A 106,192-nucleotide genomic window follows, 5' to 3' on the forward strand; every position below is an offset into this window, starting at 1 on the left:
TAAACTGGAATTGTCTTCCAATGACGTACCCACACTGGTCTTGCTTTCCCCTGACGTCCCCACACTTGTTTTGTCTTCTCCTGACGTCCGCACACTGGTCTTGCCTTCCCTTGACATCCCAACGTGCCCACACTAGTCTTGCCTTCCCCTGACGTCCCCACCCTGGTCTTGCCTTCTCCTGACGTAGTACACTAGTCTTGCCTCACCCTGACGTCTCTACACTGGTCTTGCCTTCCCCTGACGTCCCCACACTGGTCTTGCCTTCCGCTGACGTCGCTACACTAGTCTTGCCTTCCCCTGACGTCTCCACACTGGTCCTGCCTTCACCTGACGTCCCCACGTCCACTCACTGGTCTTGACTTCCCCACACTGGTCTTGCCTTCCCTAACATCTCCACACTGGTCTTGCTCTCCTATGACGTCCGTACGTCCCCACACTGGTCTTGCTTTCCCTTGCTTCCCCTGACGTCTCCACACTGGTCTTGCCTTCCCCTGATGTTCCCACGTCCCCACACTGGTCTTGTGTTACCCTGACGTCCCTACGTCCCCACACTGGTCTTGTCTTCCCCTGACGTCCCCACACTGGTCTCGCTTTCCCCTAAAGTCCTTACACTGGTCTTGCCTTCCCCTGACGTCTCCACACTGGTCTTGCCTTGCCCTGACATCCTCATGTCCTCACACTGGTCTTGCTTTCCCCTGACGTCTCCACATTGGTCTTGCCTTCCGCTGACGTCTCCACACTGGTCTTGCCTTCCACTGACGTCCCCACACTGGTCCTGGTTTCCCCTAACGTTCCTTCACTGGTCTTGCCTTCCCCTGACGTCCCTACGTCCCCACACCGGTCTTGTCTTCCACTGACGCACCCACACTGGTCCTGCCTTCCCCTGACGTCCCCACGTCCCCACACTGGTCTTGTCTTCCACTGACGTCCCCACAATGGTCTTGCCTTTCGCTGACGTCCCTACACTAGCCTTGCCTTCCCCTGACGTCTCCACACCTGCCTTAACTTCCCCTGACGTCCGCACGTCCACTCTCTGGTCTTGCCTTCCATAACATCTCCACACTGGTCTTGCTCTCCCATGACGTCTCCACACTGTTATTGACTTCCCCTGACGTCCGCACTCTGATCTTGTCCTCCCCTGACGCTCCCACACTGCTCTTGCCTTCTCCTGATGTTTCCACACGGGGCTTGCCTTCCCTTGACGTCCCCATGTCCTCACACTGGTTTTGCCTTCCCCTGACGTACCCACACTGGTCTTGCCTTCCCCTGACGTCCATACGTCTCTACACTGGTCTTGCCTTTCCCTGACGTCCCCATGTTGATCTTCTCCTCCCCTGACTTCCGCACACTGGTCTTGCCTTCTGATGTCTCCACACGGGGCTTGCCTTCCATTGACGTCCCCACACTGGTCTTGACTTTCCCTGGCGTACCCACACTGGTCTTGACTTTCCCTGACGTCCCACTCTGGTCTTCCCTTCCCCTAATGTCCCCACACTGGTTTTGCCTTCCCCTGACATCCACACACTGGTCTTGCCGTCGTCTGACCTCCCTATTTCTCCCCCCCCCCTGATCTTGCCTTCCCCTGACGTCTCCATACTGGTCTTGCCTTCCCCTGATGTCCCCATACTGGTCTTACCGTCCCCTGATGTCCCCACGTCCCCACACTGGTCTTGCCTTCCCCTGACGTCCCCACACTGGTCTTACTTTTCCCTGACGTCCCCACATTCGTCCTGCTTTCCCCTGACGCCCCCACATTGGTGTTAACGTCCCCTGACGTCCTAACACTGGTATTACCTTCCCCTGACGTCCCCACATTGGTCTTGTCTTCCCCTAATGTTTTCACACAGGTCTTGCCTTCTCCGAACGTCCCCACACGGGTCGTGCCCTCCCCTGACGTGCCCACACTGGTCTTGCCTTTCCCCGAGGTCCTCACACTGGTCTTGCCTTCCGCTGACGTCCCCACACTGGTCTTGACTTCCCTTGACGTCTCCACACTGGTCATGCCTTTCCCTGACGTCCCCACACTGCTCTTGCCTTCCCCTGACGCCCCCACACTGGTCCTCCCTTCCCATGACGTCTGTACTCTGATCTTGCCTTTCCCTGAAGTTCCCACACTTGTCTTGCCTTCCTCTGACATCCCCACACTGGTCCTCCCTTCCCTGACGTCCCCACACCGGTCTTGCCTTTCCCTGAAGTCCCCACACTTGTCTTGCCTTCCTCTGACGTCCCCACGTCCTCACACTGGTCTTGCCTTCCCCTGACGCCTCTACGTCCCCACACTGGTCTTGCCTTGCCGTGACATCCCTACGTCCCTATACTGGTCTTGCTTTCCCCTGATGTCCCCACACTGGTCTTGCCTTCCTCTGTCATCCCCACACTGGTCCTCCTTTCCCCTGACGTTCCAACACTAGTCTTGCCTTCCCCTGACGTCCCCACACTGGTCTTGCCTTCCTCTGTCATCCCCACACTGGTCCTCCTTTCCCCTGACGTTCCAACACTAGTCTTGCCTTCCCCTGACGTCCCCACACTGGTCTTGCCTTCCTCTGACGCTCCCACACTGGTCTTCCCTTCCCATAACGTCTCCACACTGGTCTTGCCTTCCCCTGACGTCCCCACACTGGTTGTGCCTTCCCCTGACGTCTCCACTCTGGTCTTACATTCCCCTTACGTCTCCACACTGGTCTTGCCTTCACTTGACGTCTCCACACTGGCCTTACCTTCCCCTTACGTCTCTACACTGGTCATGCCTTCACCTGACGTCCCCACACTGGTTTTACCTTCCCCTGACGTTTCCAAACTGGTGTTGCCTTCCCCTGATATCCCCACGTCCCCACACTGGTTTTGCCTTTCCCAGACATCCCTACACTGGTCTTGCCTTCTCCTGACGTCCGCACTCTGGTGCTACCTTCCCCTAACGTCCCCGCACTGGTTTTGCCTTCCCCTGACGTCTCTACACTGGTCTTGCCTTTGTCTGACGTCCCTACGTTCCCACACTGGTCTGGCCTTCACATGACTTACCCACAATGGCCATGCCTTCCCCTGACGTCCCCAGACTGGTCCTCCCTTCCCTGATGTTACTACACTGTTCTTGCCTTCCTCTGACGTCTCCACACTGGTCTTACCTTCCCCTTACGTTTCCACACTGGTCTTGCCTTCACCTGACGTCTCCACACTGGTCTTACCTTTCCCTTATGTCTCTACACTGGTCTTGCCTTCCGCTGACGTCCCCACACTGGTCTTGCCTTCCGCTGACGTCCCCACAATGGTCTTGCCTTCCCCTGACGTCTTCAGACTGGTCGTGCCTTCTCTTGACCTCCCCAAACTGGTCTTGCCTTCCCCTGACGTCTCCACGTCCCCACACTGGTCTTGCCTTACATGACGTCCCCACACTGGTCCTGCCTTCCCCTGACGTCCCAACACTGGTCTTGCCTTCCCCTTACGTCCCAACACTGGTCTTGCCTTCCCCTGACGTCTTCAGACTGGTCGTGCCTTCTCTTGACGTCCCCAAACTGGTCTTGCCTTCCCCTGACGTCCATACACTGGTCTTGTCTTCCGCTGACGTTTCCACACTGGTCTTGCCTTCCCCTGACGTCCATACACTGGTCTTGTCTTCCCCTGACGTCCATACACTGGTCTTGCCTTCCCCTGACGTCCATACACTGGTCTAGTCTTCCGCTGACGTCCCCACACTGGTCTTGTCTTCCCCTGACGTTTCCACACTGGTCTTGCCTTCCCCTGACGTCTGCACACTGGGTTTGCCTTTCCTGACATCCCCATGTCCCCAAACTGGTCTTGCCTTCCCCTGACGTTTCCACACTGGTCTTGCCTTCCTCTGACGTCCCAGCACTGGTCTTGTCTTCCCCTGACATCTTCACACTGGTCTTGCCTTCCCCTAACGTCCCCACACTGGTCTTGCCTTATCCTGACGTCCCCACACTGGTCCTGCCTTCCCCTGACGTTCCCATACCGGTCTTACCTTCCTCTGACGTCGCCACACTGGTCTTGCCTTCCCCTGACGTTCCCATACTAGTCTTGCCTTCCCCTGACGTCCCCACACTGGTCTTGCCTTCCTCTGACGTCGCCACACTGGTTTTGCCTTTCCCTGACGCCCCCACACTGGTCTTTCCTTCCCCTGACGTCTCCACACTGGTTTTGCCTTCCCCTGACATCCCCACACTGGTCTTGCCTTCCCCTGACATCCCTACGTCCCCACACTGGTCATGATTTCTCTTGAAATCCCCAAGTCCCCACACTGGTCTTGACTTTCCCTGACGTACCCATATCCTCACAGTGGTCTTGCTTTCCCCTGAAGTCTCCACACTGGTCTTGCTTTCCTCTGACGTCCATCCACTGTTCATGCCTTCCCCTGACGTCCCCATACTGGTCTTGCCTTCCCCTGACGTCCCCAGATCCCCACACTGGTCATGATATCCCCTGAAGTCCCCACGTCCCCACACTGGTCTTGATTTTCCCTGACTTCCCAATATCCCCACACTGGTCTTGCCTTCCTTTGACGTCCCCACACTGGTCTTGCCTTCCCCTGGCGTCTCCACACTGGTCTTGCCTTCCCCTGACGTTCCTACACTAGTCTTGCCTTCTGCTGACGTTCCCACACTGGTCTTGCCTTCCCCTGACGTCCCTACACTAGTCTTGCCTTCCGCTGACGTTTCCACGTTTTCATACTGTTCTTGCCTTCACCTGACGTCTCCACACTGTTTTTGCCTTTTCTCAGGTCATGTTTGCCACAGTGGATCCCAGATCATGTCTGCCACAGTGGATCCCAGGTCATGTTTGTCACAGTGATGCCAGATCATGTTTGCCACAGTGGATCCCAGGTCATGTTTGCCACAGTGGATCTCAGGTCATGTTTGTCACAGTGGATCCCAGGTCATGTCTGCCACAGTGGATCCCAGGTCATGTCTGCCACAGTGGATCCCAGGTCATGCCTACCACAGTGGATCCTAGGTCATGTTTGTCACAGTGGATCCCAGGTCATGTTTGCCACAGTGGATCCCAGGTCATGTTTGCCACAGTGGATCCCAGGTCATGTTTGCCACAGTGGATCCCAGGTCATGTTTGTCACAGTTATGACAGATCATGTTTGCCACAGTGGATCCCAGGTCATGTTTGCCACAGTGGATCCCAGGTCATGTTTGCCACACTGAATCCCAGGTCATGCCTACCACAGTGGATCCAGGCCATGTTTGCCACAGTGGATCCCAGGTCATGTTTGCCACAGTGGATCCCACGTCATGTTTGCCACAGTGGATCCCAGGTCATGTTTGCCACAGTGGATCCCAGGTCATGTTTGCCACAGTGGATCCCAGGTCATGCCTACCACAGTGGATCCCAGGTCATGTTTGCCACAGTGGATCCCAGGTCATGTTTGCCACAGTGGATCCTAGGTCATGTCTGCCACAGTGGATCCCAGGTCATGTTTGCCACAGTGGATCCCAGGTCATGTTTGCCACAGTGGATCCCAGGTCATGCCTGCCAAAGTGGGTCCCAGGTCATATTTGCCACAGTGGATCCCAGGTCATGTTTGCCACAGTGGATCCCACGTCATGTCTGCCATAGTAGATCCCAGGTCATGTCTGCCACAGTGGATCCCAGGTCATGATTGCCACAGTGGATCCTAGGTCATGTTTGCCGCAGTGGATCCCAGGTCAGCCTGTCACAGTGGATCCCAGGTCATGTTTGCCACACTGAATCCCAGGTTATGCCTACCACAGTGGATCCAGGCCATGTTTGCCACAGTGGATCCCAGGTCATGTTTGCCACAGTGGATCACAGGTCATGTTTGCCACAGTGGATCCCAGATCATGTTTGCCACAGTGGATCCCAGTTCATGTTTGCCACAGTGGATCCCAGGTCATGTTTGCCACAGTGGATCCCAGGTCGTTTGCCACAGTGGATCCCAGGTCATGTTTGCCACAGTGGATCCTAGGTCATGTCTGCCACAGTGGATCCCAGGTCATGTTTGCCACAGTGGATCCCAGGTCATGTTTGCCACAGTGGATCCCAGGTCATGTCTGCCAAAGTGGGTCCCAGGTCATATTTGCCACAGTGGATCCCAGGTCATGTTTGCCACAGTGGATCCCAGGTCATGTCTGCCACAGTGGATCCCAGGTCATGTTTGCCACAGTGGATCCCAGGTCATGTTTGCCACAGTAGATCCAAGGTCATGTTTGCCACAGTGGATCCCAGGTCATGTTTGCCACAGTGGATCCTAGGTCATGTTTGCCGCAGTGGATCCCAGGTCAGCCTGTCACAGTGGATCCCAGGTCATGTTTGCCACACTGAATCCCAGGTCATGCCTACCACAGTGGATCCAGGCCATGTTTGCCACAGTGTATCCCAGGTCATGTTTGCCACAGTGGATCCCAGGTCATGTTTGCCACAGTGGATCCCAGGTCATGTTTGCCACAGTGGATCCCAGGTCATGTTTGCCACAGTGGATCCCAGGTCATGTTTGCCACAGTGGATCCCAGGTCATGTTTGCCACAGTGGATCCTAGGTCATGTCTGCCACAGTGGATCCCAGGTCATGTTTGCCACAGTGCATCCCAGGTCATGTTTGCCACAGTGGATCCCAGGTCATGTCTGCCAAAGTGGGTCCCAGGTCATGTCTGCCACAGTGGATCCCAGGTCATGACTACCACAGTGGATCCTAGGTCATGTTTGTCACAGTGGATCCCAGGTCATGTTTGCCACAGTGGATCCCAGGTCATGTCTGCCACAGTGGATCCCAGGTCATGTCTGCCACAGGGGATCCCAGGTCATGATTGCCACAGTGGATCCCAGGTCATGTTGGCCACAGCGGATCCCAGGTCATGTCTGCCACAGTGGATCCCAGGTCATGTTTGCCACAGTGGATCCCAGGTCATGTTTGCCACAGTGGATCCCAGGTCATGTTTGCCACAGTGGATCCCACGTCGTTTGCCACAGTGGATCCTAGGTCATGCCTGCCACAGTGGATCCCAGGTCATGTTTGTCACAGTGCATCCCAGGTCATGTTTGCCACAGTGGATCCCAGGTCATGTCTACCAAAGTGGGTCCCAGGTCATATTTGCCACAGTGGATCCCAGGTCATGTTTGCCACAGTGGATCCCAGGTCATGTCTGCCACAGTGGATCCCAGGTCATGTCTGCCACAGTGGATCCCAGGTCATGATTGCCACAGTGGATCCCAGGTCATGTTTGCCACAGTGGATCCCAGGTCATGTCTGCCACAGTGGATCCCAGGTCATGTTTGCCACAGTGGATCCCAGGTCATGTTTGCCACAGTGGATCCCAGGTCATGTTTGCCACAGTGGATCCCAGGTCAGCCTATCTCAGTGGATCCCAGGTCATGTTTGCCACAGTGGATCCCAGGTCATGTTTGCCTCAGTGGATCCCAGGTCATGTTTGCCACAGTGGATCCCAGGTCATGTTTGCCACATTGGATTCCAGGTCATGTTTGCCACAGTGGATCCCAGGTCATGTTTGCCGCAGTGGATCCCAGGTCATGTCTGCCACAGTGGGTCCCAGGTCATGTTTGCCACAGTGGATCCCAGGTCATGCCTACCACAGTGGATTCCAGGTCATGTTTGCCACACTGGATCCCAAATCATGTTTGCCACAGTGGATCCCAGGTCATGTCCACCACAGTGGGTCCCAGGTCATGTTTACCTCAGTGGATCCCAAATCATGCCTACCACAGTGGATACCAGGTCATGTTTGCCACAGTGGATCTCAGGTCATGTCTGCCACAGTGGATCCCAGGTCATGTTTGCCACAGCGGATCCCAGGTCATGTTTGCCGCAGTGGATCCCAGGTCATGTCTACGACAGTGGGTCCTAGGTCATGTTTGCCACAGTGGATCCCAGGTCATGCCTACCACAGTGGATCCCAGGTCATATTGCCACAGTGGATCCCAGGTCATGTTTGCCACAGTGGATCCCAGGTCATGTCTACCACAGTGGGTCCCAGGTCATGTTTGCCACAGTGGATCCCAGGTCATGTTTGCCACAGTGGATCCCAGGTCATGTTTGTCACAGTGGATCCCAGGTCATGTTTGCCACAGTGGATCCCAGGTCATGTTTGCCACAGTGGATCCCAGGTCATGTTTGTCACAGTGGATCCCAGGTCATGTTTGCCACAGTGGATCCCAGGTCATGTTTACCACAGTGGATCACAGGTCATGTTTGCCACAGTGGATCCCAGGTCATGTCTGCCACAGTGGATCCCAGGTCATGTTTGTCACAGTGGATCCCAGGTCATGTTTGCCACAGTGGATCCCAGGTCATGTTTGCCACAGTGGATCCCAGGTCATGTCTGCCAGTGGATCCCAGGTCATGTTTGCCACTGTGGATCCCAGGTCATGTTTGCCACTGTGGATTGCGCTTCAACAGGCGTAGTCGTTAGTATGCACCTGGCCGGCCAGGGTCGGCCCACTGTCAACTCAGCTGTTCATCATTCAGCTGTAGGTCGTTGGGTCAAGAAGATGGCTCGGGTCTGGGCATGTATAGAACAACGATGGATTGTTTAAGCCCTCAGTTAGCCGTGCTCTCTCAGTAATGTGATAATACAGGAAGAGAGTCACTCTGATGTCATAGCAGTTGTATTGTAGCTGCTGGCTGGCCAGAGGGATAGATCTTCAAGGTCAACATGTAATTTTAAAGTTATTATCTTGTCCCGACCAGAAGGCCAAGGTCAAGACGGTACAAACACCATTCCTGCCCACACCTGTCTGACCTCAGCACCATCATGACGAGTTGCTGGGGCCGGGTATGTGCGTCACACTATGGGGAGTGTGTGCGTCACAATCCATGGGGATAGTGAGCGTCACACTGTGGGGAGGGTGTGCGTCACAGTCCATGGGGATTATGTGCGTGACTCCAGGTACTGTTTAGCTTTACGTGGAATATTGCCCCAGCACCCCTTCCTTCCCGCTATTGCCCCAGCACCCCTTCCTTCCCGCTATTGCCCCAGCACCCCTTCCTTACCTGTATTGCCCAGCACCCCTTCCCTCCCGGTATTGCCTCAGCACCCCTTCCTTCCCGCTATTGCCCCAGCACCCCTTCCTTCCCGGTATTGCCCCAGCACCCCTTCCTTCCCTGTATTGCCCCAGCACCCCTTCCTTCCCTGTATTGCCCGAGAACCCCTTCCTTCCCGGTATTGCCCCAGCACCCCTTCCATCCCTGTATTGCCCCAGCTCACCTTCCTTCCCTGTATTGCCCCAGCACCCCTTCCTTCCCTGTATTGCCCAAGCACCCCTTCCTTCCCTGTATTGCGCCAGCACCCCTTCCTTCCCTGTATTGCCCCAGCACCCTTTCCTTCCCGGTATTGCCCCAGCACCCCTTCCTTCCCTGTATTGCCCCAGCACCCCTTCCTTCCCTGTGTTGGCCCAGCTCCCCTTCCGTCCCTGTATTGCCCCAGCACCCCTTCCTTCCCTGTATTGGCCCAGCTCCCCTTCCGTCCCTGTATTGCCCCAGCACCCCTTCCTTCCCTGTATTGCTCCAGCACCTCTTCCTTCCCTGTATTGCCCAGTACAAATTCCTTCCTGCATTGCCCCAGCACCCCTTCGTTCCCTGTATTGGCCCAGCACCCCTTCCTTCCCTGTATTACCTCGGCACCCCTTCCTTCCCTGTATTGGCCCAGCTCCCCTTCCTTCCCTGTATTGCCCCAGCACCCCTTCCTTCCCTGTATTGGCCCAGCTCCCCTTCCTTCCCTGTATTGCCCCAGCACCCCTTCCTTCCCTGTATTGGCCCAGCACCCCTTCCTTCCCTGTATTGCCCCAGCACCCCTTCCTTCCCTGTATTGGCCCAGCTCCCCTTCCTTCCCTGTATTGCCCCAGCACCCCTTTCTTCCCTGTATTGGCCCAGCTCCCCTTCCGTCCCTGTATTACCCCAGCACCCCTTCCTTCCCTGTATTGGCCCAGCTCCCCTTCCGTCCCTGTATTGCCCCAGCACCCCTTCCTTCTCTTTATTGCCCCAGCACCCCTTCCTTCCCTGTATTGCCCCAGCACAAATTCCTTCCTGCATTGCCCCAGCACCCCTTCCTTCCCTGTATTGCCCCAGCACAAATTCCTTCCCTGTATTGCCCCAGCACCCCTTCCTTCCCTTTATTGCCCAGCACAAATTCCTTCCTGCATTGCCCCAGCACCCCTCCCTTCCCTGTATTGCCCCAGCACCCCTCCCTTCCCTGTACTACCCCAGCACCCCTTCCTTCCTGTATTGCCCCAGCACAAATTCCTTCCTGCATTGCCCCAGCACCCCTCCCTTCCCTGTATTACCCCAGCACCCCTTCCTTCCTGTATTGCCCCAGCACAAATTCCTTCCTGCATTGCCCCAGCACCCCTCCCTTCCCTGTATTGCCCCAGCACCCCTCCCTTCCCTGTATTGCCCCAGCACAACTTCCTTCCTGCATTGCCCCAGCACCCCTTCCTTTCCTGTATTGCCCTAGCACCCCTCCCTTCCCTGTATTGCCCCAGCACCCCTCCCTTCCCTGTATTGCCCCAGCACAACTTCCTTCGTGCATTGCCCCAGCACAAATTCCTTCCTGCACTGCCCCAGCACCCCTTCCTTCCCTGTATTGCCCCAGCACAAATTCCTTCCCTGTATTGCCCCAGCACCCCTTCCTTCCTGTACTGCCCCAGCACAAATTCCTTCCTGCATTGCCCCAGCACCCCTCCCTTCCCTGTATTGCCCCAGCACCCCTCCCTTCCCTGTATTACCCCAGCACCCCTTCCTTCCTGTATTGCCCCAGCACAAATTCCTTCCTGCAATGCCCCAGCACCCCTCCCTTCCCTGTATTGCCCCAGCACCCCTCCCTTCCCTGTATTGCCCCAGCACAAATTCCTTCCTGCATTGCCCCAGCACCCCTTCCTTCCCTGTATTGCCCTAGCACAAATTCCTTCCCTGTATTGCCCCAGCACCCCTTCCTTCCCTTTATTGCCCAGCACAAATTCCTTCCTGTATTGCCCCAGCACCCCTTCCTTCCCTGTATTTCCCCAGCACAAATTCCTTCCTGCATTGCTCCAGCACCCATTCCTTCCCTGTATTGCCCCAGCACAAATTCCTTCCTGCATTGCCCCAGCACCCCTTCCTTTCCTGTATTGCCCCAGCACAAATTCCTTCCTGCATTGCCCCAGCACCCCTTCCTTCCCTGTATTGCCCCAGCACAAATACCTTCCTGCATTGCCCCAGCACCCGTTCCTTCCCTGTATTGCCCCACCACAAATTCCTTCATGCATTGCCCCAGCACCTCTTCCTTCCCGGTATTGTCCCAGCACCATATTCGTTCCCTGTATTGCCCCAGCACCTCTTCCTTCCCTGTATTGCCCCAGCACCCCTTCCTTCCCTGTATTGCCCCAGCACCCCTTCCTTCCCTGTATTGCCCCAGCACCCCTTGATTCCCGGTATTGTCCCAGCACCTCATTCCTTCCCTGTATTGCCCAAGCTCCCACTTCCTTCCCTGTACTGGCCCAGCTCCCCTTTCTTCCCTATATTGCCCCAGTGCCCATTCCTTGCCTGTATTGCCCCAGCACTCCCTTCCCTGTAATGGCCAAGCACTCCTTCCTTCCCTGTATTGCCCCAGCGCCCATTCCTTCCCTGTATTGCCCTAGCACCCCACCCCTTCCCTGTATTGCCCAAGCACCTCCTCCTTCCCTGTATTGCCCTAGCACCCCATTCCTTCCCTGTATTGCCCAAGCACCTCCTTCCCTGTATTGCCCCATCACCCCTTCCTTCCCTGTATTGCCCCTGCACCCCTTCCTTCCCTGTATTGGCCCAGCTCCCCTTCCGTCCCTGTATTGGCCAAGCACCCCTATCCTACCCTGTATTGGCCTAGTACCGCCCCCTTCTTTGTATTGCCCCAACACCCCCTTCCTTCCCTGTATTGCCCCAACGCCCACTTCCTCCCCTTTATTGCCCTAGGTCCCCATCCTTCCTTGTATTGCCCTAGGCACCATCCTTCCCTGTATTGCCCTAGGCCCCTATCCTTCGCTGTATTGCTCTAGGCCCATTTTTCTCTGTATTGCCTTTCGCCCGTATCCTACCATGTATTGCCCTAGGTCCCCATCCTTTTTCGTATTTTTCTAGGTCCCCATCCTTCTCCGTATTACCCTAGGCCTCCATCCTTCCCTGTATTGTCCTAGGGCCCCCATCCTTCTCCGTATTACCCTAGGCCTCCATCCTTCCCTGTATTGTCCTAGGGCCCCCATCCTTCTCCGTATTACCCTAGGCCTCCTTCCTTCCCTGTATTGTCCTAGGGCCCCCATCCTTCTCCGTATTACCCTAGGCCTCCTTCCTTCCCTGTATTGTCCTAGGGCCCCCATCCTTCCCGTATTACCCTAGGCCTCCTTCCTTCCCTGTATTGTCCTAGGGCCCCATCCTTCGTTGTATTGCCCTTGGCCCCATCCTTCCCTGTATTGTTTTAGGCCCATCCTCCCCTGTATTGCCCTAGGCACCATGCATTCCCTATATTGTTCTAGGCCTTATCTTTTCCTTTGTTGCCCTAGGTCCAGACCCTTTCCTCTATAGCCCTAGGCCCCTATCCTTCCCTCTGTTGCCCTAAGCCTCAATCCTTACCTATACTGTCCTTGGCCCATATTTCCTTGTAGTGCACTAGGCTCCATCCTAACCTGCATTGCCCTATTCCCCATTCTTCTCTATTGCCCTTGACCTTGTCATTTCCTGTATTACCCTGGCCCATTCTTCCTTCTATTGCCCTAGGCACCGTCCTTCCCTATATTGCCCTAGCCCCATCCTTTCCTATATTGCCCTAGGCCACATCCTTTCCTATAGCGCCGTAGGCCCCTGTCCTTCCTTGTACTGTCCAAGGCAACATCCTTCCCTGTATTTTTCTGTCCCCATCCTTTCCTGTATTGTCCTTGGCCCCATCCTTCCCTGTATTGTCCTTGGCCCCATCCTTCCCTGTATTGTCCTAAGCCCCATCCTTCCCTGTATTGTCCTATGTTCCCATCCTTCCCTGTATTGTCCTATGTCCCCATCCTTCCCTGTATTGTCCTTGGCCCCATCCTTCCCTGTATTGTCCTATGTTCCCATCCTTCCCTGTATTGTCCTAGGCCCATCCTTCCCTGTATTGTCCTAGGCCGCATCCTTCCCTGTATTGTCCTATGTCCCCATCCTTCCCTGTATTGTCCTATGTCCTCATCCTTCCCTGTATTGTCCTAGGCCCCATCCTTCCCTGTATTGTCCTCGACCCCATCCCTCCCTATATTTTCCTAGGCCCCATCCTTTCCTGTATTGTCCTATGTTCCCATCCTTCCCTGTATTGTCCTAGGCCCCATCTTTCCTTGTATTGTCCTATGTCCCCATCCTTCCCTGTATTATCCTAGGCCCCATCCTTCCCTGTATTGTCCTATGTTCCCATCCTTCCCTGTATTGTCCTAGGCCCCATCCTTCCCTGTATTGTCCTATGTTCCCATCCTTCCCTGTATTGTCCCAGGCCCCATCCTTCCCTGTATTGTCCTATGTTCCTATCCTTCCCTGTATTGTCCTATGTTCCCATCCTTCCCTGTATTGTCCTAGGCCACATCCTTCCCTGTATTGTCCTATGTCCCCATCCTTCCTGTATTGTCCTAGGCTCCATCCTTCCCTGTATTGTCCATGTCCCCATCCTTCCCTGTATTGTCCTAGGCCCCATCCTTCCCTGTATTGTCCCTAGGCCCCATCCTTCCCTGTATTGTCCTAGGCCCCATCCTTCCCTGTATTGTCCTAGGCCCCATCCTTCCCTGTATTGTCCTATGTTCCCATCGTTCCCTGTATTGCCCTAGGTTCCATCCTTCCCTTATTGCCCTAGGTCCCATCCTTCCCTGTATTGCCCTAAGTCTCATCCTGCCCTGTATTGTCCTAGGTCCCATTCTTCCCTGTATTGCCCTAGGTCCCATCCTTCCCTTTATTACCCGACCCCATCCTCTCCTGCATTGCCCTAGGTCCCGTCCTACCCTTATTGCCCTAGGCCCCATCCTCCCATGTATTGCCAATTCCCCATCCTTCCTTGTATTGTCCTAGGTCCCATCCTTCCCTGTATTGTCCCTAGCCTCATCCTCCCCTGTACTGCCCATTCCCCATCCTTCCCTGTATTACCATAGGTCCCATCCTTCTCTGTATTGCCCTAGGCCCCATCCTTCCCTGTATTGCCTTAGCCCCATCCTCCCCTGTATTGGCTATTCCATCCTCCCCTGTATTGCCCTAGGCCCCATCCTTCCCTGTACTGCCCTAGGTCCCCATCCTCCCCTGTATTGCCTCTTCCCCATCCTTCCCTGTATTGTCCTATGTCTTATCCTTTCCTGTATTACCCTAGGTTCCATCCTTCCCTTTATTGCCCTAGGTCCCCATCCTATTCTGTACTGCCTCTTCCCCATCCTCCCCTGTATTGCCCTAGGTCCCATCCTTCCCTGTATTGCCCTAGGTCCCACCCTTCCCTGTATTGCCCTAGCCTCATCCTCCCCTGTATTGCCTATTCCCCATCCTTCCCTGTATTGCCCTAGGTCCCCACCCTCCCCTGTATTGCCTCTTCCCCATCCTTCCCTGTATTGCCCTAGGTTCCATCCTTCCCTTTATTGCCCTAGGTCCCCATCCTCTCCTGTACTGCCTATTCCCCATCTTTCCTTGTATTGCTCTAGGTCCCATCCTTTCCTGTATTGCCCTAGATCCCCATCCTCCCCTGTATTGCCTATTCCCCATCCTTCCCTGTATTGCCCTAGGTACCCATACTTCCCTGTATTGCCCTAGGTCCCATCCGTCCCTTTATTGCCCTAGGTCCCATCCTTCCCTGTGTTGCCCTAGATCCCATCCGTCCCTTTATTGCCCTAGCCTCATCTTCCCCTGTATTCCCCTAGCCCCATCCTCCTCTATATTGCCCTAGGTCCCATCCTTCCCTGTATTGCCCTAGTCCCCATCCTCCCCTGTATTTCCTATTCCCCATAATTTCCTGTATTGCCCGAGCCCCATTCTCCCTTGTATTGCCCCAGCCCCATCCTTCCCTGTATTGCCCTAGGTACCCATTCTTCCTTGTATTGCCTAGGTCCCATCTTCCCCTGTACTGCCTTAGCCCCAACCTCTCCTGTATTGCTCTAGGTTCCATCCTTCCCTGTATTGCCCTAGCCCCATCCTTCCCTGCATTGCCCTAGGCCTAATCCTCCCCTATATTGCCATAACCCCATCCTCCCCTGTATTGCTCTAGGTCCCATCCTTCCCTGTATTGCCCTAGCCCCATCCTTCCCTGTACTGCCCTACGTCCCACCCTTCCCTGTATTGCCCTAAGCATAATCCTCCCCTCTATTGCCTTAGGTCCCATCCTTCCCTATATTGCCATAACCCCATCCTCCCCTGTATTGCCCATGGCCGCACATGCTACACTAGCGTGTCTGTGTGAGACGCTAAGCTGACCACATCCTGGGGTTCACATGTCAGCCAGCAAGCTTTCCCGGCCCCGGCCGTCCCTGGACCGGCCGTCCCTGGACCCTCCAGCTGGCCAGCCGTGACCAAGGTCAACCCTCACCTATTTCAGGGAAGGCAGATCAGTGTCGGCGCTACATCTACTGAAGCAGCCGTAGTGCACATCATAACCTTCCCTCGCGCCTCCACCTGCAGGTGAGGTGCATGGCTGGTGCAGGTAGACCTATGTGGTCCTGGTGGGAGAGCTGTGTGGTACTGGTGGGAGAGCTGTGTGGTACTGGTGGGAGAGCTGTGTGGTACTGGTGGGAGAGCTGTGTGGTACTGGTGGGAGAGCTGTGTGGTACTGGTGGGAGAGCTGTGTGGTACTGGTGGGAGAGCTGTGTGGTACTGGTGGGAGAGCTGTGTGGTACTGGTGGGAGAGCTGTGTGGTCCTGGTGGGAAAGCTGTCTGGTACTGGTGGGAGAGCTGTGTGGTACTGGTGGGAGAGCTGTGTGATCCTGGTGGGAGAGCTGTGTGGTACGAGTGGGAGAGCTGTGTGGTACTGGTGGGAGAGCTGTGTGGTACTGGTGGGAGAGCTGTGTGGTACTGGTGGGAGAGCTGTGTGGTAATGGTTGGACAGCTGTGTGATAGTGGTGGGAGAGCTGTGTGGTAGTGGTGGGAGAGTTGCGTAATAGTGGTGGGAGAGCGGTGCGATAGTGGTGGGAGAGCTGTGTTTCTTTGGTGGGAGAGCTGTGTGCAAGTGATGGGAGAGCTGTGTGGTAGTGGTGGGAGAGCTGTGTGATAGTGGTGGGAGAGTTGTGTGGTAGTATTGGGAGAGTTGTGTGATTAGTAGTGGGAGAGCTGTGTGGTAAGAGTGGGAGAGCTGTGTGATAGTGGTGGGAGAGCTGTGTGATAGTGGTGGGAGAACTGTGTGTTAGTGGTGGGAGAGTTGTTTGATAGTGGTGGGAGAGCTGCTTGGTAGTGGTGGGAGAACTGTGTGATAGTGGTTGGAGAGCTGTGTGGTAGTGGTGGGAGAGCTGTGCGGTAGTGATGGGAGAGTTGTTTGATAGTGGTGGCAGAGCTATGTGATGGTAGTGGGAGAGCTGTGTGGTAGTGTTGGGAGAGCTGCGTGGTAGTGGTGGGAGAGTTGTGTAGTAGTGGTGGGAGAGCTTTGTGATAGTTAGGAGAGCTTTGTGGCAGTGGTGGGAGAATTGTGTTGTTGTGGTGGGAAAGCTGTGTGTCAGTGGTAGGAGAGCTGTGTGGTAGTGGTGGGAGAAGTGTGCGGCAGTGGTGGGAGAGCTGTGTGGTAGTGGTTGGAGAAGTGTGTGGCAGTGGTGGGAGAGCTGTGTGGTAGTGGTTAGACAGCTGTGTGACACTGGTAGGAGAGCTGTGTGGTAGTGGTGGGAGAAGTGTGCGGCAATGGTGGGAGAGCTGTGTGGTAGTGGTGGGAGAAGTGTGCGGCAGTGGTGGGAGAGCTGTGTGGTAGTGGTGGGAGAAGTGTGCGGCAGTGGTGGGAGAGCTGTGCGGTAGTGGTTGGAAAGTTGTGTAGTAGCGGTGGGAGAGCGGTGCGATAGTGATGGGAGAGCTGTGTTTCTTTGGTGGAACAGCTGTTTGGAAGTGATGGGAGAGCTGTGCGGTAGTGGCGGGAGAGCTGTGTGATAGTGGTGGGAGAGTTGTGTAGTAGTATTGGGAGGGTTGTGTAATAGTAGTGGGAGAGCTGTGTGGTAAGAGTGGGAGAGCTGTGTGGTAGTGGTGGGAGAGTTGTTTGATAGTGGTGGGAGAGATGTGTGGTGGTGGTGGTAGGAGAGCTGTGTGATAGTGGTGGGAGAGCTGTGTGGTAGTGGTGGGAGAGTTGTGTGATAGTGGTGGAAGAGCTGTGTGGTAGTGGTGGGAGAGCTGTGTGGTAGTGGTGGGAGAGCTGTGTGGTAGTGATGGAAGAGCTGTGTGGTAGTGGTGGGAGAGCTGTGTGGTAGTGGTGGGAGAGGAGTGTGATAGTGGTGGGAGAGCTGTGTGGTAGTGGTGGGAGAGCTGTGTGGTAGTGGTGGGAGAGCTGTGTGATAGTGGTGGGAGAGGAGTGTGATAGTGGTGGGAGAGCTGTGTAGTAGTGGTGGGAGAGCTGTGTGATAGTGGTGGGAGAGCTGTGTGATAGTGATGGGAGAGCTTTGTGGTAGTGGTGGGAGAGTTGTGTGATAGTGGTGGGAGAGCTGTGTGATAGTGGTGGGAGAGCCGTGTGATAGTGATGGGAGAGCTTTGTGGTAGTGGTGGGAGAGCTGTGTGATAGTGGTGGGAGATATGTGTGATAGTGATGGGAGAGCTTTGTGGTAGTGGTGGGAGAGCTGTGTGATAGTGGTGGGAGAGCTCTGTGATAGTGGTGGGAGAGCTGTGTGATAGTGATGGGAGAGCTTTGTGGTAGTGGTGGGAGAGTTGTGTGATAGTGGTGGGAGAGCTCTGTGATAGTGGTGGGAGAGATGTGTGGTAGTGGGGGAGAGTTGTGTGGTAGTGGTGGGAGAGTTGTGTGATAGTGGTGGGAGAACTCTGTGATAGTGGTGGGAGAGTTGTGTGGTAGTGGTGGGAGAGCTGTGTGGTAGTGGTGGGAGAACTGTTTGGTAGTGGTGGATGAGGTGTGGTATTGGTGGGAGAGCTGTGTGGTAGCGGTGGGAGAGTTTTGTAGTAGTGGTGGGAGAGCTGTGTCATTGTGGTGGTAGAGCTGTGTGGTAGTAATGGGAGAGCTGTGTGGTACTGTTGGGAGAGCTGTGTGATAGTGGTGGGAAAGCTCTGTGGTAATGGTGGGAGAGTTGTGTAGTATTGGTGGGAGAGCTGTGTGATCGTGGTGGGAGAGCTGTGTGGTTGTGATGGGAGAGGTATATGGTAGTGGTGGGAGAGTTGTGTAGTAGTGGTGGGAGAGCTGTGATAATGATGGCAGAGCTGTGTGGTAGTGATGGCAGAGCTGTGTGGTAGTGATGGGAGAGTTGTGTGTTACTGGTGGGAGGGCTGTGTGGTAGTGGTGGGAGTGCTGTGTGGTAGTGGTGGGAGAGCTGTGTGATGGTGGTGGGAGAGCTCTTTGGTATTGGTGGGAGAGTTGCGTAGTTGTGGTGGGAGAGCTTAGTGATAGTGTTGGGAGAGCTGTGTGGTAGTGGTGAGAGAGTAGTGTAGTAGTGGTAGGAGAGCTGTGTGATAGTGGTGGGAGAGCTGTGTGGCAGTGGTGGGAGAGGTATACGGTAGTGGTGGGAGAGTTGGGTGATAGTGGTGGGAGAGCTGTGATAGTGGTGTGACAGCTTTGTGGTAGTGGTGGGAGAGTTGTGTGGTAGTGGTGGGAGAGCTGTGTGATAGTGGTGTTAGTGGGAGAGCTTTGTGATAGTGGTGGGAGAGATGTGTGGTAGTGGTGGGAAAGTTGTGTGATAGTGGTGGGAGAGCTGTGTGGTACTGGTGGGAGTGCTGTGTGGTACTGGTGGGAGAGCTGTACGGTATAGGTGGGAGAGCTGTTTGGTAGTGGTGGGAGAGCTTTGTGATAGTGGTGGGAGAGCTGTGTGGTAGTGGTGGGAGAGTTTTGTTATAGTGGTGGGTGAGCTGTTTGGTAGTGGTAGGAGAGCTTTGTCGTACTGGTGGGAGAGCTGTGTGTTACTGGTGGGAGAGCTGTGTGGTATTGGTGGGAGAGCTGTGTGGTAGTGGTGGGAGAGCTGTGTGATGGTGGTGAGAGAGCTCTTTGGTATTGGTGGGAGAGTGGGGGAGGTTGGGAGGTTGTGTAGTTGTGGTGGGAGAGCTTTGTGATAGTCTTGGGAGAGCTGTGTAGTAGTGGTGAGAGAGTTGTGTAGTAATGGTAGGAGAGCTGTGTGATAGTGGTGGGAGAACTGTGTGGCAGTGGTGGGAGAGGTATACGGTAGTGGTGGGAGAGTTGGGTGACAGTGGTGGGAGAGCTGTGATGGTGTTGGGAGAGCTTTGTGGTAGTGGTGGGAGAGTTGTGTGGTAGTGGTGGGAGAGTTGTGTGATAGGGTGGGAGAATTGTGTGATAGTGGTGGGAGAGCTGTGTGGCAGTGGTTGGAGAGTTTTGTGATAGTGGTGGGAGAGCTGTTTGGTAGTGGTGGGAGAGGTATATGGTAGTGGTGGGAGAGCTGTGTGGTATTGGTGGGAGAGCTGTGTGGTAGTGGTCGGAAAGCTGTGTGGTTATGGTGGGAGAGCTCTTTGGTAGTGGTGGGAGAGTTGTGTAGTAGTGGTGGGAGAGCTGTGTGATCGGGGTGGGAGAGTTGTGTAGTAGTGGTAGGAGAGCTGTGTGATAGTTCCCATTTGCTCCCTTGTCTTACGCACTTTATTTACCTCCTTCCAAAACATCTTTTTATTCTCCATAAAATTTAATGATACTCTCTCACCCCAACTCTCATTTGCCCTCTTTTTCACCTCTTGATCCTTTCTCTTGACCTCCTGCCTCTTTCTTTTATACATCTCCCACTCATTTGCATTTTTCCCTGTAAAAATCGTCCAAATGCCTCTTTCTTCTCTTTCACTAATAATCTTACTTCTTCATCTCACCACTCATTACTCTTTCTAATCAACCCACCTCCCACGCTTCTCATGCCACAAGCATCTTTTGCGCAAGCCATCACTGCTTCCCTAAATACATCCCATTCCTCCCCCACTCCCCTTACCTCCTTTGTTCTCATCCCTTTCCATTCTGCACTCAGTCTCTCCTGGTACTTCCTCACACAAGTCTCCTTCCCAAGCTCACTTACTCTCACCACGCTCTTCACCCCAACATTCTCTCTTCTTTTCTGAAAACCCATACAAATCTTTACCTTCGCCTCCACAAGATAATGATCAGACATCCCTCCAGTTGCACCTCTCAGCACATTAACATCCAAAAGTCTCTCTTTCGAGCGCCTATCAATTAACACGTAATCCAATAACGCTCTCTGGCCATCCCTCCTACTTACATACGTATACTTATGTATATCTCTCTTTTTAATCCAAGTATTCCCAATAAGCTGTCCTTTTTCAGCACATAAATCTACAAGCTCTTCACCATTTCCATTTACATATATATATATATATATATATATATATATATATATATATATATATATATATATATATATATATATATATATATATATCTTTTTTTTTTCTTTTCATACTATTCGCCATTTCCCGCATTAGCGAGGTAGCGTTGAGAACAGAGGACTGGGCCTTTGAGGGAATATCCTCATCTGGCCCCCTTCTCTGTTCCCTCTTTTGGAAAGTTAAAAAAAAAAGCGAGAGGGAAGGATTTCCAGCCACCCGCTCCCTCCCCTTTTAGTCGCCTTCTACAACATGCAGGGAATACATGGGAAGTATTCTTTCTCCCCTATCCCCATATATATATATATATATATCCCAATATATATATATATATATATATATATATATATATATATATATATATATATATATATATATATATATATATATTGGAGGTGGAAAGATGGAGTGAAAAAGATTTTGTGTGATCGGGGTCTGAACATGCAGGAGGGTGAAAGGAGGGCAAGGAATAGAGTGAATTGGATCGATGTGGTATACCGAGGTTGACGTGCTGTCAGTGGATTGAATCAGGGCGTGTGAAGAGTCTGGGGTAAACCATGGAAAGCTGTGTAGGTATGTATATTTGCGTGTGTGGACGTATGTATATACATGTGTATGGGGGTGGGTTGGGCCATTTCTTTCGTCTGTTTCCTTGCACTACCTCGCAAACGCGGGAGACAGCGGCAAAAAAAAATATATATATATATATATATATATATATATGGGGGGGGTTGGGCCATTTCTTTCGTCTGATTCCTTGCGCTACCTCGCAAACGCGGGAAACAGCGACAAAGTATAATAAATGAAATATATATATATATATATACATATATATATATATATATATATATATATATATATATATATTATTATTTTATTTTTTTTATTATACTTTGTCGCTGTCTCCCGCGTTTGCGAGGTAGCGCAAGGAAACAGACGAAAGAAATGGCCCAACCCCCCCCATACACATGTATATACATATGTCCATACACGCAAATATACATACCTACACAGCTTTCCATGGGTTACCCCAGACACTTCACATGCCTTGATTCAATCCACTGACAGCACGTCAACCCCGGTATACCACATCGCTCCAATTCACTCTATTCCTTGCCCTCCTTTCACCCTCCTGCATGTTCAGGCCCCGATCACACAAAATCTTTTTCACTCCATCTTTCCACCTCCAATTTGGTCTCCCTCTTCTCCTTGTTCCCTCCACCTCCGACACATATATCCTCTTGGTCAATCTTTCCTCACTCATCCTCTCCATGTGCCCAAACCATTTCAAAACACCCTCTTCTGCTCTCTCAACAACGCTCTTTTTATTTCCACACATCTCTCTTACCCTTACATTACTCACTCGAGCAAACCACCTCACACCACACATTGTCCTCAAACATCTCATTTCCAGCACATCCATCCTCCTGCGCACAACTCTATCCATAGCCCACGCCTCGCAACCATACAACATTGTTGGAACCACTATTCCTTCAAACATACCCATTTTTGCTTTCCGAGATAATGTTCTCGACTTCCACACATTCTTCAAGGCCCCCAGGATTTTCACCCCCTCCCCCACCCTATGATCCACTTTCGCTTCCATGGTTCCATCCGCTGCCAGATCCACTCCCAGATATCTAAAACACTTCACTTTCTCCAGTTTTTCTCCATTCAAACTCACCTCCCAATTGACTTGACCCTCAACCCTACTGTACCTAATAACCTTGCTCTTATTCACATTTACTCTTAACTTTCTTCTTCCACACACTTTTCCAAACTCAGTCACCAGCTTCTGCAGTTTCTCACATGAATCAGCCACCAGCGCTGTATCATCAGCGAACAACAACTGACTCACTTCCCAAGCTCTCTCATCCCCAACAGACTTCATACTTGCCCCTCTTTCCAAAACTCTTGCATTTACCTCCCTAACAACCCCATCCATAAACAAATTAAACAACCATGGAGACATCACACACCCCTGCCGCAAACCTACATTCACTGAGAACCAATCACTTTCCTCTCTTCCTACACGTACACATGCCTTACATCCTCGATAAAAACTTTTCACTGCTTCTAACAACTTTCCTCCCACACCATATATTCTTAATACCTTCCACAGAGCATCTCTATCAACTCTATCATATGCCTTCTCCAGATCCATAAATGCTACATAAAAATCCATTTGCTTTTCTAAGTATTTCTCACATACATTCTTCAAAGCAAACACCTGATCCACACATCCTCTACCACTTCTGAAACCACACTGCTCTTCCCTAATCTGATGCTCTGTACATGCCTTCACCCTCTCAATCAATACCCTCCCATATAATTTACCAGGAATACTCAACAGACTTATACCTCTGTAATTTGAGCACTCACTCTTATATATATTATCCCTGGGGATAGGGGATTAAGAATACTTCCCACGTATTCCCTGCGTGTCGTAGAAGGCGACTAAAAGGGGAGGGAGCAGGGGGCTGGAAATCCTCCCCTCTCGTTTTTTTTTAATTTTTCCAAAAGAAGGAACAGAGGGGGCCAGATGAGGATATTCCAAAAAAGGCCCAGTCCTCTGTTCTTAACGCTACCTCGCTAATGCGGGAAATGGCGGATAGTTTAAAAGAAAGAAAAAGAAAATATATATATATATATATATATATATATATATATATATATATATATATATATATATATATATATATATCGATAGATAGATAGACAGATGAATGGATATAGAGATATATCATCCCTCACACTTGGTACCTATTTATCAAATGATCACAAAAGGAGGGACTGATATGCAATGGTCATAACACTATCCACTAGACACCACCTGGCTCTTGGTCCGGTTGTGGTGCAAGGGTCACAACACTAGGCACCAGAGGGTCTCCAGCTGGCTCTTGGTCCGGTTGTGGTGCAAGGGTCACAACACTAGGCACCAGAGGGTCTCCAGCTGGCTCTTGGTCTGGTTGTGGTGCAAGGGTCACAACACTAGGCACCAGAGGGTCTCCAGCTGGCTATTGGTCCGGTTGTGGTGAGGGAAATATGTGTCACTAAGGCTCATGTCTCCCTGTGTGGTTGAGGATATGTTTCCTCACGTTCATATATAAGAAATATATATAACTTATATGAAAAATGTATAAGATATATAGAAAAGAAAAAACATATATGAAAATATATACAACATACATAAAAATATATAAAACATATACAAGAAATATATAATGCACGTATAAGAAATATATATAACATATATATAAGATATATAAAACATATATAAGAAATATATAAAGCACATATAAGAAATATATAAAACTTATATAAGAAATATATATAAAATATATAAGAAATATATAAAAGATACATAAGAAATATATAAAGCTCATATAAAAAATATATAAAACATATATAAGAAATATATAAAGCACATATAAGAAATATATAAAACATATATAAGAAATATATAAAAGATACATAAGAAATATATAAAGCATATATAAGGAATATATATAACATATATAAGACATATAAAAGATGCTTGTGGCATGAGAAGAGTGGGAGGTGGGTTGATTAGAAAGGGTAGTGAGTGGTGGGATGAAGAAGTAAGATTACTAGTGAAAGAGAAGAGAGAGGCATTTGGACGATTTTTGCAGGGAAAAAATGCAATTGAGTGGGAGATGTATAAAAGAAAGAGACAGGAGGTCAAGAGAAAGGTGCAAGAGGTGAAAAAGAGGGCAAATGAGAGTTGGGGTGAGAGAGTATCATTAAATTTTAGGGAGAATAAAAAGATGTTCTGGAAGGAGGTAAATAAAGTGCGTAAGACAAGGGAGCAAATGGGAACTTCAGTGAAGGGCGCAAATGGGGAGGTGATAACAAGTAGTGGTGATGTGAGAAGGAGATGGAGAGAGTATCTTGAAGGTCTGTTGAATGTGTTTGATGATAGAGTGGCAGATATAGGGTGTTTTGGTCGAGGTGGTGTGCAAAGTGAGAGGGTTAGGGAAAATTATTTGGTAAACAGAGAAGAGGTAGTAAAAGCTTTGCGGAAGATGAAAGCCGGCAAGGCAGCAGGTTTGGATGGTATTGCAGTGGAATTTATTGAAAAAAGGGGTGACTGTATTATTGACTGGTTGGCAAGTTTATTTAATGTATGTATGACTCATGGTGAGGTGCCTGAGGATTGGTGGAATGCGTGCATAGTGCCATTGTGCAAAGGCAAAGGGGATAAGTGTGGGTGCTCAAATTACAGAGGTATAAGTTTGTTGAGTATTCCTGGTAAATTATATGGGAGGGTATTGATTGAGAGGGTGAAGGCATGTACAGAGCATCAGATTGGGGAGGAGCAGTGTGGTTTCAGAAGTGGTAGAGGATGTGTGGATCAGGTGTTTGCTTTGAAGAATGTATGTGAGAAATACTTAGAAAAGCAAATGGATTTGTATGTAGCATTTATGGATCTGGAGAAGGCATATGATAGAGTTGATAGAGATGCTCTGTGGAAGGTATTAAGAATATATGGTGTGGGAGGAAAGTTGTTAGAAGCAGTGAAAAGTTTTTATCGAGGATGTAAGGCATGTGTACGTGTAGGAAGAGAGGAAAGTGATTGGTTCTCAGTGAATGTAGGTTTGCGGCAGGGGTGTGTGATGTCTCCATGGTTGTTTAATTTGTTTATGGATGGGGTTGTTAGGGAGGTGAATGCAAGAGTTTTGGAAACAGGGGCAAGTATGAAGTCTGTTGGGGATGAGAGATCTTGGGAAGTGAGTCAGTTGTTGTTCGCTGATGATACAGCGCTGGTGGCTGATTCATGTGAGAAACTGCAGAAGCTGGTGACTGAGTTTGGTAAAGTGTGTGAAAGAAGAAAGTTAAGAGTAAATGTGAATAAGAGCAAGGTTATTAGGTACAGTAGGGTTGAGGGTCAAGTCAATTGGGAGGTAAGTTTGAATGGAGAAAAACTGGAGGAAGTAAAGTGTTTTAGATATCTGGGAGTGGATCTGGCAGCGGATGGAACCATGGAAGCGGAAGTGGATCATAGGGTGGGGGAGGGGGCGAAAATTCTGGGAGCCTTGAAGAATGTGTGGAAGTCGAGAACATTATCTCGGAAAGCAAAAATGGGTATGTTTGAAGGAATAGTGGTTCCGACAATGTTGTATGGTTGCGAGGCGTGGGCTATGGATAGAGTTGTGCGCAGGAGGATGGATGTCCTGGAAATGAGATGTTTGAGGACAATGTGTGGTGTGAGGTGGTTTGATCGAGTAAGTAACGTAAGGGTAAGAGAGATGTGTGGAAATAAAAAGAGCGTGGTTGAGGGAGCAGAAGAGGGTGTTTTGAAATGGTTTGGGCACATGGAGAGAATGAGTGAGGAAAGATTGACCAAGAGGAAATATGTGTCGGAGGTGGAGGGAACGAGGAGAAGTGGGAGACCAAATTGGAGGTGGAAAGATGGAGTGAAAAAGATTTTGTGTGATTGGGGCCTGAACATGCAGGAGGGTGAAAGGAGGGCAAGGAATAGAGTGAATTGGATCGATGTGGTATACCAGGGTTGACGTGCTGTCAGTGGATTCAATCAGGGCATGTGAAGTGTCTGGGGTAAACCATGGAAAGCTGTGTAGGTATGTATATTTGCGTGTGTGGACGTATGTATATACATGTGTATGGGGGTGGGTTGGGCCATTTCTTTCATCTGTTTCCTTGCGCTACCTCGCAAATGCAGGAGACAGCGACAAAGCAAAAAAAAAAAAAAAATAAGAAATATATGAAAGACATACAAGAAATATATAAAAGATATATAAGAAATATATAAAAGATATATAAGAAATATATAAAATATTATATATCATTTTTATTATACTTTGTCGCTGTCTCCCGCGTTTGCGAGGTAGCGCAAGGAAACAGACGAAAGAAATGGCCCAATCCCACCCCCATACACATGTATATACATACGTCCACACACGCAAATATACACACCTACACAGCTTTCCATGGTATATATATAAATATAAGAAATAAAAGATATATAAGAAAGGTATAAAAGATATATAAAAAGTATATAAAAGATATATAAGAAATATATAAAAGATATATAAGAAATATATAAAAGATATATAAGAAATATATAAAAGATATATAAGAAATATATAAAAGATATATAAGAAATATATAAAAGATATATAAGAAATATGTAAAAGATATATAAGAAATATGTAGAAGATATATAAGAAATATATAAAAGATATATAGGAAATATATAAAAGATATATAAGAAATATATAAAAGATATATAAGAAATATATAAAAGATATATAAGAAATATATAAGAGATATATAAGAAATATATAAAAGATATATAAGAAATATATATTTTTTTTTTTTTTTGCCGCTGTCTCCCGCGTTTGCGAGGTAGCGCAAGGAAACAGACGAAAGAAATGGCCCAACCCACCCCCATACACATGCCTTGATTCAATCCACTGACAGCACGTCAACCCCGGTATACCACATCGCTCCAATTCACTCTATTCTTTGCCCTCCTTTCACCCTCCTGCAAGTTCAGGCCCCGATCACACAAAATCTTTTTCACTCCATCTTTCCACCTCCAATTTGGTCTCCCTCTTCTCCTCGTTCCCTCCACCTCCAACACTTATATCCTCTTGGTCAATCTTTCCTCACTCATTCTCTCCATGTGACCAAACCATTTCAAAACACCCTCTTCTGCTCTCTCAACCACGCTCTTCTTATTTCCACACATCTCTCTTACCCTTACGTTACTTACTCGATCAAACCACCTCACACCACACATTGTCCTCAAACATCTCATTTACAGCACATCCATCCTCCTGCGCACAACTCTATCCATAGTCCACGCCTCGCAACCATACAACATTGTTGGAACCACTATTCCTTCAAACATACCCATTTTTGCTTTCCGAGATAATGTTCTCGACTTCCACACATTCTTCAAGGCTCCCAGAATTTTCGCCCCCTCCCCCACCCTATGATCCACTTCCGCTTCCATGGTTCCATCCGCTGCCAGATCCACTCCCAGATATCTAAAGCACTTCACTTCCTCCAGTTTTTCTCCATTCAAACTCACCTCCCAATTGAATTGACCCTCAACCCTACTGTACCTAATAACCTTGCTCTTATTCACATTTACTCTTAACTTTCTTCTTTCACACACTTTACCAAACTCAGTACCAGCTTCTGCAGTTTCTCACATGAATCAGTCACCAGCGCTGTATCATCAGCGAACAACAACTGACTCACTTCCCAAGCTCTCTCATCCCCAACAGACTTCATACTTGCCCCTCTTTCCAAAACTCTTGCATTCACCTCCCTAACAACCCCATCCATAAACAAATTAAACAACCATGGAGACATCACACACCCCTGCCGCAAACCTACATTCACTGAGAACCAATCACTTTCCTCTCTTCCTACACGTACACATGCCTTACATCCTCGATAAAAAATATAAGAAATATATAAAAGATATATAACAAATATATAAAAGGTATATAAGAAATATATAAAAGATATATAAGAAAGAGTTGGGGTGAGAGAGTATCATTAAATTTTAGGGAGAATAAAATGATGTTCTGGAAGGAGGTAAATAAAGTGCGTAAGACAAGGGAGCAAATGGGAACTTCAGTGAAGGGCACAAATGGGGAGGTGATAACAAGTAGTGGTGATGTGAGAAGGAGATGGAGTGAGTATTTTGAAGGTTTGTTGAATGTGTTTGATGATAGAGTGGCAGATATAGGGTGTTTTGGTCGAGGTGGTGTGCAAAGTGAGAGGGTTAGGGAAAATGATTTGGTAAACAGAGAAGAGGTAGTAAAAGCTTTGCGGAAGATGAAAGCCGGCAAGGCAGCAGGTTTGGATGGTATTGCAGTGGAATTTATTAAAAAAGTGGGTGACTGTATTATTGACTGGTTGGTAAGGTTATCTAATGTATGTATGACTCATGGTGAGTTGCCTCAGGATTGGCGGAATGCATGCATAGTGCCACTGTACAAAGGCAAAGGGGATAAGAGTGAGTGCTCAAATTACAGAGGTATAAGTTTGTTGAGTATTCTTGGTAAATCATATGGGAGGGTATTGATTGAGGGGGTGAAGGCATGTACAGAGCATCAGATTGGGGAAGAGCAGTTGGTTTCAGAAGTGGTAGAGGATGTGTGGAACAGGTGTTTGCTTTGAAGAATGTATGTGAGAAATACTTAGAAAAGCAAATGGATTTTTATGTAGCATTTATGGATCTGGAGAGGGCATATGATAGAGTTGATAGAGATGCTCTATGGAAGGTATTAAGAATATATGGTGTGGGAGGCAAGTTGTTAGAAGCAGTGAAAAGTTTTCATCGAGGATGTAAGGCATGTGTACGTGTAGGAAGAGAGGAAAGTGATTGGTTCTCAGTGAATGTAGGTTTGCGGCAGGGGTGTGTGATGTCTCCATGGTTGTTTAATTTGTTTATGGATGGGGTTGTTAGAGAGGTGAATGCAAGAGTTTTGGAAACAGGGGCAAGTATGAAGTCTGTTGGGGATGAGAGAGCTTGGGAAGTGAGTCAGTTGTTGTTTGCTGATGATACAGCACTGGTGGCTGATTCATGTGAGAAACTGCAGAAGCTGGTGACTGAGTTTGGTAAAGTGTGTGAAAGAAGAAAGTTAAGAGTAAATGTGAATAAGAGCAAGGTTATTAGGTACAGTAGGGTTGAGGGTCAAGTCAATTGGGAGGTAAGTTTGAATGGAGAAAAACTGGAGGAAGTAAAGTGTTTTAGATATCTGGGAGTGGATCTGGCAGCGGATGGAACCATGGAAGTGGAAGTGGATCATAGGGTGGGGGAGGGGGTGAAAATCCTGGGACCCTTGAAGAATGTCTGGAAGTCGAGAACATCATCTCAGAAAGCAAAAATGGGTATGTTTGAAGGAATAGTGGTTCCGACAATGTTGTATGGTTGCGAGGCGTGGGCTATGGATAGAGTTGTGCGCAGGAGGATGGATGTGCTGTAAATGAGATGTTTGAGGACAATGTGTGGTGTGAGGTGGTTTGATCGAGTAAGTAACGTAGGGGTAAGAGAGATGTGTGGAAATAAAAAGAGCGTGGTTGAGAGAGCAGAAGAGGGTGTTTTGAAATGGTTTGGGCACATGGAGAGAATGAGTGAGGAAAGATTGACCAAGAGGAAATATGTGTCGGACGTGGAGGGAACGAGGAGAAGTGGGAGACCAAATTGGAGGTGGAAAGATGGAGTGAAAAAGATTTTGTGTGATCGGGGCCTGAACATGCAGGAGGGTGAAAGGAGGGCAAGGAATAGAGTGAATTGGATCGATGTGGTATACCGGGGTTGACGTGCTGTCAGTGGATTGAATCAGGGCATGTGAAGCGTCTGAGGTAAACCATGGAAAGCTGTGTAGGTATGTATATTTGTGTATATACATGTGTATGGGGGTGGGTTGGGCCATTTCTTTCGTCTGTTTCCTTGCGCTACCTCGCAAACGTGGGAGACAGTGACAAAGCAAAAAAAAAGAAAAAAAGAAATAAAAGATAAATAAGAAATATATAAAAGATATATAAGAAATAAAAGATATATAAGAAATATATAAAAGATATATAAGAAATATATAGATATATAAGAAATATATAAAAGATAAATAAGAAATATATAAAAGATCTTTCTTTTAAACTATTCGCCATTTCCCGCGTTAGCGAGGTAGCGTTAAGAACAGAGGACTGGGCCTTTTTTGGAATATCATCACCTGGCCCCCTCTGTTCCTTCATTTGAAAAAAAAACGAGAGGGGAGGATTTCCAGCCCCCCGCTCCCTCCCCTTTTATTTGCCTTCTACGACACGCAGGGAATACTTGGGAAGTATTCTTAATCCCCTATCCCCAGGGATAATATAAAAGATATATAAGAAATAAAAGATATATAAGAAATATATAAAAGATATATAAGAAATATATAAAAGATATATAAGAAATATATAAAAGATAAATAAGAAATATAAAAAAGATATATAAGAAATATATAAAAGATATATAAGAAATATATATATATATATTATCCTGGGGATAGGGGAGAAAGAATACTTCCCACGTATTCCTTGCGTGTCGTAGAAGGCGACTAAAAGGGAAGGGAGCGGGGGGCTGGAAATCCTCCCCTCTCATTTTTTTTTAATTTTCCAAAAGAAGGAACAGAGAAGGGGCCACGTGAGGATATTCTCTCAAAGGCCCAGTCCTCTGTTCTTAACGCTACCTCGCTAATGCGGGAAATGGCGAATAGTATAAAAGAAAGAAAGAAAGATATAAAAGATATATAAGAAAAACTGAAAGTTGATGGAGAGAGATGGGTGATTATTGGTGCATATGCCCCTGGGCATGAGAAGAAAGATCATGAGAGGCAAGTGTTTTGGGAGCAGCTGAATGAGTGTGTTAGTGGTTTTGATGCACGAGACCGGGTTATAGTGATGGGTGATTTGAATGCAAAGGTGAGTAATGTGGCAGTTGAGGGAATAATTGGTATACATGGGGTGTTCAGTGTTGTAAATGGAAATGGTGAAGAGCTTGTAGATTTATGTGCTGAAAAAGAACTGGTGATTGGGAATACCTGGTTTAAAAAGCAAGATATACATAAGTATATGTATGTAAGTAGGAGAGATGGCCAGAGAGCGTTATTGGATTACGTGTCAATTGACAAGCGCGCGAAAGAGAGACTTTTGGATGTTAATGTGCTGAGAGGTGCAACTGGAGGGATGTCTGATCATTATCTTGTGGAGGCTAAGGTGAAGATTAGTATGGGTTTTCAGAAAAGAAGAGTGAATGTTGGGGTGAAGAGGGTGGTGAGAGTAAGTGAGCTTGGGAAGGAGACTTGTGTGAGGAAGTACCAGGAGAGACTGAGTACAGAATGGAAAAAGGTGAGTAATGGAAGTAAGGGGAGTGGAGGAGGAATGGGATGTATTTAGGGAATCAGTGATGGACTGTGCAAAAGATGCTTGTGGCATGAGAAGCGTGGGAGGTGGGTTGATTAGAAAGGGTAGTGAGTGGTGGGATGAAGAAGTAAGATTATTAGTGAAAGAGAAGAGAGAGGCATTTGGATGATTTTTGCAGGGAAAAAATGCAATTGAGTGGGAGATGTATAAAAGAAAGAGACAGAAGGTCAAGAGAAAGGTGTAAGAGGTGAAAAAGAGGGCAAATGAGAGTTGGGGTGAGAGAGTATCATTAAATTTTAGGGAGAATAAAAAGATGTTCTGGAAGGAGGTAAATAAAGTGCGGAAGACAAGGGAGCAAATGGGAACTTCAGTGAAGGGTGCAAATGGGGAAGTGATAACAAGCAGTGGTGATGTGAGGAGATGGAGTGAGTATTTTGAAGGTTTGTTGAATGTGTTTGATGATAGAGTGGCAGATATAGGATGTTTTGGTCGAGGTGGTGTGCAAAGTGAAGAGGGTTAGGGAAAATGATTTGGTAAATAGAGAAGAGGTAGTAAAAGCTTTATGGAAGATGAAAGCCGGCAAAGCAGCAGGTTTGGATGGTACTGGAGTGGAAGTTATTAAAAAAGGGGGTGACTGTATTGTTGACTGGTTGGTAAGGTTATTCAATGTATGTATGATTCATGGCGAGGTGCCTGAGGATTGGCAGAATGCTTGCATAGTGCCATTGTACAAAGGCAAAGGGGATAAGAGTGAGTGCTCAAATTACAGAGGTATAAGTTTGTTGAGTATTCCTGGTAAATTATATGGGAGGGTATTGATTGAGAGGGTGAAGGCGTGTACAGAGCATCAGATTGGGGAAGAGCAGTGTGGCTTCAGAAGTGGTAGAGGATGTGTGGATCAGGTGTTTGCTTTGAAGAATGTATGAGAAATACTTAGAAAAAGAAATGGATTTGTATGTAGCATTTATGGATCTGGAGAAAGCATATGATAGAGTTGATAGAGATGCTGTGTGGAAGGTTTTAAGAATATATGGTGTGGGAGGCAACTTTTTAGAAGCAGTGAAAAGTTTTTATCGAGGATGTAAGGCATGTGTACATGTAGGAAGAGAGGAAAGTGATTGGTTCTCAGTGAATGTAGGTTTGCAGCAGGGGTGTGTGATGTCTCCATGGTTGTTTAATTTGTTTATGGATGGGGTTGTTAGGGAGGTGAATGCAAGAGTTTTGGAAAGAGGGGCAAGTATGCAGTCTGTTGTGGATGAGAGAGCTTGGGAAGTGAGCCAGTTGTTGTTTGCTGATGATACAGCGCTGGTGGCTGATTCATGTAAGAAACTGCAGAAGCTGGTGACTGAGTTTGGTAAAGTGTGTGAAAGAAGAAAGTTAAGAGTAAATGTGAATAAGAGCAAGGTTATTAGGTACAGTAGGGTTGAGGGTCAAGTCAATTGAGAGGTAAGTTTGAATGGAGAGAAACTGGAGGAAGTAAAGTGTTTTAGATATCTGGGAGTGGATCTGGCAGCAGATGGAACCATGGAAGTGGAAGTGAATCATAGGGTGGGGGAGGGGGCGAAAATTCTGGGAGCCTTGAAGAATGTTTGGAAGTCGAGAACATTATCTCGGAAAGCAAAAATGGGTATGTTTGAAGGAATAGTGGTTGCAACAATGTTGTATGGTTGCAAGACGTGGGCTATGGATAGAGTTGTGTGCAGGAGGGTGGATGTGCTAGAAATGAGATGTTTGAGGACAATATGTGGTGTGAGGTGGTTTGATCGAGTAAGTAATGTAAGGGTGAGAGAGATGTGTGGAAATAAAAAGAGTGTGATTGAGAGAGTAGAAGAGGATGTTTTGAAATGGTTTGGTCACATGGAGAGAATGAGTGAGGTAAGATTGACCAAGAGGATATATGTGTCAGAGGTGGAGGGAACAAGAAGTGGGAGACCAAATTGGAGGTGGAAAGATGGAGTGAAAAAGATTTTGAGTGATTGGGGCCTGAACATGCAGGAGGGTGAAAGACGTGCAAGGAATAGAGTGAATTGGAACGATGTGGTATACCGGGGTTGACGTGCTGTCAGTGGATTGAACCAGGGCATGTGAAGCGTCTGGGGTAAACCATGGAAAGTGTGTGGGGCCTGGATGTGGATAGGGAGCTGTGGTTTCGGTGCATTATTACATGACAGCTAGAGACTGAGTGTGAACGAATGGGGCCTTTGGTGTCTTTCCTAGCGCTACCTCACACACATGAGGGGGGAGGGGGTTGTTATTCCATGTGTGGTGAGGTGGCGATGGGAACAAATAAAGGCAGACAGTATGAATTATGTACATGTGTATATATGTATATGTCTGTGTGTGTATATATATGTGTACATTGAGATGTATAGGTATGTATATTTGCATGTGTGAACGTGTATGTATATACATGTGTATGTGGGCGGGTTGGGCCATTCTTTCGTCTGTTTCCTTGCGCTACCTCGCTAACCCGGGAGACAGCGACAAAGCAAAATAAATAAATGAATAAAGAAATATATGAAAGATATATAAGAAATATATAAAAGATATATAAGAAATGTATAAAAGATATATAAGAAATATATAAAAGATATATAAGAAATATATAAAAGATATATAAGAAATATATAAAAGATATATAAGAAATATATAAAAGATATATAAGAAATGTGTAAAAGATATATAAGAAATATATAAAAGATATATATGAAATATATAAAAGATATATAAGAAATATATAAAATATATATAAGAAATATATAAAAGATATATAAGAAAAAAAGATATATAAGAAATATATGAAAGATATATAAGAAATATATAAAGGATATATAAGAAATATATAAAAGATATATAAGAAATATATAAAAGATATATAAGATATATAAGAGTTGATAGAGATGCTCTGTGGAAGGTATTAAGAATATATGGTGTGGGAGGCAAGTTGTTAGAAGCAGTGAAAAGTTTTTATCGAGGATGTAAGGCATGTGTACGTGTAGGAAGAGAGGAAAGTGATTGGTTCTCAGTGAATGTAGGTTTGCGGAAGGGGTGTGTGATGTCTCCATGGTTGTTTAATTTGTTTATGGATGGGGTTGTGAGGGAGGTGAATGCAAGAGTTTTGGAAAGAGGGGCAAGTATGAAGTCTGTTGGGGATGAGAGAGCTTGGGAAGTGAGTCAGTTGTTGTTCTCTGATGATACAGCGCTGGTGGCTGATTCATGTGAGAAACTGCAGAAGCTGGTGACTGAGTTTGGTAAAGTGTGTGAAAGAAGAAAGTTAAGAGTAAATGTGAATAAGAGCAAGGTTATTAGGTACAGTAGGGTTGAGGGTCAAGTCAATTGGGAGGTGAGTTTGAATGGAGAAAAACTGGAGGAAGTGAAGTGTTTTAGATATTTGGGAGTGGATCTGGCAGCGGATGGAACCATGGAAGCGGAAGTGGATCATAGGGTGGGGGAGGGGGCGAAAATTCTGGGAGCCTTGTAGAATGTGTGGAAGTCGAGAACATTATCTCGGAAAGCAAAAATGGGTATGTTTGAAGGAATAGTGGTTCCAACAATGTTGTATGGTTGCGAGGCGTGGACTATGGATAGAGTTGTGCGCAGGAGGATGGATGTGCTGGAAATGAGATGTTTGAGGACAATGTGTGGTGTGAGGTGGTTTGATCGAGTAAGTAACGTAAGGGTAAGAGAGATGTGTGGAAATAAAAAGAGCGTGGTTGAGAGAGCAGAAGAGGGTGTTTTGAAATGGTTTGGGCACATGGAGAGAATGAGTGAGGAAAGATTGACCAAGAGGATATATGTGTCGGAGGTGGAGGGAACGAGGAGAAGAGGGAGACCAAATTGGAGGTGGAAAGATGGAGTGAAAAAGATTTTGTGTGATCGGGGCCTGAACATGCAGGATGGTGAAAGGAGGGCAAGGAATAGAGTGAATTGGAGCGATGTGGTATACCGGGGTTGACGTGCTGTCAGTGGATTGAATCAAGGCATGTGAAGCGTCTGGGGTAAACCATGGAAAGCTGTGTAGGTATGTATATTTGCGTGTGTGGACGTATGTATATACATGTGTATGGGGGTGGGTTGGGCCATTTCTTTCGTCTGTTTCCTTGCGCTACCTCGCAAACGCGGGAGACAGCGAAACGGCAAAAAAAAAGAAATATATAAAAAATATATAAGAAATATATAAAAGATATATAAGAAATGTATAAAAGATATATAAGAAATATGTGAAATATATATATGAAATATATAAAAGATATATAAGAAATATATAAAAGATATATAAGAAATAAAAGATACATAAGAAATATATAAAAGATATATAAGAAATAAAAGATATATAAGAAATATATGAAAGATATATAAGAAATATATACATAAGTATACATATGTAAGTAGGAGAGATGGCCAGAGAGCGTTACTGGATTACGTGTTAATTGACAGGCGCGCAAAAGAGAGACTTTTGGATGTTAATGTGCTGAGAGGTGCAACTGGAGGGATGTCTGATCATTATCTTGTGGAGGCTAAGGTGAAGATTTGTATGGGTTTTCAGAAAAGAAGAGTGAATGTTGGGGTGAAGAGGGTGGTGAGAGTAAGTGAGCTTGGGAAGGAGACTTGTGTGAGGAAGTACCAGGAGAGACTGAGTACAGAATGGAAAAAGGTGAGAACAATGGAAGTAAGGGGAGTGGGGAAGGAATGGGATGTATTTAGAGAATCAGTGATGGAGTGCACAAAAGATGCTTGTGGCATGAGAAGAGTGGAAGGTGGGTTGATTAGAAAGGGTAGTGAGTGGTGGGATGAAGAAGTAAGATTATTAGTGAAAGAGAAGAGAGAGGCATTTGGACGATTTTTACAGGGAAAAAATGCAATTGAGTGGGAGATGTATAAAAGAAAGAGACAGGAGGTCAAGAGAAAGGTGCAAGAGGTGAAAAAGAGGGCAAATGAGAGTTGGGGTGAGAGAGTATCATTAAATTTTAGGGAGAATAAAAAGATGTTCTGGAAGGAGGTAAATAAAGTGCATAAGACAAGGGAGCAAATGGGAACTTCAGTGAAGGGCGCAAATGGGGAGGTGATAATAAGTAGTGGTGATGTGAGAAGGAGATGGAGTGAGTATTTTGAAGGTTTGTTGAATGTGTTTGATGATAGAGTGGCAGATATAGGGCGTTTTGGTCGAGGTGGTGTGCAAAGTGAGAGGGTTAGGGAAAATGATTTGGTAAACAGAGAAGAGGTAGTAAAAGCTTTGCGGAAGATGAAAGCCGACAAGGTAGCAGGTTTGGATGGTATTGCAGTGGAATTTATTAAAAAAGGGGGTGACTGTATTACTGACTGGTTGGTAAGGTTATGTAATGTATGTATGACTCATGGTGAGGTGCCTGAGGATTGGCGGAATGCGTGCATAGTGCCATTGTACAAAGGCAAAGGGGATAATAGTGAGTGCTCAAATTACAGAGGTATAAGTTTGTTGAGTATTCCTGGTAAATTATATGGGAGGGTATTGATTGAGAGGGTGAAGGCATGTACAGAGCATCAGATTGGGAAGAGCAGTGTGGTTTCAGAAGTGGTAGAGGATGTGTGGATCAGGTGTTTGCTTTGAAGAATGTATGTGAGAAATACTTAGAAAAGGAAATGGATTTGTATGTAGCATTTATGGATCTCTAGAAGGCATATGATAGAGTTGATAGAGATGCTCTGTGGAAGGTATTAAGAATATATGGTGTAGGTGGCAAGATGTTAGAAGCTGATGATACAGCGCTGGTGGCTGATTCATGTGAGAAACTGCAGAAGCTGGTGACTGAGTTTGGTAAAGTGTGTGAAAGAAGAAAGTTAAGAGTAAATGTGAATATAGAGCAAGGTTATTAGGTACAGTAGGGTTGAGGGTCAAGTCAATTGGGAGGTAAGTTTGAATGGAGAAAAACTGGAGGAAGTAAAGTGTTTTAGATATCTGGGAGTGGATCTGGCAGCGGATGGAACCATGGAAGCGGAAGTGAATCATAGGGTGGGGGAGGGGGTGAAAATCCTGGGAGCCTTGAAGAATGTGTGGAAGTCGAGAACATTATCTCGGAAAGCAAAAATGGGTATGTTTGAAGGAATAGTGGTTCCAACAATGTTGTATGGTTGCAAGGCATGGGCTATGGATAGAGTTGTGCGCAGGAGGGTGGATGTGCTGGAAATGAGATGTCTGAGGACAATGTGTGATGTGAGGTGGTTTGATCGAGTAAGTAATGTAAGGGTAAGAGAGATATGTGGAAATAAAAAGAGCGTGGTTGAGAGAGCAGAAGAGGGTGTTTTGAAATGGTTTGGGCACATGGAGAGAATGAGTGAGGAAAGATTGACCAAGAGGATATATGTGTCGGAGGTGGAGGGAACGAGGAGAAGTGGGAGACCAAATTGGAGGTGGAAAGATGGAGTGAAAAAGATTTTGAGTGATCGGGGCCTGAACATGCAGGAGGGTGAAAGGCGGGCAAGGAATAGTGAATTGGATCGATGTGGTATACCGGGGTTGACGTGCTGTCAGTGGATTGAATCAGGGCATGTGAAGCGTCTGGGGTAAACCATGAAAAGGTGTGTGGGGCCTGGATGTGGAAAGGGAGCTGTGGTTTCGGGCATTATTGCATGACAGCCAGAGACTGAGTGTGAATGAATGAGGCCTTTGTTGTCTTTTCCTAGCACTACCCCGCACACATGAGGGGGGAGGGGGATGGTATTCCATGTGTGGTGAGGTGGCGATGGGAAATGAATAAAGGCAGACAGTGTGAATTGTGTGCATGGGTATATATGTATGTGTCTGTGTGTGTATATATATGTGTACAATGAGATGTATAGGTATGTATATTCGCGTGTGTGGACGCGTGTGTGTGTATACATTGTGTATGGGGGCGGGTTGGGCCATTTCTTTCGTCTGTTTCCTTGCGCTACCTCGCAGACGCGGGAGACAGCGACAAAGCAAAATATATAAATAAATAAAGAAATACATAAAAGATATATGATAATTATATGAAGTACTAAAGTTTGAGGAGAAGAGAGAGAAAGTTAGGACCGGTTTGGTCAGTAGTAGATAAGAGGTCAATACTAACTTACTTTCACAACATGTTGTGAGGGAGGGAGTCAAGGTGTGGGAGGGAAGTTGTAACCCTGCAGGCAGACACAAGGCCACAACCTCATCATAGTTGCTTATTAACGATCATATATTGTTAACAACAACACCTGAGACTGAGTCGTACCACAACGAAAACACTCGTATGGGTGACGTATTCCTGGGTCACAAATATAACGGTAATATAACGGTAATATAATGGTAGCATAACGGTAATATAATGGTGATATATTGGCAATATAACGGCAATATAACGGTAATATATCGGTAATATAAATCGTCTAGTCATATTGTTCTTATGTACAACAACAAACTTGGCTTAAAGTTGGTAACTGTTTCTCGAGTGACAACATTGATAATGGACGTCACTGCTGACTCTGACGGTGACGGCACTGTGACAACATTGATAATGGACGTCACTGCTGACTCTGACGGTGACGGCACTGTGACAACATTGATAATGGACGTCACTGCTGACTCTGACGGTGACGGCACTGTGACAACATTGATAATGGACGTCACTGCTGACTCTGACGGTGACGGCACTGTGACAACATTGATAATGGACGTCACTGCTGACTCTGACGGTGACGGCACTGTGACAACATTGATAATGGACATCACTGCTGAACTGTGACGATGACGGCACTGTGACAACATTGATAATGGACGTCACTGCTGAACTGTGACGATGACGGCACTGTGACAACATTGATAATGGACGTCACTGCTGACTCTGACGGTGACGGCACTGTGACAACATTGATAATGGACGTCACTGCTGACTCTGACGGTGACGGCACTGTGACAACATTGATAATGGACGTCACTGCTGACTCTGACGGTGACGGCACTGTGACAACATTGACAATGGACGTCACTGCTGAACTGTGACGATGACGGCACTGTGACAACATTGATAATGGACGTCACTGCTGACTCTGACGGTGACGGCACTGTGACAACATTGATAATGGATGTCACTGCTGACTCTGACGGTGACGGCACTGTGACAACATTGATAATGGACATCACTGCTGAACTGTGACGATGACGGCACTGTGACAACATTGATAATGTACGTCACTGCTGAACTGTGACGATGACGGCACTGTGACAACATTGATAATGGACGTCACTGCTGAACTGTGACGATGACGGCACTGTGACAACATTGATAATGGACGTCACTGCTGACTCTGACGGTGACGGCACTGTGACAACATTGATAATGGACGTCACTGCTGACTCTGACGGTGACGGCATTGTGACAACATTGATAATGGACATCACTGCTGACTCTGACGGTGACGGCACTGTGACAACATTGATAATGGACGTCACTGCTGACTCTGACGGTGACGGCACTGTGACAACATTGATAATGGACGTCACTGCTGAACTGTGACGGTGACGGCATTGTGACAACATTGATAATGGACATCACTGCTGACTCTGACGGTGACGGCACTGTGACAACATTGATAATGGACGTCACTGCTGACTCTGACGGTGACGGCACTGTGACAACATTGATAATGGACATCACTGCTGAACTGTGACGATGACGGCATTGTGACAACATTGATAATGGACATCACTGCTGAACTGTGACGGTGACGGCACTGTGACAACATTGACAATGGACGTCACTGCCGACTCTGACGGTGACGGCATTGTGACAACATTGATAATGGACATCACTGCTGACTCTGACGGTGACGGGACTGTGACAACATTGACAATGGACGTCACTGCTGAACTGTGACGATGACGGCACTGTGACAACATTGATAATGTACGTCACTGCTGAACTGTGACGATGACGGCACTGTGACAACATTGATAATGGACGTCACTGCTGACTCTGACGGTGACGGCACTGTGACAACATTGATAATGGACGTCACTGCTGAACTGTGACGGTGACGGCATTGTGACAACATTGATAATGTACGTCACTGCTGAACTGTGACGGTGACGGCACTGTGACAACATTGATAATGGACGTCACTGCTGACTCTGACGGTGACGGCACTGTGACAACATTGATAATGGACGTCACTGCTGACTCTGACGGTGACGGCACTGTGACAACATTGATAATGGACATCACTGCTGAACTGTGACGATGACGGCACTGTGACAACATTGATAATGGACGTCACTGCTGAATGTGACGGTGACAGCACTGTGACAGCATTGTTAATGTACGTCACTGCTGAACTGTGACGATGACGGCACTGTGACAACATTGATAATGGACGTCACTGCTGACTGACGGTGACGGCACTGTGACAACATTGATAATGGACGTCACTGCTGAACTGTGACGGTGACGACACTGTGACAACATTGATAATGGACATCACTGCTGAACTGTGACGATGACGGCACTGTGACAACATTGTTAATGTACGTCACTGCTGAACTGTGACGGTGACGGCACTGTGACAACATTGTTAATGGACGTCACTGCTGAACTGTGACGGTGACGGCATTGTGACAACATTGATAATGGACGTCACTGCTGAACTGTGACGGTGATGGCATTGTGACAACATTGATAATGGACGTCACTGCTGAACTGTGACGGTGACGGCATTGTGACAAATTTGATAATGTACGTCACTGCTGAACTGTGACGGTGACGGCACTGTGGGAAGATTGATGATGTTATCTACGTAAGTGTGGATGAACAGCTTGGTTGACTGTGAACCGTCTGCTGAGACCAGGATTCGAATGTATGTACTTGACCCTGGCGAGGTCACTACACCACGTGGGGAGGTCAGTACACCCGTGGGGAGGTCAGTACACCACGTGGGGAGGTCAGTACACCACGTGGGGAGGTCAGTACACCACGTGGGGAGGTCAGTACACCACGTGGGGAGGTCAGTACACCACGTGGGGAGGTCAGTACACCACGTGGGGAGGTCAGTACACCACGTGGGGAGGTCAGTACACCCGTGGGGAGGTCAGTACACCACGTGGGGAGGTCAGTACACCCGTGGGGAGGTCAGTACACCACGTGGGGAGGTCAGTACACCAGGTGGGGAGGTCTGTAACGAGACGGACCACACTATATAAACATGTTATAACGGGGAAAAATCTTGGTCTGAGTGCGTCTATGTGTTGTTCCTCATACTGGTGTGTGTGTCTGTGTGTTGTTCCTCATACTGGTGTGTGTGTCTGTGTGTTGTTCCTCATACTGGTGTGTGTGTCTGTGTGTTGTTCCTCATACTGGTGTGTGTGTCTGTGTGTTGTTCCTCATACTGGTGTGTGTGTATGTGTGTGTGTGTTGTTCCTCATGCTGTTGTGTGTATAAGTGTCAGCAGTATACAGAAGACAAGTGTCAGCAAATAACAGCAGACAAGTGTCAGCAGTATACAGAAGACAAGTGTTCATATGATTACTTTCATAATAGGTATGACGAGGTTGTTGCTACAACCAATACAATTATGGACGAGGTTGTGGCTACAACCAATACAATTATGGACGAGGTTGTTGCTACAACCAATACAATTATGGACGAGGTTGTTGCTACAACCAATACAATTATGGACGAGGTTGTTGCTACAACGAAGGCAATTATGGACGAGGTTGTTGCTACAACCAATACAATTATGGACGAGGTTGTTGCTACAACCAATACAATTATGGACGAGGTTGTGGCTACAACCAATACAATTATGGACGAGGTTGTTGCTACAACCAATACAATTATGGACGAGGTTGTGGCTACAACCAATACAATTATGGACGAGGTTGTGGCTACAACCAATACAATTATGGACGAGGTTGTTGCTACAACCAATACAATTATGGACGAGGTTGTTGCTACAACCAATACAATTATGGACGAGGTTGTTGCTACAACCAATACAATTATGGACGAGGTTGTTGCTACAACCAATACAATTATGGACGAGGTTGTTGCTACAACCAATACAATTATGGACGAGGTTGTTGCTACAACGAAGACAATTATGGACGAGGTTGTTGCTACAACCAATACAATTATGGACGAGGTTGTTGCTACAACCAATACAATTATGGACGAGGTTGTGGCTACAACCAATACAATTATGGACGAGGTTGTTGCTACAACCAATACAATTATGGACGAGGTTGTTGCTACAACCAATACAATTATGGACGAGGTTGTGGCTACAACCAATACAATTATGGACGAGGTTGTTGCTACAACCAAGACAATTATGGACGAGGTTGTTGCTACAACCAAGACAATTATGGACGAGGTTGTGGCTATAACCAATACAATTATGGACGAGGTTGTTGCTACAACCAAGACAATTATGGACGAGGTTGTGGCTATAACCAATACAATTAAGTACGAGGTTGTTGCTACAACTAATACAATTATGGACGAGGTTGTGGCTACAACCAATACAATTAAGTACGAGGTTGTTGCTACAACTAATACAATTATGGACGAGGTTGTTGCTACAACGAAGACAATTATGGACGAGGTTGTGGCTTCAACCAATACAATTATGGACGAGGTTGTTGCTACAACGAAGACAATTATGGACGAGGTTGTGGCTACAACCAATACAATTATGGACGAGGTTGTGGCTACAACCAATACAATTATTGACGAGGTTGTGGCTACAACCAATACAATTATGGACGAGGTTGTGGCTACAACGAAGACAATTATGGACGAGGTTGTTGCTACAACCAATACAATTATGGACGAGGTTGTTGCTACAACGAAGGCAATTATGGACGAGGTTGTGGCTACAACCAATACAATTATGGACGAGGTTCTTGCTACAACCAATACAATTATGGACGAGGTTGTTGCTACAACGAAGACAATTATGGACGAGGTTGTTGCTACAACCAATACAATTATGGACGAGGTTGTTGCTACAACCAATACAATTATGGACGAGGTTGTGGCTACAACCAAGCCAATTATGGACGAGGTTGTGGCTACAACCAATACAATTATGGACGAGGTTGTTGCTACAACCAAGACAATTATGGAATAGGTTGTTGCTACAACGAAGACAATTATGGACGAGGTTGTTGCTACAACGAAGACAATTATGGACGAGGTTGTTGCTACAACCAATACAATTATGGACGAGGTTGTGGCTACAACGAAGACAATTATGGACGAGGTTGTTGCTACAACGAAGACAATTATGGACGAGGTTGTTGCTACAACGAAGACAATTATGGACGAGGTTGTTGCTACAACGAAGACAATTATGGACGAGGTTGTTGCTACAACCAATACAATTATGGACGAGGTTGTGGCTACAACCAAGACAATTATGGACGAGGTTGTGGCTACAACGAAGACAATTATGGACGAGGTTGTGGCTACAACCAAGACAATTATGGACGAGGTTGTGGCTACAACGAAGACAATTATGGACGAGGTTGTGGCTACAACGAAGACAATTATGGACGAGGTTGTGGCTACAACGAAGACGTTTTGAAAGGAAGTTTCGTTTACTTGTGGAAATCTGTTTAGATGGATGGCCATGTTCTTAACATTTCTCATAATTGGTTAGACACGCTTTTATTTTGATGAAGCAATTGTGAGGGAGATGAGGGGAAGTTTCTAGGATTATCATCCATGAAGTTGTTGTCACAGTTGGCAGGGTGTCAGTCCTAACCCAGCCCACAAGTTGGGCTGTGTGGAAAGAGAGAAGTTCAGGTGGCGCTGCCCACCTCCGGCCCGTGTAGCAATAGCCGTGTCATGATGAGCCACCCACCTCACACACACCCACCCCCCTCACCATCCTCCCTCATACTACCCACCTCAAGGTCAAGCAGCCCGTCCGCGCACCCACCACCTACTACTAATGCTGCTGCTGCTGCTGCACACCACAATGACAACAGTTCCAGCCTGCGTCGCTCCTCATGACCACCTGTTGTGTGCCAAACATTCCCTAGCTGCCATGTAATAATGGACCGAAACCACAGCTCCCTTTCCACATCCAGGCCCCACACAACTTTCCATGGTTTACCCCAGACGCTTCACATGCCCTGGTTCAATCCATTGACAGCACGTCGACCCCTGTATACCACATCGTTCCAATTCACTCTATTCCTTGCACGCCTTTCACCCTCCTGCATGTTCAGGCCCCGATCACTCAAAATCTTTTTCACTCCATCTTTCCACCTCCAATTTGGTCTCCCACTTCTCCTCGTTCCCTCCACCTCCGACACATATATCCTCTTGGTCAATCTTTCCTCACTCATTCTCTCCATGTGACCAAACCATTTCAAAACACCTTCTTCTGCTCTCTCAACCACGCTCTTTTTATTTCCACACATCTCTCTTACCCTTACGTTACTTACTCGATCAAACCACCTCACACCACACATTGTCCTCAAACATCTCATTTCCAGCACATCCATCCTCCTGCGCACAACTCTATCCATAGCCCACGCCTCGCAACCATACAACATTGTTGGAACCACTATTCCTTCAAACATACCCATTTTTGCTTTCCGAGGAAGGCAGGCGGGGGTGGGCGGGAGGAAGGCGGGCGGGGGTGGGCGTGAGGAAGGCAGGAGGGGATGGGCGGGAGGAAGGCAGGCGTGGGTGGGCGTGCGGGAGGGAGGCAGGCGGGGGTGGGCGTGCAGGAGGCGGAGCAGCGGACGTGATGGTGGAGTTTCTTTGTTAACCTTGAGTGTGGCTGGCTGGCTGGCTGGCCCGACACAATCACTGCAATTACCTCTGTTGTTTGGCTTTACCTCTCCTCCTGTGTAGCCACATTGCTACGTACATTACCTCTCCTCCTGTGTAGCCACATTACTACGTACATTACCTCTCCTCCTGTGTAGCCACATTACTACGTACATTACCTCTCCTCCTGTGTAGCCACATTACTACGTACATTACCTCTCCTCCTGTGTAGCTACATTACTACGTACATTACCTCTCCTCCTGTGTAGCCACATTGCTACGTACATTACCTCTCCTCCTGTGTAGCCACATTACTACGTACATTACCTCTCCTCCTGTGTAGCCACATTACTACGTACATTGCCTCTCTTCCTGTGTAGCCACAGTACTACGTACATTACCTCTCCTCCTGTGTAGCCACATTACTACGTACATTACCTCTCTTCCTGTGTAGCCACATTGCTACGTACATTACCCCTCTTCCTGTGTAGCCACACACATATGATCAACAACATTACATACCATGATTACATACACATACATTGTCATGCACCTTCATACATCAATATCCATACCACACACACACACACACACACACACACACACACACACACACACACACAACGAACACCACTTCAAGAAAAAAGAAAATATATATTCTGCATCCGTCTCCATCACATAAATTATTTACTAGTCATAGGATAACAGCTGACTAGGAGGCGCAGGATAACACAGCTGACCACAGGTGTAGCGAGGTGGTTGTAGGATAACACAGCTGACCACAGGTGTAGTGAGGTGGTTCTAGGATAACACAGCTGACCACTGGTGTAGTGAGGTGGTTGTAGGATAACACAGCTGACCACTGGTGTAGTGAGGTACTTGTAGGATAACACAGTTGACCACTGGTGTAGTGAGGTACTTGTAAGATAACACAGCTGACCACTGGTGTAGTGAGGTGGTTGTAGGATAACACAGCTGACCACTGGTGTAGTGAGGTACTTGTAGGATAACACAGCTGACCACTGGTGTAGTGAGGTACTTGTAAGATAACACAGCTGACCACAGGTGTAGTGAGGTGGTTGTAGGATAACACAGCTGACCACTGGTGTAGTGAGGTGGTTGTAGGATAACACAGCTGACCACTGGTGTAGTGAGGTGGTTGTAGGATAACACAGCTGACCACTGGTGTAGTGAGGTGGTTGTAGTATAACACAGCTGACCACAGGTATAGTGAGGTGGTTGTAGGATAACACAGCTGACCACTGGTGTAGTGAGGTGGTTGTAGTATAACACAGCTGACCACTGGTGTAGTGAGGTACTTGTAAGATAACACAGCTGACCACAGGTGTAGTGAGGTGGTTGTAGGATAACACAGCTGACCACAGGTGTAGTGAGGTGGTTGTAGGATAACACAGCTGACCACTGGTGTAGTGAGGTAGTTGTAGGATAACACAGCTGACCACAGGTGTAGTGAGGTGGTTGTAGGATAACACAGCTGACCACAGGTGTAGTGAGGTGGTTGTAGGATAACACAGCTGACCACTGGTGTAGTGAGGTGGTTGTAAGATAACACAGCTGACCACTGGTGTAGTGAGGTAGTTGTAGGATAACACAGCTGACCACTGGTGTAGTGAGGTGGTTGTAGTATAACACAGCTGACCACAGGTGTAGTGAGGTGGTTGTAGGATAACACAGCTGACCACTGGTGTAGTGAGGTGGTTGTAGTATAACACAGCTGACCACAGGTGTAGTGAGGTGGTTGTAGGATAACACAGCTGACCACTGGTGTAGTGAGGTGGTTGTAGTATAACACAGCTGACCACTGGTGTAGTGAGGTGGTTGTAGGATAACACAGCTGACCACTGGTGTAGTGAGGTGGTTGTAGGATAACACAGCTGACCACAGGTGTAGTGAGGTAGTTGTAGGATAACACAGCTGACCACTGGTGTAGTGAGGTGGTTGTAGGATAACACAGCTGACCACAGGTGTAGTGAGGTGGTTGTATGTACCAAGGCCTGATGTCTCATACGCTCACCCGCCTCTCTTCCACCACGACTCCGTACCCGACCAGACCTACTGAACCCTAGCCTGGCCTACGCGACAGCTTAATGGTCGTACTGCACGACAGCTTAATGCTCGGACTGCATGACAGCTTAATGGTCGTACTGCATGACAGTTTAATGGTCGTACTGCACGCCAGCTTAAAACACTTCACTTCCTCCAGTTTTTCTCCATTCAAACTTACCTCCCATTTGACTTGACCCTCAACCCTACTGTACCTAATAACCTTGCTCTTATTCACATTTACTCTTAACTTTCTTCTTTCACACACTTTACCAAACTCAGTCACCAGCTTCTGCAGTTTCTCACATGAATCAGCCACCAGCGCTGTATCATCAGCGAACAACAACTGACTCACTTCCCAAGCTCTCTCATCCCCAACAGACTGCATACTTGCCCCTCTTTCCAAACTCTTGTATTTACCTCCTTACAAACCCCATCCATAAACAAATTAAACAACCATGGAGACATCACACACCCCTGCCGCACCCCTGCATTCACTGACAACCAATCACTTTCCTTTCTTCCTACACGTACACATGCCTTACATCCTCGATAAAAACTTTCCACTGCTTCTAACAACTTGCCTCCCACACCGTATATTCTTAATACCTTCCACAGAGCATCTCTATCAACTCTATCATATGCCTTCTCCAGATCCATAAATGCTATATACAAATCCATTTGCTTTTCTAAGTATTTTTCACATACATTGCAAAGCAAACACCTGATCCACACATCCTCTACCACTTCTGAAACCACACTGGTCTTCCCCAATCTGATGCTCTGTACATGCCTTCACCTTCTCAATCAATACCCTCCCATATAATTTACCAGGAATACTCAACAAACTTATACCTCTGTAATTTGAGCACTCACTCTTATCCCCTTTGCCTTTGTACAATGGCACTATGCAAGCATTCCGCCAGTCCTCAGGCACCTCACCATGATTCATACATACATTGAATAACCTTACCAACCAGTCAACAATGCAGTCACCCACTTTTTTAATAAATTCCACTGCAATACCAACCAAACCTGCTGCCTTGCCAGCTTTCATCTTCCGCAAAGCTTTTACTACCTCTTCTACGTTTACCAAATCATTCTCCCTCACCCTCTCACTTCGCACACCACCTCGGCCAAAACACCCTATATCTGCCACTCTATCATCAAACACATTCAGCAAACCTTCAAAATACTCACTCCATCTCCTTCTCACATCACCACTACTTGTTATCACTTCCCCATTAGCCCCCTTCCACTGATGTTCCTATTTGTTCCCTTGTCTTACGCACTTTATTTACCTCCTTCTAAAACATCTTTTTATTCCCCCTAAAATTTAATGAAGCTCTCTCACCCCAACTCTCATTTGCCCTCTTTTTCACCTCTTGCACCTTTCTCTTGACCTCCTGTCTCTTTCTTTTATACATCTCCCAGTCATTTGCATTATTTCCTTGCAAAAATCGTCGAAATGCCTCTCTCTTCTCTTTCACTAATAATCTTACTTCTTCATCTCATCACTCACTACCCTTTCTAATCTGCCCACCTCCCACGCTTCTCATGCCACAAGCATCTTTTGCGCAAGCCATTACTGCTTCCCTAAATACATCCCATTCCTCCCCTACTCCCCTTATATATATATATATATATATATATATATATATATATATATATATATATATATATATATATATATATATATATAGATAGTAGATAGATAGATAGATAGATAGATAGATAGATAAATAGATATAGATAGGTAGATAGATATTACTATATCAAGTTTACATTTCAGTGTTATCAAGAGAGCGACCCAGTCGTCATCTGACCAACGTAAACAACAATGGGACCATGGTGGAAGGTGTTCCTGGTGCAGCTGCTGCTCTGCTGCTGCTGCTCTGGTGAGTTTATGTTAAGGGTCATACATTCATGACGGGTCACGTGCACTACTGTATACACTACTACTCACGGTCTTGATTGGCTTCTGCTGATGTACGTGCGGGTGGAAACAGTGGTGTAAGTTGTGTGTCTTCATGTCAGGCTGTGTTGATCATGACGTGTGTGTGTTCACGTGTTCATGGTGGGACGTGTGTGTTCACATGTTCATGACGGGACGTGTGTGCTGACGAGTTCATGGTGGGACGTGTGTTCACGTGGCCATAGTGGGACGTGTGTGCTGACATGCTCATGATCGGACGTGTGTGTTCATGTGTTCATGGTGGGACGTGTGTGCTCACGTGTTTATGATGGAACGTGTGTGCTGACGTGTTCATGGGCCGTGTATGTTCACTTATCCTGGTGGGACGTGTGTGTTCACTTGTTCATGTTAGGACGTGTGTGCTGACGTTCATGGTGGGACGTGTGCTGACGTTCATGGTGGGACGTGTGCTCACGTGGTCATGGTGGGACGTGTGTGCTGACTTGTTCGTGATGGGACGCGTTTTCAGGTGTTCATAGTGGGACGTGTGCTCACGTGGTCATGGTGGGACGTGTGTGCTGACGTGTTTACGGGACATGAGTGTTCACTTATCATGGTGGGACGTGTGTGTTCACGTGTTCATGTTGGGACGTGTGTGCTGACGTGTTAATGGTGGAACGTGTGCTCACGTGGTCATGGGGACGTGTGTGCTGACATGATCATGGTGGGACGTGTGTGTTTACGTGTTCATGTTGGGACGTGTGTGCTGACATGTTCATGATGGGACGTGTGTGTTCACGTGCTCATGGTGGGACGTGTGTGTTCACTTTTCATGGTGGGACGTGTGTGTTCACGTGTTCATGTTGGAACGTGCGTGCTGACGTGTTCATGGTGGGACATGTGTGCCGACGTATTCATGGTGGGACTTGTGTGCTGACGTGTTCATGATCGGACGTGTGTGCTGACGTGTTCATGGTGGGACGGGTATGCTGACGTGTTCATGGTGGGACGTGTATGTTGACATGTTCATGATGGGACCATGTGAACTGACGTGTTCATGGTGGGACGTGTGTGTTTACGTGTTCATGATGGGACGCGTGTGTTCACGTGTTCATGATGGGACGTGTATGTTCACGTGTTCATGGTGGGACTTATGTGTTCACGTGTTCATGCTGGGACGTGTGTGCTGATGTCTTCATGGTGGGACGTGTGCTCACGTGTTCATGGTAGGACGTGTTTACTAACGTGATCTTGTTTGGACGTGTGTGCTGACGTGTTCATGTTGGGACGTGTGTGCTCACGTGTGTATGGTGGGACGTGTGTGTTGACGTGTTTATGGTGGGCCGTGTGTGTTCACGTGTTCATGTTGAAACGTGTGTGTTCACGTTTTCATGGTAGGACCAGTGTGTTCACGTGTTTATGGTAGGACCAGTGTGTTCACGTGTTCATGGTGGGACGTGGTTTTTACGTGTTCTTGGTGGGACGCATGTGCTGACGTGTTCATGGTAGGACGTGTGTGCTCGCTTGTTCATGGTGGGACGTATGTGTTCACGTGTTCATGGTCGGACGTTTGCGTTGACATGGTCATGGTGGGACGTGTGTGTTCACTTTTTCATGGTAGGACCTGTGTGCTGACGTGTTCATGGTGGGACGTGTGTGCTGACGTTTTCATGGTGGGACGTGTGTGCTGACGTGTTCATGTTGGGAAGTGTGTGCTGGGTGTTCATGGTGGTATGCGTGTGTTGACGTGGTTATGGTGGGACGTGTGTGTTCACGTTTCCATGGTAGGACGTGTGTGCTGACGTGTTCATGGTGGGACGTGTATGCAGACGTGTTCATGGTGGAACGTGTATGTTGACGTGTTCATGATGGGACCATGTGAGCTGACGTGTTCATGGTGGGACGTGCGTGTTCACTTGTTCATGATGGGACGTGTGTGTTCACTTGTTCATGGTGGGACGTGTGTTCATCGTGTTCATGGTGGGACTTGTGCGTTCATGTGTTCACGGTGGGACGTGTGCTGATGTCTTCATGGTGGGACGTGTGCGTTCACATGTTCATGGTGGGACGTGTGCGCTGACGTGTTCATGTTGGGACGTGTGTGTTCACGTGTGTATGGAGGAACGTGTGTGGTGACGTGTTCATGGTGGGATGTGTGTGCTCACGTGTTCATAGTGGGAAGTGTGTGCTGACGTGTTCATGGTGGGACGTATGTGTTCACGTGTTCATGGTCGGACGTGTGTCTTCACGTATTCATTGTAGGGCGTGTGTGCTGACGTTGTCATGGTGGGACGTGTTTGCTGACATTTTTATGGAGGGACGTGTGTTCTGAGGTGTTCATTGTGGAACGTGTGTGCTGACATGTTCATGGTGGGACGTATGAGCTGACGTGTTCATGGTGGGACGTGTGTGCTGACGTGTTATTGTGGGACGTTTGTGATGATATCTTCATGGTGGGACGTGCGAGCTTACGTCTTCATGGTGGGACGTGTGTGTTCACCTTTTCATGATGGGATTTGTGTGCTGACGTATTTATGGGGGACGTGTGTGTTCACTTTCCATGGTGAGATGTGTGTTCACGAGTTCATGGTGGGACGTGTGTGCTAACGTGTTCATGGTGGGACGCGTTTGCTCACGTGTTCATGGTGGGACGTGTGTGTTTACGTGTTCATGGTGGGATATGTGTGCTTACGTGTTCATGGTGGGATGTGTTCTGACGTGCTCATGGTGGGACGTGTGTGTTCACGTGTTCATGTTGGGACGTGTGTGCTGACGCGTTCATGGTGGGACGTGTTTGTTCACGTGTTCATGGTGGGACGTGTGCGTTCACGTGTTCATGGTGGGACGTGTGTGTTCACGTGTTCATGTTGGGACGTGTGTGTTCACGTGTGTATGGAGGGACGTGTGTGCTGACGTGTTCATGGTGGGATTGTGTGCTCACGTGTTCATGGTGGGAAGTGTGTGCTGACGTGTTCATGGTGGGACGTATGTGTTCACGTGTTCATAGTCGGACGTGTCTTCACGTATTCATGGTAGGACGTGTGTGTTGACGTTTTCATGATGGGACGTGTGTGCTGACATTTTCATGGAGGGACGTGTGTGTTGAGGTGGTTATTGTGGAACGTGTGTGCTGACGTGTTCATGGTGGGACGTATGAGCTGACGTGTTCATGGTGGGACGTGTGTGCTGACGTGTTATTGCGGGACGTTTGTGATGATATCTTCATGGTGGGACGTGCGAGCTGACGTCTTCATGGTGGGACGTGTGTGTTCACCTTTTCATGATGGGATGTATGTGCTGACGTATTTATGGGAGACGTGTGTGTTCACTTTCCATGGTGGGATGTGTGTGTTCACGTGTTCATGGTGGGACGTGTGTGCTGACGTGTTCATGGTGGGACGCGTTTGCTCACGTGTTCACGGTGGGACGTGTTACGTGTTCATGGTGGGATGTGTGTGCTGACGTGCTCATGGTGGGACGTGTGTGTTCACGTGTTCATGTTGGGACGTGTGTGCTGACGCGTTCATGGTGGGACGTGTGTGCTGACGCGTTCATGGTGGGACGTGTTTGTTCACGTGTTCATGGTGGGACGTGTGTGCTGACGTGTTCATGGTGGGGCGTGTGTGTTCACGTGTTCGTGATGGAACGTGTGTGTTCACGTGTTCATGGTGGGACGTGTGTGCTCACGTGTTCATGGTGGGACGTGTGTGTTCATGTGTTCATTTTTGGACGTATGTGCTGACGTGTTCATGGTGGGACGTGTGTGCTGACGTTTTCATGGTGGGGCGTGTGTGTTCACGTGTTCGTGATGGAACGTGTGTGTTCACGTGTTCATAGTGGGACGTGTGTGTTTACGTGTTCATGGTGGGACGTGTGTGTTCATGTGTTCATTTTTGGACGTATGTGCTGACGTGTTCATGGTGGGACGTGTGTGCTGACGTCTTCATGGTGGGACGTGTTTGCTGACGTGTTCATGGTGGGACGTGTGCGTTCACGTCTTCATGGTGGGACGTGTGTGCTGACGTGCTTATGATGGGACGCGTGTTTACGTCTTCATGGTGGGACGTGTTTGCTGACGTGTTCATGATGGGACGTGTGTTCACGTGTTCATGGTGGAAAGTATGTGCTCACGTGTTCATGGAGGTACGTGCGTGCTCACATGTTCGTACGTGTGTATTCGAGGTGGGACACGTGCTCGTTTTCATGATGAGACGTGTGTGCTGACGTGTTCGAACGTGTTTGTTCACGTGTTCATGGTGGACGAGTGTGCTGACGTGCTCATGGTGGGACGTGTATCTTCACGTTTTCATGGAACGTGTGTTCACGTGTTATGGTGGGACATGTGTGCTGACATGTTCATGGTGGGACGTGTGTGTTCACGTTCATGATGGGACGTGTGTGTTCACATGTTCATGGTGGGACATGTTTGCTCATGTGTTCATGGTGGGACATGTGTTCACGTATTCATGGTGGGACGTGTGTGTTCACATGTTCATGGTGGAACGTGTGTCTGTTCATGTTGGGACGTGTGTGTTCATGGTGGGACGTGTGTGTACATGATGGGACGTGTGTGTTCGTGGTGGTACGTGTGTCTTCATGGTGGGACGTGTGTGTGTTCGCGGTGGGACGTGTGTGTTCGTGGTTGGACGTGTGTGTTCATGGTGGGACGTGAGTGTTCGTGGTGGGACGGTTGTTTGTGATGGGACGTGTGTGTGCGTGGTTTTACGTGTGTTCATGGTGTGACGCATGTGTTCATGGTGAGACGTGTGTGTTCATGGTGGGAAGTGTGTGTGTGTGTGTGTGTGTGTGTGTGTGTGTGTGTGTGTGTGTGTGTTCATGGTGCGACGTGTGTGTTCGATGGTGGGACGTGTGTGTTCATCGTGGGAACGTGTTTGATGGTGGGACGTGTTTGTTCATGGCGGGACGTGTGTTTTTATGGTGAGAAGTTTCCTCATGGTGAGACGTGTTTGTTCATCGTGGGACGTGTGTGCTCATGGTGGGACGTGTTTGTACATGGTGAGACGTGTGTGTGTTCATGGTGGGAGGGTGTGTGTGTTCATAGTGGGACGTGTGATTTCATGGTGGGACTTGTGTTTGTGTTCATCGTGGGACTTGTGTGTGTTCATGGTGGGACGTGTTTGTTCATGTTGGGATGTTTGTTCGTAATGAGATGTGTTTGTTCATCGTGGGACGTGTGTGCTCATGGTGGGACGTGTGTGTTTATGGCGGGACGTGTGTTTTCATGGTGGGAGGGTGTGTGTGTTTATAGTGGGACGTGTGTTTTCATGGTGGGACGTGTGTGTGTTCATCTTGGGACTTTTGTGTATTCATGGTGTGACGTGTTTGTTCATGGTGGGACGTGTGTGTTTATAGTGGTACGTGTTTGTTCATGGTGGGGCGTGTGTTCGTGATAGGACGTGTATGTTCATGTGTTTTGATTGTGGGACGTATGTGTGTTCGTGGTGGAACGTGTGTGTGTTCATGATGGGGCGTGCGTGTGTTCATGGTAGGATGTGCGTGTTCGTGGTGAGATGTGTTTGTTCATGGTGGGGCGTGTGTTCGTGGTGGGACGTGTATGTTCATGTGTTTTGGTGGTGGGACGTATGTGTGTTCGTGGTGGGACGTGTGTTCATGATGGGGCGCGCGTGTGTGTGTGTGTGTGTGTGTCCATGGTGAGACGCTCGTGTCTATGGTGGGACGTATGTGTTCATGGTGGGGCGTGTGTATGTTCATGGTGGGACGAGGAGACGATGGTAGGAAGTGGGTTGGGGGTTATGGTAACTCCAGCACATATGTTGTATAGATTTATCTTGAGCCTGACCTGTTTACTTCCTCCTCCTGCATACCGCCTTCATGTGAGGTTTACACTGTACTGCAGACCTTCCCTCCCTCCCTCCCTCCCTCCCTCCTTCTATCTCTCCCTCCCTCTCTCTTCCTTCCCTCCCTCCCTCTCATAACCACAGTTAACCCCCAGTTTCTGTGCCACACAGAGGCGGCCAACTGCACGGGGTCAGAGTTGTCGTGCGCCTCCGGGGATCGCTGCGTCCCCATGCGCTACATCTGCGATAATGACGACGATTGTACAGACGCTTCCGACGAAGACGCGCTTCTCTGCAGCGTAAGTCATGACGCCACGCCTCACCCACTGCTGCAGCCAGCCACTCCTCACACACACACACACACACATATATATATATATATATATACGACTAAAGTGCATATGAACGCGCACCTTCATAGAACATACAAACCTCCAACAGCCAGGATCGAACCCGGGACCCCTGTGCAAGAGGCAGGCATGCTAACCGCTAGGCTATGAGACTGTATAATAGGAAATAGCTATTCGAAATACTAAGTACTCGAATACCCTTCGTCTCATATACCTCATATACCTCCGCGTTGTACAGTTAGGTTCGGTAAAACGCTATCAGCTGGCTATGTGCGTCTGTTCGGAAACAACCAAGTATAGACCCCGTTGCTCACCATAGTGAGACGAAGGGTATTCGAGTACTTAGTATTTCGAATAGGTGTTTCCTATTATACAGTCCCATAGCCTAGCGGTTAGCATGCCTGCCTCTTGCACAGGGGTCCCGGGTTCGATCCTGGCTGTTGGAGGTTCGTATGATATATATATATATATATATATATATATATATATATATATATATATATATGTATGTTTAAGGACATTAGAGTATTAAGCCAAAAGATAGAACATAACATTGTGTTGGGTGAGAATGTTTAACATGTATTATGTGCATCCTGCTGGTGCTTCACTTTGGTTGTCGTACATATTAATCATCGGTTTGTTTGTACACCTAGGGAGGGGTGCACCTAGAGTGTAAGAAGCAATTAAGGGATGATGTTATCTGAGGTGCACCTTGAGTGTAAGAAGCACACGAGGGATGATGTCTGAGGTACACCTTAAGTGTAAGAAGCACATGAGGGATGATGTTATCTGAGATGCAACTTGAGTGTAAGAAGCACATGAGGGATGATGTCTGAGGTACACCTTGAGTGTAAGAAGCGCAAGAGGGATGATGTTGTCTGAGGTACACCTAGAGTGTAAGAAGCACATGAAGGATGGTGTTGTCTGAGGTGCACCTAGAGTGTAAGAAGCACCTGAGGGATGATGATGTCTGAGGTGCACTTAGGGTATAAGAAACACATGAGAGATGATGTTGTCTGATGTACACCTTGAGTGTAAGAAGCATATGAGGGATAGTGTTGTCTGAGGTGCACCTAGAGTGTAAGAAGCACATGAGGGATGATGTTGTCTGAGGTGCCCCTAGGGTATAAGAAACACTTGAGGGATTGTGTTGTCTGATGTGCACCTAGAGCGTAAGAAGCACATGAAAGATGATGTCTGAGGTACACCTTGAGTGTAAGAAGCACATCAGGAACGGTGTTGTCTGAGGTGCATCTAGAATGTAAGAAGCACATGAGGGGTGGTGTTGTCTGAGGTGCACCTATGATGAAAGAAGCACATGAGGGATGATGCTGTCTGAGGTGCACCTAGAGTGTAAGAAGCACATGAGGGATGATGTCTGAGGTGCACCTCGAGTGTAAGAAGCACATGAATGATGGTTTTGTCTGAGGCACAACCAGAGTGTAAGAAGCACATGAGGGAGGGTGTTGTCTGAGGTGCATCTAGAGTGTAAGAAGCACATGAGGGATGGTGTTGTCTGAGATGCACTGAGAGTGTAAGAAGCACATGAGGAATGATGATTTTTGAGGTGCACCTAGAGTCTCTTGTAAGAAGCACATGAGGGATGGTGTTGTCTGAGGTTCACTTAGAGTGTAAGAAGCACATAAGGGATGATAATTTTTGAGGTGCACCTAGAGTGTAAGAAGTACATGAGGGTTGATGTTGTCTGAGGTGCACTTAGAGTGTAAGAAGCACATGAGGGATGGTGTTGTCTGAGGTTCACTTAGAGTGTAAGAAGCACATGAGGGATAATGATTTTTGAGGTGCACTTAGAGTGTAAGAAGCACATGAGGGATGATGTCTGACGTGCACCAAGAATGTAAGAAGCACATGAGGGATCATGTTGTCCGAGGTGCACCTAGAGTGTAAGAAGCACATGAGGAATGATTTTGTCTGAGGTGCACCTAGAGTGTAAGGAACACATGAGGGATGATGTCTGAGGTGCACCTCGAGTGTAAGAAGCACATGAGTGATGATTTCGTCTGGAGCACAACTAGAGTGTAAGAAGCACATGAAGGAGGGTGTTGTCTTAGGTGAACCTAGAGTGTAAGAAGCACATTAGGGATGATGTTGTCTGAGGTGCACCTACAGCGTAAGAAACACATGAGGGATGATCTTGTTTGAGGTGAACCTAGAATGTAAGAAGCACATGAAGGATGATGTTGTCTGAGGTGCACTTAGAGTGTAAGAAACACACGAGGGATGATGTTGTCTGAGGTGCACCTAGAGTGTAAGAAGTACATGAGGGATGATGTCTGAGGTGTACCTAGAGTGTAAGAAGCACATGAGGGATGGTGTTGTCTGAGGTGCACCTAGAGTGTAAGAAACATATCAGGGATGATGTTGTCTGAGGTGCACCTAGAGTGTAAGAAACACATCAGGGATGATGTTTCTGAGGTGCACCTAGAGTGTAGGAAGCACATGATGTATGATCTTGTCTGAGGTGCACCTAGAGTGTAAGAAACAAATGAGGGATATGTCTGAGGTGTATCCTAGAGTATTAGAAGCACATGAGGGATTGCGTTGTCTAAGGTGCACCTAGAGTGTAAGAAACAAATGAGGGATGATGTCTGTGGTGTATCCTAGATTGTTAGAAGCACATGAGGGATGATGTCTGAGGTGTATCCTAGAGTGTTAGAAGCACATGAGGGATTGTGTTGTCTGAGGTGCATCTAGAGTGTAAGAAACAAATAAGGGATGTTGTCTGAGGTGTATCCTAGAATGTTAGAAGCACACGAGGGATGGTGTTGCCTGAGGTGCACCTAGAGTGTAAAAAGCACATGAACGATGATGCTGTCTGAGGTGCACCTAGAGTGTAAGAAGCACATGAAGGATGATGTCTGAGGTGCACCTAAAGTGTAAGAAGCACATTAGGGATGTTGTCTGAGGTGCATCTTGAGTGTAAGAAGCACATAAGGGATGATGTCTGAGGTGCACCTAGAGTGTAAGAAGCACATAAGGGTCGGTGTTGTCTTAGGTGCACTTAGAGTGCTAGAAGCACATGAGGGATGATGCCTGAGGTGCACCTAGAGTGTTAGAAGCACATGAGGATGTTGTCTGAGGTGCATCAAGAGTGTAAGAAGCACATGAGGGATGATGTCTGAGGTGCACCTAGAGTGTAAGAAGCACATGAGGGATGGTGTTGTCTGAGGTGCATCTAGAGTGTAAGAAGCACATGAGGGAAGATGTCTGAGGTGCACCAAGAGTGTAGGAAGCACATGAGGGATGGTGTTGTCTGAGGTGCACCTAGAGTGTAAGAAGCACACGAAGGGTGATGTCTGAGGTGCACCTAGATTGTAAGAAGCACATGAGGGATGGTGTTGTCTGAGGTGCACCTAGAGTGTAAGAAGCACATGAGGGATGATATCTGAGGTGCACCTAGAATGTAAGAAGCACATGAGGCATGGTGTTGTCTGAGGTGCACTTAGAGTGTAAGAAGCACATGAGGGATGGTGTTGTCTGAGGTGCACCTAGAGTGTAAGAAGCACATGAAGGATGGTGTTTTCTGAGGTGCATCTAGAGTGTAGAAGCACATGAGGGATGATGTCTGAGGTGTACCAAGAGTGTAAGAAGCACATGAGGGATGGTGTTGTCTGAGGTGCACCTAGAGTGTAAGAAGCACATGAGGGATGGTGTTGTCTGAGGTGCACCTAGAGTGTAAGAAGCACATGAGGGATGATGTCTGAGGTGCACCTAAAGTGTAAGAAGCACATGCAGGATGATGTCTGAGGTGCACCTAGAGTGTAAGAAGCACACGAGGGATGATGTCTGAGGTGCACCTAGAGTGTAAGAAGCACATGCAGGATGATGTCTGAGGTGCACCTAGAGTGTAAGAAGCACATGAGGGATGAAGTCTGAGGTGCACCTAGAGTGTAAGAAGCACATGAGGGATGATGTCTGAGGTGCACCTAGAGTGTAAGAAGCACATGAGGGATGGTGTTGTCTGAGGTGCACCTAGAGTGTAAGAAGCACATGAGGGATGGTGTTGTCTGAGGTGCACCTAGAGTGTAAGAAGCACATGAAGGATGGTGTTGTCTGAGGTGCATCTAGAGTGTAAGAAGCACATGCAGGATGATGTCTGAGGTGCACATAGAGTGTAAGAAGCACATGAGTGTCGCTGGGGTTTACACTAGTTGATCATGAGTTGTGTTATCAACACTTGAAGACACAAACATATTATAACAGCATTAGGAATAAAAGAGAGAGAGAGAGAGAGAGAGAGAGAGAGAGAGAGAGAGAGAGAGAGAGAGAGAGAGAGAGAGAGAGAGAGAGAGAGAGAGAGAGAGAGAGAGAGAGAGAGAGAGTCATTTGTTTGGTGTTATGAAGCATACTGTCCCCAAACTAATGTTGGGCTCATCTGGGAGTGACAGTAACCATACACCGTTTTCTTTTAAGATATAGTTGTTGTATGCGTGCTTCTCATTTACCCAGCCAGTGTACTGAATGGTCCTTCTATCCCTCATGCATGGCTATGGTATGTATACTTATATCCTTCATGCACGGCTATGGTATATATACTTCTATCCTTCATGCACGGCTATGGTATGTATACTTCTATCCTTCATGCACGGCTATGGTATGTATACCTCTATCCTTCAAGCACGGCTATGGTATGCATACCTCTATCCTTCATGCACGGCTATGGTATGTATACTTCTATCCTTCATGCACGGCTATGGTATGTATACTTCTATCCTTCATGCATGGCTATGGTATGTAGACCTCTATCCTTCATGCACGGCTGTGGTATGTATACTTATATCCTTCATGCACGGTTATGGTATGCATACATCTATGCTTCATGCACGGCTATGGTATGTATACTTCTATCCTTCATGCACGGCTATGGTATGTATACTTCTATCCTTCATGCACGGCTATGGTATGTATACTTCTATCCTTCATGCATGGCTATGGTATGTATACCTCTATCCTTCATGCACGGCTATGGTATGTATAGCTCTTTCCTTCATGCACGGCTATGGTATGTATACTTCTATCCTTCATGCATGGCTATAGTATGGATACTTCTATCCTTCATGTACGGCTATGGTATGTATACTTCTATCCTTCATGCATGGCTATGGTATATATACTTCTATCCTTCATGCACGGCTATGGTATGTATACTTCTATCCTTCATGCATGGCTATGGTATGTATACCTCTATCCTTCATGCACGGCTGTGGTATGTATACTTATATCCTTCATGCACGGCTATGGTATGTATACATCTATGCTTCATGCACGGCTATGGTATGTATACTTCTATCCTTCATGCACGGCTTTGGTATGTATACTTCTATCCTTCATGCACGGCTATGTATGTATACTTCTATCCTTCATGCATGGCTATGGTATGTATACCTCTATCCTTCATGCACGGCTATGGTATGTATAGCTCTTTCCTTCATGCACGGCTATGGTATGTATACTTCTATCCTTCATGCATGGCTATAGTATGGATACTTCTATCCTTCATGTACGGCTATGGTATGTATACTTCTATCCTTCATGCATGGCTATGGAATATATACTTCTATCCTTCATGCACGGCTATGGTATGTATACCTCTATCCTTCATGCATGGCTATGGTATGTATACCTCTATCCTTCATGCACGGCTATGGTATGTATACTTCTATCCTTCATGCACGGCTATGGTATGTATACTTCTATCCTTCATGCATGGCTATGGTATGTATACTTCTATCCTTCATGCACGGCTATGGTATGTATACTTCTATCCTTCATGCACGGCTATGGTATGTATACTTCTAACCTTCATGCATGGCTATGGTATGTATACCTTTATCCTTCATGCACGGCTATGGTATGTATACTTCTATCCTTCATGTACGGCTATGGTATGTATACTTCTATCCTTCATGTACGGCTGTGGTATGTATACCTCTATCCTTCATGCATGGCTATGGTATGTATACCTCTATCCTTCATGCACGGCTATGGTATGTACACTTCTATCCTTCATGCACGGCTATGGTATGTATACCTCTATCCTTCATGCACGGCTATGGTATGTATACTTCTATCCTTCATGCACGGCTATGGTATGTATACTTCTATCCTTCATGCACGGCTATGGTATGTATACTTCTATCCTTCATGCAAGGCTATGGTATGTATACCTCTATCCTTCATGCACGGCTATGGTATGTATACTTCTATCCTTCATGCACGGCTATGGTATGTATACTTCTATCCTTCATGCATGGCTATGGTATGTATACTTCTATCCTTCATGTACGGCTGTGGTATGTATATCTCTATCCTTCATGCATGGCTATGGTATGTATACTTCTATCCTTCATGCATGGCTATGGTATGTATACTTCTATCCTTCATGCATGGCTATGGTATGTATACTTCTATCCTTCATGTACGGCTATGGTATGTATACTTCTATCCTTCATGCATGGCTATGGTATGTATACTTCTATCCTTCATGCACGGCTATGGTATGTATACTTCTATCCTTCATGCACGGCTATGGTATGTATACTTCTATCCTTCATGCACGGCTATGGTATGTATACTTCTATCCTTCATGCACGGCTATGGTATGTATACTTCTATCCTTCATGCACGGCTATGGTATGTATACTTCTATCCTTCATGCACGGCTATGGTATGTATACTTCTATCCTTCATGCATGGCTATGGTATGTATACTTCTATCCTTCATGCACGGCTATGGTATGTATACTTCTATCCTTCATGCACGGCTATGGTATGTATACTTCTATCCTTCATGCACGGCTATGGTATGTATACTTCTATCCTTCATGCACGGGCTATGGTATGTATACTTCTATCCTTCATGACGGCTATTGATATGTATACTTCTATCCTTCATGCACTGGCTATGTATGTATACTTCTATCCTTCATGCACGGCTATGGAATGTATACTTCTATCCTTCATGCACGGCTATGGTATGTATACTTCTATCTTCATGCTACGGCTATTGGTATGTATATTCTATACTTCATGCACGGCAAGGTATGTATTTACATTATCCCTTCATGCAGGCTATGGTATGTATACTTTCTATCCTTCATGCACGGCTATGGTATGTATACTTCTATCCTTCACGTACAAAATGTGTTTCATCTTTACTGAGAGAAGATGGTGTTGGTGATTGTGGTTCTCGTGCCAACTTTGTCAACACACTGTATCATTCCCCTGCTTCTCTCTGGCTGGTCTCTTGTGTTTCTTATTGTGTTCCATGTCTTGTGTTACCTCATTCTGGCTTGTCTCTTATTGTGTTTCTTATTGTGTTCCATGTCTTGTGTTACCTCATTCTGGCTTGTCTCTTGTTGTGTTTCTAGGTGTTCCATGCCTTGTGTTGCCTCATTCTGGCTGGTCTCTTGTGGTGTTTCTTATTTTGTTCCATGTCTTGTGTTGCCTCATTCTGGCTAGTCTCTTGTAGTGTTTCTTATTGTGTTCCATGTCTTGTGATACCTCATTCTGGCTTGTCTCTTGTGTTCTATGTCTTGTGTTACCTCATTCTGGCTTGTCTCTTATTGTGCTTCTTATTGTGTTCCATGTCTTGTGTTGCCTCATTCTGGCTTGTCTCTTGTGGTGTTTCTTATTGTGTTCCATGTCTTGTGTTGCCTCATTCTGGCTTGTGTCTTGTGGTGCTTCTTATTGTGCTCCATGTATTGTGTTGCCTCATTCTGGCTTGTCTCTTGTGGTGTCTCTTATTGTGTTCCATGCCTTGTGTTGCCTCATTCTGGTTTGTCTCTTATTGTGTGTCTTATTGTGTTATATGTTTTGTGTTACCTCATTCTGGCTTGTCTCTTATTGTGCTTCTTATTGTGTTCCATGTCTTGTGTTACCTCATTCTGACTTGTCTCTTGTGTTCCATGTCTTGTGTTGCCTCATTCTGGCTAGTCTCTTGTGGTGTTTCTTATCGTGTTCCATGTCTTGTGATACCTCATTCTGGCTTGTCTCTTGTGTTCCATGTCTTGTGTTGCCTCATTCTGGCTTGTCTCTTGTGTTCCATGTCTTGTGTTGCCTCATTCTGGCTTGTCTCTTATTGTGTTCCATGTCTTGTGTTGCCTCATTCTGGCTTGTCTCTTGTGGTCTTTCTTATTGTGTTCCATGTTTTGTTTTGCCTCATTCTGGCTTGTCTCTTATTGTGTTTCTTATTGTGTTCCATGTCTTGTGTTGCCTCATTCTGGCTTGTCTCTTGTGGTGCTTCTAATTGTGTTCCATGTCTTGTGTTGCCTCATTCTGGCTTGTCTCTTATTGTGTTTCTTATTGTGTTCCATGTCTTGTGTTGCCTCATTCTGGCTTGTCTCTTGTGGTGTTTCTTATTGTGTTCCATGTCTTGTGTTGCCTCATTCTGGCTTGTCTCTTGTGGTGTTTCTTATTGTGTTCCATGTCTTGTGTTGCCCCATTCTGGCTTGTCTCTTGTGGTGCTGCTAATTGTGTTCCATGTATTGTGTTGCCTCATTCTGGCTTGCCTCTTGTGGTGTTTCATACTGTGTTCCATGTCTTGTGTTGCCTCATTCTGGCTTGTCTCTAGTGGTGTTTGTTATTGTGTTCCATGTCTTATGTTACCTCATTCTGGCTTGTCTCTTGTGTTTCTTATTGTGTTCCATGTTTTGTGTTGCCTAATTCTGGCTTGTCTCTTGTTGTGTTTCTAGGTGTTCCATGTCTTGTGTTGCCTCATTCTGGCTTGTCTCTTGTGGTGTTTCTTATTGTGTTCCATGTCTTGTGTTGCCTCATTCTGGCTTGTCTCTTGTGTTTCTTATTGTGTTCCATGTCTTGTGTTACCTCATTCTGGCTTGCCTCTTGTGTTTCTTATTCTGTTACATGTCTTGTGTTGCCTCATTCTGGCCTGTCTCTCATTGTGTTCGATGTCTTGTGTTGCCTCTTTCTGGCTTGTCTCTTGTGGTGTTTCTTATTGTGTTCCATGTCTTGTGTTACCTCATTCTGGTTTGTCTCTTATTGTGTTTCTTATTGTGTTCCATGTCTTGTGTTGCCTCATTCTGGCTTGTCTCATATGGTGTTTCTTATTGTGTTCCATGTCTTGTGTTGCCTCATTCTGGCTTGTCTCTTGTGGTGTTTCTTATTGTGTTCCATGTCTTGTGTTACCTCATTCTGGCTTGTCTCTTGTGTTTCTTATTGTGTTTCATGTCTTGTGTTTCCTCATTGTGGCTTGACTCTTGTTGTGTTTCTTATTGTGTTCCATGTCTTGTGTTGTCTCATTCGGGTTTGTCTCTTATTGTGTTTCTTATTGTGTTCCATGTCTTGTGTTGCCTAATTCTGGCTTGTCTCTTGTTGTGTTTCTTATTGTGTTCCATGTCTTGTGTTGCCTCATTCTGGTTTGTCTCTTATTGTGTTCCATGTATTGTGTTGCCTCATTCTGGCTTGTCTCTTGTGGTGTTACTTATTGTGTTCCATGTCTTGTGCTACCTCATTCTGGCTTGTCTCTTGTGGTGTTTCTTATTGTGTTCCATTTCTTGTGTTACCTCATTCTGGTTTGTCTCTTATTTTGTTTCTTATTGTGTTCCATGTCTTGTGTTACCTCATTCTGGCTTGTCTCTTGTGGTGTTTCTTATTGTGTTCCATGTCTTGTGTTGCCTCATTCTGGCTAGTTTCTTATTGTGTTTCTTATTGTGTTCCATGTATTGTGTTGCCTCATTCTGGCTTGTCTCTTGTGGTGTTTCTCATTGTGTTCCATGTCTTGTGTTGCCTCATTCTGGCTTGTCTCTTATTGTGTTTCTTATTGTGTTCCATGTTTTGTGTTGCCTCATTCTGGCTTGTCTCTTGTGGTGTTTCTTATTGTGTTCCATGTTTTGTGTTGCTTCATTCTGGCTGGTCTCTTGTGGTGTCTCTTATTGTGTTCCATGCTTTGTGTTGCCTCATTCTGGTTTGTCTCTTATTGTGTTCCATGTCTTGTGTTGCCTCATTCTGGCTTGTCTCCTGTGGTTTTTGTTATTGTGTTCCATGTTTTGTGCTGCCTCATTCTGGCTTGTCTCTTGTGGTGTTTCTTATTGTGTCCCATGTTTTGTGTTGCCTCATTCTGGCTTGTCTTCTGTGGTGTTTCTTATTGTGTTCCATGTTTTGTGTTGCCTCATCGGGTCGCAACACAAGATAACACCAGACTCTTGCTGTGGTTGTTGCAGGAGTGGAAGACGAGCGGGTGTGACAAGGGTGAGGTCATGTGCAACAAGCGGGGCTCGAACACATGTACTCCCATCTCCGAGTACTGCCGGGCCACCAACCCGCCATGTGAGGGAGACTTAGACCTGAGGATATGTCACGTGAGTACTGACTGTGTCTCCATCATCATTATGATGATCATCATTATGATCATCATTATGATCATCATTATGATCATCATTATGATCATCATTATGATCACGTGAGTACTGACTGTGTCTCCATCATCATTATGATCATCATTATGATCATCATTATGATCACGTGAGTACTGACTGTGTCTCGATCATCATTATGATCATCATTATGATCATCATTATGATCACGTGAGTACTGACTGTGTCTCCATCATCATCATTATGATCATCATTATGATCATCATTATGATCACGTGAGTACTGACTGTGTCTCCATCATCATCATTATGATCATCATTATGATCACGTGAGTACTGACTGTGTCTCCATCATCATCATTATGATCATCATTATGATCATCATTATGATCATCATTATGATCACGTGAGTACTGACTGTGTCTCGATCATCATTATTATGATCATCATTATGATCACGTGAGTACTGACTGTGTCTCCATCATCATTATTATGATCATCATTATGATCATCATTATGATCATCATTATGATCATCATTATGATCACGTGAGTACTGACTGTGTCTCCATCATCATCATTATGATCATCATTATGATCATCATTATGATCACGTGAGTACTGACTGTGTCTCGATCATCATTATTATGATCATCATTATGATCATCATTATGATCATCATTATGATCATCATTATGATCACGTGAGTACTGACTGTGTCTCCATCATCATTATTATGATCATCATTATGATCATCATTATGATCATCATTATGATCACGTGAGTACTGACTGTGTCTCCATCATCATCATTATGATCATCATTATGATCATCATTATGATCACGTGAGTACTGACTGTGTCTCGATCATCATTATGATCATCATTATGATTATCATTATGATCATCATTATGATCACGTGAGTACTGACTGTGTCTCGATCATCATTATGATCATCATTATGATCATCATTATGATCATCATTATGATCACGTGAGTACTGACTGTGTCTCGATCATCATTATGATCATCATTATGATCATCATTATGATCATCATTATGATCATCATTATGATCACGTGAGTACTGACTGTGTCTCCATCATCATCATTATGATCATCATTATGATCATCATTATGATCACGTGAGTACTGACTGTGTCTCGATCATCATTATTATGATCATCATTATGATCATCATTATGATCACGTGAGTACTGACTGTGTCTCCATCATCATTATTATGATCATCATTATGATCATCATTATGATCATCATTATGATCACGTGAGTACTGACTGTGTCTCCATCATCATCATTATGATCATCATTATGATCATCATTATGATCACGTGAGTACTGACTGTGTCTCGATCATCATTATGATCATCATTATGATCATCATTATGATCACGTGAGTACTGACTGTGTCTCGATCATCATTATGATCATCATTATGATCATCATTATGATCATCATTATGATCACGTGAGTACTGACTGTGTCTCCATCATCATTATTATGATCATCATTATGATCATCATTATGATCATCATTATGATCATCATTATGATCATCATTATGATCATCATTATGATCACGTGAGTACTGACTGTGTCTCCATCATCATTATTATGATCATCATTATGATCATCATTATGATCATCATTATGATCATCATTAATCATTATGATCATCATTATGATCACGTGAGTACTGACTGTGTCTCCATCATCATCATTATGATCATCATTATGATCATCATTATGATCACGTGAGTACTGACTGTGTCTCGATCATCATTATTATGATCATCATTATGATCATCATTATAACCATCATTATGATCACGTGAGTACTGACTGTCTCCATCATCATCATTATGATCATCATTATGATCATCATTATGATCACGTGAGTACTGACTGTGTCTCGATCATCATTATGATCATCATTATGATCACGTGAGTACTGACTGTGTCTCGATCATCATTATGATCATCATTATGATCATCATTATGATCATCATTATGATCACGTGAGTACTGACTGTGTCTCCATCATCATTATTATGATCATCATTATGATCATCATTATGATCATCATTATGATCATCATTATGATCACGTGAGTACTGACTGTGTCTCCATCATCATTATGATCATCATTATGATCATCATTATGATCATCATTATGATCATCATTATGATCACGTGAGTACTGACTGTGTCTCCATCATCATTATTATGATCGTCATTATGATCATCATTATGATCACGTGAGTACTGACTGTGTCTCCATCATCATTATTATGATCATCATTATGATCATCATTATGATCATCATTATGATCATCATTATGATCACGTGAGTACTGACTGTGTCTCCATCATCATTATTATGATCATCATTATGATCATCATTATGATCATCATTATGATCACGTGAGTACTGACTGTGTCTCGATCATCATTATGATCATCATTATGATCATCATTATGATCATCATTATGATCACGTGAGTACTGACTGTGTCTCCATCATCATTATGATCATCATTATGATCATCATTATGATCATCATTATGATCACGTGAGTACTGACTGTGTCTCCATCATCATTATGATCATCATTATGATCACCATTATGATCACGTGAGTACTGACTGTGTCTCCATCATCATATTATGATCATCATTATGATCATCATTATGATCACGTGAGTACTGACTGTGTCTCCATCATCATTATTATGATCATCATTATGATCATTATGATCATTATGATCATCATTATGATCACGTGAGTACTGACTGTGTCTCGATCATCATTATGATCATCATTATGATCATCATTATGATCATCATTATGATCACGTGAGTACTGACTGTGTCTCCATCATCATTATGATCATCATTATGATCACGTGAGTACTGACTGTGTCTCCATCATCATTATTATGATCATCATTATGATCATCATTATGATCATCATTATGATCATCATTATGATCACGTGAGTACTGACTGTCTCGATCATCATTATGATCATCATTATGATCATCATTATGATCACGTGAGTACTGACTGTGTCTCCATCATCATTATGATCATCATTATGATCACCATTATGATCACGTGAGTACTGACTGTGTCTCCATCATCATTATTATGATCATCATTATGATCATCATTATGATCACGTGAGTACTGACTGTGTCTCCATCATCATTATTATGATCATCATTATGATCATTATGATCATTATGATCATCATTATGATCACGTGAGTACTGACTGTGTCTCGATCATCATTATGATCATCATTATGATCATCATTATGATCATCATTATGATCACGTGAGTACTGACTGTGTCTCCATCATCATTATGATCATCATTATGATCACGTGAGTAATGACTGTGTCTCGATCATCATTATTATGATCATCATTATGATCATCATTATGATCATCATTATGATCATCATTATGATCATAATTATGATCACGTGAGTACTGACTGTGTCTCCATCATCATTATGATCATCATTATGATCATCATTATGATCATCATTATGATCACGTGAGTACTGACTGTCTCCATCATCATTATGATCATCATTATGATCACGTGAGTACTGACTGTGTCTCCATCATCATTATGATCCTAATGATGATGATGATGATGATGATGATGAATGATGATTATGATGATGATGATCACGATAATCATGATGAACATGATCATGATCACAATGACCATGATGATGATGATGATGATGATGATCATGATGCAGCTAACCCAAAATTCATATATAAGGCTTCTGTAGCTTGAAGGCTTCTTGACAACGAAGGATGTCTTTAAATGTTAATCTGTGTGTGAGTGCTGACCTTCTCCTCATCCGTGTGTGTGTGAGTGCTGACCTTCTCCTCCGTGTGTGTGTGTGAGTGCTGACCTTCTCCTCCTCCGTGTGTGCGTGTGAGTGCTGACCTTCTCCTCCGTCTGTGTGTGTGAGTGCTGACCTTCACCTCCTCCGTGTGTGTGTATGTGAGTGCTGACCTTCTCCTCCTCCGTGTGTGTGTGTGTGTGTGTGTGTGTGTGTGTGTGTGTGTGTGTGTGTGTGTGTGTGTATGAGTGCTGACCTTCTCCTCATCCGTGTGTGTGTGTGTGTGTGTGTGTGTGTGTGTGTGTGTGAGTGCTGACCTTCTCCTCCTCCGTGTGTGCGTGTGAGTGCTGACCTTCTCCTCCGTCTGTGTGTGTGAGTGCTGACATTCACCTCCTCCGTGTGTGTGTGTGTGAGTGCTGACCTTCTCCTCCTCCGTGTGTGTGTGAGTGCTGACCTTCTCCTCCGTGTGTGTGTGAGTGCTGACCTTCTCCTCCTCCGTGTGTGTGTGTGTGTGTGTGTGTGTGTGTGTGTGTGTGTGTGTGTGCTGACCTTCTCCTCCTCCATGTGTGTGTGAGTGCTGACCTTCTCCTCCTCCGTGTGTGTGTGTGAGTGCTGACCTTCTCCTCCTCCGTGTGTGTGTGTGTGTGTGTGTGTGTGTGTGTGTGTGTGTGTGTGAGTGCTGACCTTCTCCTCCGTGTGTGTGTGATTGCTGATCTTCTCCTCCTTCGTGTGTGCGTGTGAGTGCTGACCTTCTCCTCCACGTGTGTGTGAGTGCTGACCTTCTCCTCCTCCGTGTGTGTGTGGGAGTGCTGACCTTCTCCTCCTCCGTGTGTGTGTGTGAGTGCTGACCTTCTCCTCCTCTGTGTGTGTGTGTGTGTGAGTGCTGACCTTCTCCTCCGTGTGTGTGTGTGTGTGTGTGTGTGTGTGTGTGTGTGTGTGTGTGTGTGTGTGTGTGTGTGTGTGTGTGTGAGTGCTGACCTTCTCCTCCACGTGTGTGTGAGTGCTGACCTTCTCCTCCTCCGTGTGTGTGTGTGTGTGAGTGCTGACCTTCTCCTCCGTGTGTGTGTGTGTGTGTGTGTGTGTGTGTGTGTGTGTGTGTGTGTGTGTGTGTGAGTGCTGACCTTCTCCTCCTCCATGTGTGTGTGAGTGCTGACCTTCTCGTCCTCATGTGTGTGTGTGTGTGTGAGTGCTGACCTTCTCCTCCTCCGTGTGTGTGTGTGTGTGTGTGTGTGTGTGTGTGTGTGTGTGTGTGTGTGTGTGTGTCTGTGTGTGTGGGTGGGTGGGTGTGTGTGAGTGCTGACCTTCTCCCCCTCCATGTGTGTGTAAGTACTGACCTTCTCCTCCTCCGTGTGTGTGTGTGTGAGTGCTGACCTCCTCGTGTGTGTGTGTGAGTGCTGACCTTCTCCTCCTCCGTGTGTGTGAGTGCTGACCTTCTCCTCCTCCGTGTGTGTGTGTGAGTGCTGACCTTCTCCTCCTCCGTAAGTGTGTGTGTGTGTGTGAGTGCTGACCTTCTCCTCCTCCGTGTGTGTGTGTGTGAGTGCTGACCTTCTCCTCCTCCGTGTGTGTGTGTGTGTGTGTGTGTGTGTGTGTGTGTGTGTGTGTGTGTGTGTGTGAGTGTGTATGTGTGTGTGAGTGCTGACCTTCTCCTCCTCCGTGTGTGTGTGTGTGTGTGTGTGTGTGTGTGTGTGTGTGTGTGTGTGTGTGTGTGTGTGTGTGTGTGTGTGTGTGTGTGTGTGTGTGTGTGTGTGTGTGTGTGTGTGTGCTGACCTTCTCCTCCGTGTGTGTGTGTGTGTGTGTGTGTGAGTGCTGACCTTCTCCTCCTCGTGTGTGTGTTTGTGTGTGTGCTGACCTTCTCTTCCGTGTGTGTGTGTGTGTGAGTGCTGACCTTCTCCTCCGTGTGTGTGTGAGTGCTGACCTTCTCCTCCTCCGTGTGTGTGTGTGAGTGCTGACCTTCTCCTCATCCGTGTGTGTGTGTGAATGCTAACCTTCTCCTCCTCCGTGTGTGTGTGTGAGTGCTGATCTTCTCCTCCTCCGTGTGTGTGTGTGTGTGTGTGTGTGTGTGTGTGTGTGTGTGTGTGTGTGTGTGAGTGCTGACCTTCTCCTCCTCCGTGTGTGTGTGTGTGTGTGTGTGTGTGTGTGTGTGTGTGTGTGTGTGTATGAGTGCTGACCTTCTCCTCCGTGTGTGTGTGTGTGTGTGTGAGTGCTGACCTTCTCCTCCTCCGTGTGTGTGTGAGTGCTGACCTTCTCCTCCTCCATGTGTGTGTGAGTGCTGACCTTCTCCTCCTCCGTGTGTGTGTGTGAGTGCTGACCTTCTCCTCCGTGTGTGTGTGTGTGAGTGCTGACCTTCTCCTCCTCCGTGTGTGTGAGTGCTGACCTTCTCCTCCTCCGTGTGTGTGTGTGAGTGCTGACCTTCTCCTCCGTGTGTGTGTGTGTGAGTGCTGACCTTCTCCTCCGTGTGTGTGTGTGAGTGCTAAACTTCTCCGTGTGTGTGTGTGTGAGTGCTGACCTTCTCCTCCTCCGTGTGTGTGTGTGTGAGTGCTGACCTTCTCCTCCTCCGTGTGTGTGTGTGAGTGCTGAACTTCTCCTCCGTGTGTGTGTGTGTGAGTGCTGAACTTCTCCTCCTCCTGCAGATACTTGAGACACAGCTGCTACGGCCTCTCGGTGACATCCGTCTCCCACATAAAAATGATCTTAGTAAGTTACCTGTGTCTTCATGTTGTATTATAATATCATAACCTAACTTACCTGTGTCTTCATGTTGTATTATAATATCATAACCTAACTTACCTGTGTCATCATGTTGTATTATAATATCATAACCTAACTTACCTGTGTCATCATGTTGTATTATAATATCATAACCTAACTTACCTGTGTCATCATGTTGTATTATAATATCATAACCTAACTTACCTGTGTCATCATGTTGTATTATAATATCATAACCTAACTTACCTGTGTCATCATGTTGTATTATAATATCATAACCTAAGTTCACAATAGTCATGACCTTCCTGCAACAGGTCAAGTTAGAAGTGGGATATTGGCCAGGCAGTTATTGTGTATCATATATCGTAACTTGCTTCATCACTACTGGTGAACATTGAACATTGTTGTTCTTGTTGCTGTTGTTGATATATCTCAATGCACAACTTAGGTTCCACATCCGTTATACCACATGATAACATCCTCCAATATGCTGGCACATAAGATATACCGTTAACACTACGTGGGAGAACAGGAAATAATATAACAGCAGAACCACATAAATGTTCTCTGAGAAGCATAATACATGGGAACAATAACACAAAAGAACAATAACACATATGAGAACAATAGAATATGAGAACAATAACACATAAGAACAATAACACATATGAGAACAATAACATATGAGGACAATAACACATATGAGAACAATAACATGTAACATTAATATATGAGAACAACAACACATATAAGAACAATAACATATGAGAATAATAACATATGAAAACAATAACGAGAACAATAACACATATGAGAACAATAACATTAGAACAATAACATATGAGAACAATGGCATATTTAAGAACAAAAATGAGAACAATAACACATATAAGAACAATAACACGAGAACAATAGCACATGTAAGAACAATAATATATGAGAACAATAACTTATAAGAACAATAACACTTGAGAATAATAACACATATGAGAACAATAACATATGAGAAAATAACATGAGAACAATAACCTATGAGAACAATAACACATATGAGAACTATAACACATATAAGAACAATAACACATATGAGAACAATATCATATGAAAACAATAACACATATGAGAACAATAACACATGAGAACAATAACATATTAGAACAATACCATAAGAACAATACCATAAGAACAATAACATATGAGAAGGATAACACATATAAGAACAATAACACATGAGAAAAATAACATAAGAACAATAACACATGAGAACAATAACACAAGAACAATAACATATATGAGAACAATACACAAAACAGTAACACATATGAGAACAATAACACATAAGAACAATAACATATATGAGAACAATACACAAAACAGTAACACATATGAGAACAATAACTTATGAGAACAATAATATATGAGAACAATGACACATGAGGACAGTAACACATAACTTATGAGAACATTAACATATATATATGAACAATAAGATATGAGAACAATATCACATATGAGAACAATAACATATGCAAACAATAAGACGTATGAGAAGAATAACAGACATGAGAACAATGATATTTGAAAACAATAACACATATGAGAAGAATAACACATATGAGAACAATGATATTTGAAAACAATAACACATACGAGAACAATGATACGTATGAGAACAGTGATATATTAGAACAATAAGATATGAGAAGAATAACACATATAAGAACAGTGTCAAAGGAGAACAATAGCACATATAAGAACAATAACACATATGAGAACTATTACACATGTGAGCAAAATAACATATGAGAACAATAAGATAGAGAGGAATAACAAATGAGAACATGAACATATATGAGAGCAATAACATATGAGAACAATAAAAATTATGAGAACAGTAACACATATAAGAACAGTAACACATATGAGAACAATAACATATGAGAACAATAACATATGAGAACAATTATGATAACAATAGCACATGTGAGAACAATAACATGAGAAAATTAAACACATATGAGACAATAACATATGGGACAATAACATATGAGAACAATAACATATGAGAATAACACATATGAGAACAATAACAAATGAGAACAATAACACATATGAAAACAATAACATACGAGAGCAATAACACATAAGAACAATAACGCATATGAGTAAAATAAGACATGTGAACAATAACGTATGAGAACTGTAACACCTATGAGAACAATAACATATGAGAACAATAACACATGAGAACAATTACACATAAGAGAAAAATAACACACATGAGAACTGTAACATATGAGGACAATAACACATATGAGAACAATAACACTTATGAGAACAATAACATATGAGAATAATAACACATATAAGAACAATTTCACATATGAGAACAACAACACATGAGAACAATAACATATGAGAACAATAACACATGTGAGAACAATAACACATGAGAACAATAACATGAGAAAAATAACACATAAGATCAATAACATATGAGAACGATAACACATAAGAACAATAACACATATAAGAACAATAACAAATGAGATCAGTATCACATATGAGAACAACAACACATATGAGAACAATAACATATGAGAACAATAACATATGAGAACAATAACGCATGAGAACAATAACATGAGAACAATAACACATGTGAGAACAATAACATATGAGAACAACAGCACATGTAAGAACAATAACATGAGAACAATAACGCATATAAGAACAATAACATATATGATATGAGAACACTAAAATAAAGACAATAACACATAAGTACAATAACACATATAAGATCAGTAACATATGAGAACAATAACACATGAGAACAATAACATATGAGAGCAATAACACATGTGAGAACAATAACATATGAGAACAACAGCACATGTAAGAACAATAACATGAGAACAATAACGCATATAAGAACAATAACATATATGATATGAGAACACTAAAATAAAGACAATAACACATAAGTACAATAACACATATAAGATCAGTAACATATGAGAACAATAACACATGAGAACAATAAAACATGAGAACAATAACACATATGAGAACAATAACATGAAAACAATAACATATGAGAACAATAACACATATGAGAACGATGATACGTATAGGAACAATAACACATGTAAACAATAACATATGAGAACAATAGCATGCGAACATTAACACATATAAGAACAATAACATATGAGAACAATAGCACACGAGTACAGTAACGCATATGAGAACAATAGCATACGAGAACAATAACACATGAAAATAACAAATAAGAGAACAATAACACATGAAAACAATAACAAATAGAAGAATAACACATGAAAACAATAACAAATGTGAGAACAATAACTCATATGAAAATAGCACATATAAGAACAGTAACACATTTATAAATAATACATATGCTTGATCCTTCCCTGGATGGTTCCCTCATGTGACAGTCACTTGCTACTGGTGTGTTACAGCGGCTGGAAGGTTACCATGTAACGTTATCTCATTACAGTAACGTTTGTACTTAGTAACCTTTCAGAAACCATCATGTACAACAAACCTGTACACACCAGGGCTACTCAGGGCTGCTCAGGGCTACTCAGGGCTGCTCAGAGCTACTCAGGGCTGCTCAGGGCTACTCAGGGCTGCTCAGAGCTACTCAGGGCTGCTCAGGGCTACTCAGGGCTGCTCAGGGCTGTTCAGGGCTACTCAGGGCTGCTCAGGGCTACTCAGGGCTACTCAGGGCTGCTCAGGGCTGCTCAGGGCTACTCAGGGCTGCTCAGGGCTGTTCAGGGCTACTCAGGGCTGCTCAGGGCTACTCAGGGCTACTCAGGGCTGCTCAGAGCTACTCAGGGTTGCTCAGGGCTACTCAGGGTTACTCAGGGCTGCTCAGGGCTGCTCAGGGCTACTCAGGGCTGCTCAGGGCTACTCAGAGCTACTCAGGGCTGCTCAGGGCTGCTCAGGGCTACTCAGGGCTGCTCAGGGCTACTCAGGGCTGCTCAGGACTACTCAGGGCTGCTCAGGGCTACTCAGGGCTGCTCAGGGCTACTCAGGGCTACTCATGGCTGCTCATGGCTGCTCAGGGGTACTCAGGGCTGCTCAGGGCTATTCAGGGCTACTCATGGCTGCTCAGGGCTGCTCAGGGCTACCCAGGGCTGCTCAAGGCTACTCAGGGCTACTCAGGGCTGCTCAGGGCTATTCAGGGCTGCTCAGGGCTACTCAGGGCTACTCATGGCTGCTCAGGGCTGCTCAGGGCTACTCAGGGCTGCTCAAGGCTACTCAGGGCTACTCAGGGCTGCTCAGGGCTATTCAGGGCTGCTCAGGGCTACTCAGGGCTGCTCAGGGCTACTCATGGCTGCTCAGGGCTGCTCAGGGCTGCTCAGGGCTACTCAGGGCTACTAATGGCTGCTCAGGGCTACTCAGGGCTGCTCAGGGCTGCTCAGGGCTGCTCAGGGCTACTCATGGCTGCTCAGGGCTGTGCAGGGCTACTCATGGCTGCTCAGGGCTACTCAGGGCTGCTCAGGGCTACTCAGGGCTGCTCAGGGCTACTCATGGCTGCTCAGGGCTGCTCAGGGCTGCTCAGGGCTACTCAGGGCTGCTCAGGGCTGCTCAGGGCTACTCAGGGCTGCTCAGGGCTACTCAGGGCTGCTCAGGGCTACTCAGGGCTGCTCAGGGATGCTCAGGGCTACTCAGGGCTGCTCAGGGCTACTCAGGGCTGCTCAGGGCTACTCAGGGCTGCTCAGGGCTACTCAGGGCTGCTCAGGGCTACTCAGGGCTACTATCAGGATTAAGAACCTCACCCTGGTGGTGTAAGGGCCGACATACATTCATTTACTTCCATATTTTCTCTCTGTAAATATTAACTTATATGGAGAACTAAACATACAATTACAATTGATCACATGTTTCAGTCAGCTGATCAATACAGTTGGTCAAGATGAAAATCTATGTAAAATGTCGTATTGACGTAAATAAATGTCATTAATTCATTTTAATGTCTGAGTCTGTCAAAAGGTCACTAAAAACCCAGGGACTCGATCATTGGTGGCAAATCTTCTGTATTTAATGATATGATCAATATATATGATCAACATATATGATCAACATATATGATCAACATATATGATCAACATATATGATCAACATATATGATCAACATATATGATCAACATATATGATCAATATATATGATCAACATATATGATCAACATATATGATCAACATATATGATCAACATATATGATCAATATATATGATCAACATATATGATCAACATATATGATCAATATATATGATCAACATATATGATCAACATATATGATCAACATATATGATCAACATATATGATCAACATATATGATCAACATATATGATCAATATATATGATCAACATATATGATCAACATATATGATCAACATATATGATTAATATATATGATCAATATATATGATCAACATATATGATCAACATATATGATCAACATATATGATCAAAGGTAAACTGTTGATATAATGTATTTACATGTGTTCAAACAGCACACGCTCAAGTTCCACACCAAAAGGTCACAAACAAAAGTTAGGTCACATGTTATAGATGGGGTTGTAGTTGATGGGTCAGGTTAAACGGTTTTAAACCAAGTTGTAATAAATGGTCAAACTACAAACTGGTCAGCCGTGACAAATGGTCAAACTGGTCAGCTGTGACAAATGGTCAAACTGGTCAGCTGTGACAAATGGTCAAACTGGTCAGCCATGACAAATGGTCAAACTGGTCAGCCGTGACAAATGGTCAAACTGGTCAGCTGTGACAAATGGTCAAACTGGTCAGCTGTGACAAATGGTCAAACTGGTCAGCCATGACAAATGGTCAAACTGGTCAGCCGTGACAAATGGTCAAACTGGTCAGCTGTGACAAATGGTCAAACTGGTCAGCCATGACAAATGGTCAAACTGGTCAGCCGTGACAAATGGTCAAACTGGTCAGCTGTGACAAATGGTCAAACTGGTCAGCCGTGACAAATGGTCAAACTGGTCAGCTGTGACAAATGGTCAAACTGGTCAGCCGTGACAAATGGTCAAACTGGTCAGCTGTGACAAATGGTCAAACTGGTCAGCCATGACAAATCGTGTGCCACAAAAATCAATCTTGAGACCAGTTCTCTTTCTTCTATACAGATCAATAATGTTGGTGATGGGCAGCAATGTCACATATACAGATCAATAATGTTGGTGATGGGCAGCAGTGTCACATATACAGATCAATAATGTTGGTGATGGGCAGCAGTGTCACATATACAGATCAATAATGTTGGTGATGGGCAGCAATGTCACATATACAGATCAATAATGTTGGTGATGGGCAGCAGTGTCACATATACAGATCAATAATGTTGGTGATGGGCAGCAGTGTCACATATACAGATCAATAATGTTGGTGATGGGCAGCAGTGTCACATATACAGATCAATAATGTTGGTGATGGGCAGCAGTGATTATGATTATAATATCATTAATAATCTAGATGATAATTATATCATTAGTAATCTAGATGATAATTATAGTTACTGATAATCTAGATGATAATTATATCATTAATAATCTAGATGATAATCATAATGTCGCTAATAATCTAAATGATAACTATATTGTTACCAATAATCTAAATGATAATTGTAATATTATCAATAATCTACATGATAATCATAATGTCTCTAATAATCTAAATGATAATTATATTGTTACCAATAATCTAGAGGATAATTATAATATTACCCAATAATCTAGATGATAATCATAATGTCGCTAATAATCTAGATGATAATTATATTGTTACCAATAGTCTAGATGATAATTATAATATTACCAATAATCTAGATGATAATCATAATGTCGCTAATAATCTAAATGATAATTATGTTGCTACCAATAATCTAGATGATACTTATAATATCAATAATCTAGATGATAATCATAATGTTGCCAATAATCTAAATGATAATTATATTGTTGCCAATAATCTAGATGATAATTATAATGTTATTAATAATCTAGATGATAATCACAATGTCGCTAATAATCTAAATGATAATCATAATGTTACTAATAATCTAGATGATAACTGTTACTAATAATCTAGATGATAATTGTTACTAATAATCTAGATGATAATTGTTACTAATAATCTAGATGATAATTGTTACTAATAATCCAGATGATAATTGTTACTAATAATCCAGATGATAATTGTTACTAATAATCTAGATGATAATTGTTACTAATAATCCAGATGATAATTGTTACTAATAATCTAGATGATAACTGTTACTAATAATCTAGATGATAATTGTTACTAATAATCTAGATGATAATTGTTACTAATAATCTAGATGATAATTGTTACTAATAATCCAGATGATAATTGTTACTAATAATGTAGATGATAATTGTTACTAATAATCTAAACGATAATTGTTACTAATAATCTAGATGATAATTGTTACTAATAATCCAGATGATAATTGTTACTAATAATCTAGATGATAATTGTTACTAATAATCCAGATGATAATTGTTACTAATAATCTAGATGATAATTGTTACTAATAATCCAGATGATAATTGTTACTAATAATCTAGATGATAACTGTTACTAATAATCTAGATGATAATTGTTACTAATAATCTAGATGATAATTGTTACTAATAATCCAGATGATATTTTTTACTAATAATCTAGATGATAATTGTTACTAATAATCCAGATGATAATTGTTATTAATAATCCAGATGATAATTGTTACTAATAATCCAGATGATAATTGTTACTAATAATCTAGATGATAATTGTTACTAATAATCCAGATGATAATTGTTACTAATAATCTAGATGATAATTGTTACTAATAATCCAGATGATAATTGTTACTAATAATCTAGATGATAATTGTTACTAATAATCCAGATGATAATTGTTACTAATAATCTAGATGATAACTGTTACTAATAATCTAGATGATAATTGTTACTAATAATCTAGATGATAATTGTTACTAATAATCCAGATGATATTTTTTACTAATAATCTAGATGATAATTGTTACTAATAATCCAGATGATAATTGTTATTAATAATCCAGATGATAATTGTTACTAATAATCCAGATGATAATTTTACTAATAATCTAGATGATAATTATTATTAATAATCCAGATGATAATTATTATTAATAATCCAGATGATAATTATTACTGATAATCCAGATGATAATTACTGTTGGTTTATGATCCATGTGTGTGTAAGTAATGGCTGGTCTTGTCTCCGTCAGCCACCAACCTGAACCAGAGTCAACAGTTGGCCAACATTTTCCTTCATAATGTTAACCAAACCATCAGCCACCCAGACTGTCCCACCATGTTCACACTCGTCGGTGATCAGTGCCTCTCTGCCTTCACTGTCGGCAAGGTCAGTGTCTATATCTTCACTGTCACCAAGGTCAGTGTCTATATCTTCACTGTCACCAAGGTCAGTGTCTGTATCTTCACAGTCGGCAAGGTCAGTGTCTGTATCTTCACTGTCAGCAAGGTCAGTGTCTGTATCTTCACTGTCAGTAAGGTCAGTGTCTGTATCTTCACTGTCAGTAAGGTCAGTGTCTGTATCTTCTCTGTCAGCAAGGTCAGTGTCTGTATCTTCACTGTCAGCAAGGTCAATGTCTGTATCTTCACTGTCAGCAAGGTCAGTGTCTATATCTTCACAGTCGGCAAGGTCAGTGTCTGTATCTTCACTGTCAGCAACGTCAGTGTCTATATCCTCACTGTCGGCAATGTCAGTGTCTGTATCTTCACTGTCAGCAAGGTCAGTGTCTGTATCTTCACTGTCAGCAAGGTCAGTGTCTGTATCTTCACTGTCAGCAAGGTCAGTGTCTATATCTTCACTGTCAGCAAGGTCAGTGTCTATATCTTCACTGTCAGCAAGGTCAGTGTCTATATCTTCACTGTCAGCAAGGTCAGTGTCTGTATCTTCACTGTCAGCAAGGTCAGTGTCTTATCTTCACTGTCAGCAAGGTCAGTGTCTGTATCTTCACTGTCAGCGAGGTCAGTGTCTGTATCTTCACTGTCAGCAAGGTCAGTGTCTGTATCTTCACTCTCAGTAAGGTCAGTGTCTATATCTTCACTGTCAGCAAGGTCAGTGTCTATCTTCTCCCTCAGCAAGGTCAGTGTCTGTATCTTCACTGTCAGCAAGGTCAGTGTCTATATCTTCACTACTGGTGTGGTTTGTCTGTTATGCCAACGTTAAGGTCACTGCCTTCACCAGAGGTAAGGTCAGTATGATAACATACAAAGGAATGTTTAAAACTTCAGCCACCGTAATGGAGGCAGAGTTCCCTCCACAATGTAAACACGTCTGGAAACATATGTTAGTCAAACGTATGTGCACGCAAACATCGTCCAGGTATACACATGCACATACATAAAACTAACATGCACGCATTAGCATACACACACTAACATACACACACGAACATACACACACTAACAGACACACACGTATATGAAAAAGATACATACACACACTAACATACACACCCTGAAATACGCTCATTAAAATACACACACTAACATACACACACTGAAATACGCTCATTAAAACAGACACACTAACATACACACACTGGAATACGCTCATTAAGATACACACACTAACATACACACACTGAAATACGCTCATTATAATACACACACTAAGATACACACACTGAAATACGCTCATCAAAATAGACACACTAACATACACACACTGAAATACGCTCATCAAAATACACACACTAACATACACACACTGAAATACGCTCATTAAAATAGACACACTAACATACACATACGTATATGAAAAGACACATACACACACTGAAATACACAAACTAACATACACACATTAACAAACACGTACTATAATACACACACTAACATACATACACTTAAATACACACACTAACATACGCACACTATAATACACACACTAACATACACACAATAAAATTCGCTTATTAAGATACATACACTAACATACACACACTATAATACACACACTAACATACACACAATAAAATTCGCTTATTAAAATACATACACTAACGTACACACACTAGAATACACACACTAACATAGACACACTAACATACACACACTATGATACACACACTAACATACACACACTATAATACACACACTAACATACACACAATAAAATTCGCTTATTAAAATACATACACTAACGTACACACACTAGAATACACATACTAACATAAACACTATGAAATACGCTCATTAAAAAACACACACTAACATACACACACTGAAATACGCTCATTAAAATACACACACTAACATACACACACTAAAATACACACACTAACATAACACACCAAAATACACACACTAACATACACACACTAAAATACACACACTAACATAAACACACTAAAATACCCACACTAACATACAAACACTTTAAAATACGCTTACTGAAATACACAAACTAACATACACACGCTAAAGTACACACACTAACATACACACACACTAAAATACACACACTAACATACACACACTAAAGCACACACTAACACACATACACTAAAATACACACACAAACATGCACACATTAAAATACACTCACTAAAATTCACACACTAACATACACACACTAGAATACACACACTAACATACACACACCAAAATATAAACACTAACATACACACACTAAAGTACACTCACCAAAATACACACACTAACATACACACACTAGAATACACACACTAACATACACACACACACACACACTAAAATACACACACTAACATATACACACACTAAAATACACACACTGAAATATACACACTAACATACATACACTAAAATACGCTCACTAAAATACACACACTAACATATACACACACTAAAATATGTTCACCAAAATACACACACTAACATACACACACTAAAATACGCTCACTAAAATGCACACACTAACATACGCACACTAAAATACACACACTAAATACACAATCTAACATACACACACTAAAATACGCTCACTAAAATACACACACTAATATACACACAGTAACATACACACGCTAACATACACAGACTAAAATAAACACATTAACATACACACATTAAAGTACACACACTAACATACACATACTAACATACACTAAAATAAACATACTAACATACACACCCAAAAATATACACACTAACATACACTGACTAAAATACGTTCACTAAAATACACACACTAACACACACACACTAAAATACACACACTAACATACACACACTGAAATACACACGCTAAAATACACACACTAACATACACATACGTATATGAAAAGACACATACACACACTAGAATACACACACTAATATGCACACACTAAAATACACACACTAACATACACTCACCTAAATACACACACTAACATACACACACTACAATACACACACTAACATACACACAATAAGATTCCCTTATTAAAATACACACACTAACGTACACACACTAGAATACACACATTAACATACACACACTAAATACACACACTAACGTGCAAACACTAGAATGCACACACTAACGTACACACTTAAATACACAAACATACACACACTAGAATACACACACTAACATACACATACGTATATGAAAAGACACATACACACACTAGAATACACACACTAATATACACACACTAAAATACACACACTAACATACACACACCTAAATACACACACTAACATACACACACTGCAATACACACACTAACATACACACAATAAGATTCGCTTATTAAAATACACACACTAACGTACACACACTAGAATACACACATTAACATACACACACTAAAATACACACACTAACGTGCAAACACTAGAATGCACACACTAACGTACACACACTTAAATACACACACTAACACACACACACTAGAATACACACACTAACATACACAAACTGAAATACGCTTATTAAAATACACACACTAACATACACAAACTGAAATACGCTCATTAAAATACACACACTAACATACACAAACTGAAATACGCTCATTAAAATACACACACTAAAATGCGCTCATCAAAATACACACACTAAAATGCGCTCATCAAAATACACACACTAACATACACACACAAAGATACGCTCATCAAAATACACACACTAACATACACACACTAAAATACACACACTAAAATACACACACTAAAATACGCTCATTTAAATACACACACTAACATACACACACTAACATATACACACTAACATACACGCACTAAAATACACACTCTAACATGAACACTATAAGATATGCTCATTAAAATACACACACTAACATACACAAACTGAAATACGCTCATCAAAATACACACACTAAAATGCGCTCATCAAAATACACACACTAACATACACACACAAAGATACGCTCATCAAAATACACACACTAACATACACACACTAAAATACACACACTAAAATACACACACTAAAATACGCTCATTTAAATACACACACTAACATACACACACTAAAATACACACACTAACATACACACACTAAATTGCGCTCATTTAAATACACACACTAACACACACACTGAAATACGCTCACTAAAATACACACACTAACATACACACACTAAAGTACACACACTAACATACACTCACACTAAAATACACACACCAACATGCACACACTAGAACACACACACTAACCTACATACACTGAAATACACACACTAACATACACACATTAAAATACGCTCACTAAAATTCACACACTAACATACACACACTAGAATACACACACTAAAATACACACAACAAAATATACACATTACCATACACACACTAAAGTACGCTCACTAAAATACACACACTAACATACACACACTAAAGTACACACACTAACACTCACACTAAAATACACACACTAACATGCACACACTAAAACACACACACTAACCTACATACATTGAAATACACACACTTACATACACACATTAAAATACGCTCACTAAAATTCACACACTAACACACACACTAGAATACACACACTAACATACAAACACACTAAAATACACACACTAACATTCACACACTAAAATGCACGCTCTAACATACACACACTAACATACACTGAAATATGCACCCTAACACACACACACTAAAATACGCACATTAACTTACACACACTAACATACACACACTAATATGCACACACTAACATACATACACGTATATGAAAAGACACATACACACACACTAACATACACACACTAAAATACGCACACTAGAATACATAGACTAACATACACACACTAAAATTGGCTTACTAAAATACACACACTAACATACACATACTAAAATGCACACACTAACATACACACACTAAAATTCACACACTAACATACACACACTAGAATACAAACCCTAACATACACACACTAAAATGCACACACTAGCATACATACACTAAAATACACACACACTAACACACGCACTAAAATATACACACTAACATACACGTATATGAAAAGACAAATACACACACTAACATACAAACACGTATATGAAAAGACACATACAAATACTAACATATGCTCACTAAAATATAAACACTAACATACACACACGTATATGAAAAGACACATACACACACTAACATACTCACACTAACATACACACACTAACATGCTCACACTAGTATACACATACTAACATACACTTACTAACATGGTCACACTAATATACACACACTAACATGCTCACACTAACATACTCTTACTAACATACACACACTAACATACACTAACATGCTCACACTAATATACACACACTAACATGCTCACACTAACATACTCTCACTAACATACACACACTAACATACACTAACATGCTCACACTAATATACACAAACTAACATGCTCACACTAACATCCACTAACGGACCCACACTAACATGCTCACACTAACATACACACACTATCATACACACACCAACAAATTCACACTAACATACATACACTAACATGCTCACACTGATATACACACACACTAACATACTCACACTAACATGCACACACTAACATACACACACTAACATGCTCATACTAATATACACTCAGTAACATACATAAACTAACATGCTCACCCTAATATACACACCTTAACATACTCACACTAACATACACTAACATACACACACTATCTTGCTCACACTGATATGCACACACTAACATACACACTAACATGCTCACACTAATATACTCACACTAACATACTCACGCTAACATACTTTCACTAACATACACACACTAACGTACACTAACATGCTCACTCTCATATACACACACTAACATGCTCACACTAACATACACACACTAACATACACATACAACATACTCACACTAACATACTGTCATTAACTTACACTAACGTACGCTAACATGCTCACTCTAATATACTCACACTGACATACTCCCACTAACATACTCTCACTAACATACACTAACATATAGACACTAACATGCTCACACTAACATACACACACTAACATACACACACCAACATACACTAACATACACACAGTAACATACACACACTAATATGCTCACACTAAGATGCTCACACTAACAGACACACACTAACATGCTCACACTAACATACACACACTAGCATATGCACACTAACATACACACACTGATATACACACATTAACATGCTCACACTAATGTACACACACTAATATACCCACACTAACATACTCTCAATATCATATACACTCTAACATACGCACACTAACATGCTCACACTAACATACACACACTAACATACACACACTAACATACACTGACATACTCTCACTAACATACACTCACTAACACGTACTAACACACACACACACACACACACACACACACACACACACACACACGCACATAGATGTAGGCTTAAGGCAACATACAGGTCAGGTCAGGCCAGTGTATACACGTCCATGTTGGGTTACACGTCCTTGTTGGGTTACACGTCCATATCAGATTACACCTTCATAGTGGGTTACACTTCCATGTTGGGTTACACGTTCATGTCGAGTTACACTTCCATGTTGGGTTACACGTCCATGTTGGGTTACACGCCTATATTGGGTTACACTTCCATGTTGGGTTACACTTCCATGTTGGGTTACACGTCCATATTGGGTTCCACGTCCATGTTGGGTAACACTTCCATTTTGGGTTACACGTCCATATTGGGATGCACGTCCATGCTTGGTTACACTTCCATTTTGGGTTACACGTCCATATTGGGATGCACGTCCATGTTTGGTTACACGTTTCTGTTGGGTTACACGTCCATGTTGGGTTACATATTTATGTTGGGTTACGCTTCCATGTTGGGTTACACTTCCATGTTGGGTTGCACGTCCAGATTGGGTTACACTTCCATGTTGGGTTACAGGTCCATGTTGGGTTACACGTCATTATTGGGTTACACTTCCATGTTAGGTTACACGTCCATGTTGGGTTATACTTCCATGTTGGGTTACACGTCCATGTTGGGTTACACGTCCATGTTGGGTTACACGTCCATGTTATGTTACACGTCCTATTGGGTTACACGTCCAAATCGGGTTACATGTCCATATTTGGTTACACGTTCATGTTGGGTTACATGGGAGATATTATGTAAGTGTTGCCATGTACGTTCAGTGTCACATTTAATTGTTGCTTGCAACTTGGAAGAACCTCTGGCCGTGGGTCAGACCAGCGCTTCCAGTGTGAGACGTGTGACCACATGCCCAGGTGAGGCACACGTGTGACCACATGCCCAGGTGACGCACACGTGTGACCACATGCCCAGGTGACGCACAAGTGTGACCAGTGCCTCAGGTCAGTAGTAAGTTGGTGTGACCCACATGTTTAACATTATTATTCTTGGTGTTGTCCTGCGCAGGTCAGCTGGGGTGAGGCTCGTGAGTTCTGCCAGGTACTGGGTGGAGACCTGCTCTCCTTCAGGAACGTGAGCCACTACGCAGCCGTCATCAAACATCTTCAGGAAAACCGTCAGTATAATGATGTCCACTTGTCATACCTTCCCATGACACACTCACCCTCACCTATCCCACCTTCATCTGTATTATCATCAACACAAGGGCTACCTATCTATCTATCTATCTATCTATCTATCTATCTATCTATCTAGGGGATAGGGGACAAAGAATACTTCCCACGTATTCCCTGCGTGTCGTAAAAGGCGACTAAAAGGGGAGGGAGCGGGGGGCTGGAAATCCTCCCCTCTCGTTTTTTTTTTTAATTTTCCAAAAGAAGGAACAGAGAATTGGGCCAGGTGAGGGTATTCCCTCAAAGGCCCAGTCCTCTGTTCTTAACGCTACCTCGCTAATGCGGGAAATGGCGAACAGTTTGAAAGAAAGAAAAAGAATATATATATATATATATATATATATATATATATATATATATATATATATATATATATATATATATATATATTAGAAAGGATCACAATTATTTGCGCGTGATCAAGTATATTCCTGTGAATTCACGGGGAAAATGAAACAGGATAAGTTTCCAAGTGCACTTTCGTGTAAGTTTAAGCTTAGCATATACAGGAAACCCACCAATGTATGCTCATATATCCATTATTACTCATCTCAACATGACAGAGTTAAATTATCATCATTTCAATCTATGTTCCTTAGGGCATTACGTATTTGCAGTCCAGAGTTTATTGATGATGAGTTTGAGAAGATATATTCTATCGGATCTAAGTTAAAGTACCATAGATCTTTCATCGATAAATTCCTTAAGTTAGCAAAGAAATCATTCCATAGAGTTGAGCCCAAACCTCCTATTGGCACCAAGAATCTTTTAGTTCTCCCTTTTAATAATAATTTTACTTTACTTCCCATGTTGCTTAAATCCTTTAATGTAAATGTTGCCTTCAGCAACAATAATACTATAAAGAATATCTTAATCAGGATTTCACAAGAAAATTCTCCTGGGTGCATCTATAAAGTGCCATGTAGAAATTGCGATAAATTTTATGTTGGTCAGACTGGTAAGGATCTTTCTGTTAGACTTAAGCAACATATATATATAGTATAAGAACGGGACAAGAATCAAATGACTTGTTTAATCACGTTAAAAACTATGGTCATTGTATTGGCTGGAGTAATGCCATCTCAGTTATTAACTCTAAGTCTATTACCACGAGAAATATCATTGAATCTTCTATTATCAAATACACAAAAAATTATAATCTTGATATTAGTGATGGTCTATACAAATTAGATAACTTTATTGTTGGTAAAATTTGTAAAATGATAAGTTTATGATACGACAATCACATGTTTACCAAATGGCTTCCTAGCTTCGTCTCTTCGTTGTATATCAACTGACAGTTATGTTTCTCTCTTGTCTCTCCCCTGATGATGGATCAATGTGAATATTTTCTTGCTTGTTGTTGTTGGTGTCTGGATCAATGTGAATATTTTCTTACTTGTTGTTGTTGGTGTCTGGATCAATGTGAATATTTTCTTACTAGTTATTGTTGGTGTCTGGATCAATGTGAATATTTTCTTGCTTGTTGTTGTTGGTGTCTGGATCAATGTGAATATTTTCTTACTTGGTGTTGGTGTCTGGATCAATGTGAATATTTTCTTGCTTGTTGTTGTTGTTGGTGTCTGGATCAATTTGAATATTTTTTTTACTTGTTGTTGTTGATGTCTGAATCAATGTGAATATTTTTTACTTGTTGTTGTTGGTGTCTGGATAAATGTGAATATTTTCTTGCTAGTTGTTGTTGGTGTCTGGATCAATGTGAATATTTTCTAACTTGTTGTTGTTGGTGTCTGGATCAATGTGAATATTTTCTTACTTGTTGTTGTTGGTGGTGTCTGGATCAATGTGAATATTTTCTTGCTTGTTGTTGTTGGTATCTGGATTAACGTGAATATTTTCTTGTTGTTGTTGGTGTCTGGATCAATGTGAATATTTTCTTACTTGTTGTTGTTGGTGTATGGATCAATATGAATATTTTCTTACTTGTTGTTGTTGGTGTCTGGATCAGTATGAATATTTTCTTGCTTGTTGTTGTTGGTGTCTGGATCAATATGAATATTTTTACTTGTTGATGTTGGTGTCTGGATCAATGTAAATATTTTCTTGCTTGTTGCTGGTGTCTGGATCAATGTGAATATTTTTTTACATGTTGTTGTTGTTGGTGTCTGGATGAATATGAATATTTTCTTACTTGTTGTTGTTGGTGTCTGGATCAATATGAATATTTTCTTACTTGTTGTTGTTGTTGGTGTCTGGATCAATGTGAATATTTTCTTGCCTGTTGTTGTTGGTGTCTGGATCAATGTGAATATTTTCTTGCTTGTTTTTGTAGGTGTCTGGATCAATGTGAATATTTTCTTACTTGTTGTTGTTGTTGGTGTCTGGATCAATGTGAATATTTTCTTGCTTGTTGTTGCTGGTGTCTGGATCAATATGAATATTTTCTTACTTGTTGTTGGTGGTGTCTGGATCAATGTGAATATTTTCTTACTTGTTGTTGTTGGTATCTGGATCAAGGTGAATATTTTCTTACTTGTTGTTGCTGGTGTCTGGATCAATGTGAATATTTTATTACTTGTCGTTGGTGTCTGGATCAATGTGAATATTTTCTTACTTGTTGTTGTTGGTGTTTGGATCAATGTGAATATTTTTTAGTTGTTGTTGGTGTTTGGATCAATGTGAATATTTTCTTACTTGTTGTTGTTGTTGGTGTCTGGATCGATGTGAATGTTTTCTTACTTGTTGTTGGTGGTGTCTGGATCAATGTGAATATTTTCTTACTTGTTGTTGGTGTCTGGATCAATGTCAATATTTTCTTACTTGTTGTTGTTGGTGTCTGGATCAATGTGAATATTTTCTTGCCTGTTGTTGTTGGTGTCTGGATCAATGTGAATATTTTCTTGTTGTTGTTGGTGTCTTGATCAATGTGAATATTTTCTTGCCTGTTGTTGTTGGTGTCTGGATCAATGTGAATATTTTCCTCCCTGTTGGTGTTGGTTTCTGGATCAATGTGAATATTTTCTTGCCTGTTGTTATTGGTTTCTGGATCAATGCGAATATTTTCTTACTTGTTGTTGTTGTTGGTGTCTGGATCAATGTGAATATCTTCTGTATCGTCAGAGCTGACACGAGACTTCTGGCTGGGAGGAAGGTTCCTAAACCAGACGTCATCATGGACGTGGTTGGACGGCTCTCCCATGGAGATGGGATCTCCATTCTGGGGTGTCAGGTAATAATGATAATAAACACACTTTAATGTACTCATTCCTTCACAATAGATGGTGGCAATATAGTCAGGAGAGTTCCACTATTGCCTGCACGACTGACCACTCTTGTCATGATGTGTAGGTTGTAATTGTAGTTAACAATTATTATCTCAGACCTGATGTGTAAGGGAGGGTCAAGTGCCCTGTAGCAGCCACACTTGCTGACCCCGTCAGCTGGATCTGTCCTTGTGTCAGCTGGCATCAGCCAATCGCTTATCTGTGATAACATACAGTGCATGCAAATTACATACTCAGAGTTCATGCAAATAACATATAGTTCATGTAAATAACATACACATCATGTAAATAACCTACTCACAGTTCATGCAAATATTATACACATCTAGTAAATAACATACTCACATCATGTAAATAACATATAGTTCATGCAAATAACATACAGTTCATGCAAATAACATATACATCATCTAGATAACATACTCACAGTTCATGCAAATAACATACTCACATATCATCTAAATAACATACTTAGAGTTCATGCAAATAACATGGAATGTTTTCTCTGATCTTTCATAAAGTAGCATTATTTGATCTTCCATAATGTAGGAATGTTTCCTCTGATCTTCCATAATCTTGCACTGCTTAATCTTCCATAATGTAGCGATGTTTGATCTTCCATAACGTAGCAATGTTTGATTTTCCATAATGTAGCTTACATCGAGGATGTAAGACATGTGTACGTGTAGGAAGAGAGGAAAGTGATTGGTTCTCAGTGAATGTAGGTTTGCGGCAGGGGTTTGTGATGTCTCCATGGTTGTTTAATTTGTTTATGGATGGGGTTGTTAGGGAGGTGAATGCAAGAGTTTTGGAAAGAGGGGCAAGTATGAAGTCTGTTGTGGATGAGAGAGCTTGGGAAGTGAGTCAGTTGTTCGCTGATGATACAGCGCTGGTGGCTGATTCATGTGAGAAACTGCAGAAGCTGGTGACTGAGTTTGGTAAAGTGTGCGAAAGAAGAAAGTTAAGAGTAAATGTGAATAAGAGCAAGGTTATTAGGTACAGTAGGGTTGAGGGTCAAGTCAAGTGGGAGGTGAGTTTGAATGGAGAAAAACTGGAGGAAGTGAAATGTTTTAGATATCTGGGAGTGGATCTGGCAGCGGATGGAAACATGGAAGCGGAAGTGAATCATAGGGTGGGGGAGGGGGGCGAAAATCCTGGTAGCCTTGAAGAATGTGTGGAAGTCGAGAATATTATCTCAAAAAGCAAAAATGGGTATGTTTGAAGGAATAGTGGTTCCAACAATGTTGTATGGTTGCGAGGCGTGGGCTATGGATAGAGTTGTGCGCAGGAGGGTGGATGTGCTGGAAATGAGATGTTTGAGGACAATATGTAGTGTGAGGTGGCTTGATCGAGTAAGTAATGTAAGGGTAAGAGAGATGTGTGGAAATAAAAAGAGTGTGGTTGAGAGAGCAGAAAAGGGTGTTTTGAAATGGTTTGGGCACATGGAGAGAATGAGTGAGGAAAGATTGACCAAGAGGATATATGTGTCGGAGGTGGAGGGAACGAGGAGAAGTGGGAGACCAAATTGGAGGTGGAAAGATGGAGTGAAAAAGATTTTGAGTGATCGGGGCCTGAACATGCAGGAGGGTGAAAGGCGGGCAAGAAATAGAGTGAATTGGATCGATGTGGTATACCGGGTTCGACGTGCTGTCAATGGATTGAGTCATGGCATGTGAAGCGTCTGGGGTAAACCATGGAAAGTTGTGTGGGGCCTGGATGTGGAAAGGGAGCTGTGGTTTCGGGCATTTAATGCATGACAGCTAGAGACTGAGTGTGAACGAATGGGGCCTTTGTTGTCTTTTCCTAGCGCTACCTCGCACACATGAGGGGGGAGGGGGATGTTATTCCATGTGTGGCGAGGTGGCGATGGGAATGAATAAGGCAGAGTGTGAATTGTGAATTGTGTATGTGTCTGTGTGTGTATATATATGTGTACATTGAGATGTATGGGTATGTACATTTGCGTGTGGGGACGTGTATGTATATACATGTGTATGGGGGTGGGTTGGGCCATTTCTTTCGTCTGTTTCCTTGCGCTACCTCGCAAACGCGGGAGACAGCGACAAAGCAAAATAAATAAATGAATAAATAAATAGCTATGTTTGATCTTCCATAATGTAGCGATGTTTGATCTTCCATAATGTAGCAATGTTTGATCTTCCATAATGAAGCAATGTTTGATCTTCCATAATGTAGCAATGTTTGATCTTCCATAATGTAGCAATGTTTGATCTTCCACAATGTAGCGATGTTTGATCTTCCATACTGTAGCGATGTTTGATCTTCCATAATGTAGCAATGTTTGATCTTCCATAATATAGCAATGGTTGATCTTCCACAATGTAGCGATGTTTGATCTTCCATAATGTAGCAATGTTTGATCTTCCACAATGTAGCAATGTTTGATCTTCCATAATGTAGCGATGTTTGATCCTCCATAATGTAGCGATGTTTGATCTTCCATAATGTAGCGATGTTTGATCTTCCACAATGTAGCGATGTTTGATCTTCCATAATGTAGCAATGTTTGATCTTCCACAATGTAGCAATGTTTGATCTTCCATAATGTAGCGATGTTTGATCCTCCATAATGTAGCGATGTTTGATCTTCCATAATGTAGCGATGTTTGATCTTCCACAATGTAGCGATGTTTGATCTTCCATAATGTAGCAATGTTTGATCTTCCACAATGTAGCAATGTTTGATCTTCCATAATGTAGCGATGTTTGATCCTCCACAATGTAGCAATGTTTGATCTTCCATAATGTAGCGATGTTTGATCCTCCATAATGTAGCGATGTTTGATCTTCCATAATGTAGCAATATATGATCTTCCATAATGTAGCGATGTTTGATCTTCCATAATGTAGCGATATATGATCCTCCATAATGTAGCGATGTTTGATCTTCCATAATGTAGCGATGTTTGATCTTCCACACTGACAACGTGTAATGTCGCCCCTACAGGCGTTATGACTTCTGTGACCCCCGTAACGTGACCATTCCGTCCCTGAAGATATCACATGAAGCCAACAATGGCGCCTGTTACCACTACGTGCAGGCGCCGGAGAAGAGGGGCAAGGGCGCGTGCGCTGCCCTCAGTTATGAACACTACTTGTACATACTTGATGACGACTGTGTGCTGGAGAAGAGTCCATTGTGTGTCCACATTTAACTCCTCAGTAAGACCACAGTGTATGTAAGACTGGAGTTGTAAGATCTTATTGTGTTCACAGACCATCCCGGAAATTAGTTATCTTTCTCATTATCAACCAAATTATACCGTAGTTATCTTTCTCATTATCAACCAAATTATACCGTAGTTATCTTTCTCATTATCAACCAAATTATACCGTAGTTATCTTTCTCATTATCAACAAAATTATACCGTAGTTATCTTTCTCATTATCAACAAAATTATACCGTAGTTATCTTTCTCATTATCAACAAAATTCCAGGACTTCCTCCTGTGGTTGGATGACCTTAAGAGTGTCATATGAGCCAGTTCTTTATGATTCTCGTACATAAGACTTCATTTCTAGAGATGGTTAGCTTGTTATTGGTAATAAACATCAAGTAAATGGTTAAGAAAACTGTGTGGGTCATCCAGGTAGCTATATTCTTAGTAGAATAATAAGTATTAACAATATACATGATAAGTATTAACAATATACAAGTATTAACAATATACATAATAAGTATTAACAATATACATGATAATTATTAACAATATACATGATGGGAATCATTGAGAATTAGAAGGATAGAAAAATGTAACTTCGAAAACTTTTCAGTTGTTTAGTATTAATGTATGACATAATGTCTCTTCATTAACATTGAAATAAAATGATTAACATTCCTTGTATTTCATTTATCAATTAATATGATATACCTTGTATATCATATACCTTGTATATCATGTATGGTGAGTTTGAATGGAGAAAAACTGGAGGAAGTGAAGTGTTTTAGATATCTGGGAGTGGATCTGTCAGCGGATGGAACCATGGAAGCGGAAGTGGATCATAGGGTGGGGGAGGGGGCGAAAATTTTGGGAGCCTTGAAAAATGTGTGGAAGTCGAGAACATTATCTCGGAAAGCAAAAATGGGTATGTTTGAGGGAATAGTGGTTCCAACAATGTTGTATGGTTGCGAGGCGTGGGCTATGGATAGAAATGTGCGCAGGAGGATGGATGTGCTGGAAATGAGATGTTTGAGGACAATGTGTGGTGTGAGGTGGTTTGATCGAGTAAGTAACGTAAGGGTAAGAGAGATGTGTGGAAATAAAAAGAGCGTGGTTGAGAGAGCAGAAGAGGGTGTTTTGAAATGGTTTGGGCACATGGAGAGAATGAGTGAGGAGAGATTGACCAAGAGGATATATGTGTCGGAGGTGGAGGGAACGAGGAGAAGAGGGAGACCAAATTGGAGGTGGAAAGATGGAGTGAAAAAGATTTTGTGTGATCGGGGCCTGAACATGCAGGAGGGTGAAAGGAGGGCAAGAAATAGAGTGAATTGGAGTCATGTGGTATACAGGGGTTGACGTGCTGTCAGTGGATTGAAGCAAGGCATGTGAAGCGTCTGGGGTAAACCATGGAAAGCTGTGTAGGTATGTATATTTGCGTGTGTGGACGTGTGTATGTACATGTGTGTGGGGGGGGGGGGGTTGGGCCATTTCTTTCGTCTGTTTCCTTGCGCTACCTCGCAAACGCGGGAGACAGCGACAAAGTATAAAAAAAAAAAAAAAACCTTGTATTTTATTTATTAATTAATATGATATACCTTGTATTTCATTCACTACTACCATACTTTTCCACAAACTCCCGACATTTATAAACAAGACGAACTCTTTCTTGAAGTTTCCAGTAGTTGATGGCTCATACATTCCAGTAGTTGATGGCTCATACATTCCAGTAGTTGATGGCTCATACATTCCAGTAGTTATTGGCTCATACATTCCAGTAGTTGATGGTTCATACATTCCAGTAGTTGATGGTTCATACATTCCAGTAGTTGATGGCTCATACATTCCAGTGGTTGATGGCTCATACATTCCAGTAGTTATTGGCTCATACATTCCAGTAGTTGATGGTTCATACATTCCAGTAGTTGATGGTTCATACATTCCAGTAGTTGATGGCTCATACATTCCAGTGGTTGATGGCTCATACATTCCAGTAGTTGATGGCTCATACATTCCAATAGTTGATGGCTCATACGTTCCAGTAGTTGATGGCTCATACATTCCAGTAGTTGATGGCTCATAGATTCCAGTAGTTGATGGCTCATAGATTCCAGTAGTTGATGGCTCATACTTTCCAGTTGTTGATGACTCATACATTCCCGTAGTTCATGACTCATACATTCCAGTAGTTCATGACTCATACATTCCAGTAGTTCATGACACATACATTCCAGTAGTTGATGACTCTTACATTCCAGTTGTTGACTCATACATTCCAGTAGTTCATGACTCATACATTCCAATAGTTCATGACTCATACATTCCAGTAGTTGATGAGTTATTTCAGTAGTTGATGGCTCATACATTCCAGTAGTTGATGACGGATACATTCCAGTAGTTGATGACTCATTCCGGTAGTTGATGACTCGTACATTCCAGTAGTTGATCACTCATTCACTCCGGTAATTGATGGCTCATACATTTCAGCAGTTAAGACTCATACATTCCAGTAGTTGATTGCTCATTCATTCCAGTAGTTGATGACTCATATATTCCAGTATATGATAGCTCATACATTCCAGCTGTTGATGACTCATACATTCCAGTAGTTCATGACTCATACATTCCAGTAGTTCATGACTCATGCATTCCAGTAGTCGATGTCACATACATTGAGTAGTTAACGGCTCATACATTCCAGAAGTTGATGGCTCATACATTCCACTAGGTGATGGCTCATACATTCATTAGTTGATGATTCATACATTCCAGTAGTTGATGGCTCATACATTCCATTAGTTGATGAACCATACATTCCAGTAGTTGACTACTCATTCATTCCAGTAGTTGATGGCTCATACATTCCAGTATTTGATGAGTCATACATTCCAGTGGTTGATGACTCATACATTCCAATAGTTGATGGCTCATACATTCCAGTAGTTGATAACGCAGACATTCCAGTAGTTGATGATTCATACATTCCAGTAGTTGATGAGTCATTCATTTCAGTAGTTGATGGCTCATACATTCCAGTAGTTGATGACGCATACATTCCAGTAGTTGATGACTCATACATTCCGGTAGTTGATGGCTCATGCATTCCAGTAGTTGATCACTCGTTCACTCAGGTAGTTGATGGCTCATACATTTCAGTAGTTCATGACTCATACAATCCAGTAGTAGATGGCTCATACATTCCACTAGTTGATGGCTCTTACATTCCAGTGGTTGATAACGCATACATTCCGGTAGTTGATGGCTCATACACTCAAGTAGTTGATGATTCACTCACTCTGGTAGTTGATGGCTCATTCATTTCAGTACTTCATGACTCATACATTCCAGTAGTTGATGACTCATTCACTCCATTAGTTGATGGCTCATACATTCCAGTAGTTGATGGCTCATACATTTCAGTAGTTGATGACTCATACATTCCAGTAGTTGATGACTCATACATTCCAGTAGTTCATGACTCGTACATACCAGTAGTTAATGACTCTTATATTCCAGTTGTTGATGACTCATACATTCCAGTAGTTCATGATTCATACATTCCAGTAGTTCATGGCTCATACATTCCAGTAGTTCATGACTCATACATTGCAGTCGTTGATGACTCTTACATTATATTTGTTGATGACTCACACATTCCAGTAGTTCATGACTCATACATTCCAGTAGTTCATGACTCGTACATACCAGTAGTTAATGACTCATATTCCAGTTGTTGATGACTCATACATTCCAGTAGTTCATGATTCATACATTCCACTAGTTCATGGCTCATACATTCCAGTAGTTCATGACTCATACATTCCAGTCGTTGATGACTCTTACATTCTATTTGTTGATGACTCAAACATTCCAGTAGTTCATGACTCATACATTCCAGTAGTTCATGACTCATACATTCCAGTAGTCGATGTCACATACATTGAGTGATTAACGGCTCATACATTCCAGTAGTTGATGGCTCATACATTCCACTAGGTGGTGGCTCATACATTCAGTAGTTGATGACTCATGCATTCCAGTAGTTGATGGCTTATACATTCCATTAGTTGATGAACAATACATTCCAGTAGTTGACTACTCATGCATTACAGTACTTGATGGCTCATACATTCCATTAGTTGATGACTCACACATTCCAGTGGTTGATGACTCATACATTCCAGTAGTTGATGGTTCACACATTCCAGTAGTTGATAACGCAGACATTACAGTAGTTGATGCCTCATACATTCCAGTAGTTGAAGAGTCATTCATTTCAGTAGTTGATGGCTCATACATTCCAGTACTTGATGACGCATACATTCCAGTAGTTGATGACTCATTCCGGTAGTTGATGGCTCATGCACTCCAGTAGTTGATCACTCATTCACTCCGGTAGTTGATGGCTCATACATTTCAGTAGTTCAGACTCATACATTCCAGTAGTTGATTGCTCATTCATTCCAGTAGTTGATGACTCAAATATTCCAGTATATGATAGCTCATACATTCCAGTAGTTCAAGACTCATACATTCCAGTAGTCGATGTCACATACATTGAGTGGTTAACGGCTCATACATTCCAGAAGTTGATGGCTCATACATTCCACTAGGTGATGGCTCATACATTCAGTAGTTGATGATTCATACATTCCAGTAGTTGATGGCTCATACACTCCATTAGTTGATGAAGCATGCATTCCAGTAGTTGACTACTCATACATTCCAGTAGTTGATGGCTCATACATTCCAGTAGTTGATGACTCATACATTCCAATAGCTGATGACTCATACATTCCAGTAGTTGATGGCTCATACATTCCAGTAGTTGATATCGCAGACATTCCAGTAGTTGATGCCTCATACATTCCAGTAGTTGATGAGTCATTCATTTCAGTAGTTGATGGCTCATACATTTCAGTAGTTGATCACTCATTCACTCCGGTAGTTGATGGCTCATACATTTCAGTAGTTCAGACTCATATATTCCAGTTGTTGATGACTCATACATTCCAGTAGTTCATGATTCATACATTCCAGTAGTTCATGGCTCATACATTCCAGTAGTTCATGACTCATACATTCCAGTCGTTGATGACTCTTACATTCCAGTTGTTCATGACTCATACATTCCAGTTGTTCATGACTCATATATTCCAGTAGTCGATGTCACATACATTGAGTGGTTAACGGCTCATACATTCTAGTAGTTGATGGCTAATACATTCCACTAGGTGATGGCTCATACATTCAGTAGCTGATGACTTATACATTCCAGTAGTTGATGGCTCATACATTCCATTAGTTGATGACCCATACATTCCAGTAGTTGACTACTCATATATTCCAGTAGTTGATGGCTTGTACATTCCAGTAGTTGATGACTCATACATTCCAGTGGTTGATGACTCATACATTCCAGTAGTTGATGGCTCAATATTCCAGTAGTTGATGACGCAGACATTCCACTAGTTGATGCCTCATACATTCCAGTAGTTGATGAGTCATTCATTTCAGTAGTTGATGGCTCATACATTCCAGTAATTGATGACGCATACATTCCAGTAGTTGATGACTCATACATTCCAGTAGTTGATGGCTCATACATTCCAGTAGTTGATAAGGCATATATCCACTAATTGATGGCTCATACATTCCACTAGTTAATGGCTCATACATTCCACTAGTTGATGGCTCATACTTTCCAGTAGTTGATAACGCATACATTGCGGTAGTTGATGACTCATACATTCCAGTAGTTGATGATGCATACATTCCAGTAGTTGATGGCCCATACATTTCAGTAGTTGATGAATCATACATTCCAGTAGTTGATGATGAATACATTTCGAAGTTGATGGCTCATACATTGCAGTAGTTGATGGCTCATACATTCCAGTAGTTGAGTACGCATGCATTCCAGTAGTTGATGAATCATACATTCCGGTAGTTGATGGCTCATACATTCCAGTAGTTGATGACTCATTTATTCTAGTATTGAATGTTTCATACATTCCAGTAGTTGATTGCTCATACATTCCAGTAGATGATGACTCATTCAGTCCAGTAGTTGATGACTCATACATTTCAGTAGTTCATGAGTCATACATTCCAGTACTTAATGACTCATACATTCTAGTAGTTCAAGACTCATACATTCCAGTAGTCGATGACACATACATTCAGTAGTTAATGGCTCATACATTCCAGTAGTTGATGGCTCATACATTCCACTAGGTAATGGATCATACATTCAGTCGTTGATGACTCATACATTCCAGTACTTGATGGCTCATACATTCAGTAGTTAATGGCTCATGCATTCCAGTGGTTGATGGCTCATACATTACAGTAGTTCATTCACATATTCCAGTAGTTGATGACTCATACATTCCAGGTACTTGATGGCTCATACAGTCTAGTAGTTCATGACTCATACATTCCAGTAGTCGATGGCTCATACATTCAGTAATTAATGGCTCATATATTCCAGTAGTTGATGGCTCATACATTCTAGTAGCTGATGGCTCATACATTCCAGAAGTTCATGACTTAAACATTCCAATAGTTCATGACTCATCCATTCCAGTAGTTGGTGGCTCATACATTTCAGTAGTTGATGACTCATACATTCCAGTAGTTGATGGCTTATACATTCCAGTAGTTGATGATGCATACATTGCTGTAGTTTATGGCTCATACATTCCAGTATTTGATGACTAATTCATTCCAGGAGTTGATGGCTCATACATTCCAGTAGTTGATGACGCATACATTCCAGTAGTTGATGATTCATTCATTCCAGTAATTGATGGCTCACGCATTCCAGTAGTTGATGACCCATACATTCCAGTAGCTGATGACTCATTCACTCCGGTACTTGATGGCTCATGCATTTCAGTTGTTCATAACTCTTAATTTCCAGTGATTGATGACTAATACATTCCAATAGTTGGTGATTCATACGTTCCAGCAGGTATTGGATCATACATTCCAGTTACTGATGGCTCATTCATTGCACTAGTTCATGACTGATACATCTCAGTAGTTGATGACTAATACATTCGAGTAGTTGATGACTCATACATTCCAGTAGTTCATGACTCATACATTCCAGTAGTTGATGGCTCACACATTCCAGTAGTTGACTCATTCATTCCAGTAGTTCATGACTCATACATTCCAGTAGTTGATGGCTCATACATTCCCGTAGTTGATGGTGCATACATTCCACTAGCTGATGGCTCATTCACCCCAGTAGTTCATGACTCATACATTCCAGTAGTTGATGGCTCACACATTCCAGTAGTTGACTCATTCATTCCACTAGTTCATGACTGATACATCTCAGTAGTTGATGACTAATGCATTCGAGTACTTGATGACTCATACATTCAGTAGTTAATGGCTCATACATTCCTGTGGTTGATGGCTCATACATTCCAGTAGTTTATGGCTCATACATTCCAGTAGTTGATGACGCATACATTCCAGTGGTTGATGGCTCACACATTACAGAAGTTGATGACATATTCTTTCCAGTAGTTAATGTCTCGTACATTCCAGTAGTTGATGGCTCATGCATTCCCGTAGGTGATGGCTCATACATTCAGTAGTTGATGACTCATACATTCCAGTAGCTGATGGCTCATACATTCAGTAGTTAATGGCTCATACATCCCAGTTGTTGATGACTCATACATTCCGGTAGTTGATGATTCATACATTCCAGTAGTTGATGACTCATACATTCCAGTACTTGATGGCTCATCCATTCTTGAAGTTCATCACTCATACATTCCAGTAGTTGATGGCTCATACATTCAGTAGTTAATGACTCATACATTCCAGTAGTTGATGGCTCATACATTCCAGTAGTTGATGGCTCATGCATTCAGTAGTTAATGACTCATACATTCCAGTAGTTCATAGCCCATCCATTCCAGTAGGTGATGGCTCATACATTCAGTAGTTGATGACTCATACGTTCCGATAGTTCATGTCTCATTCATTCCAGTAGTTGATGACTCATACATTCCAGTAGTTGATGATTTATAAATTCTAGTAAGTTATGACCCATACATTCAAGTAGTTGATGATTCATACATTCCAGGAGTTGACTCAAACATTCCAGTAGTTGATGACTCATACATTCAGTAGTTGATAGCTCATTCATTCCAGTAGTTGATGACTCATACATTCCAGTAGTTGATGACCCATACATTCCAGTTGATCACCCATACATTCATTCCAGTAGTTGATGACTCATTCATTCCAGTAATTGATGACATTAATTCCAGTAGTTGATGGCTCATTCATTCCAGTAGTTGATGACTCATACATTCTAGTAGTTGATGACATATACATTCCAGAAGCTGTTGACTCATTCATTCAAGTAGTTGATATCTCATACATTCCAGTAGACGATTGCTCATACATTTCAGCAAATAATCACCCATACATTACAGTAGTCGATGACTCATGCATTTCAGTAGTTGATGGGTCATACATTCAAGTAGTTCATGACTCATACTTTCCGGTGGGTGATGGCTCATGCATTCCAGGAGTTGATGACTCATACATTCTAGTAAGTTATGAGTCATACATTTAAGTAGTTGCTGATTCATACACTCAAGGAGTTGACGATTCATACATTCCACCAGTTGATGACTCATACATTCCAGTAGTTGATGGCTCATGCATTATAGTAGTTCATGACTCATTCATTCTAGTAGTTGATGGGTCATACATTCCCGTTGATGTCTCATACATTCAGTAGTTGATGACTCATACATTCCAGTAGTTGATGGCTCAAACATTCATGAGTTAATGGCTCATACATCCCAGTGGTTGATGGCTCATACATTTCGGTAGTTGATGATTCATACATTCCAGTAGTTGATGACTCAGACATTCCAGTACTTGATTGCTGATGCATTCTAGGAGTTCATCACTCATGCATTCCAGTAGTTGATGGCTCATACATTCAGTAGTTAATGACTCATACATTCCAGTAGTTGATGGCTCATACATTCCAGTAGTTGTTGACTCATACATTCCAGTAGATGATGTCTCATACATTCCAGTAGTTGATGACTGATTCATTCTGGTAGTTGATGATTCATTCATTCCAGAAGTTCACGAGTCATACATTCCAGTAGCTGATGACTCATACATTCCAGTAGTAGATGATTCATTCATTCCGGTAGTTGATGACTCATTCATTCCTTTACTTGATGACTCATCCATTCCAGTAGTTCATGACTTATACATTCCAGTACTTCGACTCATACTTGCCAATAGTTGATGACTCAGTGGTTGATGGCTTATACATTGCAGCAGTTGATGACTCATTCATTCCAATAGTTGATGACCCATACATTCCATTAGCTGATGGCTCATACATTCCAGGAGCTGCTGGGTCATACATTCCAGTAGTTGATGACTCATTCATTCTAGTAGTTGATGGCTCATACATTCTATTAGCTGATGGCTCATACATTTCAGCAGTTAATGACCCATACATTCCATTATTTCATGACTCATACATTCCAGTAGTTGATGGTTCGTACATTGATGTAGTTCATGACTCATACATTCCACTAGGTGATGGCTCATACATTCCAGTAGTTGATGACTTATACATTCTAGTAAGTTTTGACTCATACATTCCAATCAACATGTTCAGGACACCAGCAAAATTCTATGCTCTTATGCTCTGAGCAGATTCTTACAAGCCTGACTTTGACTTTTTGAACTAAGGCATGCACTGGAGCATTGTGTTATATGGCTTGGAATGCACTGTAGGAATAGGAATAGATCCAAAGTTTCTCTTTAGGATGCTGTCCAGTAAATTTTGATGTAGTCCCAAAACAATACAGTTCGGCAGTAATCATGGAAGATTTTCCCAATAGGTTTGCTATGGGATTCTTCTTCAATAATCATGGCATAGCCTACATATTCATTGTATTTAGAACCGTAGGTAATTTTTTTTTAATTTTTTTTTTGCTTTGTCGCTGTCTCCCGCGTTTGCGAGGTAGCGCAAGGAAACAGACGAAAGAAATGGCCCAACCCACCCCCATACACATGTATATACATACGTCCACACACGCAAATATACATACCTACACAGCTTTCCATGGTTTACCCCAGATGCTTCACATGCCCTGATTCAATCCACTGACAGCACGTCAACCCCGGTATACCACATCGCTCCAATTCACTCTATTCCTTGCCCTCCTTTCACCCTCCTGCATGTTCAGGCCCCGATCACACAAAATCTTTTTCACTCCATCTTTCCACCTCCAATTTGGTCTCCCTCTTCTCCTCGTTCCCTCCGACACATATATCCTCTTGGTCAATCTTTCCTCACTCATTCTCTCCATGTGCCCAAACCATTTCAAAACACCCTCTTCTGCTCTCTCAACCATGCTCTTTTTATTTCCACACATCTCTCTTACCCTTACGTTACTTACTCGATCAAACCACCTCACACCACACATTGTCCTCAAACATCTCATTTCCAGCACATCCATCCTCCTGCGCACCACTCTATCCATAGCCCACACCTCGCAACCATACAACATTGTTGGAACCACTATTCCTTCAAACATACCCATTTTTGCTTTCCGAGATAATGTTCTCGACTTCCATACATTCTTCAAGGCTCCCAGGATTTTCGCCCCCTCCTCCACCCTATGATTCACTTCCGCTTCCATGGTTCCATCTGCTGCCAGATCCACTCCCAGATATCTAAAACACTTTACTTCCTCCAGTTTTTCTCCATTCAAAGTCACCTCCCAATTGACTTGACCCTCAACCCTACTGTACTTAGCCTTGCTCTTATTCACATTTACTCTTAACTTTCTTCTTTCACACACTTTACCAAACTCAGTCACCAGCTTCTGCAGTTTCTCACATGAATCAGCCACCAGCGCTGTATCATCAGCGAACAACAACTGACTCACTTCCCAAGCTCTCTCATCCCCAACAGACTTCATACTTGCCCCTCTTTCCAAAACTCTTGCATTCACCTCCCTAACAACCCCATCCATAAACAAATTAAACAACCATGGAGACATCACACACCCCTGCCGCAAACCTACATTTACTGAGAACCAATCACTTTCCTCTCTTCCTACACGTACACATGCCTTACATCCTCGATAAAAACTTTTCACTGCTTCTAACAACTTGCCTCCCACACCATATATTCTTAATACCTTCCACAGAGCATCTCTATCAACTCTATCATATGCCTTCTCCAGATCCATAAATGCTACATACAAATCCATTTGCTTTTCTAAGTATTTCTCACATACATTCTTCAAAGCAAACACCTGATCCACACATCCTCTACCACTTCTGAAACCACA

At 43.7% G+C, this 106,192-nt stretch overlaps 1 protein-coding gene across 1 annotated transcript; it reads left to right on the forward strand.

Annotated features, from left to right (window-relative positions):
• Positions 1 to 15,460: 15,460 nt before the first annotated feature.
• LOC139758176 (uncharacterized) lies at positions 15,461 to 95,498 on the forward strand. The gene is made up of 9 exons (XM_071679367.1): positions 15,461 to 15,600; positions 48,958 to 49,063; positions 55,071 to 55,198; positions 65,449 to 65,586; positions 72,116 to 72,179; positions 80,534 to 80,670; positions 88,227 to 88,335; positions 91,475 to 91,583; positions 94,607 to 95,498. The coding sequence occupies exons 2-9, from the start codon at positions 49,006 to 49,008 to the stop codon at positions 94,812 to 94,814; spliced, it is 951 nt and encodes a 316-aa protein (XP_071535468.1). The 5' UTR covers positions 15,461 to 15,600; positions 48,958 to 49,005; the 3' UTR covers positions 94,815 to 95,498.
• Positions 95,499 to 106,192: the final 10,694 nt, after the last annotated feature.

This window comes from Panulirus ornatus, chromosome 29, assembly GCF_036320965.1.
Source record: "Panulirus ornatus isolate Po-2019 chromosome 29, ASM3632096v1, whole genome shotgun sequence".
Lineage (NCBI taxonomy): Eukaryota > Metazoa > Arthropoda > Malacostraca > Decapoda > Palinuridae > Panulirus > Panulirus ornatus.

Excerpts from the sequence above, each read along its gene's own strand:
- LOC139758176 (XM_071679367.1), top strand. The coding sequence starts at position 49,006 with ATGGGACCATGGTGGAAGGTGTTCCTGGTGCAGCTGCTGCTCTGCTGC. Across the intron at positions 65,587-72,115 it reads TAGACCTGAGGATATGTCAC|ATACTTGAGACACAGCTGCT; the intron begins GTGAGTACTGAC and ends CTCCTCCTGCAG. Across the intron at positions 80,671-88,226 it reads CTGCCTTCACTGTCGGCAAG|GTCAGCTGGGGTGAGGCTCG; the intron begins GTCAGTGTCTAT and ends TGTCCTGCGCAG.